At 31.4% G+C, this 110,072-nt stretch overlaps 3 protein-coding genes across 4 annotated transcripts; 1 reads left to right on the plus strand and 2 right to left on the minus strand.

Annotated features, from left to right (window-relative positions):
• Positions 1 to 378: 378 nt before the first annotated feature.
• On the minus strand, positions 379 to 3,322 carry LOC118073253 (uncharacterized). Its single transcript, XM_035093644.1, has 8 exons — positions 2,725 to 3,322; positions 2,384 to 2,519; positions 2,024 to 2,164; positions 1,646 to 1,884; positions 1,303 to 1,571; positions 990 to 1,219; positions 771 to 921; positions 379 to 696 (listed from the first exon to the last, which is right to left on the minus strand). Exons 1-8 carry the CDS (start codon positions 3,271 to 3,273, stop codon positions 417 to 419), a joined length of 1,995 nt encoding a protein of 664 aa, XP_034949535.1. The 5' UTR covers positions 3,274 to 3,322; the 3' UTR covers positions 379 to 416.
• Positions 3,323 to 10,852: 7,530 nt separating this feature from the next.
• LOC118073252 (POU domain protein 2-like) lies at positions 10,853 to 106,748 on the plus strand. Of its 2 annotated transcripts, XM_035093642.1 has the most exons (10): positions 10,853 to 12,566; positions 26,996 to 27,028; positions 56,322 to 56,564; positions 85,492 to 85,548; positions 100,593 to 100,729; positions 101,763 to 102,095; positions 103,369 to 103,431; positions 103,937 to 104,256; positions 104,518 to 104,814; positions 105,332 to 106,748. In XM_035093642.1, exons 1-10 carry the CDS (start codon positions 12,005 to 12,007, stop codon positions 105,582 to 105,584), a joined length of 2,298 nt encoding a protein of 765 aa, XP_034949533.1. In that variant the 5' UTR covers positions 10,853 to 12,004; the 3' UTR covers positions 105,585 to 106,748. The 2 variants fall into 2 exon arrangements, with proteins under 2 accessions (XP_034949533.1, XP_034949534.1); XM_035093643.1 differs by lacking the exon at positions 103,369 to 103,431 and having other exon boundaries at positions 10,856 to 12,566; positions 105,332 to 106,747.
• Positions 61,606 to 63,728, minus strand: LOC118073254 (juvenile hormone esterase-like). Its single transcript, XM_035093645.1, has 7 exons — positions 63,361 to 63,728; positions 63,170 to 63,307; positions 62,763 to 63,105; positions 62,486 to 62,700; positions 62,266 to 62,419; positions 61,874 to 62,207; positions 61,606 to 61,804 (listed from the first exon to the last, which is right to left on the minus strand). Exons 1-7 carry the CDS (start codon positions 63,577 to 63,579, stop codon positions 61,633 to 61,635), a joined length of 1,575 nt encoding a protein of 524 aa, XP_034949536.1. The 5' UTR covers positions 63,580 to 63,728; the 3' UTR covers positions 61,606 to 61,632.
• Positions 106,749 to 110,072: the final 3,324 nt, after the last annotated feature.

Consider the following 110,072-nt stretch of genomic DNA (forward strand, 5'->3'; position numbering starts at 1 on the left):
GGGGACAATTTTTTTTTTGCTCATGGGCTGTTTTTTTTCTCTAGAGAAGTCTAATATTTGCATGAGGCGTTTTAGGAAGATCAAGAATCCGAAACGAATTAATGGGACGTTGTGTTAGACTTGTCTATTATAGTCAATAATTTTTATGATCTAGGGAAGTGCATTCGTTTTTTATAAGCCGTTGAACCCCTCGTGATAAGCTTGATAGCTGATGAAAAAAATTAAGTGAATGTCTGTTAGAAGTGGAGGAAATGATTTATTCAAATAGAAATATTGTATTTACAAATCAAACATTTCGTTTTGAATTTATTCTTTGATAAATCAATAAACAATGAATTAATTTTTTATTTTTATTCTAAAATTATTAGTTATCAAGAATTCAATGTAAATGTATTATTCATCATAATTATTGTGTTTCATATTTCATCAACAATTTTATTTAGATCCAAAGTAAGAATTTTTGGAGCAATATAACCCCCATAACCAGGTGCTCCTTTATAAAACAATCCAATTCCTCTGAGAGGAAATCCTGGATCTGTATAAACTGGCTGAGCATCTAAAAATGGCACCACTGTTTGTCCAGCATCTAAATTATCATCTGTTGGCTGGAACTTGACCCACTGAGATTTTTTAAAATCTGGAAGATTTAATGGTGAATTCAATGGATTGTCTACATCATCAAGGTCCAAGTTGTTCCTTAAAAAGAAATCTTAATATTTATCATCTCCAACTTTGATAATAAACATCTAGACATTGATCATAATTCTTACAATGGAGTTTGGTAGAAGATTAATCTATTGTATTGAGCACTGACAGCACCTGATATGAAATCAAACGTTGAGAAGTAGATTTGAATACCAATTGCTTTTTCATGAGCTCTTTCTTGTTGATTGTAACGGTAGTATCGATGGAATTTAACACCTACCAACATAATGAATTAAAATAGTACTTCATTGACTTAGCATGTCATGTTGAGTAAATTTACTTACCAATTATCAATGATGAATTTATGAATGACGGAATCTCGATGTCATTAAGGTTCACATAGTTGCTTTTAAGACCCATTTTTAGTAATGATCTAGAATTTTTAGATTTTTTAAGTGGAACCCATTTCTCACTGCCAGGTAGAATTTTACCTTTTGGCATTAGTTTTCCTTCTTTTATCTGTATATTGATTATGTTCTCATCATCTTTTACAAATTGAACTCCTATTACTACCCTAAATAAATATATTGATTTATATCAATCACAAAATAGACTTAAATTTACTAAAAATAAATCAAATGGATTGAAATACTCAACATATTATTTTTGTAATCAGAAAATTGTGCTTCAGAGTTAAATAATCGTATTGATGATGAATTGGAACCATCTTCCAGACAAGTACATAAACAGTGATTACACAAGTATTCATGTCCATTTGGATAAGTCTCTGATTTATCACTGAATGAACTCATAGTGTAGAAAGGTGTATCATCTAAAATTTTTCCAGGACAGTTATCAGTTTTTTTTCCATAAATATTATTTTCTGCATCTCTCAACCATTGATATCGTCTGCTTGAATTCGCAGGCTGTCAAAAATCACCATCACTTTTATTTTTATTTCTATCAACAAAATTAATTAGCTGATTGTAACCTAAATTACCATTTCACAGATTTCTATATTTTGAGACCAATAATTATAATGTGACCAAGTTCTGCATTTTATAAACTTTCCATGACAATTATTATCACTAAAATTAGCTTTATACCAAGCTGAAGTTAACAGATCACTAGTAGAACCTTTAACATTCTTGCAACTTCCACATTGTTCAAGAAGTGATGATTTTTTTAAATTGACTAGAAACCTTTGAGTGAGCTTTTCAAGTTCAATGTATGTTTCTCCTAGAATAAAATATATTTATTTACACTACTGAGTCTCTCTTATAATTAAAGTTTCTTTATAGATTATTATCCAAGATGCTCTGATTATTTATTTTCCATAAAATTATTCATCTAATTAGTGAACAACATTACACATTACCTTTCATTGGCAATTGAGCATCACATCGATAAACATCAGTTGGCTTTACTTTGGAAAGTATCATCTTTTCTAAGTTAAGATAATTGTTCATTCGTTGTGAGAATCGATTTTTCACGATATTTATATCAAAATGATGGTTCTCTGGAACAGAAAAAAATTATTAATGATATTATAATTAATCTTCATTCTGCATGCCTCAATTTTTTACCCTAAACTAAACATGGGGTAGATTACATTCCATCTATAATTAACAAATAAATTAAAAGAATATTTAATCAAAGATCAACACAAAATCACCCTAAATTAAATTCATTTCTCATCATATTCTTAATTTTCTGCTATTTATCAATTCTTATTTACCATTCATTAAAACTGAACGCATTTTATAGGCTGTAGTGACCATAACTAATGCTCGCGTTTCAACCCTCTGGATCAGCGAGAACAGTTCATATATCCATTGATGTGAAGCATGAAAATCATCACATTGTTTACCAACCTAATAAAACAGAATAGAGTCTTAAATAATAATTAATAAGATACAATCAGTACGTAATTAATCATAAATATACAGCAAACAATAAATTTAAAAAATCACACGTGAAACATAATACCTAAGAGAACATTATATAATTCAATTTAGATTTAATCACATTCGTTATGATATAGTTTATTGCATTAGATGTGCAAATGAATTAACTTACTTTTAGGATATCTATAAAAATGTTTAAACCGCCTTTTTTTATAACTCCTAATTCACCAGGAATGAATAGTGAATAAATATTTTCAACTTTACTCATCAAACTGCTATCACCAATACTTGTTGTTGTTGTGATAAAAGATTGCACAGTGTAATTAGAAATACTTTCATTTTTTAAATGCACAAAATACAGTTGATACATATTGTTTATATCTCTCATATTTTTCTCCATTTCCTTTATATCATTCTCCATTCGTATCATATTGTAAATTTTGTGTGGAATACTCAGGGAAAGGTCATCTAATCTTTGATTCAGATTTATTCCAATTGATTCAAGTTGATTTGATACTTTATTAATTGTATCCAATGTCTTCTGAGGAGTTTTGTCTTTTGGTCCTAGAAAACCAATCCAGAATATTGCACGTTCGATTGTAGAAATAATTCTGTCTGCTTTTGTAAGAATTTGTTTGATAGTTAGAGCAGACGCTGATGATACTTTATTATAGAAAATTAATGAGATTATGAAAATGACATACTTAATATTTATCTTCATTTTGTTGTAATATTAATTAACAGTCATCAATAAATATAGCACTTGAATAATTTTCATTAGGTTTTATGGAAGACTAACTTGAAATATTTTGTTAGAAATTATGTTTATCAATAATAGTTTTATCTTTTAGTTCATGATATTTTATTACCACTGTTGACGTAATTCTGATAAATATTTATTACATTATAATAAAATAGATATTTTACTGATGTCTAGTCATGTTTTAAAAACAAATCAGTAACTTAGTTGTTTTTAATTTTTATTTCTACAAGCTAAAAAAATTTTTTTTCATTAAAATATCCAAGTAATCATGGAAATTAATGGATTTTGAAGTTATTTTCAAATAGATTATGATAATTAAGAAGGATATTTCTGTCAAAGAGAATTTTTTTTATCCATCAAACAATTATCTAGACTAAAAGATGATGTAATGAATAGAGTATCTTATCATGATCTATTTGACCATAACATGAATGAATTACTTATCAGTCATTATCCGTTGAAATTTTTCTAAAACATATATTATAAAATTATGAAAATGAATCTCTTTTTTTTTTTAATACGTAACACATTTGAATAATTTATTTTAAATAATTTTCTTTTCAACCATGCATAATAACTGAATATTTTTTCTCTTCATAATGAATATCTTTATAAAATCTCCATCACTGCAAATCTCAAATTTTAAAGTGTTTTATTTCAATGCACTTGGTGAAGTCATGTTAAAACACTACGATTTGCAGTGATTGCACGTAATTATAATAATTTTAAAGTGTAAGGTTTAATAAAAATGTATATATCGATTTTGGGAAAGATTGAATGAGTTTGTTTCTCAAACGCAGGGTGAGAAGTATAAAAAAAATAGTTCTATCATTTCTTTGAAAATTGGAAGTGGTTAAAATTGTGGGTATATATACAAGTGCAATTTATTTTATATCTTCCTTCCAGTTTAACGCGTCTGCGTCACGCAAAGTTTAAGGGTCGAATAGCTATGCATTTTTTTTTTATTAAAAAGTCTTGCTCTTTTCCGATTCATGGAAATATTGAGGCTGTCAATACTTTCACAGAAATTTGTTTTATTCTCAAATCGCACTCGGGCAGAACATACTTTTGTTTTTTATTTTTAACTTTACCAGAGACCAATTGATCTGAGTAACCATAACAATCAGAAATAATTTTATGCTGCAGTTAGAGCATAACTGTATTCTTAGTATAAAGTCTCTTGATAATTTCTGAACCTTCTTGAGAAAGTTTCGTAGCCAATTCAAGCGTCACTAATTATTCTCAAACGTTACTTTGTATTTAACAGACACATAAAGTAACGAGGAAATCAATTGTTAAAATGAAATAAATTATTAAAATATTACTATGAGTTTTTTAATTACTCTAAATTGAGAGTAATAATGTTTTTTTATGTAATACAATGTTTTGTAATTATGATTTTATCATTAAAAATTATTTGCTAACGTTGCAAAATTAATTATAACTCGAAAAAATGTACTCTTCATCATTAGATATATTTTTGAAACAATTATTTTATTTTAAACCTCAACAATAACTGTTATTATTTATTTTATTATAAAAATAATAAAAAAAATTTATACATGAGACAATAAAATAATGTAAAGCTAGTAATAATAATTCTTAAAACGTTTGACGGAATAATCCTACTAGAGATGAAATTAGAGTAGAGGGAAACCTGACTTTTGCCTCGCAAATGTGAAAACACAAGATGTTAAGTGGTTCAACTAGACTGACGCTTTGAAGCGAGCCGCATTTAAAGCATACTTCACTGCAACAATTTGTGTATGTGAGCATGACTCGATGGATGGAGCTCTCATCAGTACTCAGATTGTATTGCACGATGCTTGAGTTGTGTGCGTAAATGCAGACTTGCATACTGCAGAATAGATACCGCGGTCGAGCGTCAAAGCCATTTACCATTTCTTCCACGAATGTACTTACCATGGTGAGCAAGAAAGCAAGCCATAACGTCGATTACGTCGACAACGCCCCGCTCATTTAATTGCCACGATAATGAGTGCGAAGTCGTTTTTTCTCGGCTTTTTATTATACGATTGTATAAACATTAACTATTCATGAAACTGATGAAAAAATTATTCTATTGATAAAAAATTACTGCCAATAGTTTGTTTTATGACAAATTGGAATTATTATGAGAACTTTAAAAAATTATCTAACAAGTTAGAATTATAAACAATCGATAATTACATTAATGAGAAAATTAAAAAACATTTTTTAAATATTATATTTTAAAATTAAATTAAACGAATTTTATTAATAATTTTTGAATATTCATTATTATTTTATTTATTTTGTTAGTAATTATGATTTTATTATATAATACATACATATGATATAACATGTTAATAATGATTAACAATTAAATAGAATCGAAGAAAGAAGGGAAAATTTTAAATATTCCATTAATTTTAATTTTTTACTAACAGTCTATTCATTTTAATTATAACTCATTAATCATTTTCGTAGTAATTAAATGCAAAAATATTCACTCGTTTCTCAGTAAAAGAAAAAAAAATTTTTTTTACTTAATTAAAATCAATGATATTGAAATATTTTGTTGATTTACATTCTCATAAAAAATATTAATTTATTCATGTTAATTAATTTATTCCAAAGCACAAACAATGTTCATAATAATGCGATAAAAGACTGAATGCAGAAAAGGGTAAAATGATTTCACAGCTGACGCCATTCGACCTTGAATACTTGAGGTTATCCTGATGGAAGCAACAAAATGACAAACATTCGTCACGCTCTGTATGGTTCACTCGTGCTCGCACGAGCGTACGTATTTTCGCACCCACGTAAAAAGGTTTTGCTTGATTCTCAGCTCAGAAACATGTATATTTCACTGTTTGACTCTTGTATAACTCACGCAATGTCGTCCTCGGGTAACCCCGAGTGTAATCAGTCAATTACCCTAATCTCGTGAATATTTTAATGAATAAAAGACATCCGCGAGTGAGCGAAATGCCGCTTCTTTAGAAAAAGGGCCAAGATTGTAATGATGGATTGCAGTGAATACGAATTGAGATCGCGGGTGGAACATTAATAGTGCAAATAAAGTGAACGAGGAAAACGGAGGAGGAGGAGGTCACGCTGAGTCGAGCTTGCGGAACATTATGCATGCGAGGAATGCGCCCTCTCATTATTTCATTCAACCATCTATTGCGCGTTTCAAATAAACTACAGTATAATTGTTCGCTATATTTTTTGTCAAGGTGAATTTGTCGATTATCTTGATAAATAGCGTGGCTAATTCGTTAAATGATTTCATTAAAATTTTTAAATTTATGTCAGAGAGAGGATTTAAATGTTTTATTTCCATCAACAAACATGCACATATATAATAAAAGAAAATACACAAAAAGTTATCAGAATAAAATTGAATCAACTTTTTTTTGCAAATCTTAGGCTGAAAATATTTTATATTTATTCTACTGAGATTCTTTAAAATATTTTTAATATAATGATGGAAGATTGATGTGAGAAAAAATTGTTAAATAATTGAATTAAAAAAAGAAGAAGATGAAGTAAGATTTTATTTGCTGCACTTCAACTACTCTTCATGATACAGAAGGAATGATAAGCTGGCTATCGATTGAAAAACTAGTTAGATTGGAAATAAGCATAATGATCTACTTCCCATTGATTTTCAATTTAAAAATTATTGCTTTGCTTTTTATTGGAATTTTTTTTTTTAACTTCACGATAATTTTTACATCAATCAATATTTTTATAGTTTTATAAATCCTTTCATTAAAATTTTTTTTAAAAACTTTTCTTAATATTTATTAGTATTCAATTATAATCACCTAATGGTGAAGAAAACTCAGCAGATTTTTTGAAATATTTTTAGACTTTTCTCAAGGATTATTTTGTAAGGGTTTTAGTCAACAACCCTATGATTTAACAACTACTCACCAATATAACATTTTTAAGTTATTCAAATGACTTTAAAATCCTACCAAACCTTCAAGTAACTTCTTGACCCGTATAAGACAGTAAAAAAAATACAAGTCACATTTTTATGGACTTCAAAAAGGTAACTTTTAAAGAAAAAAAAAATAAATCAATAAAAAATATCTATTTTTTTTAAATGTTTACTGTAATAATAATATTTTATTATTCATTTCGGAGCTTTGTAGAAGACAGCTGTATTTGTAAACACCATATCTATCATTATACTGATTTTTTATTACTTACCTGAAAAGCGTTACCTTAAAAAAGGAAACTGTAAATCATAAAACACCAAATAATAAAATGTAAAAAGTTGAAAAAGTGTTGTCATAACTAAAGGTAAAAATTATAGATACTTCTTTTAGATGTGGTCAATAGGGTCTTCTGCGTTGTTGAATATTGCAGTTAATTACGGTACCTTCAATACAACGCAAATCATAAATATATAGTAAAAAAGTCAGGTAACAACAGTTTAAAAGTAATAACAAACATTTCTTACTTATTCTTTGTATTCAAAAAAATTCAGTACTAAAAGTCAGAGAACAGTAACGAAAATTTTAACCCATATTCTGAAAGAACGAGGGTTTGCTAACGAAGAAATGCAGCTGTTTCTCAGAAATTGTCACCGAATGACAAAAGTCGTAAAAAAAATAAAGCAAGAATAAAATAAAAGAATTCCTCTTTTTTTCTTATATTATTCGCATACTTGAAGGGATGAAAACCTGCAATTTCGTGCATAATAGCACAATGTTCATTGGTACTTGAAGGAGAAAAAAAAAAATAATAAAGAAAAAAAAAATATTGCTGGTGAAAATCCCAACAGGAGGGAGATACGGTGCTTATTTCGTTGGATTTTTTTTTTTTTTATCAAACTATGCATACAAAGAGAATCAATATGAATCTCAAATATCACGAATTACTCCAAAAAATAAAAAATATTTGAAATCTTAGAATTGGCTTAACGGTACAATCTTGCTTTATGTTGGGTCCACTTAAGCATCATTTTTTTACTTTCGTTTTCACTCTCTTTTTCTTTCTCTTTTCCGTGATGTTAGAGCACACCATATAATGTTCTGCACTCTATTCTAGCATTGTGCAGTAAGGTCTTTGATGGACCAGAATAAAAGCAGAGAAAGCAAAAAAAAAAAAATTAGTCCCTTCTGCTTCACGGTACTTTTCCCAATGTAGGTCATCGTGAAAATATAATAATCATCCTAGTGAACCTGTCAAAAAAAAAAACGACGACGACGAAAAAATTATATACCTGTCATTTGAGTCAGCAGATTATCTAATAGATACCCCAACAGGTTGTATCAATTATCATAATCATAATATGTGTTTAGCTTACCCCCTTTAAACACTTGACTTTAGACTGTAAAAAAGGGTTGAACATCTCTCTCAACATGTGTATCCAGGGCGTTACGATGCAAATACCTGCGCCTTAATATGATGAATGAATAAAAAAGGGTGTAATGGTCGCGTGCATGAAGGGTTGAATTTTATTCAGATTAGAGACCCTCTCGTATTTTTTATTTGAATAGACCTCCAAGGTGTCTGTATAAAATCTCTCAGATTGCCAGGGACAAGTGCTTCATTCCCCTTTTTTTTGGGCCGGTAATCGAGTCAAGTTCCCTAGGGGTTGAATTAAAATTTCTCAAACATCCCAAAGCACCCGTGAATATTTGTCAAGTATTCCTAATGGTATTTAAATCATGTCTGGAGGTAAATAAAAATTTATTACATCTCTATTAAGCAGATAAAGGATGTTTTTTTTTTGTTGATGAAAAATCACGAATTGACGTGAACGAATCAAATAACGAGTGTGGATTATTCGCGCTTTCTTTTCGTGCAATTCAGCTCGTTGCAAAAGTAGTAGTGGGAGTGCGTCATTAAAATCAATACGCGTCCAGCTCTTGCTCTCATTTCAGTAGATTTTAGTATTGTATTTTCCATCTTTATCCATCGTGGACAGACGAGAGGGTGCTCTAGGCCCCTTGCTTAACAGTGTGGGAGTTGTGAATATGGTGGGGATGATGCTCGACAGAGGGATGAAAGTAGGGGAGAGTAGTGCGAAAAGGTGAAGGGAGCGTTGAGGAGGAAAAAGAGAAAAGCTTGGCTGAGGTACACGCAATATAAAATTGAGGGAGTAGGGATATGCGCGCAGTTTGTATGGCCAATAAGAAGCACTTTAAAAGGCTCTTTTCCTCCAAGAAACCGCGCATGTCGGATTCAAATCTCAACGTAGTGAAGAGTGAGGCAAAAGGAAGGTTGTTATGGAAATATGATAGTGCGATAAGTTGGGAGGGAGAGGAAATGGTAAGAGGAGATTCTCGCTAGGTCACTGAATGTAGGAGGGTGACTGGAATTCCATGCAACCAATAAGAGCTGCTTTAAAGTGCTTTTTTACCTAGTGCGCATGCCGGATTCAAATAATTCTCCAAAGGGTGGGTGAATATCAAGCTGAAGTATGGTAATATCTCAGATGGAAACACCTGCATAATATAATAACTATGGCGAATAACATTTTAAATGTTTTAAATTACATTTTGAGTGTTTTGACTTATTATAAGAGTTGGAGTATTAAATGGTATTTATTATTATAGAGAAGAACACAATAGGAGATAATATGTCTGCAGGTGTTTTGGAGAAATTTAGTCATTATTTTTAGAGTCAGGTGTACGCGAATAGGTTTTCAAGATTTTTGAAAAAGTTAACTCTATTGATTGTAGATAGTTGGTGTAGCAAGACTATTAGGATAATGATCAACAAAATCTCTCTATAGATAAGAGAGACTATACTGAATGAATAGGTGTTAGAAAAGATATATTTTCTAACTCTTACTTCCACCAAGACACAATCGAGATAACCCGCATGCTATCACGTCTTCTCTACGTGGTTGATCACATGGTATCACATCTTAGTGTTAGACATCCACGGTTGACACTGATGATGAATAGGTACTGATCTGCCTTAACATGTGTGAAAAAAACATCTGGGGGATTTTATACAAATAATATGACCCAATTTGATAAAAGCCTTGGAGCATTGTTCTTCATCATAACCAAGACGTCTTTTTCATCAGTGGATCGATGATATATGTACACCCCAGATGCTCCACCTACTCCAACGACTTTATAAGCTCCACCTGAAACCCTGCAATTAATGAGACAAGTTCCTGCTAAGTAACATTGGAGCGGGAGTGAGTCAGTAGCGATTGGTCGTGCTCATATCGCTGATATGCAAATGCTGTGAGACACTTGCTCCAACGTGGTCCAAGGTTTAAGCAGTGTCCACGAGGAAAAAAGACGCGCGCGACTCGCGAGTAAGAAGCGATAGCAATGGGTGGAGTCACAAGCGTCCGCGAATCACAGTCATTGGTCGTAATCTTCCCCACCGACGCATCTTGGAATCCCCACTGCTGTTATTCTGCCAGGGCTACCAGACGGACACGATCGTGTAGCTGTAGCACACCAGCGGGGACTACCTACTCTTGATTCTCTTTTTTTTATTCAACGGGCGACCTAACGACTCCCCCACTTCCAAGCGGCTGGACGCCCGACGAGCGTCCGTGTGCCGGCGGCAGCCTGGACCCTAGTGTAGCTGCACACATGCACGCGACAGCATCTATCCACTGCCGCTGCCGCTTCTTGCATTGCTTCTCGGGCTTGCTTCCTTCCGATTGTGATAATAACGGAGCGCCCGGAGGCTTTAGTGAGTGACTGCCACTACTTTTGGCCAGTTGCATCCACACCCTACTATTCTTCTAATCTTGTCGACTAGTTATATTATTGGACGATTCAATTACTCGGACTTGTATAGCAGTGGGATTTTGTGGAGAAACAATAGCGGGAGAGATTGAGAAAGGAAGTAGTGTGATTCGTGAAGTGCTACCGCGCGTGCGAGTAACATTTTATTGGTCGGTTGCCTAAGTATTGAACAGATTGATGATCGTACCAGCATGTCATTTTCGTAGTTACTTGATGAGTGAAATCGTGACAAGACGTTGACAGGATTGTCTGTATGACAGGTGTTAGTCACGCTATGGAAACCTGTCTCAACTACTGGAACGTTATCCCTTCATAACATTTGTGATATAGTGAATGATTTTTCAGAATTAGTGTTCATGTACAGAGTGACAATTTGATATTCAATTATTAGCTTGACATTGGATCTCACGTGGTGTTTGTGTTGGTTGACAATTAAGGATGTCAGTGCGTGATTGGTGTGAAGGATTTTAAGTGTTTCTGTATTATTGTACATCCTGAGGAGGATTTATTTAATAAACCAGAATATTTTATTCAATTAATAACAAATTAAGGGATTGATCAAGATTATTTATGCAAATTATTGATTTAATAACAATAAATAAATAGTTTTGGACCTGACAACAGTGTCTTCGAGAGACGTTTCAGTATCCAAGATCACGGTGGCGGGCACCGGGGTCCTCACTTTTTCGGGACTGATTGTTGAAAAAGGTTTATCACCAGGTGGACAGTCCAAGACAAAGTCCGCAGGGCTGGCGGGACTTGATAGTGAGACGGTGCGCCGGTGGGTCGCGGAGGCCACGCGAACCGTCCGCCAGATACCTCCGCCTGTTTTGGTACCATCTAGTTCTCAACATCAACTCTATCAACATCACCAACAAACCCAACAACATTCAACTCGACGTCAATCACTTGATACCAGTCCTTCATCTGTGGCTCCATCAATTGTTTTTCCCACGTCGATGACTCAAACATCCAGCATGCTGGACTTGTTGGAGAACAACTTGATAACTCAGCAACATCAAGTCCAACAGCAAGCAGCTATCCAACAGAAACAAAAACAAACAAGTAGTCCTACAAATAATAATACCATTGAAGCTTGGAGATCAATGCAAGGAAATCATCAGTGGTGGAGTCCAGCCAGTAGTGTTCATCAAGACCAAGAAATGTCTCCAATCCCTCAGGTTGGCCATGTTCAAAACATGATTACTGGCTCATTGAATCAAGTACAAAGGCTCCAACAAAGTCAACAGTCTGCTTCATCAGACATTGATCAACCCCTTGACTTCTCAGTTGGGTCTCAACAGCAGCAAAGGTTGCACTCACATGTCAGGACTATGCACGAAAGGTTGCAAAGCAGAATGCACGATAATAACAACGGAATTGAGAGTGGACAGAAGATAGTGCGAGGAAACAGTGGAAGAAGAAGTTATAGTCCCAGTGAGGCTAGCACCAGCGCCAGTGAAGATGAGGGAGTTTCTACGGGTGGCAGTCCCTCGGGTCCATTACGTGGAACAGAAAACGGTATGTTTTCTACATCTTGTAATAATAACATCTACATTATGACCAAAATTCCTTTCAATAGGTGTAAACATTACTTATAACTTTGATAATGCGACGGATTTAATGATCTTGAGCTTTAACGTCACTGATGACGTCCGAATTGAATTATCTTAACTTGGATTTGTTGGATTTTCGTAATTTAAGTAGTTATTGAGTATTAATAACTAGTGGGATGATTACAGAAAACTCATTAGAACGTATCATTAACAAACAAGTGTGTTATATCAGTTGATGGTAATAATGAGTTAAAAAGTCATTATATTCATTTTTTTTTGATATCAAAAAATTTCCAACTCATAGAATTATTGTTTGATAATAATCATTGACGCACTTTGTGTTGTCAAGTTGAGTCATATTTGATAATGTACTAAAAGATTCTAATTTATCCTTTGACTTATATAAATAAGTTGAATTATCTTCTCTCTTTCATACCAAGGTATAGAAGTACTAAAGCATTTTGCGTAAATTAGATAGTGTGTGCAAGGTGTCATTACAATGTTACAGTAGAACTCAAAGTATATTACCTAGTTGCCACTTAAAACATTATTAATTACGTGTGAATATAGCTTCAAAGTATTATTAATCATGATATCAATCATTTCTGTTACTAATACGTTGATAATTTTTCACGCTTCATGTGAGACACGCGTTCCTATCGTTCATATATCTAGTCAACTAAGAAAAAATCCTTCGTGAAAGCAAATATAATTGAACAAATAGTTAACTACTGATAGTCATTGATAAATAAATATATAAATATAATAATATACATGTTGGCAGAAATTACTGTCTATTCAGGGAATTTCATTTGTTTTCGTAAAATACTTTGATGATTTAATTCTTAAAAGTTCTCATTAGCTGAGGTAATACTTGATATACTTTTATAGTATTCATATAATTATGAGTAAGAAATATGAAAAACTTTAAAAAAACATACTGATATGATATCTATTCGTTGAAACAACTATAAAGAATCATCATTTAGATAATAATAAGTTTAGAGGACATTCGATCACATCGTAATAATTATTGAATACCAGTCTAATTTTATTTAAGTATCACTTGTATGTCTTCTTTTTATTCAAAGTTTGTGACGATTTTTGACGTTCAGTCAACGAAACACCTCAACAACGTCCGGTTATTGTTTCATGCTGTCCTGCAAAATCGTGGTGAGAATGTCAATTTACTTGAGGTACAACTTTTCACTCCAAACTTCGGCAATTAAATTTTTTTATTACCGCAAATTTGTCTTCATGTATCCTTATGTTCATGACAATGTTGTAACGTGATATGATACCTCTCGTTTGTCAGTAAAGTTACTTCTCGTATCGTTCTATCACGTCATTAAATCTGTTGTAACTAGGGATCAGTTTCGACGAGTTTATTTTTGTGTGAAAAATAAAGAGATACGGTAATTTTCTTGTATTTACTTTTCTATTGCATAAATTATATCTTGTCCTAAGAAGAAGTATGAGAAGTTATAAAATATTACGACACGTAGATGATTCTTATGCATACAATCAAGTATTTAAATTGTTGTGGTTACATTATCTTAATAGCATTGAATACCATAGTAAAGATAATAAACGTAATTATTGATGTCTGTCTATCTATCTACCTTTATATATATATATATATATATAACCAGGTAATAATTATTTTTTTATAATTCGTCATTTCTATGCTACGTCATCCAATTTTTACATTTTTAATAGTTTCGATTGTAAGCATCGACTCCAATGAGATTGCAATTGTATTAAGTGATTTTTTTTTATTTAAAAAATTCAAAAGTTTGAATCGCATTTAAAACAAAACCATCAAGACAACTGGGTTATATGTTTTAATGCTTAGTCATCTTGGCTCTTAATTTCACAGCTTTCGGTATACCTTTACAGTTTGTTTGATCTCTACAAGACACTATTGACCTGCGGCTTGATGCTTTACGTCTACGTCACTCGAAAAACCAAGGCTTGGCTCGTTGTTGCGTTGTACGAAGATAACGTACACGCGCTTATAAGATCCGGCCGGAAGTGTCGAACCGTATGGGGGAAGCCCAGGATTCGTGCTACGACTTGATGAATAATCTTTCTTATTTGGTTATTCTCAGATAGGACCGACGGTCGGTGGAGAGAATTAAGAGTCCAAGTCTTTATAAGAAAAAAGGAATGAAACAAGAGAATATAAGAATGACGTGGTGAATATTTGAGAATAACTTTGGATATTAGAGCTATATATGAGTTCTTGGACCCTAGATCATAGATCATCCCACATCGTACCAGGTAATTAAGCCAACCTGTAATCAGACTGCGCCGACCTACTTACATATTCTTCTTGGAGCTACATCATCACTGGTCACTTTTTCGATTCCGGAAGCTCCTGGCTACATCTTTGGATCATTGGCGAATGAGTTCAAGGCTAGTTCCGGGAATTGACCACTTTCAATTCCATCACGACATCATCTGAATGGTCATCGATACCAAACTCCTCAGGCATTTTCCTAAAATTTTGCTCTCAATTCTTCATCCATTTTAGTACCCTCATTTCATCAATTCTGGGTGGTGATAAAAAAATTTTAGCCAATGGGGAAGTTGATGTTTTATGTGAAAATATTGAATGCCTATTTAATTGTTTCTATGAAAGAATTTCCAGACATCAATCATAGGATATTAAATTATTAATTTTAAAAAAAAGAAAATAAAATTTTGTGTACGAAAATTACCTTAATTGTTTTAATTTAAAAAACAAGATTTAATCAGATACGTTAAATTTTTAATGAAAATGATGATTATATAATTCTCCAAAAAATGTTCTTAATTATCCCATCACATTAATTTCCTCATTCATACCATTTATCAACACTTCATAAATATTCAGTTGGTGAACAAAGACCTCTTCAAATAATTTTCTTTTCCATCTTCATATTTGAACACATGTCATTCACTGAATATATCAACAAATCCATCTATTAACTCACATAAAACCTTTCCTTAAGTACAAATTTTCAAAAGCAAACACCAGAAATATGTTATCAACACTTCCACCTGTAATGCATTGTTAACACAATTATATAATCATCCCAAATAATTCTAAGAATCTTTAAACATAAATATTCAACTTGAAATGTAAATTTTCAAAATATCCTTCAGTTTATCTCCAACCCAAGAGATGTGTGAGTATATCAAGAGCTCCAAACGTGTGTGTTAGGTGCAGGTAAGCTGGTGGATAAATCTCACCTTGGATAGGTCAGGTTGGGTAAGGATTCCAATAAGGAACACAGGCTTGATTGTGGAGGGGTCACGTAGCGACCTTTTATCTCACTCTTTCAGCAATCCTCGTCTGTTTCATTTAGTCGTCTATTTGGCGGCAGAAGTTCCAGGTAGAAGCTAAAACCCTTCTCGTCCCTGTTTATATGTACCAACAACCTTCTGTCCTCATGTGGGCCACACAAAGCCAACAAATCACCGCGACACGCGACCGACTTTCCTCTATTTCTTTAAACATTCAGGATCAAGGGTTGCGCCAGATTGCCACGCGCCGACCTTCACTTTTGTCTTCTTAAAACACATTTATCTCTTGAATATCTCAAGATTTTGTCCTCTTGCCAAGACTATTCTCATCGTCATCGTGAGAAAATATTTCCAACGTTGTAAACAACTGGCCATGGACACCAGCAAAAAAGGAAATGAACTTGTAAAAAAATAATAATTGATTATTATACCAATAGGCTGATTCTAAATTATCAAGTGCATAGTTAGAAAGCTGTATGATGGCCAATCTGTACTAAGGTGAATCTCATCCCAAGGACCTCAAAGAAAACGTGAGCATGAACCGGATAAATGATAGGAATTACCATATTCATTGCATTGTTAGCTCTTTCGCAGGTGAGACGATACACCGTATTTGGTTATCGCATGCTAATCCTCAACAACCATGAGACTAAGAAAGACAGAAGTTGATGGTGATTATACGTGTTTATATACATATAAATAACGTAAAGACTTGTTTAGTCTTTTCCCATTTAGTCGACAGGTGCTGGGAAATTGTATGAGTTTTATTGTCTTAAGAAAATGATGTAGAATCCATCAAGACTCCTATGTCTTTCCTAGGTTTATCAATATTCTTTTGCATATTGGACGTCTAACGAGACATGATGAAATACAAAAAATATATGTGAGAATAATTCAAAGATATTCGAAGAAATGGAAAAACAAATTTTCCCTAGGTTACATTGCTCGTTAAATGTGAATTTCAATGAATTCCCACTATAGTAAATACTTATCTAGTCATTTTTCCAAGCTATATACCATTTATATATAATTGTTGATTCATTTATAAGCCTGTTATACATGTGAAAAATGCGTGTTATTGCGCGCCAAATCCCAACATAGTGCACGGATACTCGTGTCAGATCTAAATCTCTTGAGTATTGATGTACGGACACGTCAGTATATTTTAGCATTAAATGAAACAATATTAAATAGTCGGGTCATCGATAAAGAATGTAAGGACATGTATCTTGCGTTGGAAAGACATAAGATTCCAAATGTATTGCGAAAAAGTTAAGTTATTGCTAATCTTTACGGATATATTATACTTATTCAACTTTATATATCCCTTTTGATACTTCTCATTGCCACTCGCATTCCGGTAAATAGTCAGTTGAGAGGTGCCTAATGAGGCTTGAGAACAAAAGCCTCGAGGCCAAGAGTCACGGCAACACCTCGGAGCATGATTTGGCAATCACATATATACTGTTACGCGTTCGCACTTTTATTATTAAGAACGTCATTTTCGTTGAAATGATTTTACTTGGATATCGATAGGCTAAATGTGAGTCATCAGTGCTCTACAATTGCCAGATAACAAGTGGAAGTGAGAGTTCCAATTACATTTTTACTTTACATAATTTTGATAGATTACATTTAAACAAGTCTAATAACATTTAGAAAGTTGGAGCACACAATGCGATTGTATAATTATTATTTCGCAATGTATATTAAAATAACGTATATTTAAAACTTAATTGGTTTGGTGTTGTATGAGTGTCGAATGTTAAATTACTTCAATGCTACGATTTTGTTTTATTTATGGTTTTAAGATTCATTCACTTGATAACAAATATTTACACTACGTTTGTTATCAGATCGAAGGAATCGTTGATGAATTTTTTAATTAAAAGTTTCATTGACTAAATTGTAATTTTGAGTAAATTATTTCTTTTTAGAGAGTCGAGTATTTTTTTGGAATATATATTTTTATTTTATTAAACACTAAAATTGTTAAGAGAAATAATTTTTTATTTTTATAACAGCTAAAATGAATTATATAAACCTTAATTTATTTTATTTGAAACAAAAATGAATTATTACAATTAAATTACAAATAAAATGTATAAATAATAAATTTTTTTATTCAATTTCCTAATAACTCTATCATCATATCGGTTTATTTAATAATATACTCGGTAAAATTTTTATTGAAAAAGGTTGAAATAATAGTGAGCTTGTTAAAGAGCTATTACACTTTCGAAGTAGCGGTTATTTTGGCGGAATGGATGGTGTTATAACAAAGAATAACTGGGCCTATTTTTTCTTTGACAGCGGTTTGGAGATCAATTTTAGTTCAAATGTAGAACGAATAAGTGTACTTTTTCGAATGATTACTACGAATTAAAGAGAAGAAAAGAAAATAAATTTAGCGTGACAGTGAGGAAGCGTTCGCTTGTAAGCTGACTCTGTTGTATGACCGATCATTTCTCGCTGGTCATTGTGGTTTTACCCTAGCGCGCATCCTGCGTGAATTTCCTTTCTTGTGTCACGACATACCTTCTATTTCATCGCACGCCACATGGTTGATATGCAAATTTCACGCGACCGCGATGTAACTTTTGCGGTGAAAATTATGTTTTCTTTTTTGCTCGATACTCTCGCTCTTTTTTCCACATAATAATCATTACAACGGTTACGTGCAGACGGATGTGACTTATTACGTTGTAGGAAGAGGGACATGCATGGATAGGATAATATTCCAATTGAGGTAAATGGGCAAGAATTCAATAGTAAAATCTACTTGGATTAATTAACAACAGTTAACACTTTTTATAAGTTATATAATTAGATACACGACATCTTTAGCTACGAATAATATTCTATTTACTTTATTAAACTATCAAATACACCGCATGTTATCTGAAGTTTTTCGTGATTGTGCTTTAATTGAAGGAAGCTTTAGATGAAGACAAAGATTGTAATTGAAGTTTGTTAGAATAAATATTAAATTCACACGTATAACTTCAGGGAATTTATTTCACACTTTATGTGTTGATAATAAAAAGAGTAATACTACGTTACTACACATTATGTTTGATCAGTGTGATAATAAATTCACAAAATATCTAAAAGAAAAAGAATCACAAGCTTGTGATTGAAAACAAAGTTATTTCACATATCGCCAAGATACCAAAATAATTTTCTTCATAGATTGAATATATGCTAAAACATAGTTTTAAATCTTTTGTAAATATACAATAAACTAGATCTTTTACTTAAAGCAACATGTGAGAATTAATCGAGTAGTGTAAAACAACGTCCATACACAACATTAGCTAGTTAATGAGATGATTCTCTTATAGAGTTGATAAATTGATTATGTAGATGATGATTCTAAAATGTATCTCACATGAATAATGACGATAGAGTGATGAATACCAAAAAAATTAAACTTCTTTAAGATATACAAAACTCATTTTAGTTTCCGCATGAATTCCCAATTAATTTCTCATTTTGATTGTCTCGTTCCACCGACGCATTTATCGTTAGTTTTCATCAGTAACACTGGGCCCTGTCTCGAATTATAAAGAAGAAACGTAATACAGTCGTCTGAAAACGAGTGAATGGGACACATCTATCACTTAAATAGCTCACACACCTTCCTATCCATTTTATAAATTCCGTCATCACCAATCTTCCTAGCATTACTTTTACTCTGAACGTCGTTTCCATAGACAGGTTTAGATCTTGAGACACACAAGGGATTTATATTCTTCTGTGGGGCTTCATATGCGTGTTCCACATCCTCGCATAATTAAGGTCGAGCCTTAATGTAGTTTTAATAACTGGATAAATAAACATAAGCGCAAGCACGGAGCGTAATTTGAATCCGGATACGGCTCGATGAGTAGTTTTGATAAAGCACAGTGTAATGCCTCCTTAAACAGAGACTTGCACGTTTTATTTCCATCCATCTTCTTCGTTGTCTCGTTATTTTTCCATCTTTTACTCTTTACATTTCCTTTATTACTTCTTTATTCTTATACTTTGTATCCTATAACGTACATTTATTTATTGTTAATATATTAAAATCCATATTTAATTGTTTAATTATCTTATAGATATTATTCTATTTTATCCTTTGCATGACTCAACTCACTAAATATTATTTTTTTCTTTGCAATAAATGTTGGATAATTGAATATTAATTATGAATAATAATTTTATTTAATACATTAATTTCATTATCTTGTATATTTTTATTTATTTTTGCAATTATTTTAATCAATTATAACCAAGTGTAACATCTTTTATGGCATTATTTTTTTTATTTTTATTACAATAAATAACGGATGAAACTGGAAATTAATATTTTATAAAATATATTATTGGGAGGGTGAATAAAATTAAAAATTTTCATAATTAATTTATTATATAATAATTCATGTCTCTTGTTTTATTTAAATTATTTCATTTCTGTTAGTGATGATATCCTTTAGTGAAGGGTATAATTATTGAGTGATATTTGATTGCAAATAATTATTGAGTAATAATTGAATTATGATTGGAGAATAAAATGATGAGCAGTGGATCAAAAATGAATGAGTAGAATTTCCAGAAAATTACAGTTAACAAAGTAATTGTAATTGTGAAGTAAAATAAATAAAGTTCAGGGACAAAATAACATCTTTGATTATTACAAGGCGTGGCAAAATTCATTTCCAGAAGGATTAATTGGCTTTCACGAACGTGATTCGTCTATATCCATCGATCAAAGTCTAAGCGCATTGTTTCTTCATTCCGGTTTACTGCGGCGATCTTCACAGGAATTTTTTGAGTGGGAAATAAGAGTGAGAAAGTTATTGTCGTAGTCGTTGCGTCATGTATAACTCCAAAAATTTGAGTTGAAGCAGTTAAAATGTAATATCGTGTTACAATATATAACTGACAGATGGTAGTTTATGATAATTATTTATCTTTTAGAAATATAAATTCACTACTAGAAAATAAGTACACTGCTATACAAGTATAAATAAAGACTGTCAATGTTTCATATTTCAAATCACGTCTTGGAGTTGTCTGTTTTTGAATGAAACTTATTGTTACTTATATATACATATATATAACTCTTTATAATTCACACTCGAATTTTTTTTTCGCTTCCGAAACGTCCAGTGTCATTATAAAAAAGTGAGTGTCGGTATTGTTAACGCGCCGTCGACTCGACTAATTTGCTCACCACTTATCACGCGATATAAACATTTTTTAATTTTATATCTCGAGTAACAAAAATATGTAGCAATTTTAAATGAAATTATAATCACTAGGAATTATCTCGGCTGATGTGATTTTATGGATTGAAAACACATGCGGTGTTTATATATAATAATAATATTGTTATTAAGTAATAAATAAACATCTATACAATGTTGTGTTATCTGATTCATTTCCGAAGAATCACAAGAGTTATTTCCACGCATGCAAATATCTTTCATATCGAATTATGCTTCCGCTTGAGATCCGGGAAGCGATAGTAAGTCGTACGCGTGACTAACACAAGCTATAAATATATACATATAAAGTATACTGCTAATTTTTCGCATATTCTCATAGGTAATCTCCATGCAGCTGAGACTCAAGGGTGCACTCTTGAGATTAATCACATTGTTCACTATGCAAGCATGCAGTTCACTCAACCGTAATAAATTTTATGAATAATATTCATCACGTAAATGACGTCGAAAATGACATTGCGGGTGCGAGTTTTATGCAGCAGACAATGTGGGAATGTCGAGAGATAGATGGATATTGTTGATGGGAGCTGAAACCTAGGGAAACTGTGTATATATGTATACAAGAATATACAAGAATTATTGTGTTGGACAGTATTCACACTGTGTTGTGTCCGATGGGATGTTTCCCGTGGATCAACGGCCCTAAAGGGGTTTCTCTTATATTTGTCGTCGTGGAAATGAGTAAAGGGTGGAAAATATCCTGACACCACAATCGATATCTCTTTGTTATCCTGGATTTTGTGATATTTGGGAAATTCGGGTGGTAGAGAAAATTGGGAATAGAGTAATATTTTTTGAAATGGAATTCATGCGTTTGTAGCAAAAATAAAATAGTAAAAGAAGATTATTATAATACCGTTTATTATTTTATTAATTAGATTTCTTCTCAATGAAAAAGAAAAAAAGATGAATGAACATTCATTGAGTTTTCTAAAAGATTTTTTTTCTATTCAGTTTTTTATTTATGTATCTTTTTTTTCTAATAATAAATGGAAAATTTTCATGAATCATTTTATTAACAATCTTTTTTTGTTTCAATGAGATTATTATTGTAAAAATATTATCAATGGTTAGTATATTCTAAAATTATTGAAGATAAGCAAATAAATGAATAAAAAGAATAAATCCATGAAGAGAAAATAATTGTGAATTTTTTTCTAATACATTGTAATCTGTCGTTTCGAGTCAAAAAATGATAACAAAATTGACATTGGTGTGGTTATCTTCAATAATTATAAAAATAGAATAAAAAAAAATCCGCTGGAAAACTCGATAAATATTCATTTATCTTTTTTTCTTTTTTATTGAGAAAAAATCTAATAGATAAAATAATAAACTGTATCCTAGTTATTTTTTTTGTACTATTTTATCCTTTATTCATTCCAACGATAAGCTACAATATATATTAGAGTAAAATTTACAAATCTTATTTTCTCGGTGTGATAGAAAAAAAATTACACATATAAATTCATGTGTATTAAATATTCTTTCAGTAAATCAGATTTTACTTAAAATAATTGAAAATATTTTTATTAATATTTTTTATAACTTAAATTCTGACTTGATTTTCTGAGTAGTGCATCAAGAGACATGTCTTGATTAAGTCATCATGAGAGATGTATTCTATTTATCAAAAATTGTTTAATAATTTTTATATTTATCCTAGAATGTTATAAAATATTATTCTGAGCCCATGAATCTGATACAAAAAATAATCCAAATATTTTTCATCCCATGATATATAACTTCTAAGTTACAAGATTTAAAATTGAATAAATTATTCTAATCGAATTTTAATTCGCTTAATCGAAGAATCAAGTCAATTATTTTCAAATCAAAATAATTTTATTTTTAAATCCAACAGTAACAGATCATAAAGGTGTTTTGAAAATTAATGATAGAACAATTTTTTATGTGAATATTTAAATGAGAGTGTCTAAAAAAAGATAGTTTTCTAGTGAATAGAAAGACAATAAGAGAGACCGTTGCTCTCATAAAGCTATAATTTATTCGACTCGTCGGTCTAGCACTATGGTGTGTCGCAATAGATGTTAACACTCTCACATGGCGTTTACTCACAATAATCTTTCGCTTTCTGCGAGAGAGCCTGATGCGTAACTTGGCTTAATAGGCCACTTTGATTCGTTGGTATTCTAATATCTGTGGACGTTGTTTCAGCGATTTTTATGAATCACATTGATATAAAGAAACACAGTCATTTATACAATGTGGCAATTTTACATTTTTTCATTCATTAAAATGCAATATGATTATTTTCTCTCGACAATAACTGTCATTATAGACATAATCATGTAATATTATTTTTTCTTTTCAATCTGATTATTCATAATAGTCCTTATATTTATAATAAAAATTTATGCCTCTGAATAATACAAAAATAATCACGCAATTAAATCCTTTATTTTTAAATCTTGGCTTAATATTTATGGTATTTATTATGTAAAAATTCACTTGAATAATGACAGTAAAATCGTTCTGAGTTTAAATCCATCATTGCATCTAAATTTTTTTTTCACCAACCAAACGCGCACTTACCACCACGGTCGTTTATTTCTTTACCTACGTAACTCTCATTTCGACCAATTTAGGTTTTTTGTTGGGGCGGCAACCGTTGACTTTACAACTGAGGCCTCATCTTTAGCCATCCATCTCTCTTTATCGTTTCCTTTTATTCTTGCCACTTCTGTACTCACTTGGATACCTTTTCAAGTATTATTACTTGTCTCTTTTTATCTCTTATATTTACTCCCTCTCTCTCTCTTTATATATCCAAGTGACTCTCATACTCGATCTCTATTTCCATACCATAAATGAACACGCATACATATTAATACTCATGTGCATTGCCTACACAACCTATGATAAAACATGACTCATACGTTTACTTATTCACTCACTTCCGCGATTTTATAGGTTTCGCTACTCCAAAATCTTACTTTGGATTTATTCAATAATCATCCATTCATTCATTCTAGATTCCAATACATTCTATAATGTATATATTTTTTTAATAATAATAATAAATCTAAAAATGACTATTTGAACATTGAATTAAAATTTCAAACATTAAATTTAAATAAAAATAATATTCATTATTGTTTTTATTTTATTTATGCGAAATAATTAAATTTTAATAGCTAAAGTTCATTAATTACCAAGAGACATAAATTTATATTTATTTATTCTTTTGAATTAAATATTAATTAATTGTTAACAAATGTTGTTTTTATTGAGGCCTTAACTATACTGGTAATGCATCACTTTAAAAGTTTATTTAAATTAAAATGAGGTTAATAAAACATGATTTTTTGTTTTCAAGTTCTTTTTCAATGTTTGAATAATTGCATTGACTTAAACTATACACATGAGTATGTAGATTAAATCGGGAAAAGAGTCATGGTCAACTTCTTGCCGTTGGCTACTTAATAATCAGCTCTTGTCGACTCATCGAAACCTAAACGATTCAAGTTATCAAATGTAAGTCTTCTAAATTAGACATGTTCCAGTTTTAGACTTATAAAACTGCAAATTAATTAACAATTTACAATCATTATAGTCTCGACTTTGTATATTTAATTTATTTTTGCATTTCATGCGAAAAAAAGTGCTCTAATAATATTGATAATAGATTCACTAATACTTTTTGATGAAAAATATACTAATGTTTCATCATTTTATCTTGATATCAAGTAATTAACCATATCACTCGCCCCAGGGAGGGTCATTTCATTGCTTACGTAAGCAATTTAATCATATTTTCAAAAATTGAATTTACGTCTGATGCAATTTTATCAATGTTTTGTTAATTGATAAAATAACTTTAATGGAAATTATGAAAATAAGTTTTATTAAAATGTATTCTTTTTTTTTATTTATTTATTATCTTTAAACCATTTATGTTCATTATAATTAACAAAAATATTTATGATCAAGTTCTAAAAATATCTCATTTTTCAATGTAGGAATCAATAAAAATTTTTATCTATTTTTAATTAATTTAGTGACATTCGTGAGTTAAGGCCAACATATTACTTGTTATTTGATTATTAAACTGATTAATTCAAGTTAGAAAAAATTTTTTATTGCATTATCCATTAATTAGTAATGATTATAACGATATTTATATCGATTACCAAACATTAACTCGGTTTTTTCCACTATTTTAATCCATAGTTTCCCTATATTTTTAATTGCACATAATGAATATTAATTATCGGAAAACTAATTCTCGTACCTGGTACCTCGCACAAATATTCTTTATTACATCATAACTTGGTAACTACTTCACTGATTAACGTTTAACAATGTACACAGCCATATTCATCAGACAATTTAGAATTTTTTTTTTCTTTTCATTATTTGACAGGAAGAGAAATGATCAACTTTTATAGTAAACAGAATAAGTAAGACACAAAACTAAAAGATGGAAAGTTGTTTAATATTTATTGTCTATCGTTGGCCTCTATTCACATTTTTTGATCCGGAATCATCGCATTAAGATTCGTGATGGCCACTGTCAATACATGGAAAATATTTGAATACGATTAAAATCGCATATGATTAAGAGATAAAGTGACTTCGTGTACACTCATTCGCAACTAAGTTTATGAGCATCATTTAAACTTATTCGATCATTAATTCAATGTTAAGATAAATATCAGAATTTTTTAATATATTATTTATGAATGTGTTATACATTAGATTAATTTTTGAGTTTAATTGAACGTTTAGTTTTTGAATAATTAATTGTTAAATTATTACTTTCATAAATAATTCTTTTAATACAAGCTAAAGATTCTATTTTTATTAATAAAAAAATATATCTTAAAACAACAATAATAATGATTATTATTATAAATAAAAGATCAATAAAAATTATTTTCGATTGTGATTAATTTAATAATGATAAAATAAATATATATGCATAATTTAATTTAAACATATTGATGCATAAAATGTTAATGGCTGTTACGAAATTGATGGATTAAATATTCAATGTTAAATTTCACTATTAACTTTTGATTGAGAATATTAATTTGTTAACAAAAAAATGATTCCACCACAATCAATTTAAGCGTAAATAAAAATTAATTGAATAGTCAGAATGATAGGAAATCAATGGTACAAATAGTTTTTATTGAAGAAAGAAAACATCTTACGGTTCTTTTCTAATAATACGGTACTTCGAAAATGACTTTATAACAATGTGAAACCGCTAAATGTTAAAATGTAAAAAAATTTGTTTATTACTCAATTAACGACATTTAGATTCTAATCTTAGAAGTAGCGCATATTACTGAAGAAATATGGAATAAGTAAATATTTAGATGAATATTCTAGATAAAATAGATTAGCATAATGGATAATTTCACCCGATAAAATAAATTGTGCATGCAACGAATGAGAAGTTAATCGTGCGTAGACTCCTGCAGGTGCCGTAATATCTAATGAGGCCATTAGCACGCTGTGCACTGTCGGAGATTTCAACGAGCATTTATGACAACTGATGGCTTACCTGTGCTTCTGTTCCTGCTACATACTGCACTCGAGTTAACAACACAGCATTGTTATGAAATTACATTATTTTGCATACCACAAGAAATAGTAAAAATAACTCATAAATCTTACAACTCATTGTTATCTTTATGCCAATCATTTACTCTTTAGCTACTGTCATTGAGTTTGTTCTTAGAACTATTATTTATTTCATAGATTATTCATAAATCATTGTTGAATAAAATAAAAAATATTTATGTTATTTATTTATATATTATAAATTATAATCAAGTTGTCTTTTATGTTGCAGATTCATGTGATACTATTGCCGACAGATCCTATGGTGAGTAATTCGATTGATGCATTATTTTATTGATGATGACAGAAAACATCTGTGGTATTTAACAGTAAAAAAAAAAATCATTCTCTTTCAAGTATTTAAAAAATTGCAATTTTTTTTTTTTTAATTTAATTTTAATGGTTTGAGAGAAGAGTTGAAACATTTTTATTTACTGTTAAATATTTTTGTAACAATGAAAAAATGTGGGTTTAACTGAGACAATTATTTTTCCTTTTGTTTTTTATTTCTAATCCCACACTTTTATTATTTCTAATTAATATTTATGGTGCTTATATTGTATTTATCTGTAAGTAATTTGAAATAATATTCGTGTCCTTCGTATATTTCCTTCGTGGTTTCTTTTTTACGATCGAATTCTATGAAGTTATCCCAGGCGTATCGTCATCAACGAGCAAAAAATTTGCGTGAATATGATAAATTACAATGCGAATATAATACGCTGTCGGAGATGAAATTTTTCGTCTTTCCATGTCGAATTTTATAACTTTTTCAATTTTTTTTTTTTTGCTATTGTAAAACGTGTCCATTTCCAAGGAGGGGGTGCAGGATATGTCACTTCTTCCCACAAATTTTGATCTCAAACAAAAGTAATTCATCTTCATTGAGTTTGAAAGAAAAAAATAGTGTGCTAAAAAGCTGCAGAGAGCTATACCTGTGGGGTTGAAAAAATCCATACAACATCCGGTGTCTTCTTTTCTCTCATTCTTGTCCTCTACTCTTACTAAGTCGTAAAATTCAGCGACTAAGGTGTTTTATTGTTTTTCATGATTATAAAAGTGGGGATCGGTAGAAGGTGACCGCAGCTAATATTCGCAATATTCAGTAACTACCTTTTTAGATGTAGTAAAAGATTTCATTCCAAGATTCTCTTTCTAATAAAGCGAAAATATTCACTGGATAATTGCAAATAAAATCATCCATCACCAAGCGATCAAAAGATAAAAAAGGCAAAAAGTCATCATAAAAATTCAAACTTCTGGTTGGTGAGATTATTATTATTACTGGGGGAAGAATCAACAGGTTTCGAGTTATAAGAGTGTAAAACGTTTTGAATCAACCCTCCCAAGGGGTATGAATTCTTGTAAAGGGGGTGGTTGGTGTCTGTAGGGGGTCAACATATAGATGCTAGAATGTTGGCATATCAAGTGAAAGAGAACATAGGGCTGTCCTCGACTATCTACCACCAAGGAATATATAAGCCAGAGGGCTGACAGCCGATTAGGGCAAGACGAAAGCACTAACCCCCTATGGAAAACTTAAAATAACATCGTTCGATCATCCGGTGGGTGTCTTGGTCGACAACCAACAGTCTACTTATATATTCCCTCTATCCTTCAATCGTCTAAGACTATCCGGCTTGTTGTCTTTTCTTCCTCACATTCAACCCCTAAAAAATCTTGTATCATTACTCAAATAAACTGTGAATTATTTTCACCTCTTCCTAGTAAATGATGATTGTTGGGGGTTGATTTTAAAGTAGTGGAACAGTCGCGTGCACAATGGAGGTAAATAAACCTGTAGCTTTGACGTGTCCAAGTTGAGCACCTCTTGGATGCTCATTACAGCGTGTCCCGCCCTCGGCGGCGGTTAATCAGAGTATAGGCTAAGGGGAAGGAGAAGACGGGGGTGGTTGGTGACCTCGCCTCAAGCCTTTACTCTTCCTCACGTCTTCACATCTCGTCCTCGCGCCCAGTTTTCGTCTTTCTTTACATCTTCTCTTTTCACTCACTTGTCTTTTTCTCTCATTCACCTTCTTCACCATCACATCTTATCTGACTACCTGCTAGGGCTCGCTTTCAGGCGGTCGATGGCTTCACGAATCATGCCAAAGTACTTTGCATTCACGACGTATCGATCTTGAAAATTAGAGGAAGTGTTGTCCGTTAACACCTGGAATTAGTCTTTTGCTTTTATTGTTATTCTCATTCGCAATTTAATTTAAATATGTTAATGGTTTTTATTTATCTTCTTTTTACCATCAATCGTGCATGAGAACTGATAAAAAGCCTGGAATACTTGAAGTAATAAAAATAATATCTAAATTATAATTATTTCTCTCACTACATTTTCTTTGAATTTAAACTTGTTACTTTTGTAAGTAACTGCCGATATAATTTTAAACAAATTACTGAACATGGTAAAAAATATCAAACTGCTACAATCATAATATTCTATTATGGTAATAATAAAAATTGTTATCATAACTAAAATTATGGTTGTAGTCATTAAACAAATGAGTGTGTGGTAACTACACATTACTGAACATTTTGTTCAGTATGAAATTGATTATAAAAAAAATTGGGATTTATTTAAAAAAAAAATTTTACATCAATAAAACTATAATGTGTATATTTTTTTTAAACACTAATTAACTTTAATAAACAACAAATAATATCATATAAATTATTTTTTTTTTAATGTATTTATATTTTAATCAGCAGCAATAATTACTCTTATCTCACTATCACTTTGTTTTTAATTTCCATATCAAATTATTTGTTTACAAATATCACTGATTAAATAGTTAGATAATAAAATACAAAAAACAGATTAAATTGAAATTGCTTTGAAACTTCGTACTTAATTATTCATTGTACTAAGCATTATCATTAATTATTAAAAAAGAACAAATTATTTATAAATTCAATAGTCACTTAATCATTATCTATTTTTATCGAATTAAATCAATAATGGGTTTAAAAATAAACCATCAATTAACAAATCCATTTTTATGAGGAAAATATGTAATCCCAGTCATTTAAAGTAGACGAATAAATCACAAAAATAGCTGCAAGTGGTGCACAGTTTGGCAGGGGTCTATAATATTAATATAATTGTAGTTGGAATTATTTATGAACAGGAAATGGCTTTGGTGGCAGATGGCAGAGAGAGAGAGAATGATGAAAAGAGTTTAGACATCATTAGCTACAGAAATAAAAGTTTCTCAGTTTGGCTCTTAGGTGAACCGTTAGTGCAGTTAGTTTTTTCAGAATTCATTATCTATGCAGACTTCTGGAGCCGAGTGTGCCAGTAAAAGAATGCAGACGAATTATGTATATAGAAACTGACCGAAGAAGGGAAAAGAAACGTGTGAGAACGTCGATAAATGTACAAAAGGCTTTCTCTGTACCTACGTATTTATTAGCATAATAAGTATATATTACACACAATCTTTTACAATTTGTTTTAAATCCTTTAAACTCCATCTGAGAAAATCATTTCCGAAAATTTCCCTTTCCTGATTATTCATACAATTGCGTAATTACTTCAATGAAAAATTTAATTACATTTATAAATCAAAGTTGAATGAGTTATAAAATTATTTTATCATCACAGGCTTATAACAATTAATTGCAAATATATTTTTTTAAGGAATAATTATCAAAGTATTTAATAAAAAAAATTTGAAGCTTTTACTGGAACTCGATATGCTAAAACTGGAATTAAAATAAAATATTTTTTAATTTAACTATTTAATATGCAAACTAGACTATCCATTATCGTAATTCCCGTCAAATTTTTTAATTCAAGTACCGATACTCGTTATGACTCCATCCCGTTTTTCTTTAACCCTATACCATCAGCGGTGTTGACTTCGGGGAACTCTGGACTGGCATCTGAAACACGTTTGATGGGTATAGGCTAGGAAAAACGTTAACGCCAGTGTCGTTTAAACGACATAGTATACTACTACTCTGTATTGATTTCTCTTCCCTCTTCTTTTTATTTCCCTCTCTTCAACCTGTAATTTTTTTATTCACCCAGTTAAATATCCGAAATACGTAAAAAAAAAAAAATTCTAGGTTATAACGATAAATTCAAGAGTCTCTATTTTATGTTTACATTGGCGAAAATGAGACGACATCATCAGTTTTATCAACACAACATGATCGGTGTCTACTTAATAGTTGATCCTTAGGCGTTGAAAATGTGTTGTATCGTTTAAGCTACCTGGTAAATGTGTTCAACGTTGTCATCTTTTCCACCCTCTTCCTTGGTACTGATGTATTGTACAGCCCACTGTTAAAGATACGCCAGGAGTAATGGTGCCATTCAGACAACTCAAACCCATTAAGGTTTTCTCTTTACCCTCTGACGGTCTTCCCAAAAAAGAGGGAAAGGACTTGAAACATAAGCCACAAAAAAATTATCCATTTCTATCTTTCTTATGCCATTTAAACTTCCTCTCACCTTCTCTCTCTCTCTCTCTTTCTTTATCTCTCAAGACCCTTTTCTCATAATAATTTTAGGGCCTACGCAAATTCGTGGGCCATGCCGATGATTTCCATGAAACCGCGGCAATGTCAGGTACACGTGAACATCCGGTTCAGGATCTTCATTTTCCTTTGAATTTATCCGAATAATAAAAATATTGTTGATGATTATTTTTGTAAAAAAAAAAAGCCGCAATTGAAATGAGCTTATTTGGGTCATAAAATTACCCTCCTCTTTATATAGAAAATACACAACGATCAAGTAAATATAATCGTTTATTTTCTCGCAAGGGAATATTATTATCAAGCTCGTAGCCGCATATATTGCAACACGGCGTCGTCTGTCTTCCTCGAAAAGGAATACTGAATCCGGAATCATGAATGAACTATGCGAGACCAGTCGAAGGCGGCCTATTATTTAGCATAGCCACTTTTTCAGCTCCTGGATACCCGAACCCTACAGAATTGTCGGCTGTCTTTGTGTTACCGCAGACGGATGATGACGACGTGAAGTCACTTAACTTGAATCGCATTTATTTGGAACATATTACTTGAAAACGTTAATCGAAAAAGTTACACAATTTTGGATTGGTGTATTGTTTTTTAGGTCAATTGTATTATTCTTTAATTGTTCAAATTTATTTTCCATTAAATTCTAATAATGACTTTTTGATAAAAAACGGAACAAAATGCTGTTTGATATCTAATTAAGTTCAGTTAATATTATTTATTATTTAGATCATTGAAAATATAGCTTTATCAAAAGCACGCATGTTTTCGCTTTGTTATGTTTACTATAAATAAACTAAGCTAAATAAATAAAAATAATTTTCTTTATTTGAGAGACAATAAAGGTCAGTATATAAATTGTCATTTTTTTTTTTCGTATTAATTGATTTTATTTTCATAGATAACGAATTCAATCCTACCCATTTATTTTTATATGAAACATTTTTCATGTCCTTGAAAAAAATTATAAAATATTTTATCTTTATTTCAACTAAATAATTTATTGTTTAAAAAGATGTTTGAAGATTTGAAAAAAAAAAAAAAACATTGTCTTTAATGTTTAAAAATGATGAAATAAAATGGTTGATTGAAATATAGTTAACTGCGAAAAATAAGGTCCCAAATTTGCTTTGGGGTAACAGATTTTGACGTCAATAAATCGCGGATGTGTTGCGGTCTAATAATGAGACAAAAAAGAAAAGTGGAGCCTATTAAGAATGGAGAAGAGGTTGGCGAACGATTACCAGACTCGCTGATCCGGCAAATGACTATTAATGATGTTTCTTGTCGGATCTGCATCTCTCATCGGCAAACTCGATGGCTAAAGTTGCCGGCATGAGGCTGAAAGAGAAACCAATGTGGTTGCGGCTTGTATAGGTATATTGTATACATATATATATAATATTCATATATAGATAACTAACCTCGAAGAGTAGAGTGAATTGGTTTCGTTACTTTACCGATTGGTGCATATAAGGAGTCTTCAGATTTTAATGCAGTGATCGGGACGTGTCGGGACTACGTCTTAATACCCTAATGTAATATAATGATAATGTAATAGACATTCGACCTAACGATATCTTACCATCTTGCCCTCCTCAACTTCACCTTAAATTTATTCTCTCAATCGCTAACTCCACTCATTTATTATCGTATCGAAAAATTTTAAATCCACCTCTTTGAATATCGTATTAAGCTGTATGCTAATTACAAAACCATTTCATTTTGCAGTTGATCCATTAAAAGAATTATATTTTTTTATACAAATAAAAAATTTACAATACATTTTAAAAAGATTAAATAAAATATTAAATTACTTTAAATGCATCCATTAATTATTTTAAATAATTTTTCTATTAAATAAGTTTAATTATTATTTGAATTGTAATCATTTAGAATTTTAAATTAATCATTGAAAAAATGTATTGCAAAAATTTATTCTTAAATAGTCGTTCAGGAGATGATGCTTGTTCTTTTTTGAATAGATTAGAGTTTGGAAAAATAGATTAAAAAGTATAGTTTTCGATAGAAAAATTTTCTCGCTAAAGTATCAACAACTTTTAGCACTTCGTTAAATGAATATTTTTATGTTTTTATAAGTGGGTGGATTACGTAATCGAGTCTGAATAATAGCTGCCTTCCGGCATGTTAGGGAACAATAGAGTCGAAGAATATAGCGAGAGAAGGATAAAAAGAAGAAATATATATAAGAGGAAGAGATGGGGTTGAAAATACAATACGGCCTTGGGCAAGCCACAATCATGCAGGAACAGATACACAAATCAGGTCGTAAAGCCGATCAATTAAACGGCAGGCCGTCTATCTAGCATGCATTATAACCATTGATTATCTATAATTAAATATTGGCCAGTCAGAGATCAGTGGCTAAATGCAAAGGGTGTGTTTACAAGTCCTTGAATTGGTTTTCGATGACCCAGACCTGTTCCCACAATGCGGGTGGTTGCACTTTCAAACAAAAAAGCTCGTTAATTATTATAGAGGCGAATGATTAAAATAAATTTAATTATCATTCGTTAATTTATATTACCGGTTGTAAAATAAATAACCAATAATTTACGTTATTAAATTATTAAATATTTTTTCTCATTGTTAGAAAAAAAAAAAAAAGTTTCTTCTTCATATAACTTCAAACTCTAATCAATTCAATTAATTTATAATCAAGAAATAAAAATATTTCCAATTTTTTATTTAATATTTATATATTTTTTATTACGTATCATTAAATATCATTAATATAATAAAAAATGATCTTATTTCTAGAAATAAACACTCTTAAAGGATTATTAATAGGAATGCTACAATTTTTTTTTTTTTCCTATTATTATTATCAGAGTAATTGTAAAAAAAAATCGGCTAATTATTTCAAGCCTTAAGGGTCTCTCATTGAGAAAAGTTAAATCTTGTGTTCCTCTCGTTGTTTGTAATATCCCCAGAGGAATATGAAGCCTGCAATAATAATAATTAGGTACAAAAAGTTACTCTTGTTCGCAGGATTGATAAAACACGTTTCATTTGCTGGACGACAGACTCCGTTTAACGTTCGCATGACGTTTGTCTATTAATCAAGCTGTATCATCTTATATTCTCCTTTATATCTGCACAATGATGCCGCCCGCCTTCAGGCGATTTAATCTAATTTGTATCGTCCTTTGTTAATCACGCCGCGGCCCATGTTAATTTGTCCTGTGCAATATGGCCGGATGTGCAAATCTTCGAAACTACTGCGCTCATCATTTGGCAGCTGCCATTTTATCGCTCTTCCTTCATTTCAGTGGATGATTGTACTTACATGACAGTTGTACCGGCATTAATTAATGACTGTAATGACTTATCAATGCGTTAACTTATTATAGAAAAAAGTATCCTATTAATGAAAACAAAAAAAAAAAGGCTGATGATTAATTGTGTTCGTGATTTTCTGTTATTTGATTTAGTCTTGTATGTTGATTCGATAAATCAATTCTGGGAGAATCTTTAAATTAACATGAGTGTGATCATTAAAATTAAATTAACATTAATGAGTTTAGACGTGTAGTTAAATAGTTTTGTTGTTAAATATTTTATTAAAAAAAAAAAATATTCCCTACATAGTTTTCTATATTATTTATTAGCTGAATACTTGATAAAATTAAATTTATTACTTAGACGTAGGTATAACTAGCTATAATTTAATTCGCTCAATATATTTATTACATTCAATTAAAGGAAATCCTTGTGTTATCAATAATTACAAGAAAAATTAACAAAAATTTTCAATTATAAAAACTTATGGGTGATTACGTTTTGCTGATAAAATATTATTTAAATTTGATAACATCAGTTTCATTGTTGACTTTTAAAAAATAATTTATCAAAAATATTAGAAAGGTTTTGAATACATGAATAACTTGAATTGACTTGTGTTATGATGCATAAAATCCTCCGACTCATTGATAGAATTAATTTTATTCAAATGATGACGCGTATTTTAATCTTCAAGGGTCAGCATAAAGCACCCATCAGGTAATCATCCTAAAATATTAATCTAAAAAAAAAAATAGATCAGTAGATGATTAATTTAAAACTTATTTTTTATAAAATAAAAACTTACATTTATTACTGAATAAAAATAAATTTCAAATGCAAAGTACATCATTTCTGCTATCGATAAAATATAAATTATTAAAAAAAAAAAAATGTAAAACTGATATTGGCAATTCATTATTCAAAGCTCCAGTCAAAAATAAAATTACACTAATTAATATTTTTATAATATCCACTGCATTGCTGTGCCACTAAAAAAAAAAAAAGAATAAATAAAAAAAAATGATAAATAAATGAATCAGAAGCGTTGGATCGTTAGTTTTCTGATGTAAAAGACATTTCACAGTATGTCTGGGTGTACAGAGTGGGATCGACGTTCAATACATTAAGTACAGCTCGTCGAAGAGATGATGGATAGGCCAATATAAGGTCTGAACGGAAACGCGTGTACTCTCTCGCTCGGCAAGTAACGAAGTGAGTAAAGAAGGCATTGATGAAGAGGCGGAGGAGGAGGCGAGTAAGGCCCCCTGAGATACGACAGCCACTAAAGAGTGGACGTAGGCACATATTAAACAGTATTATTTATTGCCCCCCGCTTGGGCCTTTGATTTGATTTAGCAAACAGTATCCGTAACAAATTGATAAGCGTTCATGGTCGGCAAGATCTGAGGCCCAAGCAAGCGTGGACGCAGTTGTCGGAGGCAGGTCAGGGACGGACGATGAGTATAAGAGAGAAACGATGTAGTTTGCTACCCTGACCGCGCGATATCTTCGTGAGAGGGCGCCATTAGCATAGTAGGACCCCCCACGGCGAGTGCTCAGACCCTTCACTGCGTGGTACACATTATATAAAGAAGTCTGATATATAAACCGAGACCCATTGATTTATGAATCCAACGATTCCTTTAATTATAATACGATATTTATTCAGATGAGCCATGCCGAGTATCAAGTCACGCTGCTATATGGTAATTCCTCTTCGCGTTGCCTCCCACTCGATTCGCTTGCTTCGATTATTTTTTATCGATATCTCTCATCCAGGCCACCCACCCCAGCTTGCAGCAATCTGCAATACGCGGTTTTACTTTCAACTAGTCGTAATTCTCGTTTGTTTCTTTCTTACATTCTCTTCTCATTTCTTTCTTCTATCCTTCTGTATACCAACCTAGGCGTCGCATCTACGCTAGTATAAGCTAGCATTATACACTAAAGCTGCAGTTACGACCATTCGAAACGACTTAGTTACCACGCTCAAGAAATAGTTATGAGGATTTTATAACGTTCACTGACACTCGATTGGATCACGTATCGAATCGACTTTGAACATCACAAGAACCTAATTAAAAAGTACTGCCTTTTCTTTTTCTTCCTCTTCCTCCTCCAGTTGCTTCCATCTTTATTTATATACCAATGAGAAATTCTACATTGTAACTGAATCGATCATTTGTGATATCTATACATTTCTAAGGATTCATTAATATATATTATATGCTTGCAATAATATTATAAGAAAATCATGTACAACTTGTTCGAATAGTTTGCCTGATTAAGATCGTGACGTGATTGATTTCTTGATATATATTTTATATATATATACATAGATTAGTGATGCAAATACACTCTCCAAATTGATTCAAATAAAAATAGATCATGTTCTTTTAAAACTAGATACTTTAATAATTAATTTTTAATCATTATTTGTTGCCATAAATTATTATTATTATTATTATTATTAACTTTACACATAAAATTGAAGTTTAAAATAATTATTAGCTTTTTGGAGAGATCAATTCAATTAAATGATTGATTGTGAGCAATTTTGCCAATTTTATCAAATTATTTACTGGTAAAATATTTATTTAGCGATCTTTATATCTATCACTGGGCAATATTTAACCGTAATTCTTTATTAATGCATATTATATATTGCTACAAGGATATTACAAAAGAAAATAACGTATAGCTTGTTCAAATAATGCAGCTGATTAAGATCGTGACGTGATTGATTTCTGGATATACCTATATATGTATGCATTAGCGATGCAAATACAAACTTGAAAGAATTGCAGAAATTATACATCATGCCCACAAGCTCTCCAGTAAATTATTGACGTATGCCTAAGGATAATTTTTTTTCATGAATTATAACTTTAGGAGAAAGTTTAGAGTTGGAATAATATTTAGTTTAACTTGTAGAAGAAAAAAAAAAAAATACCTGCGTGTTATATATGTCTATGCAATGTGTATACACACATATACAGAGTTAAATATAACTAATATGTTCCTTTGGATGATGGCATATCTTTCTCAATTTACCCCTAATGTTTTCTCTCTCCTTCTTATCCTAAAAGACGCGGCATAAATCAAACGCGAGCCCTCGGCATTCTACTCGAGATCGAGGATCGATCGGCATTCGTTCCGATGCGATTTCAGGCCCGGGAAACGTTTTAATCGTACCGCTAAACATTCATGGCTCGTCTTGAAGGCCCGCGCCACGTCGCCGGCGGCCAACCAACAACGGAAGAAGATCTGTGTCCTTCTCGTTGTTTTATCACAACTGCATCCAATCCTTTTTCGAAACACGTCCAAGGGTCGGAAAGACAAAAAGATAATTATCAAATACCTCCTGTGATTTTGCTCTGAATTAAAACGAATCTGAGTGATTATTTTAAATTAATTTTTTTTGGTATATTTTGTTTGTAATAACTACTTGATTAATTTTTAATCGTAATGTTACTGATACCTCATAATTTTTTTTCATATAATAATCATTAAAATCAAGGCTTTAACTATAATCAACGAGTTAGTCTTCTTTGTTATTATTTTTTTATGGAAATATATTTGGTGACCTACATTTTGAGAATAGTTTATTGTTTTATTGATTTAAAAAATAAACAATAGATTTAAATAGCAAAGCAGTTAAATAATAATTTCAAATAAAATCGTACTTTGATTGCTTTAAGGTTATTAATGCCTCTTTCTCCTCCCGTTTCATAGTGTCCCCTCTTCTTCCATATCCTTGTTGTTCCCTCCCTTTTCTCTCACCCCCCTTCTCGACCCATGCTTCGCTTCTTGTTCCGCTCCCTCCCCTCCCCTTGCTCCTCATTGCCCCTTTTCTTCACCTGGCGTTCACCACCCCCATTGTTCCCCTCCTCTGTCCCCGTTCTTTCCTTGCCTCCCCACGGCTCCCGTGTTATCACCCCTCGCCTCCTCTCACTTTCCTGCCTTCCTTTCTCCCGCCCCCCCTCTCTTCTGCAACCCCTCCCGTGCTCTGTCTTCGCTGTCCTCTCTCTTGCCCCCGCTCTTCTCTGTTGGCTCGTCCTCTGGCTTCCCGTCCCTCTCTTCCTCGTGCCCTTCCCCTTTCCTCCTTTCCCCCCCTGCTCCTTTTTCTCGCCTATTCTGATCCCTCGCTCGTCTCCTTTTCCTTCACCTCCCTCTCTACCTTTTTTCTCTCTCCTCCCTACAGCCATCCCCTACCCTCTGTCTTTCCCCTCCACACCCTCCTGGCGCTCTTTCCCACACATCAGCCGAGTGCACTTTGCTAGCCTCACGCATACTTATTCAGACCGCACCGTCACTTCTATCCCCACGACATATTACTCATGCATGACTAAGCAGAGCCTAGTCAGTATTCGCACTCGTTTATGACAATTACGTAGCAATATGTTTAACCACAAGTTGGTCTCAAAATTCGCAAGCCGGCATATTCATAGTAAATGAGTAAGAAATACATGATATGATATTAAAAATAAATGTATCAACATGAACAAACCACAAAGCCCTAGGTTCATTTATCGGCGAGAAGCAGCTGGCAGTAAAGATTCATATATAACAAAATGTTTCCCCTGAGTGATAGTCTTATCGAGAGAGTAGATCACGTGGTGTGTGCAACAACTCTCAGTTCACCATGATTTCCCGGGAGCCATCGATCCGCAGGACTCATGTTGGTACTTCTCAGCGTATCATACTCCCCGCCCACTTGGTCTCCTGGTTCTCATTGCGCTGTGGCGTACCTCGCTCCTTGCCCCAACCACCGTAGCCCCCTGCGTTCGACCCACTTCTCTGTCGCGCGATTTGTGTGGCGGCTCGTGCCCGTTCCGAGCGCTGCTGTTCCTCTACACGCGTTTGTTGTTCCGCCGCTTTTCCGCTCACCTTCCCGCCACTGGTCTCCATGTATCTCCGCCCCTGGCTCGTACTTCTCGCTGCCACGTTTGTCCTTAGCCGCTGGTCGCGTCTCCTCTCCTTTGTACTCCTCCCTCTGACTCTCTCGCGCTTCCGGTCCCGCACTCCTACATCCCGAGACCACGCCCTTTTTTACCTCACCTTTCCTACGCGTCTCTCTATCCCTGTCCTCCCTTTCCTCCTGGCACCTACTCATCTACTTTTTTCTTCACCTCTTCCCCGCCCTCTGATCTGTGCAGCGGATCCGCTCCTTCCCCGCTGCTTCTCCGCATGTTGGTATCGCCTGCCATGCTGGCCCGCTGGGTGCATGCCCTGCCCGTCACCTCGTATCCTGTCACCTTCGTGTCCCGCCCACTCTTCACCCCTGGCCGCCTGACGCCATACCCTGTTGCCCGCGCTGCTTTGCCCGTCCCCTGCATTCCGTCCTGCCTGCCACTGTAACTGATGTCACTGTTCTCTTTTTGTCCTCCCTCGGTCTTACTGCCGCTCGATTTGTCTAGTACCTCGTTTTCTGCATAGCCCCTTCGTCGCACTGTTCTCACTGTCCCCCGAATCCGTTCGTCTTCTTTTGTCTAAATTTGTCCCTCTTTTTGCCTGCCCTTCTTCCCCTTTGTGTCCCCCGGCGTCCGGCCCCGCCCGTCACTCCCTCCACATGCCTCGCTTTTTTTCCTTTGTCAGCGTTTCTCCTACCTGACTCTTTGCCTGGCTCCCTCCCAAACTCCCCCCCCTCGGTTCTTTTTCCGTCCCGACTCCTGGCATGCACCCTCCTCCCCATCAACATGTTCCCCTGCCTTCCTTTACCCCCACTGTCATCGTGCCGCATCCATTCCCCTGCCCTTTCTCTTCCGCCCCCACTTATCCTTTGCTTTTGTTCCCACCTCCTTTCCCCTGGGTTTTTCCCTCCACGGTTCGTTTTCGGCGAGTCCCCGCCTTTTTCTTTCATTGTTCCTTGCCTTTGTCCCCCCAGTTCCCTCGCCCTTGAACCCGCCCATCATGGCATGTAGAGCATAAGTTTGTGTCTCTAGTTTTTCATCCGTGTGATAAAATGACTAAAGCAAATAGAAGATGCGCGACAAGAGGAAAAATGGCAAAGTCTAGAATTGCGAAAGGGACGTCACGTGCTGGTCTCTTTGTCTCTCTCTAGTAGCTTCATTCTTTAGTGTACGAGTGAATTCGGAAACAAACAAACATCTGAGACGTACGTCTCTGATGATGAGGAGGACTCGTTTGTTTAGTCTCTGTCGTTTTCCTCTTCTACCTTTACTCTTTCTCTCTTTCACTTGTCTTCTCTATAGAAAAAAGAGAACGAATGCGAATTTTGTACACACATGTTTTTCTATATACCATCTGCACCCTCTGGCAACTTTTCTCAGTAAACTTCCGGTAAATTTTTAAACGTAACACTAGAGTAAATAAAAATAGTAAGAAAAAATGATGAAAGGTAAATTGTAATAGATTGTAGATTCTCTATTCAGTATACTGAATATTTTGTTAAAATTTTATTAAAAAAGCTCGAAGAATTTTTGAAACTAACTTGGTACAGTTCAGTCGTACATGAAGAATCTTGGCATCAGAAAGAAGAAACGAATTTCGCCAAAAGCATTCGTGTGTTCTGGATAGCGGGGACCTGCCAGGAGCAAAATGCCTGGTTATTTTCCGTCCGAGCTGGTACACGCGCCGAGTCGCAGAATAATCCAAAGAAGCTGGACAAGGGGATGAGAGTAAAGAGGACAGGGGGATGAACAAACGGAAATTTTCCCTTTAAAATGCGGAATGCTCGAACGAAACTGGCGGTCGATGGAGTCAGGGTTGGAGACGTTGAGAAAAGTAGAGGAAACCTCGAGAGGGTGGAGGACCCTCTTTCCATTGAGTTCGTAAATGGTCCTCTCCTTTCTTCCTTCCCCACCTCCGTCTCCACCTACTTCTTCTTCTTAACCTTCTTATCCTTGAAAGTCTTGCAGCCAGAATCCATTTACCTTAATATCTGACCATTATTTAATTCCGTGCTTTTCACGTATTAGCAGTTTATTGAAAGTATTATTATTTTTTTAATTATTCTGTGCTAATGTTATAGTACAAGGATGGTGCAGGAAAAGAAAAAATAAATAGATAAAGAAAATATAAATAATTTAAGTGAAAAGTATATTGATGACAGAATAGAAATAAAAATAATACAAGGATGTTTACTTCTAAATGAAACAGGTTGAAAGTTTAAATTAAACGTTAAGATTTTTTCTGACAAACTGACAAGAGAAAATTATAATTAAATATGAGTGATTAACGATACTACGTCATAATTATTTTGAGTTGTGTTTTTTTTCTGCATAAATAAGTATAAATTTCCGTAAATAATATTTTAACATAGAAATTGTTTAATTTTGAAGAGATTAAGTAGAAGATACTGACTAAATAAAGGTGTGATATTACATGACAGTTTGTACAACCAAAAATAGGGGAAACCGGGGCAATATGGGGTACTCCAAAAAATAATGGAAAAACTAAAAAAAGTGTTCCATATAAAATTTTTTGTAGGTTATTTCCTATTTTTTTGTTAATGTAATTTCTTTCATTAGTTACAAGCTAAAAAAAAACCTTTCTTAAGAAAATTAAAGTAAACATAATTTCTTAGTTTTTCCATACCGCCCCAGTTTCCCCTTCATTCATTAAGAATTTCATTACACTTCTCAATTTTTTTTACATAACACCTTCATTTATTCATGTCTTCAATTAGTCTAAGGACAGCTTGATTATCAGGTCAATTTAAATTTGGCAATTGCCCACAGTATAAAAAATACACATTAACCTTTTGCATCTACCCATATAATAAAAAAATATATTTTTGAATGATTAAATATTTCAGTGACAACTTTTTTATAAAGCTATGATTAAAAAATTGGTCATCAACCAATTATTTTTTAGAATATTCATCTCTTTTAAATTCTAAAGAAAAAAAAAAAGTAGGAATCGAATGAAAAAATTCATCAAAACTCTGCTTCCTGTTATTATATATGAAGGGTAGTCGATTTTCTAGTAGAAGCTTGGTGCAGAGAAAGCGCAAGGGAGGAAGCCAATTCAATTACACATCGCGAATTGGGGTGGAGAGAAAGTCCAGTCTAAGAAATGGCTAGAAATTGAAGTCAGTATGTGTGTATGTTATTTCGTTGGCAGTCTACAAACTCTTTGACCATTGGTTGAACTTCGCAGTCTCATGCTTCCGGTCCTTGAACCAAAAAAATCTCAACACCCTCGTCATTGATGAATCTATCGAAAGCTTAATCAAATTAATAAAGAAATACCATTGCCTACAATAATAGAGAGGAAAAAAATATTATTTATTTACTTTTTTATTAATTTTCTTATTTATATTAGATGGAAAAGTAACTTAATTGGGATTCTTGTGCACCCTTATAGGTAGCGGAATTGGGCCTTTCTAGGCGGAAATCTTTTTGGGTAATATTTGCCTTGGAATGATGATTTTGGGCGTAAGGGAAAAGTACTCGTAAGCGACAGAGTGAATTGAAGCGCGGAAACGAGGTCGGTAGTGGTCGCAACCCCTTTATTAGATTACCTAACATGAATACAATGGTACGAGTGCGCACATACTTGGCTAAAAGTTCATACCGAGAACCCTTAAGGTTTATTGTCTTGTTCTTATTCTCAAGAGTTGCTCGTCTATTTGTTATCACCATTTTATAACTCAAGGAATTTTTATTTGATCGATTTTCTTTCAAATCACTCAATCCATCCTATTCATTATTAATTCAAAATAACACTTGTAAAATTTTAATCTTATAAAAAATAATAATAATAGATTTTTTAAATAATTGAATATTCTTCTTTGGTGCAGAAAAATTTATCTAAAATTTATACTTTGATTTTTTCAAAAGTTCTGATCAAATAGTAACGTTTGAAAACTTTTAATGGTCGACTTGGGAATTCATTCTGTCGTATGTGCATTAAAGTTTTTTCAACTTTTTTTTTTTCACCAGCATTGCAAGAGTTAGAAGAAACGATAATGACTGAGCAGCTGCACACATTTTGGCACCCTGATCGTGAATCATTTTTAACTCACCCCAAGTCATCTTTAAAAAAAAAAAAAAAAATCAAACGTAAATCTTTTGATTAAAATACATAGAAAAATGTAATTTTAATCTCAATGAATAAAATATCGCAAAATGGTGGTGTCTTTCTGGTTAGTTATCACTAAAAAATATTCATTAAAATTCAATGATTCATGTCAGCTCTGTCTTAACACTTTCTTGGCATTTGTATTAATTAAAAATCATTATACCTTTAAATGTTGAATTGAATAATAAACAACATCTGTGAACAATAAATATTTTTCATCAACCTTAAGTGGAAGTCGTCCATGAAATAGGAGGATATAGAATTAAATATGCCGCTAAGTAACTTTAATTTACACAATTAATCTTACGTAGAAATCGAGACATATCCTTACAATATTTTTATTATCTTGAAAATTAATCATAATAATTCACATGTGTAGACTTTACAATGTATACATTGTAAGGGGACAGTTGCAGAAAACCGGACGTTTACAAGATTGGGTTTCAACATGCAATGTTAAATATACATAGATAACATAATATACATACCCTTTATTTTAATTTTTTTTAAAATTATTCACTGAAATAATCATGACAGCTTCATTCAGATTCATTCATTAATTAATTAACAATATTTTACAACAGATTATTTACATCATGTTCATATGGAGATAAGCTGGATACCAACACTGAGAAAATTAATAATTAACAAAAATAATCATTTTTCAAGTTGAAAGAATTTTTTTCCATTATCTTTCAAGTTTTAAATAAGTAATTAAAAATGTCAGTAACTTAATTATAAATGAGCTGAAGCATTTTATTTGAAAAAGAACTTGGGATCAAGGTCCCAAGGAAAATGAAGAAACTCAGCAAGGAATAAAAAAAAAAACTTCATATCAAGTTATTTTTCCTCCAATCTCATTCCAAACTTTATTTCACTTTTTATTCTTTTTCCCAACTTTCTCATCGACGATCCAAGTACTTTTTAAGCGACACATACATACACTTATGTACCTGGAGCTTCTTTACGTATGAAGAAATTCGAGCTAGTGTGATGCATTGAGAGTGCAGCCAAGCAAGATGTAGTTGCCTGACATATTGAATCGTCATAAAGCATTTGCGTGCATCAGATGAGGTTTATTGTCCTGTCATTCACTCATCATCCCCCGCTTTAAATCTGTGTGTGTATATATAAATATATGTGTGTGTATTTTTTATAAGCATATGCAGACGTGTATGTGTGGATAATAGGTGGAATATATTGGTGATTGTATATGAGAATGAAGAATAAAATGAAAGAAAAAAAATAAACCACCCCTAATTCTCTTTAGTACTAGTGCTTTCTCACTCTTGCAAGTACACCCCCTAACTAAAGCCGACCGGATTTGTGATTCGAGATATTTTTATACCGGACTGTTGCGTCTTGAGACGAGTACAGGGATTAACGTATATCGCTAGTACAAGACGAGCTTCTTGAAATGGTAAGATCACTGTGAGACGAATCTCCAATAGGATAGAACACTTTTCTGTATTTTTTTATTTTATTTTTTTACTACAGTGTACTTGTGATGTAACATCATTCTATGTAATGATTATTATTAATCAAATACAACGGCAAATATTTTATTTCATTGTATTTTTTTTTTTATCTCTTGTTGCTGATTTTATAATGAGATTTCTACCTTGAGATTTATTGAATGAATATTAGATATGTTTCATTGAGTAAAATTGAAGTTAGATTGAAAATCGTTCAGGCAATTTTTTTTTTATTCAAATATTGGCATTGATGGCCTTTAGGATCATTAACAAAGTCACCGAGACCATTATTCTTTGATTCACTATAGAAAATTCAAGAATATTCTTTCGATTATCGTATGTATGTTGGAGAGATTCTATTGAATTTTTTCTATTCATTGGTGTGATAAATTTTTCTCTGGTTTTGTAGAAGCTATTTACCTTTTTTCATCAAACTTTAAATGATACTTGAATCAAATTTTCTCGTTTCATACAAAAATTGTGTCATTTTTTTCAATTAATAATTTATTCAAGTGATCCCAATTTTAAAATATTTCATTCAACAACTTTCAATTTTATTTTCAATTCATTTATTCAACAAATTATAAGAACATATTTACTTTATCATTTTTAATTATTGATGAATATTTTAATTCATAAAAAATTCTCTGTATTTTGATAAAAAAATTAAAATATTGATTTTGATAATGAAATTAAAATAATAAGAATGTTTTAATGATGAAGTTGAACTTGGAAAGCATTAGAAGAACTCTAGGTTAAATTTTGATCATCAAAGATCTAAAAAAAAACATCCAGTTATTGTTTGTTATTATTAATCAGTTGCTTTATATTTCATTTTGCTGTTCGTCCTCCATTTTTTATAGTCTTAATAAAGGATAGAATTTTATAGTATTTTATTTCGGTAAAAGAGCCGTGGGCAACGTGTGGAATCCATCAGAATAGGTACATAACGAGAATAAAAAAAGAAATGAGAAAGGAAATCAGTTTCCAAGATCGAGGTAAAAAAGCACATATAGCTCATATAAAACTTCCCATGACCTAGAAATTGAAAGTTTCTAAAGAATCGCGGTGGATTTGCCTTGAAAAACAGACGTTTTACCCCTTGTTCGACCCTTCTTCAAAATTTAGGTGAATAGAACATTTTTTTTTATAAAGTCCTGTGATATTCGTCCCTATATAAACGATTTATAAAATTGAGTGAATATGCAGGATGCCCCCTTCTCTCCTGTTTTTTATTCATTTCTTGCATGGTGATCTTCCAAAATCACGAAATTTACCTGAACCCCGTCATTCCGTGATACTGTACGACAGCCCCTTGTCCTCCATTACTTCGTCGATGTTTTGGGGTCGAACGAACCCGTCTATAAAAAATTCTCAGCGTCAGATTTCACCCTAAAATAACGCTTTTTCACACAGTTTTTACGCAGTAGTGATAGTGACAGACTCTTGCGTTTTTTCACAATCCTAAAATTCATGTACACGAATTTTTTCAATCTCAAATGGATTTTTTTCTATCAAATAGCAGCACTGAAGGTGCTGTAAACCATTGGAATATTTAAAATTAATCGTAATTAATTTTTAAATAGGAACAAAAAATTTTCTTTCATTCAGAATTGAATTGAAAATTAATGTAAAAGAGGAATAAAACATTAAGCAGAGCGATTAATCGATATCTTTTCATATTAGATGATCCCTTGAGAGTGAACTATCTTGTATAGAGAAAAAAGTACGACGATATCCATCAGAATACTACTACTGTTGAAATAGAATCGGCGACAAAGGGAAAAACTTTTGTATATGGGCGGGTGGGTAACCACTTTTGGGGATTGATTGATATCTCGCGACTTGATCTAGGGCTGGCTTCACTCTCACGAAATTAGCAATTCGATTGGAATTGGAAGCCCTTTCCAATCATTCTGCGTTAAAGAATCAATGCTATTTCGTCAATGAACTACTCACATTCATTTCTTTTTTTATGTTCTTATTTATTTCTTACTAAAATACTCTAAACTCAACATCGCCATCTAGCATTATCAAACCTTCAATTTCTACTTAATAAAAAAATTTTTTCCATTATCTGGACACTTATTCTTAACATTCGAGATCTGATTATCATCATCAAACATGCAAAATCAATTTCTTAAAAAGCACTTTCTTGAATAAACTTCAAATTATTATCAGTCAATGAACTGATATTTTAAAATGTAACTTAAATTGAATTTAATTTATTTAGATTTGAAAAAAATTGATTTAATTAAAACAACACGAACTTAAACACCCTGACTACTAGAATAAAGTATTTGCTAACAGGAAATGCTCAATAATTTGCTCAATTTGTTATTTAATATTACAAATGGCGTGACGATGATCTGAATAGCAATCAAGTACCTCTCATAAATATTTTAGATATTAACATTAATAAAAATATAATTCTTCAATTAACTTGAAAACGAAATGTCTCAAAGTCTCTTACATTGAGGTTATCAATACTTGGTTTACTTGTTGCACGATGTTTGATTTATTCGATATTACTCAGCGATAATATTATTGACACGTGAGGCATGTAAAATTGAGGCGTGCTCTTGTTATCATCTTACCTGTCACTTCGGCCCCAATAACTCTAAGGTCTATTTGCCAAACGATTATTATTATAAATATCGAAAAGATAGTGAAATTAAAATGAAATAGCAATTAGTTTCAAGTTACTTTTACTCATTCCATTATAATACTTCCATAGCACATTTAGTTAACAATAATTATTACTCATATTACATTTAATTTATATATTGCTATTGCATTATAAGTAAATTTATATATAAAAGGTATCAAGTTAATATAATAATTGGCCAGGGAAAAATGAGAGGGGAAAGCCCAGCATATAGTGTATACTGTATCGTAGCTAATTACTGGAGCTCGCTAATTACGAATATGCAGAAATATGGTTCGTTTGCGTGTTAGGGAAATCTTGTTGATTGTCAGACTTACATTGCTGCAGTCATGTTTTTTTTTTTTTTTCGTTTTTTCTTTTTTTTCCACTCCTGATGTAACGAAACGTCACGCCAATTAATTTTCCGTCGCATGAGTCTGCGAGAGGGAGATCATCATCTCATCATCAATCATCATTTCCGTGCGGAAATCTGTCGAGTTAAAGTTAAAAATAATTATATTATTGGAATATGAAATAATGAATAATACTAGAGTAAAATGACAATGTTTACTTGATAATAAAAATAATTTATAATAAGTGTTGTTGATGATTATTGAATGATATCTTGATTTATATATTACGTATACGTTCCTGGAATTATTTACATGTTTGATTAAATACTGTAACTGATAACTTAAGACTTTTCATGTTGCCCTGGTGTGTTCTTTTACCACACGGTAAAAGACTTGAGAATGCAGACGTGAACTCACCCAGCGGGTATATCTTGTCCGTTTGTACAGATAAAAAAAACGTTCGCGAGAAATCAAGAATTTGCTCGACAGTTATTCTAGGAATTAAGTGTTCGTGCTATGCATTATAAATCATTTGAATAAACTACGATTATCAATAATCATTAACAACTATTATAGAACTTGCAAATATCTATTTATTTTAATAACTCACAAACATATAATCTCATTCCTCATTAAATATCACGAAAAAAAATTATTAAATTGCTGCTGAATAACTCGCTAATTTACTCACAATTAATTCAAGAGTTTTGTAATTTTATTTCTTAATGTTACATTAAATATTCATTATGACTTGTAAATGTCTTATAGAAGACAAATTATTTACATCTATAAATATCTTAAATATTTCTCAAAAAATTATATATTCTTAATACTCATTTATTTTAATCATTTAATATTTTATTTAAAAATAAAATTTATTTAACATCAACTTCTCTTTTATAGATCTAAAAAAATAAACAAAACCTAATTGATTTTATAAAAATATTTTTCCACAAGTTTTCAAGTAATTTATAAATAAAAAAAAATGCAGTGTATGTATTGTAGATTATTTGCAAAAAATTCAATTGTAAAATTGCAGTAGGAAATGTAGAGAAAAAAAAGATAAATAATGAATTCCTCCAATTACTTTCATTAGTGAAGTTAACTATTCACTTAAATTTATCTCAACAGATCGATTAAGTTAATTCTGTCGGATTCCTAAAAATGCTAATGACTTGGCGACGTCATACGAGCACGTAAATAAGAGAAAGAAATGAAGATAAAGAGAGGAAAGACGCATCTTGCTATGGGAATAATGGACGTAGTTTGTCGAAGGGGTCGAAGAGGTAGAGGAGAAGGATGAGGACTCGTCGCGATCTCGAGTCTACCAGTTTTTCTCGCGATGCCCCGAGGGGCCGGCGGTCAGACTTGACTGTCTATAATGCATTACGCATGCACACTGGGGATGCAGTCGCCCGCGCGTCTCGAGACATCCAAGTATCCTCGTGATCGCGTCATTTCCAGTTGTGTCGTTGCATCGAGAACGAGGGGAATATTGGATGGATTATATTCAGCAACATTGTATCGTTGTATCACTCGCACTCACGCACTCGATCGTACGCACGCGAATGTCAGCGATCGCGCATAGCATTGGCGTTTGCCTCCGCCAATCGGGTTATCGGGCGACGAATCCACCCCTCCCAACAGCGCAAGCGGCAGGCACAGCAGTTTGCTTTAAAGATTTTTTTCACTGAGACTGCATCCCGCGCGCGAGAGACCAGCAGCCGCGAACGAGCTGAAGAATAACTCGACGAAAGAGAGAAAAGGTATCAAAGGGTGCCGAGTATGTACATTTCAAACGAATGCGCATTCGTATTGTACTCAATCATGTATATTTTTAGAATTTTTATTGTTAAATATGGATTTATGCTCCTTTTTCAAATCCTATTTACATCGTCGTAATTTAGATATTTTATTAAGCAACATACCGAGTTTCATCTTTCATTTATTTATTTGAATAATCAAAATGATTTAGAGAATTTAATTATTCATTTGCAAACAGACAAAATAATTTTTTATTATATAGATAAATATATTCTTGTTACTTATTTTCAAATACATTGATAATTATCGGAAAAATTCAAAAAATTTAATTTCTCTCAATGCAGAATTAATCATTGTTTTAGGAGTTGTTTTAGGGGTAATTACTCATAAATTTATGAGCAATGTAACAATTGAAGTTTCCTAAATTTGTGTAGGAGAATACGGGGCAAAACAGATCCCTTAAAGCTGTCAAAAAAAATTCATACCAATATGAAAATATTTATTTGTTTTAATTACATTATTATGTATATCACAAATTTTTTAATTCAGAAATCTGTCTTGTCTCAGGTTCCTTTATTTTTAATCATTATAGAAGATAAAAATAATTGAATCATAATGTTTGTTACCGTTGGTAATAAATGTCCTAACTTTTAAGACAAACTCTTAAGAAAAATCTAATTTTATTTCTACTTATTTAATTTATTCATTTATCATTTTATAATTAAATGTATAAGTCTGATACTTGAATCAATCAACTCAAAACTCTTAATTTATTCAATTTGAACTTCATTCCCATTTTAATTTCATTTTCCATGGAAAAATATTATCAAATAATTTATTATGATAATTTATTCAATTTTATAAAAATAATAAACATTGTATCAAGTTTAATTCGAATTTAAACGTGTAAAAACGACTGCAGTTGAATTAATAAAACTTAATCACCTTGTTCAGAATAATATTTAAATCTTTTTGCAAATAATTTACCACAAAGCTTAGCTAAATTTGAAGCAAAACATTTTTTGTTAGTCATTAATCACCATCTGCCTTTGGAAATTAAGATTGATGATGAATATTACAATAATGACTCGATGTGCATTTTACATAATTAACCATGAGATCGTTACTTGGATAAAATAAATCCAAAGGAAATTGAAAAAAGCTCAAGAGAGAGAATATTTAAATATTCATTTAAATGAAGTTATACGAAGAAAAATCGTTATGGGAAAATACTTAAGAACGTTTACGTATAGTGCACTGTATAATAGATTAATTAGCCCATAAAGTTACGTTTTCGAACAACTACCAATGAATAACTTTCAACAGAAATTACATTGTAATATTTATTATTTCATTCATTTCCCACAGAAAAAAAATTTATTACTTCTTGTTAATCCATTTTCTAAATGCAATGCATACTTTAATATGCATAAGAATGCAATATTACAACAAAGTCTATGCAATGATTAATTACATTAAAATAATGTAAGCCACAAGTTTAATATTTTTTCAAAGAATAAATTATCTTTCTCATTCAATTAATATAATAAATAGCTTCTAAATAATTTTTAAGTGGCCTATTTACTTCCAAGATAACATCAACAGTAAAAGTAACATTCCCTTAGTGACCAATTACCTTATCTCATTCATTGAAAATTGCCCTTTTACGATAATTATTCCTCCAAAATGTCCAATTTTATATCACTTAATGAGACTTTTAATAAAAAAAAACCACGAAATAATTTCAACAATTATTTAAAAACCATGTTCTTCTTGAAGGGTTTAAATAATCGTAACTTAAAGTTACATGACTTAAGCCTCTTTTCTTGCTTGCTCTGGTTCTCTTGCATCAACAAAGGGTGACACACGCTTAAAGCGTCTGTCACGGAAACGAAAAAAATTGCGTAACGGTAGCGGTGGCTTTTGTTAGTCTCGCACGTAAAATGCAGTCGGGGAAAAGTTTAAAATGTTTAAGGAAGGGTGTGGTGTTCGCTTAGAACTAAGGAGAGTGGGGTGAAAGGGGAAATGAACGTGAAGGTAGAGAGTGAGGGTTGTACAAGAGGGTGTCCCAGCTACGAATTTTCCTACATATATATGAGCGTGTGCGCGGCACGAACCCCGCACGTACTCTTATTGTGCGCGTGCGTGTATGAAATTGTGATTGAATGTGTTAGTAATCATATACATACATACATATGTATTTAGTAGGAAGTTGAGAGTTAGGACAGACGCAGATGCTCGTTCAGAAACAGCCAAATGGATGAGTAAATGCCGATGACGTGTGTCTAGCTATTGTGATTTTAAAATTTTGAAACCCAAGCTTTACTTCTCCCCTTAATTTTACCCTTTTGCGATATACCCATTGGAGTATCTATATTTAACGTAAGCCAATACTACACATCCGCTTGTTCATAAAAATATTATTTTTCTTTATTATTTAATATATTATACAGGTAATCCTTATATCAGATTATGCATCTCTTAAGAAATTTTATGTTTACATTTTTTTTTCTTCTTTCCTCTGATGTGTAAAAAATATTCAAAGCTACTTTCGAGTTATCACATACCTGAACTAGGGTAGATAACCCATATCGATTATCAATGGAATATTTATTATCATAATAATAAAAGATTAATCAATTGATGATTTTTTATTTTTATTCGAATTCTTCATCGTATTAAATAAGAGCAATAATCATTTTTATCTTTCATTAAGAGTATCGAGAAATATAAGAATATAATAGAAACAAATTAATATGTTGAAAGAAAAATTTTTTTAGGAATTTAAATGAAGAAAAATGAATTATTTCTTTGAGTTATAAGGGGATTATTGGAGTGAACCATTTTTTAGGATATGTAAATTGAACCAATGGGGATGAAAGGGTTCTTAAACCAACCCCTTTCGTTTTAAAGTCTTCAAAATGGCGTCGACTCACATGCAGATTGGTTAGGTGTTCTGAAATGTATGAATATATAAGAGGGAAAAAAACTACCTTTTCATTGAAGGGCGGTTCGCGCTTGCGCTTGGATTCTTCAACTCTGCATTCTTGCGCATAAAAAAAATTTTTTTACTTCTATTATTTATAGTTCACTACCTTTTATTTACCAGATGAATTTTAAATAAAAAAAAAAACAAACAAACATTTACTGTTTATTTCAAAATTTTATTTATCATTTTTTCCTTGATTTGATTGGAAAGTTACAAGATTTTTATTGATATTAATTAAAATATGTAAATTTATGTAATATCTAAAAAAGATAAATTCGAGTGATAATATGGTAGAGATTAGGCCAGTCTGGCTATTTTTGATATCAATTTAAAAAAAAATACAAGATTAAAGGTCATTCACTTATGGAGAAATTAAATAAAATTTGTTACGTTAATTAATTTGTTATGACAATGAGTTTGGAGATTATGATAAAATTTTTATCAAAATCAAATAAGTTAAAATAATAATTATAAAAATATTATTTCATCAACATTAGTTTTTCTTTGAAAATAAAAATATTTTTTATTTAATTTTTATTATGTCTCATTGATTATCAATGACCAAAATATATCTCATCTATTCTAAAATATATAATTTTACATATTTAATTTAGCTTTTATGTACAGATATGTTAAAAATAGCCGACATCCGTTCGTATTCTTTATGTACTTTTCCTCATCATAATTTTGTCCCTTCTAAAATCTTGAATAAATAGCTATCAATCAAACGATCTGTATAGTCCCTCGTCATAAATTAATAGCGGCATGATTCAGATATCACAAAGGCCGGACGTGTTGACAATAAATTGATAGAATGCTAATAAATCCTTGAGATCATTAGAAATTAAAATGATAATAATTCTCCACCAAGAAATATATTCTGGAAAGTTAATTTTAAAAATAAATGCAAAAAGTCAGATGATAAAAAAACATAAGGTGTTGCAATGAAGTAGTATGAAAAGGACTTGAGAGGGTTTTCTTCGTCGACTTCTGTGTCCTAAACACGATTCAATTTAGCTACTACCCTTGGGTCCACCTTCAAAGAAGAATCACCATCGACAAGCACCCTCGTCTGTAGACCAGAGAAGTCCACGCTCTACTATTAATCTTATATCGAACGCCGTTTGTACCCACTCCATACATTTTCCCTTTAGTGGATGAGAAGAAAGAATTTTCAATTTTCCATCCTGGCTCTCTATCTAAAAATCATAGACCAGAAAAAAGAAATCATTTTGAGCAGCATTACCATGGCCAATTGTAGAAAGAGCTATTTTATTTTATTTGATTCTAAAATTGGCTCTACTGTAAAATAACAAACTAAAATAAGACAATGGAAAAGTGATTTGCAGATTTTCCTTTGCGGTTTATCCTAAATGAACATAAAACGAAGCTATCCATTGGCGCGAACAAGCACCAGCGAGGTCCATTATGCTGAACCAGTGAAGGGTCTTGGGTTGAGTTGGGTCAGCCAATTCTCTAGGGGGTCGTTAAAGAGAAATACACCCGAATGCAAGGTGGCCACCAACACTGTATGCTGCGTGGAAGTTGGCTTGTACGATGGACGCCAAGTCCTGGTTTCCAACCAACCCCTCCTTGCTCTTCATCAACCCCTTTTCCAAACTCCACCCCAGGAAACTTTCGTGTGTAGGTAAATCGTTGTTATCTGGACAGTGATAAACCCGTGAATGGACTTACGCCGAGTCTGACGAATGGTGGTTCCGAATGCAAGAAGAGGGAATCTAAGAGGGTGTATACTGGAGTCATTCGGATTGTACAATAGTATAAAATAAAAAAAAGCTTCGTGGATATAAATTGCCAAATGCTGTTTAAAATTAGTCTTTAAGATAGAAAAATTGTTTAAAAAAAAATTCAACAAAAACGTTTCTTTGATTTTATTAAAAGAAGTAATTAAATTTCATGAGGGTGAGTTTTAGATATATATAAGGGGTTGGAGTTGAGGCATGCAAACACCATACAAGATTAAAGGAGTCATTGGCTCGTGCAAGCTACTTTAAGAGTATCTTGAAAAAAAATTCAATGAAGATATACTGCCTGAGGCTCTTTTCATCCAACCCCTTAGAGCAAACACCAAGACGGTGTTCTCAATATTTCCAATAAAAATTGCTCAACTTGAGTAATCGAACTGCCATTACAATTGAATCAAAACTGTCTGCTTTATGACTTTACTTTCCAAATTTTCAAATATATATCACAGACGTAATTGACAAAAAATATATCACAGACAGGGGTTGAAAGAGAAAAGAAATGATATTAATGTTTTTCTGAACGACTAAAATTCTAATTTATTATTAAGAATTCAGGCAACATCGCAATCGAGGTTATTCCTTGGATATTGATTAGCCGACGCCCTTAGTTAGCGCCATTGCCACTACTTACATTCCACCCTCTCTTTTCTTTTCTTATCTCTTCTTTGTTTTATTTTACGTCTCATCAGCATTTTTATCCTTCTCGTTTTCTCATTCATACTCCTCCAAATGTTACTATCTTTATTCTCCTTTCTTTATTTCCGGATAAAACCACCCTTCTTACGCAGCTGCATCACTTATAAGTAAATCCTCAGCATAATAGAAGCATCATAGAAAATGAACATTAATCAAGGAAAAATATTTTCATTTATATTATGTGGTTTTATTTTTCATATCATGATTTCCATATTTAATATTAATTTATTCTTCAAGAAATGATGCATAAAAAAATAATACAACCTTCTTTTCTATTAATAATATTTAAAGATTAATGTTGATAAATAATTATAGAAGGTTTTTGAACATGACAAAAATAATTTTATCCCATTAATTATAAATTGCATATGAAGTAGAGCAGAAGAGAAGTAATTTTAATAATAAAGATAAATTTTATTTTTAATGCTAACGAATCATGATGAGGCAAATTGATCAGAAATCCAAATGGAATAATGTAGTTACTTACACATATTTATATATATCATCTAGATAATACAGAACCGATCGATTTTTCCTATGTAATTAGACACTGCAGCCTGAAACAACATCAAAAGGGGGTCATTGTTCCCTAGAAACTATAAGAAAAAAGGGAAAGCTGGGAAAATTAACGATTCTACACATACATAAAGTAAAATATTCTAGGGATGTATATGTACTTTTATCAAGGGGAGCGTTTGCTAATTACAAGAATACCAAGGGGGAGAAAAATCATTTCTGCAGTAAGATTCTTCATATGTATACAAAACTGTCTAGTAACATAAGGCTCTAAAGCATTTGTGTTATTACATTAAGCTTCTACGTTAAATATAACTTATTTAGATACCAAGCACTTTTCTCATTTACTTCATCTGTCAATATTTTATTTTTATTCTTTCCCATGTGAATTATAATACTCTATGGTTCCATTATTTTCTTTATTAATGATTATGTGATAGTATTGGATGTGAACTAGAATATTAAATAAATAAATAATATTTTTTGTTATAGGAAAAGTGTGGAGAGGTGACAGTGAAGTCACGTGGAGGACTGAACAGCAGCAACAGAATTTCAAAAGAACATCACCCTTGAGTGTTTGTGCAATGACAACGACAACGACTGTTGCTGCTACAACGACTACTAGTACTGGAGTCACATCACACCCACACCTGTCACCTTTAATTGCTGTTCCTGTTACTACTCCTGATCAGAGGACTACCATCACCTTGCAAGCCAAACAAGGTGTTTCTCCAGGTAAGAACACTTTGATAATAGCTATAAATATGCTATCATGAATTGAAGAAAAATCTTGAAATAGTTGGTATAAAACAGCAGTACATTAAAGGGTGAATATTTAAATGACTTAAGAGCATACATTCCTTGAGTTATGTCACCCTTAAAATCGTCTTGTAGTCTGTTCAGTTTTTCCTAAGGGTAGAAACCGCTACGTTGAGTGGCACTTTCGTGAGGGTGAATAAGACGATTTTCAAGCGAAGCTCTTTAAATAATGCAATAAACCTGATGTCATTTGCTGGACAATGTCGAGCTCCTCTTACTAAAATAGAGACGTAAAGTGGTCTTAAATCTCCAGATTTATTCTTCAAATATTTTCTCTTTAATTTTGTTTGATAAAAAAGAGAACTTTTATAAAAATTGCATAAATGATTTATCTTCAAATCAAATGTCTCGGGAGATTTTTATTTATTCTTGGAATTTATTCTAAAAATGTGGAAATCAATAGAGTATGCAAGGAAAATGCGACAATACAATATAACTATATATATTTGGCTATTTGTTTTGTGACAATGTACACTTGAACGTTATGTTGGGGATGTGGGAAAGGTATCGATCCGCGCCGGAAGCTCGGAGCAATCCGAAAAAGCGGAAGGGCAGAGAGCGAAGATATCGACGATGGCTCGTTTCGTTTGCTTAAATAAACATTGGTTGGACAATGGATCGGGAAAAGAGAGAGAGTGCCGCGGAACCCGCGGTCCTTAGGGGCTACTCTTTTTGAGAAAGAACCTTGTCGCCGACAAGAGACTCAATAAAGCTAAGGCGCGAGTGAGAGACAGAGATAGACTACTAAGACCGACTACTTCGCGGCATGTTTAATGCATCGTTCAACATTTCCATGTCAAACATTGCTTTGACTCGCGGAATTTAAAACCATCTGGAAACCCGTTGGATGCTATAAACTCGTCGCTTCGAAATTCATATGTATTCGTATATGGGCAAAGGAATATAACTTTGCTTTACTACATGAGAAAAACTAGCTATCTTTATTTATCATTTTTCAATATATTCGAGATAACATTTTAAATTTTTCCTTTTAAAATGGAAAATTTTTTACTATCAATATTTTAAACTTTAGTAGGAGTCATAATGGAACTTATTGCAATCTTTTATTATAAATATTAACAAGATTGGAACCTTTTTAAAAGTATTGTTGTAATAAGATCGTTATTTTATTCATCAAAAATATTCTATCAATAGGAAAAGGAGTAGAAAAGCTTTTAATAATAAATTAATTATTAAATTATTTAATATTGATGAATTTTTATACATTAATAAATAGAAAGTGTTATGAGCATTTTCAAGCTTGCTTTAATAAATTAATACACCTTTTTTAGCATTTTATCTTGCCCTTGCAGTCCACTTTACTCTTCCTTCCCTAAAAAGAAAGCATTAAAATTCGTTGCGAAATACCCAAGCAGGGCAGGATTGGGCCCATGACTGCAGTTGGGCCACAATTGGCTACAGTTGAGTCATGACTAAATAATAACTCCATTTAATGATCAATCGGGTAGTGATAATTAATACAACTATTTGGACCAGTAGTATTATTATAGCTGCAGAATCACTGAAAATATTTTATTTCAATACACTTGAAATTTTTTTTTAATTGACGTCACCCATTTAATTAACATTGTAGTCACTTTTTAAATATTCCCAAATGTATTAAAAGTGATTAAATTATTAATCAAATGGATGACGTTATCTTTAAAACACTTTAAGTGTATTAAAATAAAACACTACAATTTGCAATGCAATAGCTCAGATAAATTCAACTATTTTGGAAATAAAGTGGTAAAAAATTTTGAAATTTTGCACAAAGTGAATTCGAATTGTTAAATTTTATTTAACAATAATTGTTATCATTTATCTAAAAATTTTATTTCATCTTAGGTTTCCTCCATACTATACTATTATTAATTATAAAATATCTTTCAATGGGTTTTTCAAACAAACATATTGATGGATAAAATTAAAAAAAAATTTCGAAAGTATGGTACTTTTATAAATCTTAATATCATTAAATTTTAATGCAAAAAATGATTTAAAAATTTCATGATCAACTATTAGAGTTAGAGATGAATTATAATTTTCATTTAAATATTTTATCTGCAAAAATAAATATATGAAAGACGAATGATTTTCTTTCTAATAAAATTGAATTTTGATTGGTCATATATCTGTATATTAAACGACTGCTGGACGACCGATAACATGCGTGCTTCCCTTTTACACTCTGGACAGAAGAAGAACGATTTTCAAAGCATGCTGAGAGGGTCACTTGAAATATGAACACGCGAAGGACGTTCCTGTGGGGCCGCGCGTGCCACGTGTTGTATAAGATTGCCACTCTGTTTAAGGCTATACGCATGGTCACTTCATTGAATCCTTCCATAATCCTGCCCTATTCCATCAAATAAACAAAAAGAAAAAAAAACCAAGAATAATAGAAAATGCCACAAAAGCGTTTAATGAGAATCGCTCTGCACGAATGATATTTGTGAAAGAAAATCATACAAAATTTAACAGGAGGTACACAGTTAGGAATTGAAAAAGAAAAATTTTTTTTACACTGTATATAAAAAATTGACGACTCTAATACTATCAATACACACATGCTGTTGGTTTATACCATGCTCTTTTTTGTGATTTCATAAAATCAGTGTCCGAGTCGACACGCAAGGGATAAGATGCTCATACGCAGTAGAGAAGGGGTGACTTTGAAATATTGACTACATAGATTTCAACTATTATTGTCGAGTGTAAAACACGGCGACATTTGGCGCTAAATCGATCAGGGGCTTGTACGCCGGGTGGTGTGGAAAAATAAATATCTAGCTAAAGTGAACTCACTTTAATAACATAAGACGAATGTATGAGAATATAAATAGTTGTAGAAAAAGAACAATTAATTATTCTTAATCGAAAGCTAAATCTCCATTTCCATGGACCGAAATATTAATTTATAATAAATAATGAGAGAGTAAAAATGTTGAAGGGGATGAAGAAAGAAATTATATATTGAATGAAAAGTCTTTTGTTCTGGTATCAATAATCCTGATCTTGTGATCCAAATTGAATTCTGATTTACGTAGTGGGTTTTGATGCCAGAATATTCCATAAAGTTGAAAATAATTCAAAATAGTTTGGGAAAATTAAAATCACTGAAATATTTTATATCTCAGCGATAAAATATTAGAATTATCTCTGTAAAAGTTTTTCCAATATTGTGTCGGATAAATTCACAATAAGAATATAAATTTTAACGATTTATCGATTACTTGGTTGAGAATCGTTCTCGCGCAATAAGTTATTTTTGAGATCATAATTTTAGATAGGCCGATCTTCAGACTTTCGACGTTGGAAATGCTGGCGTGTAGGCAAATTGAGGTGAGATTGGAGGTCAGGATTCTGCCAACCGTTGAAGCATCGTCCGCCTCAGCTATTTATCGGGTGGCTTGAAAGTATTTTCAATCCTCTATTTAATTTACCAACTACCGATAGAGATCTAAAAATACTTGGGCTTAAATTTTTAACAATTAAATACTAAAGACATAAAGGATTTTAATGAAATGAAAAAATTTGTAATCAAGTCAATAAAATGGCCAAAGTAAATAGCACGAGATGAGTTCACCCGGTAGATAAATTTGCACTCACGCGTAATACCATGGATCTCAGTGTACAAGCTAACGTGATTATTATAAAGTCAATACGTTGCTAACTCATCAGCCGACTCCGCCCTCTAACAGCCCGGTAATATGCACCGGCCAAGAAGTCAGTAACGTTGTACAGTATTGGTACTTTCTTTTCCTCTTATATCTTCTCTTTTCCTCATTCTCTCCTGTAAAATACTTCACGTCTATATACTTTGTATTTTTATCAGTTAGAACCGTGTAAATTTGTTGCTTTTGACCAGTAACATATTTATTACTCTAAAACTACCAAACTCAACCAACTCCAGAAGAATTTAACATTTAATTCAAAAAGAAGCTAGAATAAATTCACTCTTAAACACCTGGATCAGTGGATCCTGCTAAAATATCACACTAGATATTCAATGGAAAATAAAAAGTCCTAAGAAGCATGACAGTTGATGCAGAAAAATAATCGATCAAGATCAAACAAAAAAAAACAAGAGTAGATTACTGTGTGATAATGTTGAAACAATATTTAGCGTGATACTATTTCCTTGATGGGCAGCTGATGAAGATGTTGGAGATAACAGTGAGGAGTCAGTTAAGTTTGGTAATTGAGACCAGTAAAAATTGCTTCCTTGGAAGGAGAATACGTTGAAAAGGGTATAAAAAATATATATATAGACGGTGTGCAAGCGGTTTTAGAGTCAGAGGTTAAACGGCGTGATTGAGTCTTGCTTACAAGGAGCCGCCCTCCGTTGCTTCTCTCGAGCCCTATACCACCTATATATACTTGATCAAAGGGAAAGAAAACCATAATGCAATTCGAGCTATAATACTTGACTTTAAATTGAAAAGATTGCCCGGGGGATGTGAGGGAGTATAAGAGTAAAAGACCGAGGGTGATATCTCAGTTCTTCCCTTGGGCCTTGTACACCAGGTTGCATATAGTTGACACTTTAAATCAACGTTTCACCTACCAGTTGTGTTGTTAAACCATATATTGTATTTCCATCAATTCACCCACCTATCGAAATGATCTAACGGAAACTTTTGAATTTTATTTGCCAGCTTGATGATTTATTTAATCTGATTAAAGTTTAGATCGTTCATTTTTGAAGGAGTTTTTCAATTTGTATTACAGTTGATGCGATGAGTTTACATGATAGTTGATCAGAGCATGCAATTAATACTCTGGCTTAATTATTTCTATTACAGTGATAAATTAATTTTCCATTTATAAATTATCACTTCTAGTTACAATAAATATTTATAGATTTAATTAAACATTATTTTTAATAATAAATATTCCATTAACAAAAATAGAAAAATTGTACTTTTAATTATACTTAGAATATCTTCACTGACTTAAAACTATAAACGTACTTACAGACTTAAGAATATTGATCCACAAACTCATCAATTCCATGATCAGTTTCTCTAAAATCTTTCACTGGAACAATCCTTTCTAGGATTAAGTTTTTATCTAATTTTAATAAATAATTTCTATCTGAAGTTACTGATGGCCATTCTACACCTTCAATACTATTATTTGCCATAGGATCTCTGAAGAAAATATCACCCTTTAACATCTTGAATCTTTAGTTAATTAAAATAAAAAAAAATTTTACTTACAAATATTTGGCAAAGTTTGTCCACATTGTTACAATTTTTTCCCTATACCTACCAATGTCACTGTTAAGATCAAGTGATTGATTTTTGTCTTTGACATAAAAAATATGAGCAATATCATCATCATGTCCACACCCATCTTCATCAATTCCTGCTATTCTATGCAATGATTTTGGATAATCAAAGGCATTACAATAATTATAAACAGTAGCATCAGTATATTGTCGTAGATAAAATATCATTTGATTGATGCCTTTGATAAAGAAATTGAAGTTTCTTTCTGTCTCCATAGGGTCATAGAAAAATGCGTATGCTCTTGTGTACATACTTTTTAACACTGTAAAGATATAAACACTTGCTCAAGATATCAAAATATTTATTTATAATTTACATACCTGAATAAAGACCAATAGACTCGTTATCAGTATAGCCTAGCATATGAGGTACATTGCTACCAAGTCTTGCTTTGTAAATTTTTGCAGGTGTATGACTTAAAAATGCATGATCTATTAAGGTAGACTCTTTAGTTGGTAAAAATGGAATAGTTCCCTGCAATTAAGAAAACAAATCATTAATAATAAATTATTTTATATTTCCAAAATAATTAATATTTACTTTTTTCATCATCTGTTGATGGGTAGTGTGAACAATCATGCTAAGACAATTTTTAAGTGGTCGACAAGTAGATTCTAATTTTGATCCAATTTTAAGTTCACTTTCAGATAAAATATCTCGAAATTCTCTACTCATATATTCTGCTTCGTATCTTTTTCTAAATGCCCAAGGATTAAAAGGTGATCCACTCATAGCAATTGATGCCCAAAATAATCCTAGATAGAAAAATAAAATTGATAAGTAAAGTGTTTTAAAGTATTTATTTATTATTTATTACCTCTCGATAATGGTGACAATCGATGTAATTCAACAGAAACTGCACCTGCATCTTTTCCAAAAATAGTTATCCTACTTGGATCACCACCAAATAATGCAATATGATTTTTAATCCATTCCAATGCTAGAAGTTGATCTTTCAAGCCCATGTTACCACTGATTTCATGATCATCTACTAGAAAACCAAATGCTCCTAGTCGATAGTTCATAGTTACAACCACTACATTTTTTTCAATTAAAAAATCTGGACCATATCTCGATTGATGATTGGAACCCCATAAGAATGCTCCATCATGAATCCATACCATCACTGCTCGCTGTTCAATATCCCTAGGAAAATCCACCTGCAAGACCATCATTGATTGATGTACTACTGTTTAAATTTTATTTGTTTATCACTTATCCTACCTCTGGTGTGTAAACGTTTAAATAGAGACAGTCTTCATCGCCTATCACTGATTTAGTATTTATGTCATATTGTAAGCACATGTGGCCATCTCGGTAAACAATATTTCTGACATCTTCAGCTTCATACTTAACTGGAGGCTACAAAAATTCCAATAAATAATTTCTTCTTTTTTCAACTTATTAATCCTTACCTTAAATCTTAGATCACCAACTGGTGGTTTAGCATAAGGTATCCCCTTGAAAGCAGAATACTCAACATTTCGCAAAGCTGTATGAAGTATCCTACCCTGTACAAGTTGATTCCGCACTAGAATAATTTTTGATTTTTTCTCTGCTTTATTGATGTTGATTAAACACACAAAAAACAAAAAACCAAAGAATAATTTGATCATCCAACAACGTAAGATCATTCTGAGATCGTAATAGGAACTTTAAAGAATGTGTTCACCGACAAAGTTCAATAGCAGTTGCCAAGAGTTTAATTTATAAGAAGAGAATTAATAGTGATGTTTAATGTTAGAAGTTGATCTATTATATACCAACCAACTGCGTGATCAGTTCATGTGGTAAACCCGATTACTAAACTAAAACTTTCAGTGGCCGTCAGTGTAAATATCAGTTTAAAAATGCGGAAGATTTCGTAAAATATACGATAAGAAATTATTACATTATTTACGCCTTGAAGAAAACCATAAATTATATCATCATTATTATTATTCAATATTATAGAATTCAATGTCGACTAATTTCGTTAAATTTAAAAATCCTATCCAAAATATCGCACAATTAATTTACTGTCACTCAATCAAGCATTTTATTGTATTTTTTAGTTCTGAATAATTTTGAAATTTTTCATGCTAAATAATATAATTCATCAACGTGTTTGAATTAACAGTAATTGAGAATGATTAATGAAAAAAGAAATTTTGATGGAAAAACATTTAGTAATGAGCTAGAAATAGATGATTCAACTAAGTCGAAATGGAAAATTAATCAAACATATCAATGACCGCTTTTGATAAATATTGACTTATAGATAAGTAGAAAAATAATTTTCTTTTATATCAACTATCGAAATAAACAAATATCTCTTCAACTGATCATTACACTTGTGAAAACATCATTAATGTCACTCAATGAATATTTTTTTTTCTTAATAATCTTTTGATTTCATGAATTTTTTATCAACTGAAAAAATAGCATCAACCTTCAAAAGGTATCTACATAACGAATCTGTTCAATGTGTTGATTATTAAGTAGTATCTCATTTTCTTATTCAAGCTGATGAGCTTACCATGATAGTCGAGACATGCAATTAATACTCGGTGTGAATCTTTTATTATGCCAGAAAGATCACAACATGCATCAATTGATACTTGACACGCAATAAGTAGTTACATGGGTATGCACTGCATTATCTTATAACTCATATCATTTGCATGTAATTAATTTTAATATTATATCTGCTTATTCCAAGGAATTCATTTTGGAAATAGTTCACTGAATAACATTTTTTGTTGAAGCAAGAAGCATGAAAGAACATTTTTCTATTTCTTTGGAGTAAAATTCTTTTTATTAATAGATTATTTTCAAGAATGGATTGCATAATTTATTGCAAATTTAACTAGAAGATTAGAAAATATACTCATGAATTGACTTCGTGATTTGTGGATTGTATTTAAGATAATGAAATTCTTAAAATTTTTATAATATCACGTTTTTGGATTCATTTTTATACTCTAAATATAACTGGATAATAAATAAATAATAATGACTACAATAACAATGGTCAAGATCTTTCAAATTAATATTGTAAAATATATGTGTGTCCATCTATAGATGGATTGACTAACAACAGTTTGTTAGTTAACGACGATTGCTTGACGATTAGATTGTTTATAGCAACGAGGGGAGAGTTTGTTTATCTCCAGTTTAAGACTGAGACTAGCTAACATTAGACGTCTTGTCTTTGTTTCTGTATTTGAATCTGTCATTTTTAATAAACTAACTTTTAATAATAGTTGTTCTCATTCTATTATTTTACAATATAATAAAGTAATATTAGATGCTATTTATTTACATCAGTGTACATAATATGGATGATATTTTTTAATGAAAGTCTATGTAATCTTTGAATGCTTGGCGAGCTTCACTCGAGTAAATCCAGTCATTTATTCTTTTTTTTTAATGTTGCTTTTTAATGTAAAATAATGTTTCAAATATTTTTTTACACTTTTGACGATGTCAATATGAATTTATTTTCATTAATATAATTAAATATTTTTTATTCCAAAGGATTATAACAAAATTTTCTGATCGAAATAAATAATTAACGTCTTTTAGATAATTTTTTACTTTATTTAATTATTTTATTATATTTTAAAAACTTTTGAACAAATAACTTTCCATAAATTTGTTTGACTAATTTATAGAATATTTTTTAACAGATTTAAAATTATAAACTCATATCATATTTAACAATTAATTATTGCATTATTTATAATTTAATTTAACGTTGTATCTTGATTAAATTTTATTCAAATTATTTAAAGATTTTAATGACTTGTCTCGTTTACAAGCTATCTTCTATAAACTCCTCCAAAGCAGTTCGACTAAGTTCTACAAGCCTTGGTGACTTATCAAATTCAAGATAATATCCATTTTTTTCCACTGGTGGCCATCTAAGATTTCCAATACTTGATGTGTCTGCCGTAACATTTCTAAACAATAAGATTCATTGTGTCAAATATTTATCACTCGATCGTTAAAATAAATAAACTACTTACAAGTACTTGGCAAAGTTGGTCCATAGTGTTACGATTCTCTCTCGGTGTTGAGCAAAGTCACTGTAGAGATCAAGTGGTTGATTTTTACCTTGCATATAAAAAATGTGAGCTACATCATCAGCATGTCCACAACCTTCTTTATTTATTCCTTCTAGTCTATGCAATGACTGGGGATAGTCAAATGAGTTTTCATATTTCCATACAGTAACACCTTCCTTCTTCTTGATGTATTTTAATGTTTGATCAATACCAGTGAAAAATTGCTGCTCAGATACAAGAGGCTCTGTAGCATCACTTATCGTTTTGCCAGTATATGCATAAACATAATAAAAAACTGGAGAAAAAATTTTCAATAAATAATCTAGCATTGAAAAGTATATGTTTGCTGCAATGATACATACTTTCTTTGATACCCATAAACTCATCAGAAGTGTATCCTATGATATGAGGTGCACTGCTAAACAATTTCCTCTTGTACAAAGTTCTTGGCATTTCAGTGAGAAAAGCTCCTGAAGATCCTGATTTTTCTACTGTTGGCATAAATGGTAGATGCATCTAGAAGCAACATAATAGATACTTTTATTTGTACCCCTAATGAGCTTTAAATTTTCTGATAACTTTTATTTTACAAACCATGACATTGAACTTGATTCAATACACTATAGTAGTTAATATTTAATACACAATTTAAGAATTAAATACCTGAGTTTTTATCATTTCATTAGCCAATCTCACAATATCATTAATAGGTGCTGCCTTTAATATTCTGACTTTTAATTCTGGTGTAAGACCCTCAATTGTTGCTTCACGAAGTAGCTGATAATAATTGTCGCCCATTACCTCCAAGAAAGATAAAGAACGATTTAGTCCAGGATAGCCTAGATCATCATCGAAAAGTTTTACTAATTCATCACTCATATCATCAGCAGTTTCTTTGTCAATGAAGGCCCATGGGTTGAGTGGTGATCCACTCATTGCTATTGATGCTCTGAATAATCCTAAGTAAATTCAATAAATTAATTTCTTTAAACAAAAAGCAATGATAAGCTTGGAAAAAGAAATAATTTATGCATTACCTTGCGATAATGGTGACAATCGATGCAACTCAACAGAAACAGCTCCAGCACTTTCTCCAAAAATGGTTACTTTATTTGGATCGCCACCAAAGTAAACAATATTATTTCGTACCCATTGCAGGGCCATTACTTGGTCTTTCAATCCCATATTACCTTTTATTAAATCATCAGAAGCTAAGAAACCAAGTGCTCCTAATCGGTAGTTCATAGCTACAACAACAACATTCTTTTCAATAAGATAATCTGGACCAAACTTGGTGCTGTTGATTGAATTCCACATAAAAGCTCCACCATGGATCCAAACCATGACAGCTCTTTTTTCAAATCCTCTTTTGAAGTTAACCTACTCATAATTACAATTAATGTTATTCTATTTGCTACATATTTAATTAATAAACTTTTTTACCTCTGGAGTGTAAACGTTCAAATAGAGACAATCTTCAGTGCCTAATACTTGATCGCTTCCTGCATTATATTGTACACACATATCTGGATCTTTTGTAGCTGAGAAAACTGATTGATAAAGAGGAGTACCTTTACCTTTTCGAGTGAATTTAACTGGTGGCTAATTATATAATAAATAACATGTAAATATTAAACGAACAACAATAGAAAGAATAAAATAATTGCCATTGTATTTACTTCAAATCGCAAATTCCCAACTGGTGGTTCTGCATAAGGAATTCCTTTAAATGATGAATATTCCATTTGTCTCAGCACCGTCTTTTCTACTACCCCCTTAAATAGACCGTCAAAACTTAGAATGGTTTTAGAAGGTCGAATCTTCGCTTCAACCAAGCACTGGATGCTGATAAATAAGAGAATAAGTTTAAATAATTTTGAATGATGTAAAATCATTTTGATAAAATTTAATTCTATTTCTAAAAGTTAAAAAGTTGATCCAGTTTTAAACTTCTATCAATCGATAATGAGTCTTATCAAAAAATGGATCTAATATATACTAACGATCTGATTATGAATGCATAATAAATTTGATCGATTGCTCAATGAAAACAATTTTTCAATGACTATTGATATTAAAATTATTACAAGAATGCGGAAAATATCATTAAGCTGATAAGCCATATTTATTTTTCAAGGGTGTATGAGTTTAAATGTGTTAAATCAAGTTTAGGTTCATGGAGGTTTATGTAGTTGCATGATAACAATTACACTCAACGTTTAACTCAATGTCAAGTCGTGCTAACGATAATTCAAATTGTTTTCATCATATCGGAAAATGCTTTCCACTTGAATGCATTTTTAAACATTACAGATACATTCGACATTCAGCCCAATGTCAAATTGTCTTATCAATAATTCGAGTATGTTTTATGATATCCGGTAATAATTTTTATTATTATACTTGTTTGAAGTTAGTGACCAATTTGTTTGATTTGACTGATGTCAAATATTTAAATAATATATTTTCTAAAAATCAAACAATGAAAATGATGAAGTACTCTACAAAATCAGTGAATATATTATAACTGATTCAATCAGTGGTTCAATTTACACTGAAAAATCAATGACTATTCACTGATTTTGCTGAGTATTTCATCATTTTCACTGTTTCCTTTTTAGAGAGTAGTAAATGAATTTAAAAAACACCCTTACAATTCTGAGGCAATTGGAAAGAAGAAGTGAATGGAATAAAATTTAACAAGACTACTCTTACAATGGATACAATATTGAATGCAGTTTATTGATATCAGCAAATACAAAACAGTTAATAATTATACACTGAATCCGTAAATAAATTCTTCAAAAGCTTCGCCAGCTTCTTGCAGAGTAGTTCCAGGCACGAGCTCCTGTTTCAAAGTATTTGGATCGTCTAATCTGAGTCGATAACCATGGAGGGTAGTTGGTATCCATCCATATTGAGTATTGGGTGTAGGGTTCCTAAAAGAAGTATACAACTCAATGAATACCTAACTTTTAATTATCTTCTGTTTTGAGAATAAAATGAATTCTACGTACAAAGTTTTGGCGAAGTTGGTCCATAATGTTACCATTTTATTTCTATGTCTAGCAATAGAACTGGTGCTGTCGGTAGGTTGGTTTTTACTACGAACATAAAATATATGAGCAATATCATCAGCATGGCCACATCCAGGTTCATTCAATCCAGCAACTTTGTGCAATGATTGTGGATAATCAAATGCATTAACATATGACCAAATTGGTGTATTTGGATAGTATGTGTTTAAATATTTTCGAGTTTGATCAATGCCTTGTTCGAAAAAGGCATCTGAAGCAGCAGCTTCTACGACTGATCTTAATCCAGATAATTTTTGATACATAGTTTTGAATACTAGAATAAATAATAAAGATATGAATGACTTTTAAGAACAAAAGAATATGTACGAACTAGTTATAAATTACATACTTGGAGCAATGCCAATAAACTCATCACTAGTGTACCCCAGGATATGAGGTACTGCATTGCATTGTCCACTCGTTAAAATATCTTTGGGTTTTTGAGTTATAAAAGCATTTCTGACACTGCTTGGTTCAATTGTTGGTAAAAATGGTATAGTCATCTGGAGTGGAAAGTGTTAAATAAATAATAACTATACATAACTAATAAATGTTTAGTTTCTAATAAATAGTTTACCTGTGAATTCATAAGTTGTTGGGTGGTTAAAGCAATTTTCTCTGTGCTTGCAGTTCTTAATTCCCGATAGATTTCTTTTCTAGTTGGTTCATTTTCATCATATTCTCGAACAACATCAACCAATTCATCCAAAAACGTATCCATAAGATTGAAGTCCATATGTTCACCTCGAGCATTGCCCCAATCTGCGCTCCAAGCTTTGATAAAGTCTTTGCTCATTTCATTAGAATCGCGTCGTGAAGCAAAAGCCCAAGGATTCAATGGTGATCCACTCATAGCTATTGAACCTCTAAATAGTCCTGAATAACAGACAATTCAATAAATTTGCATTCATGAAATTGAGAACTTAAACCTACTATATTACCTCTTGATTGTGGAGATAATCGATGTAACTCAACAGAAACAGCTCCAGCACTTTCTCCAAAGATGGTTACTTTATTTGGATCACCACCAAAGTAAGCAATGTTTTCTCGCACCCACTGTAGGGCCATTGCTTGATCTTTTAGACCCATATTTCCGCTGATTTTTTTACCAACAGCCAAGAAACCAAAGGCACCTAATCGATAATTTATTGATACAACAACCACATCTTTTTCTACTAGGAAGTCTGGACCAAAGTAAGATTTCTTCTTTGAACCCCACATGAATGCTCCACCATGGATCCAAACCATCACAGCTCTGTTTGTTCGCATATTTGAGTTAAAAACAACCTATCATACATATGTTATAATTAATTCCATGTTTATTATAACATTTATATCAACGTACCTCTGGTGTGTAGACATTTAAATACAGACAATCTTCACTTCCAATGACTTGTCTAGTCTCCACATCATATTGTGCACATACATTATTATCATATGTAGCTGACCAAAATCCAATGCTGTTTACTTTTACTGGTGGCTAAAAAAAAATAATAATTTCGTCAGTATTAATTGATAGCATGATAAATCTAAATACTTGCAGTCATACTTTAAATCTGAGATCTCCAACAGGTGATTGTGCATAAGGTATACCTAGAAACGATGAATATAGCATATTCTGACCAACCGTGTGGTCATAGAGACCTATGACTCGGCCAGTAGGAATTTGAACCACTCTTGTAAACTGAGCATTAATAATAGTTGTTAAAAAAATTGCTGAGAAGCACAATTTCAGTATTGCAAAATAGACTATCATCTTGAATAATACACCGACCTTTTTCTATAAATTAGAAAAAAAAGATGTACAATAATCGATCATTAGGAATCAGTTACTTATATAGCTAGTTCTAGGTTCAATTATCAATCAATGTTTAATCAGTTGTCAAATGCAAATTTTATTATGTTGACCAAAATTATTATTTTTTTATTTTATAGGAAACTGCAAATGGTATTATTTGATATTGAATTATTGTAAAAAGTGTTATCAATAATAAACCGGATGCTCTTATCATTGAATAAATTATATAAAGACTTTAAAATTATCATATTTATAGATACTTATGGTTCTAATTATTTTTAATATCAAAATGAGTTTACACACCTGTAATAACTAACATACCTTAGATTAAAAAACAAGAATCATTTTATCCAATTTTAGTCGTATTCATTATGAATGATTTTAGTGTTTCAATATAGGAAAATAATTATTATTGTATAATTTAAATTAATGAAGAATAAGAATGTTTGGTTTTTTACTGTTTTTTATGCAATTTTTATTTATATGAGAACTAATTTATTTTTTGGAGCAAAATTAATACTTAGCATTAAAGGATATAATTTATCAATTAATGTACAGTGGATTATTTAAATAAGTGTCTAAAATTATAAACACACATTTACATTATATAATTAAAATTTTTAACGGATAATACACAAAGTATTTCTATAAAACATTTATTGAAAAAATGAAACTTCTTTTTCTAATATTTTAAATAAAAGTTTATTACAAATAACTATTATTATATAATATAAATATTATAATTCATCTGCTCATTTATTTGACATCTAGAAAAATATTATTCCAGAATTAATATATCTTCCAATATATCACAAATTATTAAAACTCTTCGACCATTTTTAATTAAATTTTTCCTCGTTTTCATTGTTTGTAGCACGCGCCGGATTATTTATTAAGTTGATTAAACGATAAGTTTGGATATTAATTATTCTCCGCTGTCGAACGAATATATAAAAGATGCCGAATGAGCTACGGTGGGTGGAGAAAAGAAAATGAAGAGGATGAAAGAGATGAGTAGAATGTAGGCGAGATGATAAATCAGATAGGAAGTAGCAGCTGGTTCCCGGGAAATTGCCCTCTATTGTCCATCCACCACCGACCATGTTATTTTGGAAAATCATTCTTTAGCCTTTGCCTGCTAATTTCAGGCACTGTTCTTCTAAATTATTATTTGCTTCCTAAGAGTCCAGTTCAAGAGAATTATAAAACCATCTGGAATACGGTCTTCACCTCTAACCCACACACGCACACACACATTTTTATGAATAAAATAAAATTTATTCAAAAGAAGAAAAAAAAATATTTTTCTCCATATTTTGTCATTCAGTCATTTAAATATCTCTTCATTTTTTTTTTTGTGACATTTCCGAAAAAAATTAGAATTCATTTAGAGTCATTTCCACATTTATGTAAATTTTTTATACGATTATTTCTGATATACAATGTAAAGGATCTTAATAATTCGGATGTAGGGATTTTGAAAAGAATCTTTTTTAGTCGAGAATGTGGGAGCACGCATCAAAAACGTGGGCACGAGCGTAATGAGAGTCTTAAGTGTATTGTGTGAGGTCGAGCAGTAGACCCAACATTAGCATGTCACTCTCAAACTTGACTGACTCGTGTGCAAACGCCCTTTCTCCTATACCGGGTGTTCTACAACCAGTCCTCCGGGAATTAGAAAAATTTCATGACCCTCATCCAGGTAGTCGCTGCTGTCAGTTCTAATACCAAGCCATTACGAATTTTTGTATTCAAAGTAGTTATTTTGCAACCTCAGAATTGAACCTTATTATCTCCAGATCCTACAGATAAATGCTGAAAGAACAATTAAGCTATTATTTGAGATGATTATAATAAATATGATCTATTAAATAATTAGACTCGGGTAAATGACGTAAACAAGTAACTTACTGAATTTTTTTCAATAGAAAAAAGGTAGGCTTTTCATATACTAACTGATGAAGTTTACATCCTCTCTGTCTTCATTGACGACATGACCTCTGACCTTCAACTTGATCTCCACAGTCATAACACACGACTTGTAAGAGCAGTATCATCATCATCATATACAGGCCTACAATGAAACATCTAGCACAGTGCACCCCTTACAAATGTGATCGCTTGACCCCTGCTTTTTCTACCTTTGTTTGGAACAATACCCTCACTCGCCCTATCAACAACTCAGCTACCTGAAACTCCTCTGCTACTGCTGGTCATCTCTTTTTCGCCTTTTATATAATTGGGATTATAAACATTATTTTGCTCTCATTGTCATCACACAATATTACAAATAATCCTTACGTAAATTTATTCATTTTTATTCTTTTTTTATTATCATCATCAAATCAACTGGTATTTATTTTATTTTTAAAACCTCAAATATTTTTTTTTTTTTAAATATAACGTTATGTTAAATGCTATTGTATATTAGGAAGAGAGTTTGTTTTTTATTGTTCAACTAATCGTGATAATTTTTCTAGATAGTTTAAGCAGAGCTTAAAATTCCAAAGGGTTTTTTCAAAATATCCCAAGCCAGATGGAAAGGTTTTGACACGCGGTAAAATGGTCCTTTCAAAGTCGCGTGGCTTTAGAAATTGTTTCAAAAGGACTATATTGACAGTCCCGGAAATTTGTCACCATAGCGGGTTTACCCCAAATGCGTACAATTAAACCAATAATTCACATTGGAACAGTAACCGAGCATCACTCGCGCCACATTTAAGTTTAATATGTGAATGTATGTATGTACGTTTAAAGACAGGATGTTAAAAATCTATGCTCTAGATTTTCAAGTGTATAGCACGTTTGTCGAGAAGGTAGTTTGTGAGTTTTCGTAACAATAATGGCCACTGGCCATCGGCCATCCTTGAATATATATTCCACCCTACCGATGATTCAATTCGACAATAGACCATTCTGCTGGACAATGCTCCGGTCAAATGCAGCGAGCACGGGGGGATAATACAGATGAGCTAAGAGAGAAAAAGGCCACAGGGAGATTCTGCCGGCTGACCCTAAGTCCTTTCAGCGTGGGTGTATTCTGCATCAATGTTGCAAGCATCTCAATTCAGACAATCAGACTAAAATTTACGAATAAAATTTTTAGCTTCAATGCATTGCTATAATAAAACATTTTTGCACTTGATTTACTTCAAACTTTCGTACATTGATGACTGATGTGATGATTTGCAATTTGTGATTATTTTAAATATCCTAGTTATCTGTGAAAAAGTCTAACTGCTACATCATTGTAACTTACTGTATAACAGACTGTGTCGAAAGAATTGAAAGCCGGCTGCATATATAAAATGTGCCACATTTCCCTGTTTCAACAATTCACCCCCTCTTTTCATCAACCCCTCGCTATATTCTACACCCTCTTTATTGGTCCACTAAAGATCTGTGAGGTTTCAGATCAGCATTCAAATCGGTAGTATGTCAGAAATTTTGGAAACTACACATTTGTTTCATCAATTTTTATGCTCCTGCTTGGAATACAAATACAGGAATTAATATTAATTAATCTTTCAAGCTATTATTGATCGATAATTCTTAATAAGAAGACATTAATTTTCATATAGTGTATAAAAAATTAATTAATAAAATTTATTATGCTTCAAGTATTTTTTTGAACAAATAAATTAAATAATTAAAAATAATTTTTTAAATGATATCTATTTCACAAAAGCTATTAAATAACGATGGATGAGGGCAATAATAATTATAACAATTGATTAATTAACTGAATTAAATAATCAGTTACATCGATCTGGGTGTAGAGTAATTGAGCGCAACGTGGTGTATAGTTGTAATTAATTGTAAATACATCGTCTAAATGATTCCCTTAATTTTTAGCAATTTACCAATAAACATCTATTATAATTTGAGATACGGAGTTCATAAAAATCCATCGCTTTACGAAATAGAGCTAAACAAAAAAAAAAAGAAAAAAGGAAAAGGAACTACACCGTATTGATCTCATGAAACATGAAAGAATTTGAAAAAAAAAAAAAATATTCTGACCATTTCACGCTCTGGGAAATCTATGCAAATATTTTTTTTCTCGAAATTTTATTGCTCAAATAAAGTGCACTTACATTCCATTGGTCCGCAGTCAATAGAAAAAATAAAATAAACATTTTTTTGCATCCTAAATATCGCGTTTATGACCCAACAACAACTTTTATAGCTATTTATGAAGACCCAAGATGGTCCTTGAGATGACGTAAGACATTAAAATAATGTATCTTTTTCATCTTTACTAATTTTTCCTTGACGTAATATAATATTGTAATGCTATTAGGAAGAACGGAGGACCAATGAAGGTCCAAGAAAACTAGGAAAAGAGTAAAGTTTTACAACATAGCCGAAATTAAAAGCCCACTTGAGTTGAAGCATATCAAAAAGAGAGAGAGAGAGAGGGAGTTTCTATAATTCAAGAGATCGAACTACGAAGTATATGTGTGTACCTATAGATAGAGAACGTGCGGGTGAGGATCAGGGGTGGATAATGTATGTACCCTCATGTTGAGAAGGGGGCGGTTAGGATGACGCGCGGGGGTGCAGGGAAAAGAGACCCCAGGCCAGCTGAGAAGAGGGGCAATGCTGACCATCGCGAACGGACAGCTCTTGGCTTACCAGTAGACAAGTTGCCCCCGTCTGGCGAACTTGAGCAATCTCGGATACTTTTCTGTGCATTCTTTACTTTTTTACAGTATTTTCGGCTTCATTAAGCCGCGCTAATTAAAAATAAAAAAAAAAAAAGGAATTAATTAAGTCATTAATCAATTATGGAGTATAGACATGTATAAACTTGTTTAAGTGTGTAGAAATTATTTACGAAACTAAGTGGATATTTATTTGTTTACAAAAAAAAAAAAAGTGTCAACACGTTTTCAAATGGTTGTCGGAATCTGTCACTTCCGTTTAAATAAAAAAATGCATGCAGATGCAAAGTCTAAATTTCACATATGTAAGTTATTTTTGTTGTTGTAGTAAAAAGTGTTTATGAATTTTATTTAGTGAAATAATTATCATGTTTATGAATTGCAAATAAGATTGGTAATTACAGTAATAGCTGCGAAAATATACAGTAAATCCAACAGTGAGTGCAACGCGTAAATTATTCGTGAAACATAATTATCTTGTATTGAGCAACACGTTTTAAACTATGCATTTCCGACGGGCCAGAAATTATTCTTGGAATCGTTTAAATTTTATTCGAGCTCTTTGGACTGATTTTTCAAATGCCTCTGTATCTTAAAGACACAGGCATCATATGGAATACTTTAATTGGTATTCACATACATTTTATCTGTATGCGATATATTATCTGTCATTAATATCCCTCGCTGCATCGTTCTCAGGATGGTTAAAAATACCATAATTGATTTTTATTTGCCAATTATTTATGCTGTAAATGAACTTCATAAATAATTACTTACATTATTTTCATATTATTTTATTTATTAAAATTAAAATTAAATTTTTAATTTATTTCTTATTTGATAAATATACAGATACTGATACTTTATAAATGACTGATTAAAAATGGTGGACAGAAATGCAAAACCAACCCTCTCGTTGTGATTAGACGAACATCTGAATTGGATTGGGGTCGTTGAGGGGTTCGCCATTTTTTAGTCACGTTTTTTTCTCATGCAAGGGTTTATTTACTTTCCAACCCCACACTCCAAGCTGTAGTAACAGTGTATGTATATGGACTTATAGAGTACTGCCTTATTGTTTGAGCTCATCCTCTTACTGCTGATTAGATCAAGTGGTATTTTTTTTACATACGCCTTCTACTCCTACATGATGATAAGAATAGATTTTTTGACTCATGGAATTTCATGAAATATTTGTATACATTTTTATAAATTAATTTTTTATATTATCATTATCATATGATGATGATGATCATGGTGGAGTGATAACAGGATGTTTGAGTCGATAAAATTATTTTTATTGTTTTCTTATATAAATATATATGTGCGTAAATCGATTAAACTGTAAAAATAGCACATTCATTCTATTGATTTTATTAAAAATATATTTTTACGCACTTGCAGTGTTTCAAAGTAAGCTTGTAAACTACATTTAAGAGGATTATTACAATGGCTCGAATGTCAGGTTCTGTTCCATAATCGGTAGTTTTGAATAATTATTATTGCTCGCTGACCTTCCTTTCAGTTCATTTTTTACAAAAAAAAAAATACAAAAGATAATTTTTTAAAATTATTATTATTTCAAATAATTACTGTAAATGGTTGAAAAAAAATCATTTTGACACGAAGTCATTAATTATCAGTCATTTGCTAATGATTTTCATTCATACTTTTCAAATTAATAAAAAACAATAATAATAATTTTTTTTTTTTTTTTTTGTAAAATAATTTTTATTTTTGGTTAATAGTAATTTAGGTTTAATTATCAATGGCAGGGGAATATTATCAAAATTAAATATTATATTGGAATAATAATAAAAAAAGTTTTTATCAAATTTATATAGTGCACACTTTTTATACAGTCAGATAAAAAATGTGTGACAGTATTAAATCTAAACTATCAGAATATTATGATCATCATCATCATGTTTTACTCTCTAAAAAAAATTCAGTGAAAATCACTGTGAAATAGTGTAGTGTAAATTACTAGCTAAATAATAATTCGGTAATTACGATTGGTAATTTATTAAACGTTTATTAAAAATGCACTAATTTGCAGTTGTAAAATGATCACTGTTTGAATTAGTGCTATTATTATCACTTCAAATAGTAAATATTCACTGATTCATTGTTAGAAAATATTTAAGTACATTTATGAACGCTTTAACAACAATTTAATATCAAAAGTTATCGCATTTTATATTTTTTAAAATAAAATTTTTAAAACTTTCTCGATTGAGTACAGCAAAATAGTCAATGTCTGAATGGTCACCAGTATTTTTCATTTATCATAAAATAACTATTTAAAATTTATTTTATCAAAAAATGTTTTAGTTTAAAATATCGAGCACTTATTGATGATTTTATCTAACTAGAGATTTATTTAGAGCGTGCGAGTGTAAAGCAAAAAGCATAAACATCTCAACAATGTAAAAATAAATTAAAAAATATAAATGTATTAGTATCAAACATAATCCAGGAACACTTTATAAAGATAAAAGCGTCGTCGTGGGGGTTGAATAAACGTTTGATCAAGACATATGTATCCGCTTGTATATGAACGCGTTTTTGCATCAGACTCGTGGCGATCTTGGGAGGGCGGCTTATCAGATCGTTATCGAGCGATCTGGCCGCGTTCCTGGACCTTAGTCCGGTCACGATCAGGCTCCAAGACCGTCCGATGGTACCCTCAGTGTTGCGCGACCCCGCATGTCTCTCGTAAGCCGCGCCTTAATTAAGCGTTATGAGTTGGAGCCCTCGTTAACCGGATACCTTATTTCCTCCTGACGCGAGTATGTTCTAAGGAGGTAATCGTGAAAATTTGCGATCTCTATTACCGCGGGAAAATAATAGTATACCTCATAAAACTCGTTTCAACGAATAACAAAAAAAAAAAAAAAATAAGTAAATAAAGATGTACAAGATGACCAACAGAATTGATGATTAAAGAATAATGTCCAGGTCACTTTATACCTTTTTTATCTGCATTGTTCTTTTGTACTAAATAATATTTCTCATGGCTCTGCCAAAGCCAAGATGGTGTTTAAGTTAATTAATTGCATCCCACTCATGCCTTCAAAGCTACTTTCATTCGATTTCGCGCAATTGAGTTGTTCTCCAACCACGAGGAAATATTTTAGTACTTAATACTGTCGATTTTTGTTAATGTCTAAATATAGTAATAATAAATTATCAAATACTTTAATACACAATTATTAAACAAAAAAAAAAAATGACTTTACAACGACGTGTTAAGATTGAAGATAATTAAAATTCTATAAATTATAATTTAAAATAGAGAAAATGAAACCTTTTATCGTTACAATGAACATGAATATTTTCTCACAGTCTTTGGAATTAAATAAACAACCATCTTATTAATAAAATTAAGCAGATAATTTCATAGAAACTTGATAAACTCTTATGAGAAAGTTATCTATAAAATAGAAAATTTACTATACCTGGGAATTCTTTAGCTCATATTTGATGAGCCATTCGCGTTGTCTTTCTGATAATTAAGTTACAAATACGAGAGTTGGAAGAAGTGCGAAGAAACGGAAGAGAAATGACGAAGTAACATGGTCGAATGAGGGTAGAGTAGTACAAAGGGGGGAAGAATCATAGGATGCCAACGGGGTGTTTCAAGAAGTGGAAAACAATAAGGGGTTTGTACTAATCCAGACGATATATTATATCCAACGTGAGTGGTTTTGGCAGGAGGAGGTTGGTTGGTTAGTGTCGCAAATGGTAAAAGAAATAAAAGTATAGGAAGAAGCTTCTTGCTTCCTTATATATACACATTAACGATAAAAAAAAAAAAGAAAACAATATGAGAACAAATAAGTTTAGGTTGTGTCGAAATATATTACTTTGAATTAATCGTTGAAAGTATAGCGGATCTGGCTTGATAATAACATTACTTCACTTGAAAGAAAATCAATTTAATTATTTTCTTATTTTTCAAACAATTAATCGATAATTAATTCTTCCGAGGGAGGAGACAAAAATAATTGTATTAAATAACTTAGCAAAAATAGTCTTCCAATCATTGATATTTTGTTGGATCAAGTTAAAATAAGGTTGAAAAGAGAAGAATCGAAGACAATTTTCACAGGTTGGGAAACGAATACTAAATAAATTGGTATGAGACGATGATATCCACAAAGTTAATTGCCGACAAACTTCTGTAATTACCGCGTAATTATGAGCAAGTAGCAACAGCATCAGGATCTATCTCTTACATCAAGTTTAATTGTCAGGACTTGGTGAGGGTTACACCGGCTTCATTGTAAACAAGCACATCGAGTATGCCTATTGTGCCAATTAAGGCGAATTTCTGTTATTATTTTTTAATGGCACACACGCCCCGCATTTGCATTTAATGCATATTTCATGTACTCAGTTGCACTTGCACGTGGATACAAGATAAAAAGGAAAATGTACCTGTAGGCTTGTTTGCATGGCTCAGACATTTTATCTGGGATCTATATAATTAATGAATTACCTAACACTACAGATTTAATAATCGATAAAAATCCTTCAATATAACATGATACAACATTTCATAATTTATGTTTGATTGTAATATATTATTTTTATTATTTCGTATATAAGATATAAATAATGTAATTACTTTATAATAAGTTACTTTGTATTTCTTTACTGCTGTATAATTTGTTATAATTCCTTTTTATCGATATATATTTTTTTTATTTCTCATTTCCTTTACTGTCAATAATAATTGCAGAGTTTTTTTATCTAGCAATTAGAGATGGTTGTTTTTGAGGAATAAACTTGTGCACTGTCTAGTGTATCACTAATGGTTGATTGTTTTATGTTCACACACGTAATTTAATACATTTTGATATTTTGGAGTATACCATATATCAAAGTATATCTGGGTTACTTCAGGAGCTTAATCTAATAAGGAACATATGAGGTACATAAGGCTGTTCCTACAGTCCAATTTAATTAGTAAATTTATGTTTTCTTTTATTTGATTCCTTAGTTCAATATATCTAATTATATTTTTTTTATTAAATAATTGGATTCTTAGAAGAGTTCTTGTTCAATTTATTTATTTATTATCGAAAGAATTCTTTGGTAAAAATTATATTTGGGATATTGGAAGTAAATTCAGGAAAACCAGAAGTGTGATAAAAATTATTCCAAAAAATTTAATATCACAAATTTTCTTAATTGAAAATTTTAAAGTTGCATTTCTATTGCAATTTTCATTTGCATTGAATAATTTTGTCATACATAAAATGCAACTCTAGACTCTTGAAAAGAATAGCAATGACTCGAACTGATTCACAATAATTTTTTTGCTTAGTTTTTTTTTTATATAAAAATTTTTATCTAACTTTGGAAAAAAATATTCGAATAGTAATAAAAGAAGCTGAATAATTTATTCCTTAAGATTAAAAAAAATTGAAGTTTATAATTACATGGCTCATATAGCACTTGTGTACAGACAAAATCATAAGAATAAATTAAAAAGCTGTTACAGTTGAACTCTGAAAAAAAAGCCTCAATAATACGAGTGTAAAATAATATTTTTTATCAAGTTAGCAACATAGAGAATGATTTTTTATATTGTATTCAATACCGGAACTCGATTTTTATTAAAAATGAGTCAAAATAATGAAATAATTTTTTTTACTAATTCTAAAGCAATTAATATTAAAATGATATCACAGTGCCTCTGCACTGAGAACAAAATTTCATGAAATGAACTGATTTTTTATTTAATGTTACAAGTTTGAAAACAAATGACATTTTATTCATTTGATTAAATATAACGATTTTAATGCGACTATTGGAAATTTCGATTAAGATCGAATGAAATATTTTTTGTATGAAGTAAATTTTTTTCTCAATGTGTCTTTGAAGTGGGTACAATTCATCCATGCACATCGTGACTAAAAGTGTAATTTAAAGTTTTGAATAAAAAAAAATCTAAAGTCTCTTTAGATGGTGCACTATTTTCTATGTAACCCAATAAAAAAAAAGATGCATACATTAACTCATAAATTTGTCAACAGGGAGGTTGTATGTATGGTGTTGATCGCGGCCAGTTAGGAATAAAATCTGTTGGGGGTAGACGATTATGACGCAGCATTAAGATGGTAAGGGTATGTCCGAGGGGTCGAGAAGAACGGAAACTAATAAAAGGGTGGAGAGAGACCCTTTTTTTCATGTATTATATGATTGGCACGCGCTACGATAACCCTTCCGCAGATATTCTCCGAATAGTCTCATCAATTTCATATAATTTTTCTCTAACTGGAGATATTTTTATGCTGTCTTTATTTTTTCCCTCGTTTTCTTGTTTTCCAGTGTCACACCCTCCAACTGACAATGGTTTTTCTGTCAGGCTTGGCCATCTGCGATGGGCGTGATCAAGTCACCCCATCGTACTTGGACAGCAATTATTTTGGAATCCATCAGTTTCTGTAGAGGATTAGCGACGTTTGAGAGCGATTAACAGACATTAATGATGGATCGATTCATGTTTTTCTTTTCTACTATTCCATCTAGTCTATTCTTTTGATGTAATCAATAAATCTCGTGCTCTATGTTGCTCTAATTGGCCGGAAATTTGCAATCTTTTTCTTTTCATCTTATTATTAGAAACAATAGAAAAGTGTGCTAAGAAAATCCCTCAAGCTTAAGCAAAAAGTTTACAGCAAGAACTCATCAGTAATAAGAAGAAAATAAGTTGAAATAATTTTTATTAAATTAAATGTATTGAATTTTTAAATAAAGGGAAAGCACACTTGAAGATAGACATTAAAACCTAAAAGATAAATGAAAAAAAAAAATTTAGTACAATTTAATTTGTAGTTTTTTTATAATTTTAATAATTTATTTATCTTCTAGGTTTTGTTCAACTATTAATTAAGTTACACTCACTGTGACTTTTTAATAAATGATAAATTTTGAAAAATAATTAATTTTAATTAAAAATATTTAATTGCTGTTATCATTAAGGTATTAAATGAGAAAGATTTATTATCTTCTTCATAAAATTTACTTTTCTTTCGTGGTAAAAATCTAGAATAAAAGGCATTAGAAACATTTAGCAACCCTTTTGTTCAAGGCATCTGAAAGCTCTCAAGACGTAGACTTTCTTCTTAACTAGCAAAGGGAGATGGTTCGTTGAACAAGGCGGTCACCATAGTAACAGAGAATAAGGAAAAGTAGGGGTGGTTACAAAGGTGGGGTTGATTTCTTCATAACGGCCGCCATTATCGCACCCCCTGTACTTTTCTCATTATGTCTTGATGCCAGAGAAAAATATTCTTATTTTCATAAAATCCCTAGGCTTTTTTGTGCTTTATAAATCATTTTTATTTATTATACTTTAATCATACATAATTATATGATTATTTATTATTATCATTATTATTATTATTATTTTTATTCAATTCATCATAATATTGGTTTGCAAGTTCTTTCATGTCAATAGAAAACACGAAGCATAGATTTTTATATTGTTGATTCAACTTGTGTATGATGGAAGCTTTTAAAAATTGATGATCGGCCAACTTGTATCCACGCAAACCAGATTCAAAGCCACATCTTGTATTCATAGCAATCCCACTAAAAAAAAAACCCAAAATCTCTCTTGAGTGTAGACTCGATATGATTACAATAAGTTACGCGTCCGACGAGACTTTTCTATAGTAGTGTGCCCACATCATATTCTACATCAAAATGTATCGGAATAACCACAACAGGCTCAACCACAGCCCCTTCAAATGTCACAATTAATATTTCAGCTGATTCTTGGGAGCAAAGTAGGCCTAGTATGCATGTATTTTTCTTTTTTTTTTATTATGCGGTAGCTGTCGATTTTTTTTTCAAAATATTCCCTCGAATCAATTTTTTATTTCATAAATAACAAAACTGATTGATTTTTTCCCACCAGAACCCAGTTTTCTTCTGGGAAAAAATGATAAAGGTATCATTTTGATGATGATTAAATATTACAAGGTTTTATAATATTGTAAAATATTAATTTATTTCCTTATAATCCTTTTAGTTTTGCTGTATTTTTTGTGCATTTGATGTTCAAAGTGTCTAGTAGGTGTTAAAATCCTAAAAAACTGATTTATGTAAACAAAAGATAAGACTTAAATCTACTTACTCGAAACAAGTAATTAAATACCAAGTTAGCAATAAATATTTAAAATATTTTGCAACAAAAAATCATAACATTAAAATAAAAAATTTAATAGTTAAATCTATAAACAATAACTCATTCTTTTACAACAGTTTCTAACAACTTTATTAATAAAAAAGTGTAAAAATTATTTATTTGATTAATTACATAAAATAATTAATTAATCACAAACAATTGCTTTCCATTGTCCTGTCAGTTAGTTATTAATTTTCTGACAGACTTCACTGTTAGAATTTATTCAATCGTAAATTGCATTATTTTCTCACCGTATATTAAACATCGAATTCATTTTTAACAGCATGCATAAATTATACAATTATTATTGAAATTAATCATATATTTATGCATCTTTTTACATGAAAATTATAATATCTTTTATGAGAACATAAAACGATAATAATTATTAATGTTAGAGAATAACACTTGAACCTTTATTAGAAGACATATAGCTTTATAAACACCTGTGTACTTGATGGTAAAGTGTATGTACGTGTATAGCCAGAGGATACCTGCAGTGCAGTTCGATGTTGACCTTTATGAATACTAAGAAAGAATTACACGTTTATATCTCCAACATGCAATTTACCATTGTGTTTTCACAACCCATTTCTGATTAATAATGTAATCTAATAAGTCATCACGAATACAATCTGTCGGTCTTTCTGCTAAAAATTATTTACTCCAATTCCCAGAATTTATTTCAATAATTTTTCTTTTATTTTATTAAATTGTATCAATAATTTATTGGCATACAAATGCATAGGAATGTTAACACATCATGAAAAATATTTCAGACACTGCGGGTACAAACGAGGAAAAGAAGTTTCCACGTCTAAGCTGTTTTCTTTTTACGACACTCCAGAGAGAGCTCCTGCTCCAATAATCCATCGATTGAAGGGTCATCTGTGTCCTTTCTTATCAAATATTTTAGTGCACTCTTAAAAGCTTTTATCACATAATTTCCTTTGTATCAATATCACAAACACATCAAAACTACTTGGTTTAATATTCAAAATAATCTACATAATGCGGGTAAATATGAAACATTGAAAATTTGGTTCTCAATGATTCTTGCAGCTGTTGATGAAGTCTGATTATCATGAGAACTATGTGGGCTCTTATATTGGTCTCTAAATAATTTAAATTGTAATACCAGTCTTTTAGATAATTATAAAGGTATAATATATAACATATGGGATAGATAAATGTTGATAATATAATAAAAATAAAAGGAGTAATATGTATTTTATTATTCATAAAAATGGGATTCTTATACAGAGAGATTATCAGACAATATTGAAATGTCGTCGAAGATATAGAGAGATCAGGAAAGTAGGATTATCTGAATAAGGTTGAAAGTCCAGAGTGAGTAGTGACCCCCAAGGGGGTAGTAGGTGGTAGCCCCATGGGTCAGCCCCTCACGTGACGTATGACGGTCATCTGGACATGGTAGCATCTTGCTCTAGAGCCTGCAGCAGCTTTACTTGTCTGCATGAGGGTGGCAAATAGATTATTTGAATATCGATCGATTGACCCTTGGAGAATGTGGGGTGACTTCGACCCTTTTTTTTTTTGAAACTCAATTGGAGCTGAGTACTCTGTTCGGGTTGATTGGGTCTGAGATAAATATCTCATTTCCGAAATATTCTCTTTCCTTTTTCATCTTAAATATAACCCTGGTTTTTATATTGTTCTTTCTTTGCTGTAATAGTATATTTATTTATTATATTGAAGTATAATAGAATTTTTCGTCCTTTGTTCCAGTGAGTGACACGCTCGGGAGAATCGATAAAGAGCCAGCATCCCCGGAATCCGTTCAAGGTGAGTAGAAAAGAGATGATTTTTAATGTTTCGGTAGATTTATTAAGTAAATCCGTGGAATTGTGAATGAAAGTAGAATTTAAATCTCGCAATTTACAAGACAAGATGGAAATAAGGGGGCTATTATGAAGCTGAACTAAAATTCCTGTGGCGGCGTCTCTTGGACCCTTGGTGCCCTTTTATCGTCAAGCTAATTATTTCCACGTAAAGCACGCCATAAAGTCAATTACATTTGCGAGCGGCACAGTTTGTCATTTCTACTCATCCCAAGAAGTCCAAGCCTATCCGACCCATCAACTTTTTCGTCGACTTTAGTATTAAAAGTGCACAAAATACACTGATGCAGTAATCATTGGATCCTCGAACAAGAGGATGTCGTAAAAAATCAAAGTCACCTCGTCTAGATAATTCTATACTATTTGCTAAAGTTTAGCATTTTTCGTGACTCCAATTCGTTGTGCATTGATTGTTGTATTGTGATTTGAACCTACCAATGCCATCAATCAATTGTTATTTCATACATATGTTTTATTATCCAAATTCGAATAGCAATTATTTATTCATTCATTTAATGGAGATAATTTGTCTTCACTCAAAATTACCTACCAAGAAAGCTAGATGCTGATCATTCAGAAACAATCAAATTTCAATGACATTCAGGAATTATAACATTATTGACAACGTTGATGAAAAAAAACATACCATGATTAAAATAATGGTTAATTATAAAAAATTGAGATTAAATTTATTGCAGAGTATCATGATCTTGTAGATTGATAGATAATGGTGGTCATTAGCACCTAAATCTTGCAATTAATAAATAATTATGGAAAATAGGTTGAAGTAAGACTAGGTTAATCAAAAGTTTTGGGTTAAGAAAAATGTTTTATTTTTGTAATCAAACTTTTAAGGGGTGAAAATATTTGATAATTTATTACTTGCTAAAATTCCATGTTTCTTTTCATTTAGGTTCTAATTGAATCCCCAATTTATTGTCGTCACCTTCAATGTCAAGAAAAAAAGATCTTGGGTGACGACAGGTGTCATGAATTTGCACTAGTCGTTTTACGTTTACGAGGGTAGCATACTACGTGTCTGTTGGAAATTTTTCCGTAAAAGAGATAAGAAAATGAGTGACAAACATTATTGAAATATAAAGACAGTGGTATTGTAACGACGTGTCAGCAAGTAAAATGGAAAGTTAAGAAGTTTGGCCTTCATCGTTTTGAGAATCCTTCTGTTATGTTGACTTTTTTATTCCTCCGCGTCTCTGTTTCTTCCGAAGATCATTAAAAGTCGCAGAAAGGACAGCTCGAGGCCTCAGACGACGCGTACCAAAACGACTGGTTGTGCTCGAACGCGTAAATCGTTTCACCCCCTTGTTACGGTTCGACTGAAAAATAAGAGAATGGAAAATAAAAAAAAAATCAACTCAAAGGATTTCAACAGAAGTCAGAGACAAAAAATCTATAGTATGCTTTTTTTTTATTTTCCTCCTCTCTTCTTTCCTCCCACTCGTTCTCCTGGAAATCTCGAACCGGTCGTAACTAGGGAGAGACTCACAGGCCCATCAGCAATTGGACCTCAACGATATCTGGTTATAATAAGAAGCATAAAAAGGGAAAAGTAAGAAAAAGCATATTGCCAACCTGTGTTTTACTTTATTACATTAAGTCTGTTGTTTGTCTTATTACTATCAACCTCTTTCTCAATTAGTAATTTTATTTTAATGTGGATTCCTTGAATCCATATCCTTGATAGACCTTCCTGCCACTCATTTCTCGAGACTACTTGTGCCCTCAAAAGGTATATACATATATATATAAACATAAGAAATGGATGAGAATACGTAGAAGAACTTGAAAGAATCATTCGCAAAAGGAGTTTGGGAGGGGCTTGTCATTAGGAGTCATTAATATTATACAGACCTCTGTAATTTGACTCACTTCCGATAGATTCGTACTACACTATCACCATCTGCTCCATTTCTCTCGCATTTTAAATCCACCTAATATAGATAAATACTCCTAAATAGTCTGCTTTTGGAGAATTTGAATTTTTTTCTTCAATAATTACCAGAGTTCAGTTTTTCATTTCTTGTAAAAATTATCATACCGGAAGAAAACCCTTGCCATCATTTTTCTTCGTATTGAAAATATGTTAAATCAACATGATAATTAATTCTTTTCATAGAATTTAACACTTTCGATTGATTTTTGATGGTTTTGACAAATTTAGCATCTATTTGTCCAGTTATGGTAATATTTAAAATAAATGATTGTTGGTGTAGAAAAGTAAATATGGTCAGAGAATTTAACTGTCAATAGTTGCAGATTTTATGCATGGTTGTGAGTGAATGTTATGATGATTTATTCATGTCGTAACTGCTGCACACCTGTCCAAGTGATTGAGGAAGTTTCTTTTGTTAGCATTGGCTTCAGCAAAATTTCCCTAAAGTCAGGGCTCCCCCCTTTGCTCAGATTCATTCTCATGGAAATGGTTGTCACAATGCAATATGCTTGTCATCCATCGATTACCCAGGACATTACGCATATGTAGAATTTTTTTCTCGTCAATTTCGGAATATTTCCAATGTCATCAACGTATCTGTCTTTCGACGTCTGGTCTGAATGCATACAGCAGTGGCGTTTTTTTTTTTTACATCACAGTTTTTCTTATACATTCCTACGTATATTTTGTGATGCTATTCAATTCCCCCATGATCGTTGGCTTCATACTTGGAATGCAAATAATTTCAAGTGGAATCGTGAATAACTTTCGGTCACTTTGTCATTTAAATTCATTCGAAAGTAGCCGTATCATTCGCTTTCTCGATTTAACCGCTTGAAATCCTGCAACGCTTTTCCATCGAGACTACTACTACTACTACTATGACTACTCGCTCTCTTAAACCTTTTTCAAATGTAGTCTCGGGTGAGCGAATTCAAATTCACTCCTTGTGAATTCTTGAATGGTCCACTAGAGTTGACTTATTCTTCTTCTTGCAATTTCTATCAAAGTCAAAAAGCCTCAGCTCTTAACATAAAAGTTTATTTTTTGGAAATGACAAAAAAAATCATCATAAAGATTTATGATAATTGTTGCTAACTTAAAAGTTTATTGAACAATTCAACTTTTTTGTCATTTTATTCAAAGACTTGAAAAAAATTATTCCTGAAAATGTTTTTAGTGAAATAAAAATTTTTAAATATTTAAAATTAAATTTCAAACCAACATATTTCATAGCTTATTTACTAAAATATCTCTCAAAGCATTTTCGAAGATAAAAAAAACATTGAAATAACATGTGATTTTAATAATTGAGATATGAATTCAAATTTTACTGATAATACTTATTATATCAAATTTAAAAATTTTAATTGCTTTCGTGTGAAGATGTTTATTATTCGCCCCACCTTAGTCCTTTTCTGTTGTTCTTTTCCACCACCAGCTTCTGTAACTTCTTCTTCCTATTTTTCGCTGAATGCAGGTACATAAAGATGCCAGTGGAGACTCTGCAGAGCGTCTTGCTAATCGCGTAAGGAGAAATGAAAACGAGTATAGTAACTCTTTCCTGGAAGTTGGCGCGCAAAAGGCATAGGAAGACATTCAAGAAATACTTACTCAAGTCATTCAAACGTGTATGTGTACCTGAGTGTTTTTCATTGGCATATTCTCACAGAGCTCTCTGACTTCCGTCACTACCACTCGACTTCTTTATATACTCTTATGATTCAGTGATTTATTACCCAATGACATTATTAATCATTACATTACGACTTCAATACATTTTAATTATACTTAATGGAATATAATTACAGTGCATAAAAGATGGAATATTTTTAAAATCTTTGGATCCAAATGTGGTAATGGTATAATATAAGCGTGAGAATAAGAAGGACGTTGATGAAGGGAAAAGACACAGGCATTCGTGTCATGTACCATCCTCGATCTCGTAGGCGTCGGCGGCGCCATTATATTTGCTAAGACCAAGAGGACTAGCAATTAGCAATTAAACCAATAACTCTGCAATTGGTGATTCCATCAATGGAGTGTCGTTCCCACAGAGGGAACGAATCAACTTGAGTTCGCTTCTGGGCTATCATCTTTTTAGTTTTTACTTATCTCCAACACTTTTGCTTCTTGTCATGTTATTAACAAAAATTCTGCTCTGAATAAAGGGTTTACGGGTCTCCAAGAATCATTTCTTCTAACAAAAATCATTGTTTCTGAAGATTGATAGTTGTTCTATCTGGAAATGAATATAATGTTTTCTGAAAATGAAGTAAAGAATATTCATTGCTTACGATGATAAGGATAGTACTGATTTATAGATAGTGATGATTTTGTAAGGATAAATTAAGGGAAACTAGGGTAAGAGAGTCCTTTTAGAAATTTTTTAAATCAATAAAAATGCTAAAATGTCAATTATATTATGGATAGTCTAGAAATTGACATTTTTAGAAATAAATTTAGTGATTGAAGTAAACTATTTTATTTCGCCATTTTACAAACTCAACTTTTGAAATTTTATACACTGTATTATTTTTGTAAAAAGTTAATTTTGAACCCGGAGATTGTTTTGTTCTAATATTCACTGTTTCTAAAAGGCTTTCAATGATTTTCACCTATTTATTTTTAAAGCGTAACATTTTTAATAAAAAAATTAATATTGGAATAGATTTTATCAGACTTTCATTGATAAAATCACATTTTTGGATCAAGAATATTTTTAAATAAAATAATAATACTTGTATAACATAGCACAAATGAAGACAGGATGAATGACAATAGAAATACCATGATCTTGCCTCCATTCTGAATTCATTTTGCCATCATTTTGAATCCATTCTATTCTTATCCTTCATTCGTGTCATGTTGTACAAGTAGTAGTGTATTATTTAAAAATATTATGATTAATAATTAAACTATTTTGATCTAAAAATATGATTTCATTAATGTAGAAGAATTATTTCTATTCATATTTCACATTCAACTAAAACTAAAATTATCCAATTTTTTTTTTTTAATGAACAATTTTAATATTAATAATTATAATAATATTTTACTTACTATAAACCAATATTTACTTACATGTACGTGTTAATATTTTTATTTAAATGCAATAAAATTAGGGGAATAATTTTTTGTATTGATGTGCTATAAAAAACCATTGTCAGTTATTCTTGAAAAATAAAAGTAATTATTGATTTTTAGAATGAATTTTTTTTATCCATAAATAAAAATGTAGGTGGCCAAACAAACCACTAACGGATTCATACAATACAGCAATACGAGTATTAATTATTAATAAAATAATCAATTTTTATTGAGTTGATTATCTGGGTACACGCGTCGAAAAATATGAGATTAATTCGATAATGTTTGAACTATATATATATATATATATACATACAATTTAATACACGCCATATTGTTGGTAACGACGTTGTAAATATGAACGCGGGCAAATGAAGTCAATAAATTGTCGAACGCCTCCACTACATCATGGATATTTTTTATTTCTTACTCCGCCCCTCTTTAAGCTATTCATCGCATAATATCGTTGACATCAGATCTTTTAATCGAATATAATTAACTTGCAATGTTTTTTGCCACACAAAATTTAATCGAATAATTAACTAATTTAGAAAAAACAATTAGTTTATTGAGGTCATGCTTCTATTAAATTCAATGAGTCTTCTATCTATTATAATTTAGTGATAGTAAATTTTTTTGACAATTCTACATTCAGTAGCTTACTTTTTTCATTTTAATAAAAACGATTAATTCTAATAACATATCCTATTTATTCATTTATTTATTGTTATCGCAAAAAAAAAAATTGTTAAATTAATACTTCTCATGCAGGATAATTATTCCAGTTTATCAGAAAATGTAATAATTTTTCTATTCATTAATATTATTTTTATTTTCCACTCTTATAAATAAATTTTTTATTGCAGAATAAATTTTATTTTGCTCCAAAATGAGTTAAAATGAATAAATAATTATTAAATTAGTTTTAAATGCTTTATAAAACTTAACAATTTTCTGATAAACTGATAATTATTACAGATAGAATAGAGAAAAGGCTCGAGTGATATAAAAGTGCAAAAAGGAAACATAAAATTAAACATTAGTTGATGAAAAATTGAGTGAATTCAATATTTAAATTCTACATATAAATTATTACATTTTACAATTCGTTTTTACACACTTTAAGGTGTGTTGAATTTTATAATTTATTTATAGAAATTTAATATCGAGTACACTTTTGACGTCAGTCATTTCAACACATTCTAAAAATTGTAGAATTGAAGCAATGGATCTTAAAATGGAGGTTAAAATGGCTTTACAGTTTTTAAAATAACTAAATAGAATTTTGGATCCAAATAAAAAATGATTACTAAAATAACATTTTTCTTATTAATTATTTATTAATTAATAGCCTACAAGTGTCTTAATATTTAATTTTCTAAACGACTTTATATTGAAATCAAAAATCATCATTATTCAATTTTTTAATAATTCTTATTTAATAATTAATTTTTATTCTTTAATTGTTTAAATATTTCTTTCCACAGCTATCTAATTATTTTTTAGAGTGCATTTTACTCTAAAATGAAAAATATTTTGATAAATATCTTTAACAAAAGATTTATTCTAAAAATTTTTTTCCAAGACCACCAATGAATTAAGCTCGACAAATTAATATATTTGACTTGACAATATGTGGTTAATTTATATTTAATAACCATTTAAATGATAAGATCTGTATCGTATAAGTCGAAAGTACGCCCTCATCGCTTTATTTTATAATCAATTAGTACCCTGTTATCTACCAGCACGCAATGTCAGGGCGAAAGAATTTCAGCTGACATCAAGGGGTGCAACCCTCGAGTTTTTTATGTTCGTACACCAGCCAACTTACGTGAGGGGGTGGTACGATCACTGCAACAGGCTGATGATTAGTAAGATTGACTCTAAAGTCCGTCCCTTATCGTCGTTATGGAGAAATTTGCCATCCCTTTTATAAAATGAATAAAACACTACTATTCCATTTTTTCCAATGAAATCATCACTAAATTAGTTAATAACTTTGAAAATATGAAAAGCAAAGATACATGCTCCCACAGAGGCAATAATTATGTAACTTTCTACAATAAATAATTAATTTGATTATTTTTCGTAAAAAAATGGGTTAAACATGATTGTTTTCTTACAGTAATAATTAATCTTAATATTTATTAATAAATGTTACTTAGAAATTACATGAAAAAAACATTTATGGTGAAATTGACTGCATATTTTGTTCACCTGACAACTATGTAATTATATAGTAATAATAAAAAATCGTTTAATTTAGGCTATAAGTCAGGCTCCATATCTGTTGTAGGTCATAAAATTCAAACTTCAGTGATATTACTATTTTTTAGATGAATAATCATTCAGTTTTCTTAAAAAAATATTTTCTAAAACAAACACTCTATAATAATTAAACCATCCAACGTCAATCAAAGTATACAAAGCTTATTATTAAATAGAAATATAAGAAATAAATACAATTCCTTAATTATACCTTTTTTTTTTTAATATAATTCTACCGAGCTGTAAAGTAGCAAACGCCTTCAATAGTTTCCCGTTAAATTGATGTGAATCTTAGTATAACCATCAGCATCGCAAATGACCCTGTGTTATCCAAAGTAGTTGGAAGAATAAAGAATACAAGAAGTTGCTTCAGAGTCCTGGGTAATTGTCATTTCACAGAAAACCACACATGCCTGTCTAGACAACCGTAATTTCAACAAAGAATAACATTTATCCTTTACCAAGTCCGTAAGAAAGAGTCTGATGGAATCATTAGAATAAAAAGCTGTTATTTTTTCTCCAACAATTAATTTAAACATCATTTCCCACAACAATGCATAAAATGATAAGCATTGATGCTTGAAAACAAATGAAAAAATAATTTCAAATGAATAAAGCTAGAGTGTGTAAGCTCAATACGGTGGTAACAAAAAAAAGCTCTGTGTCCTCTTGATAAGCTGAAAAGTATTTCACACTTGGCCAAGTTTCGTATATCGACGAGAACGGTAATGTAGCGTTATTTAACTTGGTTACCAACCCTTAGTCTATATAGTCCAGTCTAGTGTGTATATATGATTCTATATATATATATATATATACAGTTTTAGGTTTATTGCAACTTGCTGTATGCTTTGAAGAACGGGGGTGCTCGTCGTCCCGTGAAAACATCGCGAGGGCGGTGACACGCATAAAGCGCCAGCCCATTTAACGTTTGTTACATTGGGGTGTGAGTCGTGATTCTATGTGGGTATTTTTACTAACTACCTTTATTTTAAATTACCACACTAATGAAGCTGATAACAAATCTGACATCAACATCATCACATTTATTATTCTCATTTCAACAAATTTATTTCTAATTTTTATCAATAAAAATGACTTAAATTATCCGAAAAATATTTAATGATGAATTTAAAATAAATAAAAAAGGCAATTGATAATTTAACTAGTTTTGTTATGTATAAATGTTGATATTGGAAGTTTCTCAAGAGCCATTTTGTGCTCACACCGATGATGTTCGAAATAAAATCTCGACTGGAGGGTGTATTGTAATAGGGTGGTTAAAATATGAGTGACTAAAAAATAAGCCGCATATTTCAGGGTCAGTACAGCGTGAAAATAGAATGTAAAGTGTTCGCTGACCCTACATGGTATCTTCTAAAATGGGTCCAACATTGGGGTGGTCTAAGTCAGGGATGGTTTGACGTCGTATGACGTGCCAGCAACGTGACTAGCTTTTTAAGCTGACAATCACTGGTTTGTACGCCGGACGAATGTTAAATCTAGGATATTCAAATAATCTCTGCGTTCCACACGCGACCCACACCTCTTCTGTATGCGACCACCGTCAGAAGGATATGAAAAACGTATCTGATCGACTCTGCTTTTTGCTAAATCATACAACTACTTATTCACCTTTTGAACTATCAAAGTATTTTAAATATTTCGTTGCTCACGACCTTTTACCTTTCATCTTCATATATTATTCAATTATTTTATTCTTACGTATTCAGGTCTAAATGATGAATGTTTCGAAGTAAACACATTTAGTGAGTCTAGAATTTTTTAGTGGCTCGTATTCCGTGGTCAGCATATGCCAAACTGGACCATAGATCACTTGGAACTCCCTCAGGGTGCAAATTCCAAATGGACTCAACGTACTCTCCATACTTCCCCTCTGGCGGAAATACCTTCTTTTATATGCATAGTCTCATTTCCTTATCGAATATTCACCGGAGCAATAAAAAAAGTTTCCCTTCTACATACACTCTTTTTCACCATGTTAAGTACTGTTATGTTTCTTCAAGTTATTGGAGCAAATAACTGACCAGTTGCTGGAACTTTATTTGATAAACAAACAATATCATCAAGTAGACCAAGTTGTCATGATCTTTAACTAGAAATAGTCATGATTAATCATAAATAAGCTATAATTTAATTATAAAAAAATATCAACAATCAGAAACAATTAAAGAAATTTATTTAAAACTATTATAGATAGTATTTTATTTAATTAAGTAAATGATTTAAGATAATTTCTTTCTGAGAAAAAAATTAAATTGATTATTTTTAATCGTCTTCGTTGATGCACTTAACGCATTTACCCTACCATCAAAAATTTGCCATGCATTGAAATATTTACAAATGTTACCAGATGTTGAAAAAAAATTTACACACTTTAATTGCATTTTGTCGTGACTGCAGTTCATTAGAAATGACACTCCTTGGCTTGCACGTCCATATATGACTCACCAATAAAATATAATATCCCCAAAACATCTGCAAGTTTTGACGAAACACCTTAATACACCCGCTTAAACCTTATACCTATACTTATTTATATATTTAGTTGAAGCACGTGCCCCAGGCTAGCACATTGTGTCAGTAACTCTGCTACACGAGATAGGTTTCGTTAAAAACATAGTGGAACAGTCCAGCTACATGATGACTGCATGGTGGTCTGCTATAACTGTACGATCCCCATAACTGTTTTCCAAAATCAGCTGCATCTGCCTCTAGCACCCTCACCTTTCAGGACCATCTCCATAATAATATCTGTATGCTTATTTATTATACCCATAACACCATGTGTCTTTCTTCTGTGCTTTGTAAACATCATCCCACATACTGTAATTTCATTTCCAATATTTCCTAATCTCCACAATTGATCAACCGTGGAAAAGGTGTTCAATTGATTTTCTAAATAAACTGTCTTGATAGGAAGATTTATCACTGATTAATGTATACCATCAACATATTGTTAATTCATCAAGAAACATACTTATAAAAACCAAAAAACCAATTGAACTTCAAAAATTATCATCAGAATGAAGTTGACTTGGTAGAATCAGTTGATATCAATCATCAACTATTTTGGTTTTAATCTTTTTTTTTAAATCAAATCACATCACTTTGACAGTTGCTGAGGTTTCCAAGTCCAATATTGATATAGTTGTTTAGCTAAAGCAGACATTTATGAAACGTTATTTATTAAAAATAAATCCTATCAGTGCAGCTCATGGCATGTACTACCTTAATCATGTGAGAAGTGTATGGAGGCTGGTACGAGAAGGAGAAAAAAAAGAGGTAAAGAGAGTAGCCACGTGCCTTCAGTGTAGCACACGACCAACCTAACGGTTTTGAGTATACTCACCCCACAAGTCTACACCTAAACCAGTCCTCACTCTCCACCCCTTCTCACCCTTTGCCAAGACAACTCTGCCAACTCAAAACATACGAGAAAACACTGTTATTCTATTGGCTCGTATTCCCCCTTTCTTGTTCCTTCAATTTCCCCTCTCTTGATGTGTCTATAGTCTGGACCCCTTAGCGCCGCCAGGACAGCTCTAGCTTGGATCAGGACAATACTTTAGCTGTTCTCTTTCGAGAAATTGGCTGCTAAGTTTTTTTACTCCTGTCCATGGCTTTCCCTGCTGCTGCTATTGCTGCATATCGAGTCAATGTTTTATAAAATTTTTCTAGATATTTAGCGAGTAATTGTCATGGTAATAATAATGTGGAAAATTGTATTGTAATGCATTGATCGAGCAGGGACTGATTTTTTTAAGACTGGTCCATTGAAAGAAGCTAACTGAGAGAAATATAATCGAATGATGTAAGGCCCTAATAAAATCGTAAGTCGGTTGACAGGCGACGAATACAACGCGTAAGATCCCCGCTACTTTTATATATACCTCCCCCGTACACTACGGTGGGCCCGTCTTCTTTGTTAAGTTGCGTAAGAGAGCTAAAGAATGGCGACGACGTAGGGAACAAGCAGATGCTACTTAAGCATTCGGCTGCAACGTTGATACATGTTTGGAAAAAAAAAATCCTATACGCTTTAATACGATCGCATATCTTTGTATAATAAGATATTTCGTCCAAGATCATCACCATGCTACTTTGGTCCCATGTTTTCTTTTGATTCTTCATGGTGTTGTTGAAGAAGATGAAAAAGCAAAATAACTCTTTTCCAACAAATTAAATTACATTTAAAAATAGTTTAACTTCTGGCAATAATATGAAAGTTTGCCATGTAAACGGTCTTGGTAAGCGTGTTGAAATCAATAAATAGATTTGGAAGTAAGGATAAAGAAATGAGAAAGGAAATGAAATAAATTTTGTAGGCGGGTTTCTTAAACTAAAAAGAAAATGAGGGATGCAACCGCGAAATTGGACTCAGCCATGAAAATAACGATATTTCTTTTTCATTTATCTTCTATTGCTGCTGTAGTTTATGATGATCACTATTTGTCAATGACTTGGCAACTTTTTTTTTCCAGCTGAAATCATTTTTTATTCATCAATTTTACATAAACTGAATCAACTGTCATTCTAACTAAACATCTAATTTTTTCCTCAATTCAAATAGATTAAAAAAAAAAATTCTATTCCTCAGAAAAAAAAAAATCTTATTTAAATATCATATAAAATTTGTATCACCTGACTTGATTCGACTGATGTATTCGCATGACTGCAGGACAATGTGGTCATGTAGGACTGAGCTTATTGTATGAGGTCAGGTCTTGAGTAGAATTTAGGACTATTAGAGAAAGAGAGGGAAAAAGATTGGGTTTAGTTGAAACTGACGCAAGGAACAGCTGGCTATTGTGGATCTCACCCTTATCTGAAATTGGGAAAATGAACTATTTCTGTTGGTGACTGTGTGGGTGATGGATAGTTGTTTAGTTACTGTGTCACTCGTGCAAATGATTAAATGGGTTTACTAGATCACTCGATGTCTCCAATACTTGATTACATTCACATGGATCTTGTTGATCCAAGACTGGTCAGTTGATGATACCTAGCATCAATCTATCTATACCAATAAAACTGATTTATTAAAATGATATTCACCAACTTACAGCAGATATCCTGTATTGAAAATAATTATTTATCTTTCTTCAGTATATCCTAGACCCTAAATATCTTTTAAGCATGATTCTAAAAAAAAACATTTACGTTAAAAAAACGAATCCTGATTGAATGTGAAGGTTGGGTAATCCTTAGCTTCTTTGTACTTCTCCAAGGTCTTTCCATGTGTTGGTTGAGTTTGTTGGAATAGCGAAAAAAATATAATAAATAGCGTATCACGTAGAGGTGGAAGGAGAACTGGAGGTATTTTTGACAGTTAATGGGTGTATGTTCCCTGATGGTCTTGAAGGATTCAGCAACTGCGTACATATGGAAGCTTCGCGAGAAAAACCGTTATTTTCTATATTTTCTGGTGAGATGTTAACGGACAATTTTTTTCGCGTCACTTTCGCAGGTATGCTCATGCAATTGCGACTTGAAAGCCTTTTCAAAAATAAAGAAAGCAAGAGATTATGGACGTGAAGGATTGAACAAAGTATCGAAAGTGACGGGTGCCTTTTTACCTTATCGGTAACCAGAAAGGTCTCACCTGGAAGAATGAAGAATTGCACTTTACAAGATTATTATACAAAAGGAAATCAAGTTTATTTTTCCCAAAAAAGGGTACAGAGAAATACATGATGGCAATGGCGACTATTAAAACCAAGAGAAATCACCCCAAAAAATTACTTCCCTTTTTTTTTCTACTCTCACAGAAAATTCTCACGAAGAATCGTGGATTTTACAAAAAAATTGACATGCCCTTCATCCCCTTGGTGATGCAAATTTTGAGAAAAAAAGGAAATTAATCTACCTGCGTACCCTCGAAAAAATAAAAAAACGATAGAGGGGTGAAAGATTCACGAATAAAGTTGATATCAACTGAGATATTTTATAGTAACTCCACCAATCTCGATCTCCTTTTCTTTGGAAATATATGTCTACCTGCTCATTCTACTTTTTTACGTTTTTCAGGGGAATCCGCGTCAGGTATGAAAGAAAAAAAAGACCCCGCGGGGTAAAGTAAGACAGGAGAGGGAATCGCAGAGAATGAAAGCGCACGTTAGTTCAAAAACTAGCATCTTCACAGATTTTTTGAATTTTTTTTTTCACTTATTTCTCCATCATCCCTACAATTTTGCTCTCTTTGTCACACCATCTTTACCTGTCTCGCTACTTTTGTGCGACCCGTATGTTTTTTCACAGGATTTTGGAGTATGGGAAGCGATCATGATAGAATGTTAAGCATTTTTTTTACAGATCTAATTTTTTTCAGCATAGATTCCTTTTTCAAATAAATAATCTCTTCGTTAGGGTCCGATAATTGTATGCATTATCGATTATTTTCTCTTGGACTAGAGTATACCACCAAATTTGGTGTGAATATTTTTTTCACCAACGGACTTTTTTTTCTGAAATAATTTGTCTTCTCCCCTCTGGAGTCTCCACTCACACCAGAAAAAAAAACTCCAACAGATCACGACACTTAAACATTAGCTGCTATAAATCGAAAGCGCGCCAAAAGATTTCGGTTGTGGCGAATCAATATAATTACATTTAAAAACCGTTACTGACAGACACACGCGCGGTTCAGAATCCGTCAAGCTGCAGTTCAATCGGTTCCAAACGATTATTCGAAGATCGTATTACGATCTAAAAAGGAGGTAAAGAGTTGAGGTGAGGAGAGGAAAGTGGAAAAAGTGCGATAAGAAGCACAGAAGTATCAAAGATCAAAAAGAGACAGAAATGAAAAATACATGAAAGGGGTGGCGAGGGAGGTCGTCATGAGATAGGATGATGGATATGTTCGAAGGGTTGTTTTGAAATAGAGGGGACTGGCTATATTGAGCAAAGGGTTTTTATTCCAACCAATCAGAAACAAGTTTCTTCAATGCTTCTCCAATAGTGGACCTATTCAGTACCAGTAGTGGGGGTTACGTGCCCTTCGGGCCTCATCTCCAAGTCTTTCAGTATACATTGCGTCACTCTGACATTCACTCACCGCCGATTCCTCGATCCACACTACTCTCGTCGTCTCATTGGAGAACATTCATTTTAAATTCATTAGTATTTTTCATTGCAGTGATGTGAATATTTTATCAACTTATAAATAAATTTATAGTCAGTACTTAGCATGAAACATTGTAGTGAATAACTAGTTATAATGAGCTAGGAATGTTTTAATAAATATTAAAATGTTTCGTAAATTAAAAATAATAAAAAAAGTGCAAATGTTGATGGATTTTAATTAAATGATTAAATATTATAAATATTTAATTTAATTAAAGGATAAATATATTTATCAATCGTGCTGGATCTCGAAAGATATCTACATGTGACCAAGGTGAATAGTGACGGGTCGGTGTGCAGTGACTTAAACATGGTCTTTCTTGAAGACCCTAAAATGATTTTTGCGGATATGCGGCTCCATGCCACGAGCACACCTACCACAACTCCAAGACGTTATCTTAATAAATATCAAGCACAAAATAATAATAATTGTATGCTATTTATAATTAAATTCATCATCAATTAATAATTATGTTCAATACTTATAACGAACGTTTTAATTAATTTCTTGACTCTTATAATTACAGATGCCGATTTGCATGGTGATGTTGATGCTCCTGAGCTCAGTGGAGATGATAGGAGTATTGCCAGTGACGTGCAAGATGCAAATGAAGCAATTCTGGATCATGACTCGATGGACTCGGATCGAGGAGCTCTTAACCTGGTTAGTTAATTAACTTTCATTCTTATTTATTCATTGAATTAATAATCATTTGAGATGGTTGCTATGAAAGTGTAAAATACTATATTGATCACTCAATATCAATTACAATAATAACATCAATTTTCGCGATCTAAGATATTTAATTTAATTTTGGTAATTTCATATTTTTGCCACCTTGCTGACCATACAGGTGTTGTGTATTTCAACGTATTTCACGTAAATTATCATTTATCACAATAAGAACAGATGGGAATATCATTCTTTGTTCACACGAAATAAAAAAAAAAAAACTCGTATTTTGGAAAGATAATTTAGCCTTATCTTCCTGCTTGACGAATGAATATAACTACATTGATAATTAAGGGTTGGTGGTCGAATCTCGATGAAATCTTACAAACAATAGTGACAAAAAAATAATAAAATAAAACATGAATTCGTTATAAATTCACAAGTTAAAAAATAAAGTCGTTGAAAGAAAACATCTGGCGATGAAAAAGTCCCGCTATACACCCCCGAAATAGTTTCCTCATTCTCGTGGAATATATGCCACAGGGTAAAAAGTGTGTGAGCTTCAATATTTGACCAGTAAATAAGGAGCGAATGAGATTTATACCAAGAAGAGGAGAGAATCAAAAAAAAAAAAAGGGAGAACAGGATTTTATAAAACACAAAGGAGTGTGGGATATGGGCTCATAGTGACCAATATATCTTGACCTGAATGACTATAAACAGATTCATTGTTATAAGTGTAAAGTTTTGCTCTATGATATCTTAGATTCTAATTCTAAGCGTTTAATATCTAAACTTCTATTTTCCCATGTGTATTTTTTCTTATTCAGAAATAAATCAAACAACTTCTATAAAAATAGTCTAGGTCTTTGATGGAAGTAAATCAAAATCAACTTTTTTATGCTTTGATATAAAATAGTGAGAAACTTTTTCAATTAATCTGCCAAAAGAAAAGTGGACAAACTAGATAATTAATCATAGAAAAGTGATAGAAATAGATATTTTATAAAATAAATGATTGCAGGTTACTGATGTCTCACAACGGAATAGCAGTAGTGGAACGAGTGGGAGTGCATCTTCGCCAAGTTCTGGAGTGAGCAGTCAATTAACCGGAAGTCATGCTGGTAATACGGGAAACTCACAAGCAGCATTGGCAGCACAATTGGTTGGTCAACAACTATTGATGCATGGCTCTCTTGGTGCATTGAGTTCTCAAGAAATTCAAGCACTAGCTTCAACGTTTCAGCAACAGCAGCAATCACTCCAACAACATCTTCAACAGATTGCCATGTTTCAAGCTAACCCTGCAGCATCGGGTCAACTTCCTACACAGGCGCAGTTCTTTTTGCAAAATCAGGTTTGTAAGATCTCTCAATTCTTCACAAGGTCATTCATTTCTCGTTTTCTAAGTGCTTTAAAAGATTAGTATGACATATCCCACCAGTAGTTTCCTACGTCAAAGACGTCTGTATCTGATTGAGACTTTTAAGATTTTAGATTAGTTTAAAAAGATTTTTCGAGTGTTTTTGACGACTCTTTTCCATCTCCATTGACATTTTTCCCTTATAAGACCAACGTTTTTAAAGATGTATTATTTATGCTCTAATGCGCGATGAAGTTTGTTAGTTGAAAGATTTGAAAACACAACAATTATAGTACAGGAGAAGAAGAAAACGATAACAAAGCATAGATTAATACAACTCCTTTTTGTTCTCAAACAAAGTCCCTATCTTTTGAAAGCCGCAGCATCAGAGTGATCCAATGGAGAATCACCTTGCCACATCTTTTGTAAGCTCACACGTGGCAAAGCTGAAAAGATGTATTTTTTTTTAAGAACCCTTTGCATCATTTTGTTGTCTCGTTTAATACAAAAGAGACACACGACCTTCTCAAGGCATATTGGAACTCTTTTCCTCCCAAGGGTTTGCACACAACCTGCATATCCCTGACACGCGATCAAACGGGATATTTGATCATAATCCTTGCTTTAGGGTGTCTTCCGGAACGGATACTTAATTTCTCAATTCGTCATGAAGGATTCTCTTTCACGTACCATTTCCTTATAATTAAAATTAGTTGAAGACACTGTTAAAAATTAAACTGGCAAAATATAAAAAAATCTAATTTTATTGTGTCACTGATAACATTTAAATATATTTCCATTGAAATAGAAGTATTATCTAATCAGGTTAGTTATCTGCAAGCAGTGTCCAAGCGAATGGCATCTTATCACTTCTGAAGTGATTCAATTAATGATATAAAAATGTTTAACGACGATAGTGAATAAATATCAGGTATAGATTACGTAGTAGAATAAATAGATGACAAAAAGGTTGAAAAAATTGTCTAAGCATTGATAATTGACTCGTGACTCTTGTAAGTGGGTAAAAAATATATTAACCCTTCATAAATAAAGAAAAAAAGAGGTGTTACCAATCCTATAATCTTCTATTGAAATTCAGCCCACGAGAATGGGGTGAGAGTATAATCAATTCCAACTAATATCGACCGCAAAATTTTTACCTGTCCACGTGGCACCACTTCATATGTACGACATATGCAATCGATTCTATTTATTACCATCACGTAATATCCTCAAATCATGAATGAATGAATACAATCTCTTGCAGGGGCTGTTGCAGAGCGGCAGTTACCCTCAGAGATCAAGTTATACACATTCACAGTCTATCCAGGTACTATAAGTTTTATTTATAGTACCGTTTTATTAATTAGTCACTTCCCTTTTATTGCACGTATTATAAAGAATGTCCGTTTAAGGATTCATTAACTCTATAATGCACATTCTTCCTTATTAAAATAAACACACATTCAATTAGCTCTACAAATATCTGTATTGTCATTAAAAAATATTCCAAGAATCTATTCAATTATTCTAAATGTTTTTTACTTTTGTTACTTTATTTTTAGATTTTACATCATAAGAAATTAAAATACTAGATAATTTATGTCCAATGAAGTGTTGATATCACAATATATGTGATATCAACACTACACTAAACTCACATGATGATAAAAATTGCAATGAATTAATTTAGAAATAAATGATTGAACTCTGTAGCTTTAGTGATCCATAAAATGCATTCTAGGGTTAATAAACAAGTCGATGAAAACGGATAATAAACAATTTATGATTGATGTCTTTAGATGATTTTATTGACGATATATTTAATGTACCAGGTGCAGCAGGCTGTAGCTCAAGCGGCGCAACAGCTCCAGGCTCTTCAAAAACAGCAGGCTCTTCAGGGAGGTGGTGGTCTCGTGGGAAGAAACGTGACACAGCAAAGGTCACCACCTCCTCCTGGCACACCACCAGCTGTAAAACCACCATCTACACGACTAGAACCTTCCCCGGAGGAAACGACGGATCTTGAAGAGCTAGAACAGTTTGCTAAAACTTTTAAACAAAGACGTATTAAGCTTGGCTTCACTCAAGGTGATGTTGGACTTGCTATGGGAAAACTTTATGGAAACGACTTCTCACAAACTACTATTTCAAGGTGAAGATAATGTCTTTATCATCCTAACATTGTCTCTAAAATGTTTTCAAACTAAATTGACAATGAATTTAATGGAATGTTTATTCGTTTAAATTCTAATCTTATCACAAGAATATTCTTCTAAAATAGAGTTATGACGAAGATTTCTTTAAGACCTTCAATATTAAATATCTTAAAATAAATATAATAATGACTATTAACTAATTAAATATTAAGAATCAAATTATGTAAAAATGATGTTAATTTTATTTTTAATTTCAGGTTTGAAGCATTGAATCTCTCCTTCAAAAATATGTGTAAATTGAAACCACTTCTCCAAAAATGGTTAGAAGATGCAGACAATTCGTTAAACAATCCCAACTCCTTATCAAATCCAATGACGACACCGGAAGCTATTGGAAGACGAAGAAAGAAAAGAACGTCAATTGAAACTAGTGTTCGTGTTGCATTAGAAAAAGCATTTGTACAAAACCCCAAACCGACGTCTGAAGAAATTACTGTTCTTGCTGATAGCTTAGCAATGGAGAAAGAAGTAGTGAGAGTGTGGTTTTGTAATAGGTCAGTATATTTTTTTAATAAGAAAATAAATTTCTCTCAAGATAATAATATAATTGATAGGGATTTTATTTTAAATGTTTCACTTTATTATTTTTATTATGATAATATTTTAATATTTATACAATATTGTATATATTCATTTTTAAAAAATTACATTTTATAAGTATCATTAAATACCTCGAATTAACTTTGAATTTGTGTAAATAAAAAAAGATAAAGATAGTGATTTATTTATTTAAAAAATCTCAACTGAAAGTATTATGTTCTCAATGTATTTACTTACTTGGAAAAATTCGATAGAGTATGATAGAAAAATATGAATCATTTACTTCTTTTTATAATTGCTTATCTTGTTATGATAAGTGATGATAAGTAGCATTATCTGTTTAAATCATAAAATAATTATAATGGTGAACAGTTTGAGCAATATACTTGTAATATATTTGAATTAATTAAAAGTTATAAATTAAATTATTTAATTATAATAAAAAATGCTAATTAAATTGTTCTCTTACAGGCGGCAAAAAGAAAAAAGAATTAACCCACCTACAGCAGCAATGGGAAGCCCCACAATGGCATCTCCAGCACCTTCAGTCTTTGCATCTCTAGCTAGTTCGATGTCAGCGAGTCCATTAGCACTTACGACACATTCTTCGGGGATGGGACACTCTCATTCCCATGCAACACCTCTAGGATCACCATTACCTTTAGCTCTCGTTGCATCAGCTGGAGGAAATTATCATGCTTTAAGTAGCAAATCTCACGAGTGACATCAACCTGCGACCCACCAAGGGGACGCTCTCTTTTATCACCAATCTCATCATCATCATCGGCAAACACAGCAACAACCAAATCATCAACTTCATCATCATCAACATCAACGACTCTCGTGCAATCTTCCTGAATTTTATCATTAATCTAACAATCATCGAGGAATGGAAAATCAACTGATAGATTTATTGATCACTGTGATCAAACTTCATCTAAGTTGTGTTTTACTGATGCTGAGTTAACTAATGGACCATCAAAGTTAACCGAAAGATGTGATGAGATAATCAATCAATGATTTTACCTACTCGATAAATACATAAAGATAAATAGGCAGCTTAATGAATTAAGTTTATTCTTGAAGCGAGAATTTTAAAATAAATCAAAGGCTGTTGTTTTGATGTCATAACTTTGCACTTTAAAAGTGTGTATTAAATAAACCTAAAATATTAGATAATATTTGGCGACAATATAAGTGAAGTTTTTCGCCAATCTTGAATTCTCTTCAACGATAATGGTTGATGTATATAAATAGATAAAAGAAAAAACTTTAATTAGAATTAATTATTACTGTTGTTTGTATGAATCAAGGAGGCAATTCCAAAGATTCTCATAATTATAAAAATCGTTGAGTTAAAAACGAATTAGAAAAGGTTTCATATACTTTATCGATATCAAAAAATTTTTTCGTTATTTATTATTAATAAAAAAAATAATATGCGTATCTGATAACCATAAATACTTCAATGTAAATTAATTCCTTTTTAATTTCCTTTATTTATAATTATTTATTAGGAATTATTTTTAAACATTAAATATGTTGAAATTTTTATTTTTATAAGAAAATGCAATTTACGACTGCCAATTTGTAGATTATATTTTCTTAAACAGAATATTAATCTTGAATTCTAAGGGAAATTGTAAGGATATCAGGACGTATAAGATTAAAAAAAGCTAGTTTTATTCATAATTTTGGTATCGATAGAGATAATTGGAAAACGTGCGATTTAATAAATAGTGTATTCACTTAAAAACTTCATACATATGTATACAATCGTACACAAAAAAATTTATACATAAATGTATATAATTGTAGTAAGTGAATTATAATATTTTAAGTATGCATCGACTGTTTGACTATATATATATATATATAACTATAGATATTCATATTCATATTAATATGAATATAAATTTATAAATAAAAGCATTGTAAATAGTCCATGATTGATGAAAAAAAAGTTGTAATCAAACAGTCCACATCAAAATAATTCATTGCTGCGGATAGACAGAAATTTTTCTTTGTTATTTCATAACTAATATTGTTTTGTAAATTATAAGATAACTTTTCTAACAGAAAAGTTATTCAATTGTGCATAGGTAAAAGCATTTTTCAAATATTTATATAAATATATTCAACACCACTGGTTTTATTTGTTTTGAGTAATTAATTTTCAATTAAATAGAATTCCAAAAAAAGTGGACCAAGTGTAGCAAGAAAAATTTTGAAAAATGTGACCTATCGATCAAACACTTTGTAAATTTTCTATATATAATTATCAAGTGATGAATGAACAAATGTTTCTTAAAATGACAATTGAAATTCATTCCGTAATTATAACACATAAAAAATGTAAAATTTTGAAAGTTCGTGATATGAAAAATTACAAAATATGTTGTAGATAATATTGACTCAGTGCCGTAAGTATTTTGTTTCCGTATTTCAATTTTAGTTTTAATTCATGTATTTACTGTGGTAGCATAATTTACGGCATGTAGGTATAATGTGGAGTTAGTTAATTATTTTATCAATTGATTTATTATTATAATTGATAATATTATTTCATTATATTTTAACTTACATTTATTGAAAATAAAAAAGTATAGATGTTTAATTTATTTTTATTTTTTTTTTTCATTCTTCCTATGTTAATGCAATAAATACGCACAAATGCGTTTTTAATATCATTACTCACTAACATACCACGAACCAATTTAATCATGATCAATCTTTAAAGAATCTTTGAGTAAAGTTTTAATTTCCTTTGAAAACAAATTCATTATATCACTTAAAAATAAACAAATACATTCTATTTTTTTTGGTTTAAAAATCAATCATGTTTTCTTTAAATAAAAAACGCTTTTAAATTCATCATTAATTAATATTACTATTATTTAAATTAACATATTCGAACACGATTATATAACAACTCTAAAAATGAATCAAAATCAATTTTTATATTTTTTTTTCATCACATTTTTTAGCTTATTCTTCAACGAGAACAATAATCAGTAATTGATATAAATATTGTTCTTGAGTGAAATAATTATTTTGAAAATTATTTTAAAGAATATGTCATTGCCACCGTCCCATTAAATTATGTGTAAATATTGATATTGTATCAAAGTTTAGATGTGCATATTAAAATAATCAATCACTTCTGATATTCCAAAAATAAACGCTAAATACATCAAGGGTTTATCGTATCAATTATAAAAAATAAAATGTAAGATTATTATATGCTCTGATGATCAAATAAGAATAATTTTTTTCTATAAAAAATTTCAAAGCATTATTATACCAATGACTGATGAATGACTTAAAAATTTAGAAATGATTAAGGGATATGTGCATTATTGTAAATTGTTTTTATTAGATTTTAGACTGATTCGATTGAGGATTCTGAGTGCGTTATACTTTTCATTAACATTAATTTAATTTTTTGTTATGTAGAATGAAATGTGTTGATACATAAAGTGAATGGCAGAGATAATACATTTCATAGTCAAATGAAAAATACGAAGTACGGTACGAAAAAGTTCCTAAAATTATACAAATATGAATTAAATATTATCGTGAAAGAAAATTTTATTTCGAGATATTTGAATATTTTGTACTAACAATAAGTCTAAAATAACAATGACGTATCGAATAAAATTTAGATTAATCTTATGTAGTTGAATAATAAAAATAAAAAAAACATCTGATAGAATGAGGCAGGTACAATGAAGAAAGCATTCGATGATTCTTTAGATTTTAATGAAAAATTATGTATAAATGAAATCATATCAATCGTAAATAGTTAATGTTAACGATATACAGACATTGTCTTAATCAATAATTATTTATCATTATATGATTAGAATGATACAATGTAATTATATAATAAATTGCATCATAGTAACAAGTTGTAAAATTATTTATCTCCATTATTGAGCAAAAAATGCTTTGTTTATTGATCAGAAGAACATTTAATTTACTAGCTTTCACCAGAAATTTAAGCTGGGCTCAAGTCAGGAAGTTTCCCGGAGTTGACTTTACGCCCTCACGTCATGTGGTGGAAGTTCGAAGCTCGATTTCAACAAAATTCAGTAGGTAACAGAGGAATCGTTTGAAAAAAAAAATTTTCAGGGATGCATCAAGAAAAAAGCGCCTTAGGGCACGGAGAATCTACGAATCTCCGAGTCATCAGTTTCAGACAGAAAAGAGAAACCAGTATAAAAGTCCAAATGTAATAATGAGTTTCAGAGCACCGAAACGTACAGAATAACCTCCAATCATCAAAATTAGAGAATTTTACTCTAACCTCAAAAATAGCAAAAAATCGTAATTATGCTTGGATCATAAAATCAAGGACGCCATTGGGAAGATCATGATGAGACGAATCCAAAACACTAGCTATTGACTGTATTTGGTCAGTAAAATCAAGAGATATTCCTGAAAAACTGCGATACATGAAAAATATGCATAACTTCTATGCTAATGATGCTACAAGGTTGATCGAGGGCTCATATGAAAGATCTGAACCTAAGTAATAATTTTGATTCCCCCTATAGGATATCCCCGTCAAAAATGCCGTATCTCGCTTAGTTTTCGAGTTATGAGCGTTTAAAGGTTTTTTTATGTTTTATTGGAGCATAGCTTCGTTTTTCGCTCATAACTCATGATCTATTAGAGGTACATTGAACACAAGCATATCAATGGATTCCTGAGAGCAAGAGCTTTCCATTGATGTAGTCAAAATCATAATCCGAGCATAATTTATGCCAACGTTATAGCCATTTCCGGTTTCACCGTCTTTCGTATTCTAAGGTCGTTGGAGTAAATTGTTATTCGAGGTCGAATTTCAGAGCACCGAAACGTACAGAATAACCTCCAATCATCAAAATTAGAGAACCTTTTTTTCAGCGTAATCCTTTTATATTCTGCAAACTCGATTCCATTTTAAAAAAAATAGATCTGAACACACTTTGTGTGCTAAGTGTTCTAAAACCGAGACAATGTTATTAATTGGGTGATGTCATAACACCTTAATGGGAGTTTGCTAAGTATTTTTGCGATTTCAAGGGTGAAGAAATTTTTCGAAACATTTTTTATAGATATGTATCTCTAGCCCAGATCCTGAAGTTTCTAAATACTCCTCAACCATTACTACCGGAAAATTTTCTTACGAGTTATAGTGGTCAAAAGGCAAAGGGTAGGAGATTTT

This window comes from Chelonus insularis, unplaced genomic scaffold (assembly GCF_013357705.1).
Source record: "Chelonus insularis isolate UGA/USDA-ARS -01 unplaced genomic scaffold, ASM1335770v1 scaffold_277_pilon, whole genome shotgun sequence".
Taxonomy (NCBI): domain Eukaryota; kingdom Metazoa; phylum Arthropoda; class Insecta; order Hymenoptera; family Braconidae; genus Chelonus; species Chelonus insularis.

Coding starts and splice junctions, on each gene's coding strand:
- LOC118073254 (XM_035093645.1), bottom strand. CDS start 63,579: ATGATCTTACGTTGTTGGATGATCAAATTATTCTTTGGTTTTTTGTTT. Junction 63,106..63,169: donor TAAACGTTTACACACCAGAG/GTAGGATAAGTG, acceptor ATGGTCTTGCAG/GTGGATTTTCCTAGGGATAT. Junction 62,701..62,762: donor ATTGTCACCATTATCGAGAG/GTAATAAATAAT, acceptor TTTTCTATCTAG/GATTATTTTGGGCATCAATT.
- LOC118073253 (XM_035093644.1), bottom strand. CDS start 3,273: ATGAAGATAAATATTAAGTATGTCATTTTCATAATCTCATTAATTTTC. Junction 2,165..2,383: donor GCGTTCAGTTTTAATGAATG/GTAAATAAGAAT, acceptor TTTCTGTTCCAG/AGAACCATCATTTTGATATA. Junction 922..989: donor AAATTCATCATTGATAATTG/GTAAGTAAATTT, acceptor TTATGTTGGTAG/GTGTTAAATTCCATCGATAC.
- LOC118073252 (XM_035093642.1), top strand. CDS start 12,005: ATGACTCAAACATCCAGCATGCTGGACTTGTTGGAGAACAACTTGATA. Junction 103,432..103,936: donor CACATTCACAGTCTATCCAG/GTACTATAAGTT, acceptor TTAATGTACCAG/GTGCAGCAGGCTGTAGCTCA. Junction 104,257..104,517: donor TCACAAACTACTATTTCAAG/GTGAAGATAATG, acceptor TTTTAATTTCAG/GTTTGAAGCATTGAATCTCT.